The sequence below is a fragment of the Corvus kubaryi genome, unplaced genomic scaffold, assembly GCF_017639235.1.
Source record: "Corvus kubaryi isolate FWS band 111438036 unplaced genomic scaffold, C.kubaryi_AGA036_p1.0 37270, whole genome shotgun sequence".
NCBI classification, from domain to species: Eukaryota; Metazoa; Chordata; class Aves; order Passeriformes; family Corvidae; genus Corvus; species Corvus kubaryi.
This window is the reverse complement of record NW_024581083.1, coordinates 20044-134948: the sequence shown is the minus strand read 5'-3', so window position 1 is coordinate 134948 and position 114905 is coordinate 20044. Positions and strand designations below refer to the sequence as shown.

At 42.6% G+C, this 114905-nt stretch overlaps 1 protein-coding gene across 3 annotated transcripts; it reads left to right on the top strand.

Moving 5' to 3' along the window:
• The first annotated feature begins 7312 nt into the window (after positions 1–7312).
• On the top strand, positions 7313–82640 carry PCDHAC2 (protocadherin alpha subfamily C, 2). 3 transcript variants are annotated; one of them, XM_042025331.1, is made up of 5 exons: positions 7313–9901; positions 44302–44360; positions 46496–46584; positions 80261–80362; positions 80800–82640. In XM_042025331.1, the coding sequence occupies exons 1-5, from the start codon at positions 7487–7489 to the stop codon at positions 80868–80870; spliced, it is 2736 nt and encodes a 911-aa protein (XP_041881265.1). In that variant the 5' UTR covers positions 7313–7486; the 3' UTR covers positions 80871–82640. The 3 variants fall into 3 exon arrangements, with proteins under 3 accessions (XP_041881265.1, XP_041881264.1, XP_041881263.1); XM_042025330.1 differs by having other exon boundaries at positions 7315–9901; positions 80261–82640; XM_042025329.1 differs by lacking the exon at positions 7313–9901 and adding an exon at positions 33502–36033 and having other exon boundaries at positions 80261–82640.
• Positions 82641–114905: the final 32265 nt, after the last annotated feature.

The window sequence follows — 114905 nt, the reverse complement described above, 5'->3', positions numbered from 1 at the left end:
CTCATGGTTTTCAGCCCCAACTTCCCTCCGCCGCCGCCCGGCCCCGCTGCAGAAAACGGTTCTGCTGGAAAGGGGCCATCTCTCTCCCCTCTTGCTTCAAGCCTGGTAAGAGTCTTCGAAAACTTTTGTTTTAATTTCTGTCTCTTCCGTCGTACTATTTATGTAATACATGGATCTTCGATGGGTTAAAACACCTTTACTGTGGCAAGAGTTTTAGGATGAATTCCTAGCGTTGTAGTGTGGTGGATGTAGACGTAGTGATCTGCTTTAGACATGCGTGTTCCTATTTTGAAATTTCATTGTCTCAGTACGTGGATGCCTCTCAAAATTTCCATGTCTTTTTTTTTCTTTTTTCCTCGTTATTATTATTATTTTTTTTTAATGCCGACTAGTCGTCAAATTACAATCCTAGGTGTTAGGGGATATTTTATTTTCCTGTTTTAGGCGCCTTTCAACCTGTGTGTTATTCAGTAGTTTAATACCTCCCTCAAGATGAATGTGATTCTATCTTTGAACCAGGTGTGTTTACGCCTGATTTGATGTGTTCATTTGCGCCGAGACACTCGTTGGTTTTTTGATTTAGCAGCTTTCTGATTGGTGGGACTTGCCACTCTTGAGAAGGTGAAATGCATGAGTTGATAATTATGGGGTGGACTGAGCGGATGAAATTTTGGTGGAGGTTGTGAGTGTTGTTCTGTCTCTGGAAGTCCATCTGGAAAATGTGTGCCTGTGTGGGGGTGGAATTAAGTAAAATCCAGGATGCTTTGTGAACAAATTTAGAACTGTTTCAGGGAAGGGGTGCTCATCGGCCATTCCCACGACCTGATCTCATTCTTTGCAGTGATGTGGCGTCTCTTTTATCCCATCTGTACAGAAGTGCGCTGTGGAAAGAAGAGTCCAAACTTGGTAGGAGTGGAGAGAGGCAGGAAATTGGTTAAGGGAAAATTATAACGGAATATTTCTATGTGTGGTGTTCAATAGTTCAGGGATGGTAGGTTGAAAGCTTTTGGCTCTCCCAGCAGTAGAGCAGAAAAAACCAATAGAACACAGTTTCCACAGTAGTTTCTTCATCGATTTCCCGGCGCGGGGAGCGATGGTTTAATTACCAGGTTGTTTTCAAAATTATTTTTAAGCTGATCTTGTCCATGCGCTGATGGCACTGAATTGACTCGGTTCTCATCTCGGCCGGCTTCAAAGCACTCTTTGAGATAAGACATTAGGGTCATGTTCAGTGTTTCTTGTTCAGTGTCAGAAAATTAAAGCAATTTTTAAAGGAAAAAGAGAAGATCTTTTCTATCTCATTTAATTTACTCTATAGTTTAAAAGTGAAGTGTGTAAAGCTGCCGCGGTAGTAAGAACAAACAGTACTCATATAATTTCGTGTTATGCATTCAATTCATCTGGTTAACCCCCATATTTTTAAGACACAGTGATGTCTGTAAACGCGGTGTTTTTATTTTGACAGCGTACACTTGGTTGGGTTTTGAGCTGATAGAGCTCTCTAGAGGAAGGACACGGACTGAAGAACTTAAATGACAAGTCGTTATTTCCAAAACTACGAGGATGGTTCTTATAGGTGTACCGAAAACAGCAACGAAATTTGAAAACTTCATGTCCTTTTCGGAAAGTATCTTAGGAAGGGGTTATCTCTCGTTGAGCCATAGAAAAGCATTTGAATGAAAATTTGAATTGAAAATCCCATTATTTTCTCTTTTCTTCTCTTAGATCCCTTGGTACCGGCTTTACGTTTGAGTTCTTTGTGTATTTGCTGGGGATTGTTTATTTAGTCTCCTTTGATCGGGAACGGGAGTCGTGTGCTGAAGGGGAGTGGGTCATCATCACTTAACTATGTGTGAACCACCTTCACTTGAGAGTAGCAAGGTTTACCCCAGCGCTGTAGAAATGTCACTTCTTTCCTTTATTCACATGGATGTGATGGAACCACGATTTTCTAAAGGCAAAACTTCTATTTTAAGCTTATAAACAGATTTAACGATCTCTGTAGAAGACGGAGAAACAGCATTTGCTGGTTGTCCAGGTGTGGGAAGCGACTCGTTTCTTTGGGTTATGATTAAGGGCGATGTGGGGTCTCTTAGTGCCGATCGTTTGGGGCAGGGGAGGATTTGGCTTCTGTTCGGTTCCCCTTGGGTTCTCTGACTGTAGTAAAGAATTGAAGACCTTCTCGGGGTTTGTTATAGACGTACACTGTCAAGAAAGTATTTTAATATTTCTGTTAGAAACATAAAGCACTCTTAACTTTAAAAACAGCTCGTGGATGCTTTTACTTCGTGGTATAGTCTGGGCAGGAGCCGTTAACAGAAGGCTCTAGAATAAACGATGCCAATTTCGTACAGAGCTGGCAGTCGCTGCAAGCGCAGGCTCTGCTTGCCGCCGCACATCGTTCTGGAGAGTGATGCTGATTAACGCGATGTTATCAGACACAGTGCAATCCTGGCAGCAGAGGCGGGGCTGGCAGCCGGGAGCGCTGCCGAGCGCTTCTGCGGTGGTTCCGGGAGCGGGAGAGGAGGAGGGGAAGCGGCTGCAGCGCCTGCTCCGCCGTGGTGGCCGGAGGCTGTTTTGCAGCATCCGAACGGGATTTTACAGACAGGGAAATGCCCGGCACGGCTGCCTCGGAGGAGTTGTCAGAGACTCCGAGTGCTCGGCTCGGAGCCGCTCTGCCGCACGAGCGGGACTGAGCCCCCGCACCCGCTGTCGTTGGTGTCCTCCCCGGCAGCTTCCGTCAAGTCCGGTGGTCTCTGACTGGGGGTCAAGAGACCGATCTGCGTCCTCGTGTTAAAGAGACGAGTTCTTGCCTGCGATATACTGAGCAGCATGTAGTGGGGTCCCTGTTTCTGTGGCTTGATGCCGGCAATGAGGATTTTAGTGAGAATCTAGAAATCGTCTGCATATGAGGGAGGTTGTTATTCCGAGCTCCTGATAGCTAAAAGTCGTCTCTGTTCCCGCGTCCCCAAGGAGCAGCTGCGAGCTTTTTGAAGGGCATCCTGACACCACTGCTCGCTCTGCCAGCAGGCACAGCCTGCCTTGGCAAAGAAGAGGGGCTCAGAGCTGCCGGGAAAAGAGCGGATCAGCCCGGCGGTGCTGCCAAAAGTTCTGTCCGTCCCGTCCGTCGGGAGAAGCGCGGGGCTGAGAGCGAGCGTGGGGTGGGGGGCGCCCGCAGGGTTCAGCCGGGATGCCTGCCGCAGCTCCCGAGCAGGAGGAGCCCGGTGTTTCGGGTCGCCGGGGCACCACCGTCCTTCCTCTCGTGTGAAAGGTGATAACGGGGTCCTTGCACCTCCGTCGGCGGCTCCGCGCTGGTGATTTGGCTCGGTCCGAAGTCCGGTCGTCCTTCGTTCGCAGGCAGACCCTCTTTATTGTCGGGTTCTCATTACTGTTCGAGCTTTTCATGTGGTCCTTCCAGGCGGCGGTGAGGGCTGGAGCTGCCCTCCGGGGACAGCTGCCGCCGCACGGAGCTTATCGATTTCCTTGGGAGGAGAAGCAGCAGAGCTGTTGTTCTGTCCGTTCTCCTTCACGGATTCCCCTGCTGTCTCCCGCTGAAGTGCTGTGCCCTAATTTAGCACCAATGGGCGCCCCTCAGTTCTGGTGAGCGCCCCTGGGATTTTCCCAAGCCCCAGTACCGAGCAGGACGTGTCCTGCAAACCTCCGTCGAAGTCACCGCCTTAGATGCATTGCCCGCGGAAACAGCGCCTTTAAATCATCGCTGACGAAATGATGATGTTCAAACACGAGTGTCCCTTCGTGTGGCGCAGCTGTGTGCTCCGCAGCCACGACGCAAACCGGTTCTGCTCTTCGCCTTTAGTTTTTGCCTTTGCTGGTTTAACAGTTTCTTCTGGCAGCCACCATTGTTCTGAGCACAGCGTGCATGGCTGGAGTAGCGAGGTCTAATTGCAGGAAAAGGGGAGGGTTGGCTGAAAATGTAAGACAGGGAGGGAGAATGAGTACGCTCCCAGGCGGTGTAAGTGCAAGTGCCTGGCGGGCAGAGGAACGTGGAGGAAGAGCTCTCTGAACACGTTAGGGAGTGAGACACGATGAGGGGTCGTGTAGAAGTGGATGATACCTCAGAAGGATCACAAACGTGAATTCCTCCATGAGTCGGGTCAAATTTGCTCTAAGAATGGGTCCAGCAGAGGGAAGGGAATAGGGAATGGTTTGGATATGGGAAACTGAAGGCAAATGTAAGATGAGGGGGCTTAAACAGAGGTTGGATTGTCTGCTGTGATACCAAGGGAAATGTCTATGTTAAAAGTGTTTAATACAACGCAATACTTTAATACAGCATAATAATGTAATTAGGGTAAGTGACTTGAAATGGAGAGGAGACTTTTGAGATTGGAGACCCTGAAAAGAAGGATTAGGTGGAAGGGTGGCCCCAAAAGAGTGTGAGTAGGGACACTGTGTATGAAGGCACACTTGAGACTGCCGTGAGCTGGATGTGGAAGGGAAAGCACAAGCAGGCAGGGAGGAACATGCCTGGGACTCAGCCAAGCACAGCAGAGGCTTCACACAATGGGCAAGGCTGGATTCTGCCCCTGTGACACAACTGTGTTACTCCCTTCATGGCAGCAGTGTCTGTGTTGTAACTGGCCCTCGATATCTAATATTTTTAAGTGCTGGATCTTGGCTGTGACCCAGAGCTGTCTACCTGAGTGGTGTGTGGATCAGACACTCATGCATTGGATTGGGAAGGCAGCATGGTAGGATCTGGGTGTCGAGAGGGTGCTGGCAACATGCACATTCTGGTGAGCAAAGCTGCCTGACACATCACTGTCCACAGTGGAAAATGACAAGAGGACAAGCTATGCCAAAATACTAAAGCAGGGTGGTAAGGTTTAAAATTGTTAGAAACAAAGCAAAGTGAAGGCAGGTTCACTTAGAGTCCTGTAAACAAGCACGGGGCAATGCTGCAAAATCAAAGAGATGTAGCAGAAAGATGAAGAACTTATTTCATGGTTAATGAGTAGTAAATGAATGGAATAAAGACTAATACCATTGTAGGCTGCTGGATATTTCTCCAAAGGTGAGTACATCTTACAGGCAAATGTGCAATTGCTTTGATTTTGGCCATTCATTGATCAGTTTCTGCTAGCGCTGCAAGTATGTCGAGCAATCAAAATGAATAACTACAGCTTGTCATTCCAATATTATATTTGAGGAAAATCTGCCTTTGAGGGGGCTTGTCTGCTCAACAGAAGGATGTTGAGTCCAAAATTCTTGGGTTTCTTCATTGTAAACTGAGTCACAGATGGGTGGATAGAGGCTGTGTGTTTTACTTGTGTGTGCACCTGAGGCATCAACATGTGGCTTTCCAGCTCTTCCCGGACAGATGGATTTATCCAGGTCAGTGTTAAGGAAATATATAATTCTTTCCTGTGACTTTAATAGGTGTTATTGCACTGGTTCAGGGTGTTTATAATGACTGTGCATCACTACAGAGCAGTAAACCCAGCAACTTCTCAGGTATTGTAGATGACATTGTCGCAGAATAGGAATCTAGGGCAGATTGGGAGCGGGGGGAGTCTGGATGACAATTCTGTGGTGATTGGGTAGGAATTGGGTATTTCTGCACTTAGCAATCAAGAAAAGAAAAAGGGGTAAGCAGCATACCATGAGTAATTGTATTGTATACTGTGTGCAGTGGGTTACTGAACAGATTTATGTCCTGTGTGAATTAAGGTGGGTGCCCAGCAGCAGCTCTGTAGCTTTCTCTCAGCCTTCTGCCACCACCCCTGCTTCCCCCCAAGCTGTAAGAGATTCTGTAGCATCAGTGCAGCAGACATAAAATGCAACATTCAGGTACTGCCAGGACCTCCTGGAGTTAAAAAATCATATTTGCAGACAGTTGTGCTGGAGCAGACCAAGATCTGTTCCAGTGTGCCAGGATGAGAACCTCACTGTGAGGCTTTGCTGGGTTGTGAAGATGCAAACAGATGTATTGACTTTTTTGTTTTTTTTTTAATTTAATGTACAATTTTTGGCTGTGCTCCATATTTTCTCCCTTTTTGAAAGGCCCTATATATACTATGTATAATTGAAACGTTCTGTTTCACTTGCCTGGAAATTCTCAGCTGTAGAAAGAAATGCAATGAGTATGAGAAGGGTTAAGATCTGTCCTTGTCCCACATTTATAGCCTCTTGCTTTTGATTGATCAGGATCTCACCATAACAAGCTCTCACAGAAAGAAGCTGGAAACAGAGGAGATGGAGGTGCTGCCAGGGCCCATCTGTATAAACTGCTACTGAAGATCATTCCAGGAAGGTTTTCCAGGAGGGTATTTTGAAATGATTTTCTCCCCTCTCGTACCCGCTTTGGGGTGCAGTTGGTAGCAGTTCCCCCCATGTGGAAAGCTGGGGGAGCAGAGAGCTTTGATGTTATTTTTTTCCACTCATGATCTGCAGTCTCTGTGTGGTATCAGTTCGTCTCTCCCCACAATTCCTGGGCATGTCCTAAATGCAAAACCTCTTTGGTACTGATATTTATTTCTCTACGAGTAATTGAACTGCTGCAGCCTCCCATATTCTCCTGCCACCCGAGCCATCCCCATCCTGCTTTGGCAGGCTGGATGGGAGCTTATCTGTGGCTGGGGGTGATCTGACTGTCAGAGCAGAGACCCTTCTCTCCAATAATCCGTGTTAATTTACCTTGTTCAAAAGGTGAAGCAGCAAAGAGCCTTTTTCTTTTTCCTTTTGCATATTCTCTTTTTCTCATGGCCTTTTTTTTTTTTTTTTTCCCCTGTAAAGTTTCACAGGGGTAGAGTCGACTGCCTCCTTTAATTGTGCTCTTAAAACCCCTCTGGGAAATGTGCTCAGCCGGAGCGTGCCTGGGCTGTGCTGACCCATGTTTAGCCGATGCCTGTCACTTCTCATCCACCTTTCCCTTCCACCGCGGTACTCTGACAGCGTGCGGCAGCACATCCTCTCGCTGACTCTCCCGCAAGGCGCGGAGGGGGGTCTGCTCCGCATCTCTTTTTCACGGAAACACATCCATGACGCGGACTCGGCTGCGCGCAGCCCCCCCGCTCCATCTCCGTCGGGGCGTTAAAGAAGAGGGGGGAAGAAAGAGGAGCGGGAGGAGAAGCAGCCGCCGGCCGGCGGGACAGCGGCGGCGGGGGGAGCGCAGCCCCCTCCCCCGGTGGCGCCGGTGTCGCCGCGGCCTCTGGGCGGCGCCGCCGCCGCTGCCCGCCTAAGAACCGCGCGGGGTCGGCGCGCCGGTCACAGCGAGCGGCGGCGGCGGGCGCAGCGCTGCGGAGCTGCCGCCTCGCCCCGCACGGCAGCCGGCGGCACGGCGAGGGGAGGGGGGGGGGAGCGGAGCCGCCGCGGAGCCTCCCGCGCCTGCACCGAACTTCTCGCCTTGCCGCCGGTGCGCCCCGGTGCCCGTTCGCTTCGCGCCGGGAACTTGGGGTGTTTGCTGAAATTCTGGATTATGTTCCTGCTGAGCCGGTCTGCGGGGAGCTGAGCCAGGGGAGGAAGCATGCGGGGCTACTTAATGGTCTTCTGCCTTATTTGCTGCACCGCGGACGGGCAAATAGTGTATTCCATCGCCGAGGAAACAGAGCGTGGAGCGTCTGTTGGGAACATAGCAAAGGATTTAGGAATAGATGCAGCTACACTTTCAGCTCGGAAATTTCGCATGATCACCGGTTCAAGTAAGCAATATTTTAATATAAATGCCAGCACGGGGGCTTTGTCTGTTAATGAGCCCATAGACAGAGAACAGCTTTGTGAATTAAAGTCTGTCTGTGTTCTGAATTATGAACTCGTGTTAGAAAACCCTCTAGAGCTTTATAGGGTGGAATTCAAAGTCTTGGACATAAATGACAACTCCCCCAGCTTTCCCTTAAGTGAATATCATATAAACATGCCTGAGTTCCTGTCACCTGGGGCACGGTTTACACTCCCCAACGCCCAAGATCTTGATGAAGGTGCTAACAGTGTCCAGAATTATACTCTGAGCCCCGATGAACATTTCTATTTGGAAATGCAGATACGCGGGGATGGGAGTAAATATCCCGAACTGGTGCTGAAGAAAGCCTTAGACAGGGAGCAGCAAGCCACTCACAGACTTGTGCTTACAGCCAAAGATGGTGGGAATCCTCCAAAGTCTGGTGATGTCCTGGTAATTGTGACTGTGCTGGATACCAATGACAATGCACCAGAATTTGAGCACTCGGTCTACAGGGCGAGTATCTTGGAAAACTCCCCCAGTGGCACTTTGGTAGTCCAAGTGCACGCCACGGACTTGGATGAAGGTCCAAATGGAGAGGTCAGGTATTCCTTTAGCAATACAACTTCTGCTGACTTACAGCGAATGTTCTCAATTCACCCGCACACTGGGGAGGTGACAGTCAGTGGCGTTTTAGCTGTTCAGAGACCCCTTCTCGAGATGCTTATTGAGGCAAGGGATAATGGGGCATTTGGCATGTCCAGCACAGCTAAGCTGCTGGTGGAAATCACTGACGTGAACAATCATGGCCCAGAGATTACAATTACATCCCTTTCCAGTCCCATTCCTGAGGATGCTGTTCCTGGCACGGTGATAGCTCTGCTGAGTATTTTGGATAAAGACCCTGGGGAGAATGGGAAAGTAACCTGCCAGATCTCTGAAAACCTTCCCTTCCGGTTAAAGCCTTCCCTTCAAAACTACTACAGCCTTGTCACCAGTGAGCTTCTGGACCGAGAGCTGATCAGTGAGTACAACATCACCATTACTGCCACAGACTTGGGTTCTCCTCCTATCACCACTCAGAAGACTGTTTGGGTGCAGATTTCTGACGTGAATGATAACCCCCCTGTCTTCAGTGCTGACACATTCGATGTGTTTGTGGAAGAGAACAATCCACTTGGTGCTTTTCTCTACCAGGTCTCAGCATCTGACCCTGATATAGGGGAGAACGGACGTGTCTCTTACACACTCAGGAATTCCACAGTTGCGGGCAGTGCCCTGACCAGCTTTTTGTCTATGAACTTGGCCAATGGGAGCATCTATGCAAAACGTGCCTTTGATTTTGAGCAGCTTAGGAGCTTCTATTTCCAAGTGGAAGCCAAGGACAACGGGTCACCAGCCTTGAGTGCTTCCATAACAGTGAATGTTTACATCTCAGACCAGAATGACAATGCCCCAGCCATCCTGTACCCCACCAGCCAGAATGGCTCTGTAGCTGTGGAAGTTGTGCCCCGCCTGGCTGATGAGGACTACCTGGTCACCAAAGTGGTGGCAGATGATGAGGACAATGCACAGAATGCCTGGCTTTCCTATCACCTTGCCCATTCCTCCGACTCTACCCTGTTCCAGTTGTCACCGCACACCGGTGAGCTGCGCACCACGCGCTCCATGCGCTCCACTGACTTCCTCAAGCACAAGGTGGTTGTGGTGGTGCGGGACCATGGGGATCCACCGCTCTCCTCCACCGTGACCGTGGGCATCCTGCTGGCTGACACCCTGCCCCAGGCGCTGCCAGACTTTGATGACAGCGGGGAACCACCACCCCTACTCAACGCTACAAACATCTACTTGATCGTTTCCCTTTCCTGTGTCTCGTTCATCTTTGCAGCATTCATCTTCTTCCTTGCCATTATCCGGCTGTGCCGCTGCCGGACTTGCTGCTGCAATGGCTGCTGCTGCCCAGCTGATGACTATAAAAAGTATTGCTACAGTGTGCACATGCTGCCCAGCTCCCACCTCCCACCGGACATGCTGGAGGTCACTGGTGTGGGTAAACTGACTCACACCTACTTGTACAGGGCATCTGTAGGTCTTGGGCCTAGTAGCAGCAGCATCCCAAATGGTGATGCTGGGAATGTTCCTAGTGGCTCAAGGTTACAGGTGCCAGGGCCCTGCATCCAAGTGCAGCAGGTCCAAAGTGACCGTTTGAGTGCTGTCCTCGTGGTAAGTACTTCTTCCTTTCACTTTTTTTCTCCCAGACACATGGCCTTGTGTCTGCTCTAGGTTGTTCAGTGCAGAACATACTGTGGGCATTTGCAGGAAAACAGGTTTCGATTCATGGCACCTGGAGGAAATTTCAGTTTCTTTTATATGTTTCCTAAAGCCAAGAATCTCTTTGGCTGAAATATTGTCATGGGATGGCAGAAGAGATTTTTTTTTTTCTGCTGCAAACATTAAGGGCTTTCAGACACAACTGATGGTAAAGGTGTAAGTGAAAACTAAATTTCTTGCAAGCCAAGCCATTGTCTTCAGAGAGCTAAGCAGGGGCATGATAAGAGTCCATGCAAGTTTCTAATCAATGGTGGTTCTAAGATACACTGTGTAGAGTCTGTGATTTTATTTTTTTAAATATTTTTCTTTATCCCCACCCTGACATTCCTGAGCTTGTTTTCATTGAGGGGGAATAGTTTGTGGAGCCAAGGTGCTGGTTTGCAATGCCCAAGGTAAGTCTGCGGTGGAATAGCAATAATTCAATATCCAGCACCTCTTTAAGAAATGTGATTTGTAGTGTTCCTCTCACTTTCCAAGCAATCCATAGGTTTTGTGAACCTTAAATAATTCTCTTCTGAGCCTCTCACCAAGCTGGGTTCTTCTCAGTAGTGTGATGAGTGATTTTGCAGGAAAAAAATCTTTTTGTGATCACAATGTAGGGCTACAAGGTGGGCTGCAGGCCTGATCTCCTGGGTGTTGCTGCATTACTTGTCCAAGATTCTATATGTATTTTTAATAGGTCCTGGGAGTCATCTTTATATTTTTATGATGTTTTGAGATGTTTTGCCTGCAGACTGTCAAATTCCTTGGTGTGCATAACAGTAACTAACCACTGTTGGTTCTGTCCAGGCCAGTGCTCTGTGTCTGGTAAGAGCTGCTCCAGATGTTTCCAAGGGAGATGTAAGAACTCAGGTTAGACAGACATGGTGTAATCTGCTTCCTGCTGTTGTTTTTTATTCTAGTTTACAATTATTAGAGGCTGTCTTAAATCTGGAGCCATTATGTTTATTTTCACCTTTGAAATCTTTATTGTATCTTTAAATATATGCAAAAGCCCAGCTCCTTTTTGAACCTTGATGTAAGGGTAGCTTCAATAACTTCTTTGGATAATCAAATATCCATTCAACTACATAACACTTTGGTTTATAACTCTTGAATTTCCAAGTAGTGAGTTTTTGTAAATATTCCCTTCTAAAAAGGTCCCAATTTGCTCTTCACTATGCAATTAGTTCATCACACCTTCCCTTATTTATGTGTTGACCAGGTTTGATTTGCACATGGTGGTTTTCCTAGTATTTAATCAAAGTCACAATCAGTTTTAAATTCTGTTCTCTGTAGCAGCAGAGGGTTGCAGGTGTTGTGGGTTTCTCACTGTTCAGAGAGGGGTATGTGGAATACCTAGATCTTGCAAAAGGAAAAGGGTTGGTGTCCTTCCATAAGAAAGTGTAGAGTCTAGGAAAAAGGCAGTTGGCAGTATGTAAAGAAGAATCTGTACCTAATGCACTGGATACTTTGGGAATGTCATTGATTATTTGAGGATCTGAAAAACAAAAAAGTTGAGCTAGAACTTTTGTAATGGGAAGTTAAAAAACTTTTTGGCAATATCTTAACTCAGAAGGTGTCTGCAAGAACTCTGACAGTGTCTGGGGAGTGTAACTTTGGCTGGAGAGTAGTTCATAATTGCAAAACTAATAATAATGATGACATATATATATAACAACAAAACCAAACAAAAAACCTCAAAAAACTGTCACAACTCATTTCTTTGTTTCAGTTGAGCAAGATCTGGAAACTCAGGTTACCAACACATTAAAGAACCAAGTAATAAGAAAAATGAAGAAGTATCCCTTATTTCCATAATCAGAACAACTAAAATGTGTCTCATTACATCTCACTGTATTTCAGTCATTCAGGTGAATTTTTAAACTTGTAACATAAGACACCTTTTTAGGAGCTTTTGATAGTGGGGCAAAAGAAATCCCAGATGTCATCTTTGGCAATTTTATTTCCTTGGCTTCTAATACTCAGAGGTGGGCAACCATAGATATGGCTTATGTGGAAAGTCCAAAGGCTTTAATTTAATTGAGCTGAGTAGGGGAGCAGAGGCAGGGACTGTAAAAATCCATCTACCCTTGAAACCAAAATCATGCTGGTTGTTATTAATTTGGTGCTGATCGTTCCAGTGGCATTCAAGCTGGAGAATTAACTACACATATATATATATTTACCATTAGAAATTTTGGGTTGAAAATTTACAGTTTAATTTTGGATGTTGACTAAATGTAGTCCAAAAGTGCTTTCGCACTGATTCATTTGGACTTAGAAACAAACCTACATGACCCTTTGAGCTTTTGAGGAGGGGTGATGTTATTGCTTCCTAAGAATACGAATGTACCAAAAAGAAAGTAACAAATATTTAAAAGGCAGTAGGAGCAACTTCATAGTTATCCTTCAAAGCACTGAAAAGTATTTAAAAATTACAATTTTAGCAGGACTTAAATAACCTGATTTTTATTTTGTTGGGTTTTTTTAAATTGAGGAGGTGATTCTAATTTTCAATACATGTGGGATAGAAAAAGGCTGGCAAATATGAGAAGTTAATTGAATTCCCAGAAATTTAGATGTATTTCAAAATTTAGGTTGATTTCTTTATCCTTGTTCTGCTTTTGCTACTGAATGAAACGATAGGCTTGGATGTGTTTACATATGCAGACGCATGAGCCCCATTTGTGCTTCTATATTTTCTGTTTGGGTTGGAGCTATAAATAGCTCTATGTATGGCCATAAGAGCAGTAGAGTAAACTGTAATTGTATCTTTTTCAGTATTTTGTTGTGTCTTTCTGCAGCATGGCATAAATGGCAGCTGAGTGAAAAGCATGGTAGGCTGCTGTGCTGTGAGAGAGACAAAGGCACGAGTGGTTACTAAAGTAAGCAGTGGTTCACTGACTGATTTCTGGGATTGTGATGTAGCCATGGATTGCTACAGTTCTTTTGTTTGCTTGTGTTGGCCATTGTGCTACACAAAAGGCCTGTGAGATATTTCTATATTCAGAGCATACTGACCTCTCTGTGACTTGGCATTCAGTATTTAGGTTACACCCAAAAAAATAGATGCAAACCATGCAATGGAGAATATTTCTCTCTAAACTGTAATGGGAGTGGAATAATTTTGCACAACATGGCATGCATTTCCAGTGACAAAAATGGATCCACTTACATTGAGACAGGCTGCCAATTGAGGCCGAACTGCTGCAGGCTAAGTATCAGTGGCTTCCTCACACAAGTGAAGACCAGATGTGTGTGCAAACCCTCCCTGTGTCTCATTCTGATGGGAATAACAGTCAAATGTAAGAGTGAAGCACCTTCCCAATTCTTTCTGTCAGTGCTAATAACAACCTGTCTCGAACCAGCAGTCTTATGTCCACGTTACAAGAATTAAGTTCTTAGGAAGATTTCTTGGCTGCAAAGGTTACTCTTGAGGTCCAGCCAAGAAAATCCTGGAAGGAGTGATGACCAAAGAAAATTCAGCAAGGGGAAGTGCATCCTTCTGACCACTCCAATTCCCTTTCACAAAGAAGGATGTGTTCAGCAAAAGAGCTCTGAGCCCTGTAAAGGCTACAAATACCTGGGCTGAAACTTTGCTTGTCTGATGCCTGTCCTGGAGAGTTATTTTTAGAAGTAGGGGAAGGGAGAGTGACAGGAGGAGTTGGTTGAGACAAAGGGCTTGAGGGGATGTGGAGAGTAATAGGATTGTATTTGGAGATGGATAAGGTGAAGGGAAGGATGAGGTTGAATGGTGATGTGGGCTGAGGAAGGGTAATCCTTGTATGAAATCATAAAACAAGAAAACATAATTTAGATCAAGACTAGTCCTTTCCTGTACCAGTCACCATTTAATCTTAAAGATTGAAATTCAAAGATTTAAATTCTAATTGTAAAAATAATCATTTTAATTACAAAATTCACTAGGCTGTGCCCATTATTCCTATTGGAAAGTTATTCCTGTAAGGCTTTGAAATGCTGTTCTGACATCCTGCCAGTTGTTCTTTGCAATGAATTTGTAGACTTTTGATTTTGTGCCAGCAATTCCCTTTTAGTGTGAGTAGTTCTTTCCCTCTTTGCATCTTGCTTTACCCACAGCTTAGAAAGCAACCACATCCTTTCTCAGCCTTTGTTTTACCAAGCTAAACAAATTGATCCTTTTCAGTGTTTTTTTCCTATGCTCACCTCTGCACTTATCTGATTATGCTGATAACCCTTCTCAGCATCAGTTTTTAATTTTTGGATACATATTTTTTGCATTTCTTGCAAATGTGTGACCAGACATATATATTTCAGAGAAAGAACTTCCTATGTAGCTAGGAATACTTCCTTGCCCAGATCATAGGGAATACATCACCTGATTCTTCTTGGGAAGCCAATTACCTTCTCCATAGTTTTAATAAGTTGATTAATCAGTCACAGAAGTATTGTTGCAGAACTTCTTTGGGAGTAGAGGTGGATGGGTAAAGGTTAATTCCCAAGATGGTTCTTCCACCCAAATTCATCCCTCTAAATGCTCTATGTCTGAGTCTTAGATGTTAAAAAGTCTTAGTCACCTGCTCAGAGCAAATCATGCTGTTCATCTTTGTTATATGAGTTTAGACAAAGTCTACAGAGAGCACTGAGAGTAAATGAATGACTTTTATCTTGACAGATAGCAAGATTTTGAAGTGAATGATTCCATATGATCATCTTCTGCAATTGTTGTTAGAATAGCCCAACTTCTTGTGTCTTAAACTTTTCAATGCTGCACTGTATTCAATGTTTTACTAAAATCAGAATAGATGAGATGAATTTCCGTTTGTTTCTATTGAGGAGAATTGAAAACCAGTCTAGCAAATTGTTATATTTGATAAATCTATGACTATTTTCCTTTCTTTTCAGTGTACCTTCATTTCTCTTTTAGTCTTTCATCCAAATTTGTATCCAAACTGACAGGGTAATGGGCCTGTGGTCACACAGGCTGAATTTCACCATTTTGAGTCACTGTCTGCAGTTGTTTTTCTCCAAAGAGATTATTCTACTTCAGACTTGACAGGTTCATATTAAAAAACCAAAAAAACTAAGCCAAAACAAATTCTCTTCAGTCCTATGCTTTTATTTATCAGTTCTTTTAGAAATCTGTGATGAAAATCAGGTAGTGGGGAATTGAGGATGTTTAATTCTCAGCATTTTGGTTCTTCCTTGGTGACAGCAATTTCCGTTCCCCTGAGTAATTTGTCACATATTCAATGTCACACTCAAGATACTGAAAACAGAGGAAAATACAGATTAATTGTCATAAAATGGGATGGTGGCTCTAGGGGATCATTGGTCCATGTGTGCTGTGTGTTTGTACCAATGGCCTGTGCATCCTCTGCTTTCCACTGCAGAGAAGCTGCTGGATTTTAGTGTGGCTCAGTATAACTGTGTTAATGCTGTGGATTTCTGGGATTACAGCTACCTTGTTTCAAAATAAGGAGTTGTGACTTGCTGAGGACTGTTTAAAATTGCAATTAATCAAAAGAACGGTAACAAAATCCAGCATCTGAACTGAAAAGGGGGGCAAGCAGGCACATGGGAATGAAGGCATTTAGTTGAGGATTTGTAAGGCAAAGAAACAGGGAGGGCAATAGCTCAAGGATTTGGTGCTATCAGAGGCATTTGGAGAATAAAAGCAAATTTGACCAATAAGGCGAGTGGAAGTTAAATATCAGAGAAGGACGGTACATTAAAAAAAAGAGGTTTGTAGCCTCTAGTCTTTAAGCAGTCTCTCTAAGGAAAATGAACACATTTTTGTACTTTGGATTCTTTCTTCTCCAAAGGAATGATTTTTATGTTTTGATCTGTTAGTTCTTCCATCTCCCCCATGGCTGGGCCCAGTCTGATGGGTCTTGGCACTGTGGCTTTTTATTTCTTTCTTACTCTGCAAAAGTCAAGCATCTTTGCACCACCAGTCTGCAAAATCAAAGTATAACATGTTCTCTCACAAAACCTGAGGGTATTGATTCCAAAAGGTTCTGTGGTGTTACTTCTCAACCTTTTCCAATTCCTTTGTTGGGGTCAGAAGCAAGGGAGCAGGGAAGTCTTACAGCTGAGTGGGCCCTTCATCTTTTGAACTACACAGCTCTTTGCTCTGTGTCTTGGGAATGTATTTTAGACAGCTTTTAGGTTCTGCTTTGTAGCCAATAGTTATATGGAGATCAGTGCAATATCCTTATGGTTAAAGCAGCTTTCCTTACATGATTTTAAATCCTCAGGATTGTATTCATACCTGTAGTATGAAGACATTTCAATGTAAGCCTGAATTCAGTCTTCCAGCTTTGTGATTTCAATAAAAGACAGATGTGGAGCTACTGGAGACAGGCCAATCATGGGCCCTTAAGATAACCAAGGGATTGAAGCATCTCTCATATGTGGAAAGACAGAGAGCCAGGACTTTTTAGCCCATAAAAGAGAAGGCTGTGGGGTTGGGGGGTTCTTATTAATGTAGGAAAACAGAGCCAGGCCCTTTTCAGGGGTGTCCAGTGAGAGGAAAAGAGGAGGAGGCTCTGTCAAAGCTTAAGAAATTTATTTGTTTTGTTGCTTGGGGTTTTTTCCACTATGAGGATGCTGAACCCTGGCACAGGTTGCCCAGGGAGATTGTGAAGTCTCCATCCTTGCAGAGGTTCAAAAGCCATCTGGCCATGGTCTCAGACAACCTGCTTTACTTGACCTTGCTGAGGTAGTAGGGTTGGACAGGACAGTCTCCAGAGATCCCTTCCAACCTCAACCACTCTGTGACTCTGTGTTGTCCTTAATGGAGAAGTTGACTCAGTCTTCTTCTTTGTAGAATACTAATCTTGTGGAATATGGCCTATGTCAATTCTATTGTCTATATATATTCCTCCAAGTGAATCCTTCACTTGTTTGGTTTTGCTTTACTCTGTGTGTTTGGTTTTGTTTTTTATTGAACAGTCATGAGTACCTTAAAGATAATCAAACTCTAAAGCTATTTGTTTTTAATATCATATTGGTAGGAAGGAGATTTAGTGGAAAAAGGAAGTGATTTCTTCCCTCCAGTCAGAGGAGATAGAACTGCTGCCTTATTTCACCTTTTTGGGGCTGATGAAGTAAAATCACCCTAGCAAATAACTTGTGTGGTCAAAGTTGCCAGCTGGAATAGCTTCAAAGGATCTGGGGTTGTTGGTTTAGGACTGCTATTTGCACTTTCATTTGTTTTAATCTTATTATATATTTGTCGAGGGATTAGAATAAGCAAGTTCCTGTCTTCACTTTTACAGCACTGTGCTGCTCTACAAGGCATTCCACCTCTTTAATGCCTGTCACCTTATTAAAAAACTACAGGAAAAATTAACCTGAGCTAATATAGAACATGGAAAGATGCCAGTTTGATCGTGGTCAGAACAGAGCTGCAGAATACAAATGTGCACTCAAAAATATGATCAGTTTGGAGCTCTTAGTGTGGTGGGGCCCTTTACCCCTGTCATGTTGTGTTTTATGAAAAAGGGTTTTCTTCACTCAACCTGCTCAAAGAGCATCCAGATGTTTTTGAATAAAATCCCAAACCATCAAGCTGCCACCATTCTATGAATTAATAGTTCATCACCAAGTGTTTCTCTTCTGTTTTGTTTGTATTCTCATCTAGGATATGGGGCAAATGTGGGTAATGTAGGTAATTGAGGCTCCTGGAAAACTTGTAAAAATGACAGTATTGGATTAAACTGGATTGGGTGGGGAAAAAAAAGAAACATAGTGGCTGCCCAAAACATTTAAAAAGCCAAAGATGACTTTAAATGTTCCTACTCCCTCCTAACTGTGTCTGTAGAACAGAGATCATGTTAGAACAGAAGTAGCAGAAGGATGGAGTTACAATAGCTATGATTTTGTTGTAGGTTTTTCCCCCCTGAAAACACCGACACATTTTTTCTCCTTTGTAAAAAAATATATTGGCTCTAAATTAATCATAGTCTTGGCATAAGTGTTTTATTCTATGCAGAAGTGTGCAGTCTGGAAAATCTCCGTAATTTGTGGCCATTTCAAACACATTAACAATCTCAAACAAATGTAGGTTGCATTATCTCATTACATCTCTGTACCCAGGGTTTCCAGTCACCTCAAAGGTAGCAGAATTATTCTCTTTATCAGCCATAATGCTGTATATTTAGAATGTTCCTGGTCTATATTTGGCTATTGCTAATGCTCAAGCCTGGTTTGCTTCCAATAAAGCTGCTAGAATTTTATATATAAAAGTGTTCTGCCTGAAAAACACTTTTTAGTTACTATTATAAATTGTGTTGAGTCACTTAATATCATGCATTTTTAATGTAGCAATAATTCTTCCAAAAGAATTGTTTTTCAAAATACTTTAACAGAGGAGAAATGGACCAGCAGCAGTTACTGTCAACAGTAGCATCTCGTATCCAAAGATCCGATCTAAATTTGCTTCCAGGACCAACTCTATATTGTTTATAGGGGGCTATTTTGCTTAAACCAAAGGATAGGTTAATGTGTCATCTGAAGAGAACTCACACCTCAGTAACAGATGAAAGGAAATTCAACAGTATGAGCAACTTTAAAATTGTTCTATTTTATTTAATGAAAGCAATTGCAATTGGTGGCCTTGGAGCCATAGGCTTCTGTATTTTCAGCTCTGTCCACTACTGAATGAACAAAACCTTTCCAGCATCTTAGGCTGTGTTCATACTGTTACCTGCTACAAAAATGGTCTGATGCATAGAAACCCTGTCATCACAGAAACCCTCAAGTCCCTCAGGGTGATGATAGGTGTGAATTACCTGTGATAGGTGGGGATTACCTCCTAGACAAGTTTGACTGAACATTTTGGTCATTTCTCAGACTGAGGGTAGTGGAAAACAGTCTTTTTGTCTATAATGAAAGTATCACAGAATTGTATTGTAGAATGGCCTGGATTGGGAGGGACCTTAAAAGATCATCCAGTTTGAACCCTTCTGCCCTTGGCAGGGGCACCTTCCACTACCCCAGGTTGCTCCAACCTGGCCTTGGACGCTCCCAGGGATGGGGCAGCCACAGCTTCTCTGGGCAACCTGTGTCAGGGCCACATCACCCTCACAGGGAAGAATTTCTTCCTAATATTCCATCTAGCCCTGCCCTCTGGCATTGGGAAGCCATTCCCCCTTGTTCTATAACTCCATACTCTTGCAAATAGGCTCTTCATCTTCCTTTTAGACTCCCTTCAGGTACTGGAAGGCCACAATTAGGTCACCGTGAAGCTTCTCTTCTCCAGGTTGAACAATCCCAATTCTCTCAGACTTTCCTCATAGGAGAGGTGCTCCATCCCTCTGAGCAACTTGGTGGCCTCCTCTGGACTCACTCCAACAGGTCCTTGACCTTTCTCTGCTGGAGACCCAAGGGCTGGAGGCAGCTCTGCAGGTGTGGTCTCACCAGAGCTGAGAAGAGAGGCAGAACCCCCTCCTCTGACCTGCTGCCCACGCTACTTTTGATGTGGAATGTGTCTGATCTTTCCTTTAAATATCTTGCTGGAGTTTTGGAAAAAGGGCTCGGTATTTGTTGCAGAGTGGTCTTTATATCATGCTTGATAGCCATTAAGAGCTGCTAAGGTTGGCTGAGTTACAAGCTTTTGAGAAATTATTGTTCACTCTACTTGGTAGATAATCACAAGAGCTGGAGAGCTCAGTTCCCTCTGAGTCCTGCCAGCAGAGAGCCCTGATCCAGCCAAGAGCTGGCAGGACCTTCTGGTAATTGCAGTTGTATGACTGGGGCCCAGACCAAAATTGAGGCTGGGGCTGGAACTGAGGACAGAGGATAGGGAGGAAAAAAAAAGCAACAAATGAATGCAGTGCCCAGTCCTGCACCAGGGTGTAAGGAAGAGGAGGGTCCCTAATTTCAGCACAGATGGTTTAGAAATGTGAGTCCTGTACGTGGGTGACATTGAAGGCAGCACCTTGTCTGTGGCAGCTTGTTTCACAGTGCCACTAAAAACATATTCAAGGAGTGTAAGGAACTAAGAGAAGTGAACAAATAAGTATCAAAGATGAGCATAAATAGACAGCTTAACTAATTGCATGATGCAACAATACAGCAATTAAACAGAAGTAACACAATGGAAGATAATAGATAAAACATCTGATACCTCAGCAATCTAATAGCTTCTTTCTTCTCCTACTTTTACCTGGAGTAAAGATGCTTTGTTTCAGAGAGACTCTAGCAACGCTGAAGATTGTACAGGCTTTTGTATTGCAGCAGTATTAAAAAAGCCCAGGAAATAACTCATCAGTGTTAAAATTTGGCAGCGTTCCCGTTGTGGGTGAATTTAAGTGCAAGGATTCTTGAATGAAGGACTAAAGGAGAACTGAAAGTCTTTGGTGAAAATACTATGTCAAGATTGCTCCCAGTGTTTGTACAGCAGAAAGATAACTATGGTGTTCATGGTTGAAGGATCAGGTGCCCAAATGAAAGCAATATGGATTGATTTGCACCTCCCTGTCTTTCAAAACCTCTTTTTCTCTCTGTTTTTATTTTGTCCTCACCCATGCTTGTCCCTTTTTCCTTACCTTCTCTTGAGGTCCAGTTCCCATTCTCAGAAATGTTTTCAGATTTCACTCTGATTTAAAATACATAAACCCCTGAGAGAGGGACCAGACCCAGTCTCCTGTTTTTACTGAACCAGCATGCAGAAACTCACTGCTTTTTGTGCTCTTATAAACCTTGACTTTGCTGGCTGAAGACTGGCTCTGTTTCCATAGAAATGCCTCCCCTGACCACTGTGGTAGTGGCTTGGGGGGATATGTCCTTCTCAGTGAACTGGATTTGGAGTCCTCTAAACTTTGTCTTTAACCACTGTTCAGTGTGATAAAGAAGCCCAGGAGGTACACTGGTGTTGCTGGACATTACTTTAGTTTTTTTTCCTTACCATGTGGCCAGTAATAGTTTGTACTCCAAATGTGCAATCCTAAAATCTGTCCCCAAAGAGCTCACTTTGCTAGGAATTTCAAATGCAAAGAATCATGCTGAGACACTGCAGGTTTATCTGGTTGTGGAGGACAATGTTTTGATTAGTACAAGGAGAGGGGATTGATTTCAGTGGGTACATTTGATATCATCCTCCCTGCTTATCACTCAGAGTCTCACATGTCCTGCTGTGGTTTCTCTGTTCAACGACGGAAGAAATAGGCTGAGCTCAGCTGAGTTGTTAAAAGCTGGAAGCCTGGTGTCATTTGAGGTGTACCAGGGCTAGCAGATATATTCTCTAAGGCTGGGAGATCTGTGCCTTTCTGGAAGGAGCAGCTGAGGACCAGGCAGGATACCCTGTCCTCTGCATCCCACAGCCACTGCCTGCTGTTGCAGGAAGAGGTACAAACAGTGTGGGTTTCCCTCAGCACACAAAAATGTTTAGTTTTGCCACGTGTATGATCCATGCAAAATACATAAGGTAGTTCTGCATTAATACTACAGCACTAACTCATGCTAAACACCGGGTATAGTCCAGCTTTTAAAGGAATATCTCATTAGGTCCATCACGATGATCTATTCAGTAAGAACTGCCATGCTCAAAGAAACAAATGTTGAACTCTTACTAAATTCAGACCATAAATATTTTGTGTCACTGAGGTTTTAAGAATTCCAAAGGGAAGTTTGAAAACAGATTTGCTTAATATTTACTTAAAAATCCCCAAACACTTCTCTCCCTTCAGCACCTAGTGCAAGTAATAAATTATACACGAGCATATGTACCTTATTGCTTGAGACTACCCAAGTATCCTTTCCAGTAGTGCTTTAAACCCTGCCGTGGCCATTTGAGCCCAGATATTGCTGACATTGTATGAACCAATTAAGATACTTGCCAAAAATCATGAAGTCCCTGATGTAACAGTGAACAGAACCCAGCTCCACTGACTTCCTGCTTTTATGGCATGAGATCAACTGCTTCTGCCTCCGTCTCGCTTTTGTCTTGTCCTGATTTCTAAAGCCCCAGTTTAGCTCCAGGGTACTTTTTTCCCCTTCTTGATACTGCATGAGTGCCACTGCTTCTCAGGCCTTCCTCTGGGCTTCTGATCATAATCTGCCCCACCTCATACATTGCATTTCCCTTTTTCTTTGCTTCCCCTTCCAAGTACTCTCAGATGCCGTAAATCAGAGGTGAACTTGTTGCACTGGTGAATCTGACAGAGCTACCACAGCAGCGTTGAAGCTGGGCATACAGGTCCTGAACTGGACAGCTGTGATCAGTGGCTTTCCATCATCATCTTAATACCTTGGCCACTGTTTCACCCCGAGGTGTGCTTGTCAGCCTGTACAACACAGGACATTTTTCATGCCATGCTGCCAAATCCTTTTTAATACTGTGTGTGACATGACAGTTCTTGTATTTCCTAAAGTCTGTTCAGCACTGCCTCATTCTCTGCTGCTGTACCCATCCAGGGAATGAGTTGAGAGATGTTGCTGACTGCTCCCATCTCATCTCCCTCCTGCTCTGCTCCTTGCAACCCCTCCAGCTGCCTGGAGCTAGTCCTGTTCTCCAGCAGCAATAACAGCAGTGAGTGCTAGAGCCTGAGGAGCCATGAAGAAGGATGCAGGAGCTGCTGCTGGTGTCTGTATGTAGACAGGGAGGTGGACTTGGAGCAGAGACCTCATACAGCAGTGCCTCATCCCTTTCTTAAAGTCTCTCTGGGTTGTAAAAACCATTATTGCTTTTCCTTCTCTGGACCCCTCCAGGCAGTGTTGTCTGTGTTTTTGTTTTAACTTGGTTGCTCACAGCATCTTATGGCTATTGCAATCTCAACCTTTCAGACTGAACTCTTACTCCTCTCAGGGTCTGACCCTGTGTGCAAATTCAGTTTTGCAAAGAAGAATCTGGAATTACTATGTAGGAAATCAGGATTACAGAAGAGTGTGCAAGATCTTGTGGCAGGGAAAATTATTTTCTTCTGCAAAATCTCTGAAGTTTCCCACTCTCACTTATTTTCTTGCTAGATTTTGTACACTCACACGCACAAACTCCCAAGCATCAGTGCCTGATGGTCACTGGTGACCAGGATCACTTGTGTGCAGTGCTTTGGGACAAGGGACATTGGCTGTCATGGCTCACAGGCCCATTCTGTTGTGACAAGAGACTGGTCTGGGACTTTGATCTCCGTTAGCCATGGGTGCTGTTTGGGATCTTTTGTATCATTGTTTTGTTTCACCTTTTATAGTCTTCAGTAAAATTCTTTAATTTCACGGTTCCCTTGTATTCCCCACTGTGCATCTTAAGGCTCCAGTTTTCTTCTCCATCTTCTTGACACTTTATTTTAGGTCATTTCCCTTCTCTTCATTCATATGGATTAAAACCTCATATAGGGTCCTCTGTAGCAATTAATGCATTATTTTCTTGTTATTCCTTATTTGTACTTTCTTTGTGTGTTTGCACATATGCACACACTTAGAGTCATACTGCCTTTATACTAATCCTAAATATATATTTTTTTGCAAATCTCTGCATGCAAAAGGAAAGAAAGTAAATGGGTGCAAGTCAAATACCATGGATTACAGACAGGAAAAAATCAGGTTAGTTACATGTAATGAACTCAAACTATTGATAAAGTGTTCACAAGAAATGAGGAAGATAAATTGTTGCTGGGGCTTCTTTTGCATAGAATTATTATCAGATTATTTTGGTACATTATCAGGTACTACTTGGAAGCATACAGTTGGAATCCAATTCTCTGTGCTGTTCTGATAACCTTGTTAAATATGACTGAGATTGTAAAGTACAGTAAAGGGCATAAAGTGGCTGGAATGTAGATTCTAAGTCAACAGAGAGAAAACCCCAGAGTTTTGTGTGTCTGTTAGGGTTGGGAGCAAGGAGGGTGTGGAATCCCACTGTGTGCCAGCACCCTGCAGAGAAACACAAATATAAACCAAAATCATTTAGCAGAGAGTGTAAGTCAGGGTCAAATGCTGCTCCTGGTTCTGCTGAGTAAGGAAATCAATGGGACGTGTCCTGAGGTCAGATAATATCAGCAGAATCTGCAGTATTAACATTTTGCCCATCATATACATGACTATAGGTTATAAATAGTCCAAGAACAGCACAGTTTGGGCAGAAGGATTTTTGTAATAGGATTTGAAGTAAAGATCTTCTAAGCTCAGAAATGCCTGCTGAGAATTAACAAACAAAATGAAATATTTTCCTGCCCTACTTTTCTTGCTTAGCCATTCCTGTGCAGACACATGAAATACAGAGAGCTGTGGAGCAGAATACTGGTCTTATTAAAAAATCCTCACATATTCAGTATGTTTTATGGGGTCTGTGCTCCAATCCCCTCCTGCCTCCTTTATGGCTCTCAGCTGCTCTTTAAAATAGTTGAAGTAGTTTAATTTTCTGTGTGGCTGCATGAGACTTGGCACGTGTATCAGAACTGTAGACAAAGACCTGCAACTGGAAGTGGAACTGCAAGGGGGGTAAGAGTAGAAGGTTCTTGGGTATTTGCCCATGTTGCTCAGCAAAGCCTTTCCCATTTGTGCTAAAATCTGCCTGAATTCTGTGATGGAGATTTTCCTCAAGAGGAGAAAACAGGGGAAGAGGAGACTGAGGGCAAACCTCATGGCAGCCTACAATTTCCTCATGGGGGACAGGCACTGCTCTCTGCTCTCTGGTGACCAGTGACAGGAGGGGAGGTTTAGGAAAAGGTTCTTCACAGAGGGAGTGGTTGGGCACTGAACAGGCTCCCCAGGGAATGGTCATGGCACCAAACCTGCCAGAATTCAAGAAGTGTTTGGACAGGGCTCTTAGGCACATGGTGGGATCATTGGGGTGTCCTGTTCAGGGCCAGGAGTTAGACTTCAGTGATCCTTATGGGTCCCTTCTAGCTCAGGATATTCCATGATTCTATTTGTCCTTGGGGTCAAGTTTCTTCCTTCCTCCCATACAGAGAATTGCAAATCTAAACGGTGACTGATGCTGAGCCTCCCATAAAGGGCTGGAACCAGACATGCAGAGGTTCACTCCATGCCGTATCTGGCTTGTCTGTCATGGCAGCTGTGGTGGGTACACCCTATACCCAACCTGTGTTTCTGCTGGTGAACTCCAGAAGTCCAGAGCACCACCTTCATTGTTCTTTTGGTTGCTCATCCATTCTACAGCAAGGAATTTCCATGATACATAGGCAGATCTTCCTTTTCTGGCTTGGTGGTGGCTGAGCCTCTGGCTGCAGAAAGCTTGGGACTTTTGTCTGACTGCACCAGCCAGGGGTAGAGGTCATGATTTGCTTCATTTCTATGTTTTAAAAAGCATAGCTGTAATGATTTAATTTCCTGGCAAAGTTGACATTGACTTTGTCCAACATCAAGAAAAGAGCAATCAAGCAGTTAATTCTAAAATATAACCTTGAAAGGGAAAGTCATCACTACACTTTTAAGTCTGATTAAGTAGAACTTGTTCTATTAATTTGAGAAATTTAGGGCAGCTCTGTACTATTCGGTATAAGAGCATTTTGGGTCTGATTTTAGATTGAGAAAATCTGTCCATCACTTCTGTGCTGCTTTACATATTTAACCTCAGGAGCAAGTTGTAGCTTGGTGCTGTGTAAGAATATCTTGGTGGTTTGAAACAGAGCCTTGTAGTTCAGAGCTAACCTCCCATACAGCTTTGGAGTAGAGATGTGGAAAGAGTAGGAAGAAATTCTTCCCTGTGAGGGTGGTGAGGCTCTGGCACAGGTTGCCCAGAGAAGCTGTGACTGCCTCATCCCTGGAAGTGTCCAAGGCCAGGTTGGACAGGGCTTGGAGCAACCTGGGCTAGTGGAAGGTGTCCCTGCCTATGGCAGGGGCTGGAATGAGATGAGCTTTAAAGCCACTTCCAACCCAAACCATTCTAAGAGTCACAGAGAAAGAAAGGACAGAACTGTGACTCAGCTGCTGGAAAAAATTTTGAGCAACAAGAACATAGCTTAGGTGTATCCACTGCATGATCCAGCCATCTTCCAGTTGTGCATCTTAGATTTCTACCTGTGTCTTGGGCTGCCTGGAGTGGCTGCAGTGAATGTATGTTGGAAGGCATTCCTGCCTAGGCAATATGCACAAAACTCTTAAGTCACATTTAAATTGTCACACGGGACTGAAGTTGCAGGTAGGTCTGCTTTGGTGAGAGAATGCACCTGATATTACAACCCAGTTATCGGTTAATAGGTTAATGCCTGCTTCAGCTGGTGTTTTGAAAATACCAGGAAGCAGAGTGGTAGCAGGTGTAAGTCTAGTGAGTCTGGGCTGGGTGCTCCCTCCCTCTCTCAGTGAAAAGTCTGCAACATTTTAGAAGTGTTGAGGATGGATTAGGCAGGCTTGTAAAAGGAAGTTGCAGTGAAAGTATCTGTGAATAACAAAAGCGTGAGTTAACCATTAGGTACAAGGGGTAATCCTGTTAGTACCTTAGCAGGGCAGCTGCTGAGGAAAGGGGGTTTTCACATTGTTGTTTTGTGTCTCTGAACCGAATATGATTGCCCAAATACAGGGCTCAATAAATTAAGCATTGAAATCAAAACATAAAATATGCTTCTATGACTTAAGTTTATCATTCTGTAGCTTGATGTACTTTCATGGATTAGGAGAATTCATGGAGATGCTTTCAGGAAATGCAACAAACCTGGAAAAGTCATTAGTGAGCAGAAGAGCGAGAAAGAAAAGTGCAAATGAAGGAGGAGAGAACACCAACCTCCCAAAAAGCAAAATCTGATCCAGCACAAGGTGTGCAGGTTACAGTTAGGGCTTTGACAGTCAATACTTCTAACGGCCTCAAAGACAAACTCAGGTCATCAGTAAAATTGTGATTTCAAACCTACAGGATTGCCAGTTCCTTGTTAGATCCAAACCAGGCAGATTGAGGTTGAGGTTGTTGACTTCTAAGAGGCACTTAGGAGTAAGCAGGGAGGATAAACAAAGCTAAGAGGTGTAACTCAGCATGTGTTTTCAAGAGAGGGAATCCACAGTACTTGGGTACTTGTATACTTTAATAATACAAACCTGATCTCTTTTCTCTATTAAAGAGAGGCATGGGCAGGCTCTAAAGAAAATGCCTTTGGTCTTTCTCAGCAGTGAAGAAGGTGACTGTTCCTCATATTACTCCTTGCCTGTACTTTTGATTCTTGCCCTCTATTTTTATACCTAGGTCTCCATTTCCATTGGTTCTGTGCCACTGCTTGGTGCTTAGCTTCCTACTTTATCTGAATTGTGTAGACAAAAATGAAGGGAAAAGGAGATATCAGCATACCTTATCAGCATCATTTTGGAACACAGTGTATTTCTTGTACAGCCACAAGGACAAATGCAAAGCTCCTAGGAGGCTGAGGGGAGAAAAATGTGGAAAAGCAACAGAAAGGGAGAAAGTGAGTGGACATCCTGTGGCTTATGATGAAGGTACATCTTAGGGAATTGAGCACAGCAGTTAGAACTCCTTAAAGCAGAAAACTAAATTGAGTCTTCAGTTTCCAGGCAGTTGTCTACTCGTTTATGATTTCATATGTACATATTCAGTTAAACATTCAGATAATTTCAGGAGGGTCAGAGTTACCTTGTAACCTTATCCCAGTTCTCAAACTCTAAAGAGGGGTGTGAAACACATGTGAATATGAGTATGGAGTAAGGCAGTAGCCAGAGTTGAGAAACAGATTAGATTATAATCACCTGGAAGAGACTTGTTTGCCTCCAGTGTGTCTCATGACCAGTTCACTGAGCTGAAATTTAGTGGTGATTGCTTGAGCTGGAGAATCACAGCCTGCATGGAAGAGTGGTAAAGACTGTGTCTCTGAAGAGAGACAATGGTGATGAAGGAAAACACACCAACAAAAACCTTCAAGGAAGTACTTGGCAGTAAAATAACAGTTACAGGCTTGGTGGTGACTTTAGAAAGGTGAAAGTTATTTTGTTGGTGTCCAAGTTGTTAATGTCCTTCCATTCAGAATGTGACATTATGTGCAATAAATTACGAAAGCATTTTTAAGTCATCAGAAAAATATAGCAGAAGACAGAATGAGTCAGACATATCCATCCTTAAAATTTAGACTAGAAGTGAGAAATAATTGAATGTACTCTGGCGATCAGGAGAAGAAAATAATTTTTTTTCTGTGTATCTTTGTGGTTTATCTCAATTGAAATTTATAACACCAATCTCTCTCCATACCCATCTCCAATTTCTTTACATGCCATTTTCTAGAACAAGCAAGTACATTACTGCAAAGAAATTGTGACCTAAATACAAACAGGATTTTTCCTGGCTGTTTAGCAGCCTTGGTTCCCATAACAGCAACGTTTTAAATAGCCTGGCTTCAGATGTTTGTGATACGAAAAGAAGTTCTCACTAAATTCCTACCAATGGGAAAATGGATTTAAGGAAAGACACGAAAGAACAGAGCCAATCCAACTGAGCAATTTGGCACAGAACCTGTCTATTTCAAACACGGGAGAGGCAGGTTCCAAATGAAAAGATGACTGTTCAAGAAGTAATTCAAGTGTGGAAGATGACTGGGACATAGGAGCAAAGAAATTGGGCATAGAAATACGTAGTTCACATTCCCTCAGGGAGGTGTTTTGCAGCATTTTTAGGAAAAGTGGGAATCCCAAATCCCCAAGAAATTCCATACAGAAGGCAGACCATAACCTGCCTTTATGTTGCCATATCTCTAGGCAGTATCCTCCTGCTCAGATAGTCCTTGAGGCATGGGAATTCACCAGGAAACACCCTGTACAGTCTCCTTCAGAGAATGGTGGAGGGGGGACCTCACTGAAGTAAGTAGGGTTGCAGAAGATTGCAGGAATCCTGAGAACATGAAGTGAAAGATGGGATTAAACTGAAGAAGTAGTGTGAGGCCCCCCCTTAAAATACCAAAATATTTTTTTTCCATAGACCTCATAAATACCCATGGACTAGAAGATGGTGCTAGTCGCCCACATCACAGGAAAAAACTGTGTATAAGAAACTGCACGAACTCATCATTCCCTTACAATTTATTGGTATTGTTTTCCACTTTGGTTGATGTAATCTGGCCTAGGACTGATGGATGTTCCTTTCTCTGGACTTGATTTAATTCTAAGTAAGGCAGACAAATTGCAGGCACCAAATACAAGCAGGCACATAGAGGAAATCTAGTTTTTTCTAGAGAATGACAGCACTTACCTGTTTGTTAATGGCTAAACTATGGATTTTGTGGACTTGTCTCCATATTTTTTGCACACAGTTTTATCAGTAGGCTGAAACAATGTCTTTTTTTTATACAGGATTCAAGCAAACTCATTGCTACTAAAATCCTGTGCAGAAATTTGAAGTCCAGTGCTTGGAGCTGGTGTCTTCCCACCAGTTTAGAAAGGAGTTACATCATGACACTGAGTCATTGAATCTAATGTTTGAGGGATATGAGTTACTGAACGCGAAATTATTTACAAAGAAGTGAAATGTCTTTTCAGATGTCAGAACACCTTGGAGTTCTTCAGTTTACATGTTGTACTTTCACATCTTTCTTGTTTCTGGTACGTCTTTCTCTCCCTTTTGCTGTATGAGACTCAGAAATAGCCAGAGGAGGGACTTTGCATAGTGTTCTGCAATGAAGCAAATTGAACATAAATTTATTGCTGCCCAAGCAAGTTTATGAGATCCCTGTCACAACTTTATAGAAAAAAATTGCTTGTGTAAGTGTGATTTGAAGTGGATGAACTTTTCAAGGGCCTAAATACGTACAGAACTGTATCTGTATATAATTGTATCATTACCAAGAGAAAAATCTGCACAGACATGTTTCTGTGGCACTGCATCAGGCTGCTGCTAATTCAGACATATCTATATGTAGAACTGTTTCAAGGAAGACTTGCAGAGAAATGTGAGGATTTTCCATACTAAAATAGTTCTACTATGGTTGTTGGGGTAGATACATATCAATGTATGACTATCTTGAAACATACTTGCTTTTCTTGTGCAGGACTTGATAAAGTCAGTATTCTTTGCTCCACCTGTATGTTTGTACTTGTGCCATTTAATTTAGCCAAGCTAATTAAAGCAGTGCAGTTTTTGTATGTCAGCAAATACCAGAGGCCTGTGTATATAGACACTGCATACAGGCAGTATCCAATCACTCCAGGGGTTATCAGGTTTATCAGCTGTTTTTGCTGCAGGGATGAATTCTGATTCTCTTGCTTGTGTGCATTGTTCTGAACTCAATGGGCACATTTTTCTTTGGTGAGATTTGAAGGTGTTTCAAAATTTTAATGCTTAGGTGAAATTTCAAGAAATTACTGAGAAGGAAAACTCTGGAAAAAAGAAAACTAGGAAGCCCCTAAGCCTTGATTCAATTGAAACTGAAATTACATTTTTCTGTGTTTCAATTTTTGTCTATTACTAGAAAAATCAATATTACTACAGACCAGATCCTGAAGTGTTTTCTCAATTGAAGATTTTCCTGAATTAAAAATCATGGTCTGCAGGACTGACTCAGCATTAACACTGAAGCTGATAGAAATAACTAAAATTATTATGACCATTGATGAATTTTATATAGATTTTAAAGGACTTGAGGAACATTTAATCAGAACAGAACACATTTTGGTATATCACTTATCCACTCTGTAGTCAGCATTAACTTCATAAAGCAAGCATTTTTGAGGAAGACTGTGACATTTGTGCAATGTTACTGTAAATAAGCCAAGTTATAGTATCAATTTATACAGTGATTATCAGAGTAATAATTATTTAAGTTTATAAAACTTACAAAAAAGGCAAGAAACCAGAAAATCCTAGATCTTAAAATTCTGGAAACAGGAGAAAAATTTTCTTAAGAACCTGAGGTTTAGTGACATCTTTGATGGGAATGAAAATATTATGGAACATGTGTGTATCGTCTCTATTGGGGTTTATGTTCTGTGGTGTTTTACAAAACTTTGGCTGTGCAGAGTCTTAGCTGACCACTGAGACACGGGGTGTGAGGAAAGATGAACTGAGGTAATGTGTAAATAGTGGGGTGGGTGAGGGTTTGAGGGTTCATCAGCCCTTCCTTGTTGAAATACACTAGAGCAGAGCCTGAATGTCCATCACTAGTAACTCACGGAGGTCCAGAAACAGTGTGAAATCTTCCTTGCTTGTATTAAACCCCCTGGATGTGTGATCAGTGTGTTTCATTCAAACACTGGGTAAAGTCAACTTGTGGCTAGAAAGCTCTTGCCTACAGAGACGTGTTTTATCTTCCCACCACCTCCTACCCATGGGCATTGTCCATTCCTGGAGAGTCTTCATTAACATCTTTAAGGCAGGGCCTTAGATGTTGCCAGTGTTGCTGGGGCTTTTGGCCTTTTACTGTTGTTTTGTAGGTTTGTTAGAGAACTTTGTGGGTGTACACCTGGAGGTGTGGGGCAGAGGTGATCTGTGGACTGTCTGGATGAAATCACTGTGTGATTATTTGGAAAACTGAGGGTGTCTCTCTTCAGGCTTCTGTCTTACATGTTGGCTGCAAGTTGCTTTGACACATGGCTGTACAGTCCAAGTATGTTAGTGCTGCTGTAACTTTTATTTTTATTGCATTCAGCAGGGTATTGGGTTCTTTGATGGGTGGGGTTTTCATTCTTTGTTTTGTTGGTTAGGTTTTCATGGGGTTTTTTGATGTTGGACTTTTTTTGTTTGGTTGGGGTTTTTTTGTTTGTTTGTGAGACTGTCAAAAACTATTTTGTGCTGTGACTATTGTGATCTTGAAGGTGGGTACCTAGCCAAAAATTTTAAGTTAATTTTTTTCTAAGTGTTTGGCTCCTGGCAACTGGTTGAAATAGGCAATTTTCCAGGTGTTCTAGGCACTTGGCATCTCTATCTTCCCGTGTTGGTCTGCACAGACCTACATTTATCCTACTTAAAAATATTAAACAGGGTTGGGTGATTGGACAGCAGTAATTGCAGACACTGGGATATTGGGCATATTAGAATAAATATGAGAATAAATATTTGGGCCACAAAAATGGGTGGAGAATAAAGGAACCATCAGCCACAATGGGGTGATACTGTCTCTTTTGGTAGAGGTGGCCACAGATAAAAGCTGATAGATGGTAGTAATTCTTAGTGGTGCTGAGTCAGAATGAGGGCAGTTGTGCTCCAGGGTTTGTGCATCAGATACATTAGAGCAAAAACTTCAGATATTTATAGTGTTCTCAAAAATCAACCAACATGGTGAGGGGCGCAATGAAAGAGGTTTTAGCTGAATGTTGGGGTCACCCCCTCCCCTTGATAGACCAGCCCGATCCAGAGAGGATTTTTTTGGATGTTCAGAAAGACTTTGTGGGGAATGAAAGGGAAAAAACCAACAGGGAAAGAAACACTTGTAGAGAAATAGTTTCTGCATTGAGTAGTAGGTACAACATAGTTGCACAGCTGGAGGACTACAGCCTATGGTTTGTCTTGTTAAATCTCTCAGCTTTGTGACTTAGGTGGTGTACGAATGAGAGCTTAAGTTTATTATCTTTGCTGGGACTTGTGACATTGGGGTAAAACTCATTGCAGGTGCAGCATCCTCAACCCCACTGCTGAGTTTGTTCAATTTCATGACTGTTTTTTGTCAGTTCTCTGTCACAAGGGTAGAGGAGGAAAAAACTGTAACTGGAAAACAGATCATGTTCCATCTTCTCTGCAGCTGCACCTGATCACCTTGAGCCTGTGTATTGCATTGGATGAGAAACTGAGGCTCACCTTAAATGCTCATAACTCATGGGTGTGACTTGCAGAATTGTCTCAGCCGAGCGGAGGTGGGTGGAAGCAGCGCAGAGGTGCCCACAGAGGTTGGGCAGGGGGATAGTGCTGCAGCAAGAATGAATCTCCGAGGGAGCACAGGGGCAGGTCTCCAAGAAAGAGGTCGTCAAACCCACTGCAGCAACACACAAACGGCACCAGACCTGGCTGGAAGCCCATTTTGTTCGGAGCTCTGCGCTGATTTAACCCTCTCAAGCGGACGTACTTTAGCGCTGCAGCAGCAGGTCCACAAGTGAATGCAGTTGTCAGCTCCCCCAGCCGCCTCTCCGCGCCCCTAAAGCTTCAGCAGCGAAGCCAGGGCGGAGACAAGGAGCGGCGAGGACGGCACAGGAGCCGCGCCCCTCCAGCCTCCGCGGCCAGAGCCCGCGGCCACGGGCGCCGAGGGTCGCGGAGCTCCGCGGGGCCGCAACACGTGGGCGCGGGCGGGGCGCGGGGGCGGCGCCCGCCGTGCCGCTGTTCCCGGCCCAGGTGCTGAACCGGCGCCAGCCGCGGCTTAGCGTCCACCCCCGCCTCCTCCCGCGCAGCAGCTGGAGCAGGAGAAAGCGGATCCGGCAAGTCCCGGTCCCTCCTCCTTCCTCCTCCTCCTCATCCTCCCGAGAGCCGCCGGAGGGAGAGAGGTCGGAGCCGCCGCTTCGCGCAGCCGGCGAGCATGGACCGGGCGGCGGCGGGGCCGGAGGCGGCCGGCGGCTGCTGCTCGCCGCTTGCATGAGGCGGCCGGGCGGCGGCGGGGAGTGAGGCCGGGCCGGGGCCGGGCTCGGCGGCTCCGGGCTCCGGCTGCTCCCGCACCCACCCCCCCGCCCCGGCCATGGCGGCGGCTGCTCGGCGGAGCCGCGGCGGGGCGGCGGTGCTGGGCCCGCTGCTGCTGCTGGGGCTGTGCGCCGGGCGGGCGGCGGGCGGGCCGCTCCGCTACTCGGTGCGGGAGGAGCTGCCGCACGGCGCCTTCGTGGGCAGCGTGGCGAGCGACCTGGGCGTGGATCCGCGGCGGCTGGCGGCGAGGGGAGCGCGGATCACCTCGGGCAGCGGCCGGCAGTACCTGGAGTTGGAGCTGGGCCGCGGGGCGCTGCTGGTGCGGGAGCGTATGGACCGCGAGGCGCTCTGCGAGCTGAGCCCCTCCTGCTTCCTCAGCCTGGAGTTGGTCATCGAGCAGCCCATTGAGGTGCACAACGTGGAGGTGGAGGTGCTGGACATCAATGACAACGCGCCGCGGTTCCCCCGCCAGGATTACCGGCTGGAGATCAGTGAGTCTGCCGTGCCCGGGGCCCGTTTCCACATTGAAAGTGCCCAGGACCCTGATGTGGGCACCAACTCCGTGCAGAACTATCTGCTCAGCCCCAGTCGCCACTTTGCCCTGGACCTTAAAGGCTTCCAGAGTGGCAGCAAACTCCTGGAGCTGGTGCTGCAGCAGCCACTGGACCGGGAGCAGACTGCCTTGCAGCAGCTGGTGCTGACTGCTGTGGATGGTGGGGATCCCCCCAAGTCTGGTACGGCCCAGATCTCTGTGCGAGTTGTGGATACCAATGACAACCCACCTGCCTTTGACCGCTCCACCTACACCGTGAGCCTTCTGGAGAACTCCCTGCCTGGCACGCTAGTGGTCAAACTCAATGCCTCAGACCCTGATGAGGGCTCTAATGGGGATGTGATCTATTCCTTCAGCAGCTACACCCCCCAGAAGGTGAGACAGCTCTTTAGCGTGGACCCACATTCAGGGGAGGTGCGGGTTAATGGCACTTTGGACTATGAGGAGGCATCCTCCTATGAGATCTATGTACAAGCCACTGATCAGGGCCCTGTCTCTATGGCTGGGCACTGCAAGGTGCTGGTCAACATTGTGGATGCCAATGATAATGTTCCTGAAGTGGAGCTGACCTCCCTGTACAGCCCAGTGCCAGAGGATGCGAGGTCAGGAACTGTGGTGGCCCTGATGAGTGTCACTGACCAGGACTCAGGGCTGAACAAGCAGGTGAGCCTGCGCATTCCACCCGGCCTCCCCTTCACTCTCAACTCCTTCAAGAACTCCTACACCTTGGTCACCCAGGGCAAACTGGACCACGAGAAAGCAGCAGCCTACAACATCACAGTTACTGCTACTGATTCTGGGAGCCCCCCTCTGTCCTCCCAGAAGGTGATCCATGTGGAGATCTCCGACATCAATGACAATCCTCCACGCTTCGAGGAACCTGTGTACTCAGTTTACATCCCTGAGAACAACCCCCTTGGAGCCTTCCTGTGCACTATTAAAGCCACTGACCCAGATGTTGCCAAAAATGCCTATGTGTCCTATTCTCTAGTAGATGGAGAGATTGAAGGGCTACCGGTTGCTTCCTATGTCTCCATTAAATCTGATAGTGGCAACATGTATGCTGTCAGGTCCTTTGACTATGAGACACTAAGGGAGTTCCAGGTGATTGTCCAGGCTCAGGATGCTGGGATCCCACCACTGAGCAGCACTGTCACTGTCTACATCTACGTGGTAGATGAGAATGACCATGCTCCACAGATTCTGTATCCTACCTCAACCAACACTTCAGCAGCCCTGGAGATGATCCCACGCTCGGCATATGCTGGATATTTGGTAACCAAAATTATAGCCATTGATGGGGACTCAGGACAAAATGCCTGGTTGTTCTTCTACCTGGTGCAAACCTCAGATCCAGGTTTGTTCAGGATAGAGCTCCACACTGGGGAGATTAGGACTACTCGCAAACTGGGGGAGGACAGCACACCTACTTTCAACCTGACGGTGGAGGTGAGAGACAATGGAGAGCCATCGATGTCCTCATCAGTAGCCATCACTGTTGCTGTGGTGGACAGAGTTTCCAAAATCATCCCTGATAGAAGAAGACACTTTAAAAGTCCAAGCAATTACTCAGAGGTCACTCTTTATCTCATTATCGCTTTGAGCGCCATCTCCTTCGTTTTCCTTTTCACAATCATTGGGCTGACTATTATCAAGTGCTACAGATACAGTCTGTATGGGAGCTCCTGCTGTGCAGGGTGCTGTACGGTCAGAGAACGGAGCCCTGCTGATCTGTACAAGCAGGCCAACAACAACATTGATGCTAGACTGCCCCAAGGTTTAAAAGTACAGCCCCATTTCATTGAAGTGAGGGGCAATGGGTCTCTCACTAAGACCTACTGCTATAAGGCATGCCTGACTGCAGGATCAGGAAGTGACACTTTCATGTTTTACAATACCTGTGGCCCAACAGGAACTACTGGTCCCTCTGCAGTGGTGACTGAGAGGCATCTGACAGGACAAAGTGGGCAGAGTGCACAAAACCTGATCATACTTAGAAATGACTCCATTACTCCTAATGAGGTGAGGCTCCCTTGGTAAATGGTCTGCACAGAGCTCTGAGCAAATCTTTACTCAAGCAGAGGGTCCAACTGGAAAACTCAGATGAAGCATATTCCCTTAGGGGCTTGCTGACACTCAGCTATGAAACTTGGTTATAATGAATCTAATCTATGCCATGCATTTTGTTTCTAGGTAAATACTGAGACTTTCAGGGTCCAGTTGGTAAGTTCAGTATATGCGTCTGTTGCTCGAGAGTCACCTCATTTTTGCAGCATATGCTGTATTGAGTACTGCATCCTTCCCTTTTCTCTTACAGGTCTAAAATTGCCTGCTGCTACAGACTGCTAGGGAATGACACATCTAGTCTTACAGTTTTGATGGTAAAACTCATATTGCAGGAGAAAAAATAATCAGTGATTAGCCTTGAAATCAAAAGGTTACTTTATGGCAGTTATGGATGTTTGCTGCTTTGCTGTCTTCATACCTAAGTAAATCTGTTGAATTTAGCAAAGCATATTATTGCAGTGATCTTACTAATGTGAGCATGTTTTAAGTTGTCTGAAAACTGCAATCCCTCCTTTGCCTAATGTTTGTTCTTCCCAGTGCTGCATTTTTTGCTTTCTGGCCTGTGACAACCCAGTGACATCTTTGCAGAGCATTACAGCAAGTCACCATCATTAAGTTCCAGAGTGGCAACTTCTAACCTGCTGGGTTGCTATTGAAAATTGTTTAATACCTATGGTTCCACCAGCCATGTGTTAACCTTTGCAATATTTTCCCACAGAGAAGAATTAATGGTTGCTTTATGCTGGCTTGCAGGAAGCCTGCAGTTGGTGTGTAGTTTGCATGATCTGTGCAGTTTGCTTTTTACTCATGTTGGGACTGAACTCAGAAGCGCTCACAGGAGAGACTAATTCTGGTGCACAAACGAAAATATTGCAATTACTGTGTGTTGTTTGTATCCCATAATTGTGGCAGGCGTAAGATCAGCTTGTGCATTAATATGTGCTGTGCCCCAGGTGTGGGAAAGTCGGGGGAATAACTGGTGGGATAGAAAGGAGCCTTATTTGTGTATTGTTGCCACAGAAATAGAACTAGTTTATTTCTTTCTTTATACTTTTTCACATATGAAGATGTTAGCATCTTTTGCAACTGTTTTTTTGTTGAACAGAGATGCCCATATCTTAAGAGCCGGCAAGTCTTCCATAAAAATGCTTTTAGAGAGTAATGATCATCCATTCAACATTAATCCATTTAAAATGAATGCACTGTTTTTCTGTAAATCACAGTGGTAGGGTACAGGGGAGGTGCTTTTTTCTCTTTCTGTGCAGTTTTTGTACCTTAAAATTAAATAAAATGCCTGGAATGTGTTTGATATAGGAGGGACTATGAGACATGCTCTATGAGCATGTATGCTGAAGAATCAAAGAGTGAAATACACACTTTAGAGCTGATCTTTGGGGTGGGGGGATGTGCAAGAAGAAAAGCAATAACTGGAAATTACTTCACTGTGGATGTAAGACCAGTAGGAAATCAGTTTAACAGATTCCTATCACATTTTGAGACTTGCTCCATTGAATGCAATGAATTAGCAAGTTTTGATTACCAGTGCAGATCAGGCAGTGGCAGCAAAGCCAGCCCAAACTTGGAGTACAAAAGCCGAGAGTTGTGTAGAACAAACTAAGGAATGCTGCCTGTGTGGAGTTGTCATCCTAAAGGGGAATCAGTTATTCAACTAGTTCTGTATGATTTAAACAGAGGTGAAGTTCTGACAAGTTTTTCTCATCACAAGTTCTTTTCTTAGGCCTCTGCTTCTCAACCTGTCCTGTGGTAGGGCATTCTATGAAGATGTATCAATGCCATGTGCACATGAGGAAATGGCTGAATGTAATGGCATTCACTAATTACTAGTTCCGGGCTAATTACATACTAAAAATTTTGTCTTTCTACTGTTTCAAGCTCAGCATTTGCACTGAAGATGCCATCAATTGCTTAGCAACACTGAATTCTACTTTTTAAGGATAATGATCTTTGTATTATTAGATTTTCAGGGAACTGTGTTTCTCTTTTTAGTTAAAGTGAACTTTGAATCAGCCTTTAAGAGCCTGGGCCTTCACTTGTGAGGCACAGCAACAGGCAGTATTGTCCATGCACCAATTTACAAAGTCAGTCTCTGATCTGTGTTTTACTTTTGGATGGTGTGAACAGGTCCTTTCTTTTTTTTCTTCCACACAGTTTTTGGAAATGGATTTTCTACTGGTTGTTCATTGATGAGGATGGGACGAGGTGACTGGGTTTTCTAAGCACAGATACACCTAGTTTCACTGGATACACTGGTTTCACAGTGGCTATTATTTTGAAAATATTGTTTATCCAGTGAGAGGAAAAATATTTCCAAGTTATTTGGGATTAATCTCAGTAACATTTGGGGCAATAAGGTCTTGGTTCTTTTCATATTTACTGGTAAGGTCAAAGATGTTAATGCTTACACTAAGTTGTGACTGACTTTATTGGGTCATTAGAAGGATACAGTAGGAGTGAAAACAAGTGCAATAAGGTTAGGCAGGGAATTTTTAGTACCTGGTGAAGCTCTGACTCCTGTGTGGCTATTCCTTTTTTACTGGCAGTGTTGTGATGGTGGAATGGAAGCTTTTTTCTGCAAGATAACCGCTGCTTCTGTGTTCGCCCTGCTTACCTGCACAGTCCTTTGTAGGTTTATAAGGATGACTCAGACCAAAGGTGTTTTGTCAAAGAAGAAATGTGCTAATGCAGCTGCACAGGAAATCTTGGACACGGTTATTGCTGTCAGGAGGCTGGTGGTGATAAGGGTAGCGATGCGGGGTTAATGGATATTGCTCTCTCATCAGATAACTACTGCAGGGGGACCAGGCAGGCAGTGTAGGCAAAATATAAGGGGGAAAAAAAATACCGTGGCTTCATTTCTGGCACTCTGTGAGGTTATGGGCAGCCTGGATTCCTGTCTTTTGAAACAGGGGTGCACACGCTATTTTGTGAAGAGATTTTATGTGAAGTTGTGATTTTGTTACTGGGCAGTGCTGCAGTGATGATCAGTCATTTTCAGGAAGGGTTTCAGTGCTTTAGTCTGGAGTCTGTTTCCTCATATTCCTGTGAAGATCCTGAATGATATCTGGGTAGTGTCTGGTCCTTGGTTTTTCTTTTCTTCTTTCCTGTCTTGTTCTTACATCCTGTGCAGTTAAGCTCATTTCTTATGTCTTGCGTCTCTTGACAGCCTTTTCCCTTCAACGCAGGAAATAACAATCAAACCAAAATGTTTTAACAGGAGTTTTCTGTCCCAGAAGGCAGCCTGGCACATTCCTAATGAGGAGTGGACAGTCTGGATACTTACTAGAACTAGATATAAACTCTTTATATTATACATTTCCTTGTGCCCTTTCTTTTGTGTGGTGACACATGTGGCTGACAAAACATGATGTTTCATGTGATGTTCAGAAATAGAGCGTGTTGCTCTATGGACACTTGTAAAGAAAGTGAAAAAACTGCACATTGGTGGTAGTAAGGCCCACAAGATCCATTGGAGGTTTACAGCTGTTTGCTTTTTTTCTGGCTCTTTTTCTGTATTTTTCACTTCAAAACCAGCTTGCTAAACACATGGTAAAAAGAAAGCAACACTTGAGTTGAACACATTTTGATACTACTTTAAATGCAAGCATGTTTTGAAGTGTCTAAATAGTAACCTCACAGCACTGCTTGTAGCAGTCTGTCCAAGAGATTTCTCTCAGAGGATTTAAAGGTATTAGTGGTGGAATATCTTACAATCTCAGTGCAAGAACTTAAGCCTTTAAGAAATTCGCCAGCCCTACTGACATTGAAAAGGTTAACTATAAATGTTTGTTCTTTTGTTTAATGGCAGTGTCTGAACCTGCTGGGCTGAGCAGGGACAGTGCTCTGTGCTTCAGGGCACTCAGGCTTGAGGCTTCTGCTGTGCCAGCAGAAATTTGCATCCAAGATTAAGCAGAGGTGTTTTCCTTCTCTTGGAACTTGTTAAATGTACTTTACAGAAACACTTGTCTGTTCCCTTCACCTCAGTTTTCTCAGAGTTAGGAATGCAAATGAACGTTCCCAGAATTTGGGCTTTTGAATTACAACCTTTTCCAGTTTCCTTTTTGATTTATTGAATGATAAAAACATATTTAAATAGTTTGTTCTCCACATCAACTTAATTCTAAACATTCACAGAAGGAAAGCAGGAATAGAAGTCTGTTTCCTCACAGCTGTCAGCATTGTCTCACTTGAAAATAAGCAGAGCCTTATGCGGTCAGAGGTTCTAAAAGCCTTTTATTATTGCTTCAAAGCAGATACATTTGATAAACATACCTTATGTCATTCTGTTGTGCATTTGTGTGGAAATCAGAATGAAGCAGGATGTTTTTAGGAGTCTCAGCATCTGGTAACTGTTTGTAAATATTAGATTCACACTTCTCTACTTCAAGCAGGTTTTGTTCTAGCAAGCACTGAAGTGAAAGTTAGTGTGTGCATTGATCCATTGATGATGGGATCAGGACAATATTTTAAAAATTAGAAATTTCTCCTTTCCCGGGGACAAGTTCTTACTGTGTCGAGGTATTAGGTAAAAAAGAGAGCTGAGGGAAATGTTTGTAATGATACATTTTCAACTAAATTTATTCTTCCTGAACCAATGAAATGATTCTTCAGTTAACCCACTTGAAAACGACTGTGTGGCATTTTGCATGAGCTTTCTTGCTCCTAAGATGGCTCTACTTTAACTCTACATTCACATTATTCATGACTAGTGACATTAATGGTTGTGGTTATGTGGTTGGCAGAATAAACCCTGGTGCCTGGAAGAATCAGCAGGAGCAAGCTGGTGGCATGAGGTGTTCACCTGGTGCAGTGACAACCACTTCTGTAGGCACCTGGATAGATTTTGACTCATCTCACACTATGGTGATGTGTGCTGTAACTGAATCAGAAAAAGCAGCTAATTGGTGAAACAGGGAATGGTTGATTACTTTTGTGCTGGATTGTGGGATTTCTTTCACCTCCTGACAGGACTGCTGGACTTGCTACAGGACCTCCAAAAATCTCTGAGGGAAGTGGCAAGTTGAAATTACCTTAAACCTAATAGAATGTGCTGGATTGTGAGAAACAGGGTCTTGTGATGAATTGGGAGCTGGGGAGGTAAAAGGAACAATATTGTCTTCATCAGCATTGTGTGACACAGTGAGAGTGTGGGGATGTACAACTGGGAAGCATCGGGACCAGTTCAGAGCCTGTATTCCTCTTTGTGCTTCCTCTCTGTACTCACACTTCCTGGTCAGCTGCACCTTGTCCTGGTGGTGTTGGTTTAGGACACAGCTGCACATCTCACAGCCTAGCAGGTGATGGGGCTTTCACAGCCCATGGAGAGCTGCTGTGCAGCCCCCTGTCCACTGGGACTGCCTGAGGGCTCAGCTCTACTTTGAGATGGGCCACATGGTGTACTGGCACAGTGCTGTGGGACACACTTGGCTGCGTGGCAGATTTCAGGGAGTGGTCTGGTGAAGGTGGACTGTTCATAGCCAGAGATATAAACCAACCCAAGTGTGTGGACTGTGAATTCCTGGTGGATTTCTAAGAAGCAACACTAGTGCATCTGAGCTGGGGAGAGATATTGCTGAATAGGTTTGCTTCTACTGTGCTCCAGTTCTATTACTGGTCATGCTTTATTGCTTTTCTAGTCCAGTCTCATTTAGAGATGTATTGGAACAACTTTCCTCTTACGGCCAGAGAAACTGAAAGAACCACAGTCTGTAGCAGAACAAAAGGAGAAGCCAATTATGCTGACAAAATAGAAATTTCGCTGATTTTGTCAGTTGCAGAACACCAACCTGTGGTAACACAAGTGTGGGACAAATGTGCCTCTTGCTGAGCTCTGAAACTACCCAGTCAAGCAGCAAGCACATGGTAAAACTGGGTGAAAATAGGTCTGCACAAAGATAGAATGCTGCCCAACTGCCTTGTGCTCTTGTTCTTCCTGTAAGGACTTCAAAAGGAAGTCACAGATATTGATTTTTTTCACAGTTAAAAAAAACCCCAGCCCTTGACAGTCAACTGTGGCAATAGATCTTTCCACCTCCAGAGTACATTTTTCTCATCCTTTTCCCTGCTTGCTTCTTCTGCTCCTCTGGGAACAGCACTACAGCCCTACCTGAAGAGTCATAGCAAAGAGAGAATAGCCACAAGATGCCAGAGATTCTAGATAGTAACCCTTGAAAATACCAGTCTCCTAATTTCTCTTATATTGACATGGGGAGTCTTGGTCCCTGCATATGAAGTGAATAAATAATGAATTTCTAATTAATTAGTTTCTCCTGACATCATCACCCATTTAAGATCTGATGCCCCATTGCAAACAGAACATAAGTTTTTGTCTTCTGTCCAAGAGTTGGAAAGCTCTCATCCGAAAACCAAAAATCTACGTACTGTGAGTGAGTGGTCGTTTTCCTCTTTTCTCACTCCTACCCAATTGGTGTCAGACTTTGTCAGTGCTTTGATGTAATCTCACTTTATCTGTGTTTTGCCTGGGACTGTGGTAAGATTCCTCCTCCTCATGTTGCCTACAAGCCTGTGCAAGTTAGTTACCTGCACCTCTCAAATTGCAAAATAGAACAAAGGGGCTTTCCTCCAGTCCAGCAGCTCCCCTGCAATAAAAAAAATCCCCAGTAGAAGAAAAGCCAAATCTTCTGCTGTCAGCACCCTTCATACTCGAGAAAGGCAAGCTCAGGAGAGGATCTGATCAGTGTGTGTTCTCTATCCTCTTTCATTGACTGTTACTACGTGGTTGACTTTAGAGTTGCTTTGACATCCCTGGGACTGGGGCCAAAATGGAATTAATCAGAAAAGACTAGAACCATGCATAATGGGCTTCTTGTCAAACCACTTTCTGCTAAACTCAGCAGAACCTGAGCATGACAGAGAATAGGGGGCTAAATGGGAAGGAAATTGCTAGCACAGATGTTTAATGTGTGGTTGCAAATAGCAGCCTCCTCCCTTTTGTGTAACTCAGACTAAAGAATACTCGTGTGTGCATCATCCAGGAGCATCTCAGTCTTGAGTGATGCTGGACCTGAGAAGTATGGTGATAGAGCAATACTGTAAGTTGTAATTGCTCCATTTTTGTTTGAATAATACCTATTGATCCAAGGAAAAGCATACGCCAAACCTCAAGAGGAACAACAGAGTTGGCTTTAAATAATTCAGAACATTCAACACTTTCTTTTTCTCTTTCAAGTAATGGGGTCAAATTCATTTCTGATTTGCCTCCAATAATTTGAAGAGAATTAAACCATTACTGTCATTTATTATTTGTGTGTTTGGCACAGTGGAAGACACATCAGGAATGAATGTAGTCCATTATGTTTTTGGACATAAGTTCTGTCTGTGAATTCCAGTGCCTGAACTTAAGCACTCACTACACTATCACCTCCAGAATAATGTTTCTAGTACCTTGAGAAATAACCTTGGTATGTCCTTAGGGCTTAATTTTAAGGGACCTGAGCTTGGCTGTAGTTGAAAATTATAGTGACAATCCCCTGACAATGCAAAAACTATTTTCTGGAGCAATTTTTGATCAACAGAGGATTTCTTAATTATCTCCTTATTTCGCAAGTCATGCTGCAGCACATCAGCATATGCTGAGGTTTGTTGGTCAGAGGGTATTGCTGGCTGTTTTCCCCTTCTACCTCTTATGCCCTCTCATGAATATGGAAAATCTAATAGGTTTTGGTATTATGAACATGTCTGTTCTTAATAAAAGACTTGCTGCAGTCTGCAAATCTGATACCATCCATTGCAGTCCTCTGCAGTACACTGAATTCCAGCAGAAACCTCGCTGCCCCACATGTCCCCCTCACAGGGAGCTACATTTTTACTATTCAGTGCAGAAGTTCCCGTTTTCTCACCTTATCAGGTAAACAAACAATGTACTTCTGGATTTATGATGTTGGTTTTTCATCCTATGCCCAAAATGTTGATGAATGTGTGAGATAACTTTCCACCAGTTTGCAGCATTAAATGTTCCACAGAGATCATCTCTAGCCAAAGGCCTTGGCATGCAGACAAGTTTATTACAGAGACACTCCCTGTGTGCCCATTTGAAAGTTTCTTTAGATTTGTAGAAAGATTTGGCAATTCACAAAAATTGGGTATATCCATATAGGCTTTTCTGACAAAATTAGCCAGATGCATATGATTTTTAGCGTGTTTTACTGACACTAACAGCATTGTCCTGGGCTTATGTTTCTACAGCCAAAACACCCCAATCCGGACTGGCGCTACTCTGCGTCCCTGAGGGCAGGAATGCAAAGGTATGTGTGGTGTTTCTCCAGAGAAGGGGAATTCTGCGTTTTGTTCCTCTGTGAAAAGGACAGAGTTTCTTCTGATGCCCTAGATTGATGATATCTATGCTTAGATGGAAAGCACCTGAGTTCTGCTGCTGTCACTTCCAATCTCCACATGCTACAGATTCAGTCTGACTTGCATCTTATGCTGTTATTGTGCTCCTGTAGAGCTGTGCTGCTCTTTCTTTTTATCTTCTGCTTTTGTATCTGTTGACTGTCAAGGCATAATTGTTCCGATTATTGAATCATTTAATTGTCATTATATACTTTTTGTTCATTTTAAAGCTCCCTGTAATCATCAGTGCTGATGTTTCAATAGTCAGTCTGCATTTCCATCTTCTTGTTTCTCATTACCATAAAAGTAGCTGCTCCTGCAGCAGGTTTATTAACCACATGGTGCAATCAAGAAGATTAATACAGTTGAAAGGACTTTTTGAAGATATGAGATGGATTTTCAAAGAAGGAAAAGTGGGGGTTTTGTCCAAATCTCTTTAGACATCTTTGAAAATCTGCTGCCTAATATCGCAAGCAGTCTGCTATCATTTTCTACTCAGTACACTTGGAAAAAGAGAATTATACTAAAATTGTTTCTGTATAGCCTAAATCAAACAGTATTTTTGCTCTCCCTAAGCAGACCAGAAAATTGGTTCTAAATTCAGTTGCAATCTGATGTGATTAGTAAGATTCCCATACAGGTTTGGATGCAGTCATAAGGCTGCAGTCATTCCTAGTGGCATCACAAAGTGAGGGTGGTATGAGTTCCTCAGAATTGTTGGTGCAGTGGTACTGTGCCTTTGTCCATTATCCACAGGGCAGAAGGGTTTTTATAAGAATCAAGTCCTAAATTCAGAGTCACACTGTGCTTCATGTGGGTGAGGACACAGAGTGACTCCCAACTGACTTTGAGATGCTGTGTGAAAAGGAATCTAAACCTCAAGGACCAAAAGCAAAGGAAGACAGAGCAAGCTTGACTTTGTGGCCTACTGGGCAAGCTGTTTTCTTTCTTTTATATTCCTGCTGTGACTTTCAATTTTTTCTGTAATCCATAACTGCAAAATCAATGAACAGTCTGGGGAGCAGGATCCTGAAGAAGGAATTCTGCCTGCCTGAGCACCTTATCTGCTGGTCCTGAGTCAGGCATGCTCTTGGGGATCCACATTCCTTTCTATACAAAGTTCAAGATCTTGTCTGAAGCTGCTTGAACAATTAATGAAAAGTAAGAGCTTATTTAAAACCATTCATCCCACAAGACTAATGGGGCCTTTCTGGGAGATTGTAGATGTTCCTCTGCTCTCTCGCATCAGCAGCCCCTGTCCTTACCTGAAACCTCAGGTTCTGAGCCTGTGTGCCCTGCCCAGCTGATGGTTTTCATAAAATGCTGATTTTTCATAAAACTTGTAGAAATTTGGTACCCTTGATGTCTGCCACATTTGGATGAAACGGCCCCTTGAGTTCAGCTGGAAGTGTGAAAGGGAGTGCAAAGCCAATAAGCAGAGACAGGGACACAGTCACAGAATCCTGTTTCTCTTAAGGACCTGCATATAAATATAATGCTTAGTTTTGCATTAAAAATAGCAGATTTTTTCTTTTCCTTCCATGTAAGGTGCAAATTGGTGCTTTCAATGCCCAGTGCTCGTGATGTGACACTGCAAAATTTGCTGTGTTAGATTTTTGCATTTGAGAAAATGTATTTCTCTTCCTGAATTGCTCACGAAAAATGTGCAGTAACCCAGGAAGGTGGGATCTGTTAAAATGGCACAATGACAGAAGATCAGAACTAACTCCATCAACTTTTTAATCATTTGCCTAATAGCAAAGATGTGTCACTTCCTTGTTAGTGACTCCCAGTCAATGAGAGGAAAGTGTCCTGCAGGTGTTTGTTTTATAAGTTACTCCACAACTGTGTTTTAGTAAATAATCAAAGGTATTTTTTGCAAGTCAAAACAGCTGGTTCTCGTGCTGCTAACATCATGTAATACTGTAGGAGTAGCTGCACAGTGATAAATAGTTGTGAACTTTGAAGAGTGGCAGGAAAGGGAAATGCTGTGAAGTCCAGGGCAGAAGGGAACTGTATAATCCAACTGTGATATTTGCTTATCCAGTGCTGTGCATATGGAGGAGGCAGGAGTCCTGCGTGGAGGACCAGCAGGGCCTGATCAGCAGTGGCCAACAGTCTCCAGTGCTACAGCAGGTAAGGATGTGAAAATCCAGAATATTTGTGAAGAACTAATGTTAACTGCAGTAGACCTCCTAAAGCTTCTAGTTAATTTTTCCTCTGTTTGATATCTCTGAGTGAAGACCCTCAGGTGAGCTCAGCTGGTCAGAGCATGGTGCTAATAACCCCAAGGCTGTGGGCTCAATCCCTGTATGAGATAGGAGCCATTCACTTAGGACTTGGACTTGATGATCCTTGTGGATCCCTTCCAACTCCGAATATTCTGTGATCTGGATATAAAGTTCTTGTAAATTAATCTGTGGAATCTAAATAGAGTGGAACAACAAAGCATAAAATCCATCTTTTTCTTTACTCGGTCTCAGATGAGCACTGGAGATAAGAGTCCCTGATCCCAGCTTTCACCCTGCTTTTGGAGGTTACTGGTTTGTGTAATGGAATGGTGGAATAATGGTTCAGTTCTGATGTGTGTATTCCAGAGCTGATTTGCCCTCCATTTCAAAAGAGCAGTAAAACTGGGCTAGGAGCTTATCAGTTTTCCTTTTGTTATTTTTACAAAGCCAGTAAATCTCTTTGAATGTCTCTTCTCATTTTACTTTCCTGTGGTGAAATCGGACCTAATTTTTTTGCTAGCTGTTTTCATTCACTAATACACGATGATGGAAACTAAAACGTTATTTATTTGTCAAAATAAATTACTAAAAGCATGGTTTAGAATGCAGCTTTATTTACTCTGTCACTGACTGATGACTTCACAGCAGTCAATAAGAATTGACAGAGGGTTCTCATGGAGTTTAGAAAAAAAATCACCTGGATCTTTTGCAGTACAGACAAAAAAAATATTCTCACTTTTGATTTTGGAGCAGGAACAGTGTAGAGACATAGAGGAGCAGTCAGTCACTGTTTTCAGCTGTGTCCAAACTAAACTGTAAACTCAGTGGATGCCCTATGTAGGGTGAAGAGCCCTGGATGGCAGCTCTGTGAGCACTGCCAGTCAGGAATTAAAATGAGGAGTGATGCTCATATCACAGAGGCAGCTCAAATGCTGGGAAGTGGGGTCTCTAGGAGAAAAATATGATAGTTGCTTTGTTTAATCTTTTTGGTGCATACTTTTCTTTTTACTTAAAGGGGAATTTCACCTGAATAAGGGGCTAAGGAACAACTCGAGGATTTGCAATCACAGTTACAACATCCACAAATTAATGGTGCCCAGCAAAACCTGCACTTGTGTTGGAGAAGGGCTGTTTGCAGAAACAGATTTGAAAATTAATTTAGTATATAATGGGCCTCTGGGCTATCACCTGGGGCTTGTGTGCCCTTCCTTCTGTTGCAGGCTTTGCAGGAAGACACAGCCTTTGCAGAATATGAGGGGTGTGTGACTATTGAGTTTGCATTTGAAAATGTCACCACAAGTACACTCTAACCTTTGCAAGGGGTTCCCTCAGGCTTTCAGCTGCACTAATCATCCTTGACTGAGCACTCAGTGTATTGCCTTACACCAGTTCAATATGGATACAAACATTCCCCAGATGTTTGCTTGCTGGTACTGCCAATTTCCAGGCACCTGAATGTAAGAGCAAAGGTAGAATGGTTCTGTCATCCGAGAAGGTCCATTGACATTTGGGTTCCAGAGCCCTGTTCCATTATCTGGAGTCCTTCTTGCTCTTCTTTTTTGGGTCTTATCATTTTAGACTTGCTTGGGGAACCTGAACATCTCTTTGTTTGAGCAGAAGTAACCCTTGGCTCTAATGCTGCTCCCCTCCGTGACTTGTGAGGCACTTGTGCAATGAATGCATCCCTGCACAAAGATTATTTTGTCTTTGTCCACTCCCAAGGGATTAGTGACCCTGATATTACATTAATTAGACTTTTTTTTTGGTAGTGGGTTTCAGATAATATTCTTCTCCTCTCTTTGTACCCAAAAGCTGTAGATATCCCTGATCCTTAATAGCAAACAGGTGTTTAATGGAGAAACGTCAGGATTAATTAGCTTTGGTAGCCTCAGCACATCACATACTTAGCAAATTACTACCACTGATTTAGAATCTTGCCTATAGTTTCCCACAGATCTCTTTTCCAGTGGTTCTTTCTTTTTTTGTTATTAGGTTCAAGACCTGTAATAACAAGTCAAGTGTTAAATCTGTAAATCCTTAGTTCCTAATATATAGCTGAACTTGAACATCATCACCTGTTTTTCAGCAAACATGGGTTGCCCAAGCAAAACCTGGTCCTTATTTGACTGACAGCATTCCTGTTGACTTTATTAATATTTCATCCATGCAAAGGACAGTGAATTTGGATCTGGCAGTTTTTAATTGTGTTTGCACCTTCTTAGGCACCAGTCCAACAGATTTTAGGTTTGCAGTCGGGAAACTTCCAGGTGAGGTGGGACAGGAAGGTTCAAACTCCCTCTGGCTTTGAGTTTAGCTCTCTGGGGCATGCTATTAGTCCCCCACATGCTGTATAGTGAGTTCAGGAAATGAAGACAGATTTCTGGTTCCTGCTCTATGTCCTTTGACAGTTTTGACAATTCTATCAGACTTTGGATGACCACTAATCTGAGTTAACTCTGTTTTTTTGATCACTAACTCAGAATAAAAGGAGCTTGATTGGCAAAAATGGTGAGAGCTCATAACAGAAACTAGGATGAACAGAAATTTTGCTCTAGACATAAAACACTGAAGATTTCTGAATAAATCAGACTTATGAATAATTCAGAGCTTAGAGTTAGTAGGCATTAGACAAATCTGCGTGTATTTCTCTGTGCTGCTGGTTCCAATCTACAAAACAGAACTGGTGTAATGCAAATGCTTCACAAAAACAGTCTAAAGATGGTTTCATAGCACAAGTAAGACCCAGGAGAACAATAAGGATTTGTGATGAAAAACAGTCATGAGAAATTTCAAATCCTGTATTCAACGTAGACTTTATGTGTGTGCAGTAAATAAGACACTGGGCCACACACCATTTGTAGAGAGGGGAAAATAAAATACTTCCATTCAGACAGTTCTGTAAAAGATGAAAGGATCTCATGCTAAAATCAGCATCTGAAATTTGTCAGTGTGTAGGCGAAGCTATGGGTGAAATACTGGCATCTCTGAAGTCCATGTCAGGTAGCCCACAGACTTTCAGGAAATTAGGATTTCAGTGTCTACCCTTACAAATATGCACAAGGGACTGAATTAAGATTGCTTAGGCAAATGCCATCCTAAAATACAGTAATTTTGTACTTCTGCTTTTGCAGTGGTAACATTCTTCTAAATATATCTGCTATTTCTTTTCCTTTTCTCAGGGAATTAGCTGGGGAGGAGAGGTGATAACCCTGTTTTTTAAAGCTCAAAAAGATCATTGTCCTTCCTGTGCTGGGGCCCCAGAGTTGGATGCAGTGCAATTATTTTAACAGAGCCTGCCTGCACTGACTGGGCTCTCCCAAGGGTGCGAGGACACCAGACAGCCCATCATGGACTGGTTGGGAGCACTGCAGAAAGAAATTTTTCCCTGTGAGGGTGGTGAGGCCCTGGCACAGGGTGCCCAGAGAATCTGTGGCTGTCTCATCTCTGGGAGTGTTCAAAGCCAGTTTGTATGGGGCTTGGAGCAACCTGGGCTAGTGGAAGGTGTCCCATGGCAAGGGTGTGAAACAAGATGATTTATAAGGTCCCTTTATACAAAGCTCTTTGCCTCCCATCACCCCAAATCGGACTCTTTCAGTGTTTTTCCTCTGAAATTTGTGTGTCTCACAGCTTTTCCTGGTTTTATTCAGTTTTTCCTGCTGTTCCTTACTTCCTGCCTAACTGTGACCTTCTCACATGTGCCATGCTAGCTAGGGGTGTTCCTTGCCCTCTTACCCCTAGACTTGGGTTTATGCTGGGAACTACAGTTTCTCTGGAATATTTATATTGTTCTCAGAGGATGGTTCCTGCTGCAATCACCTGGAATGCAGGCAAGCTCCATTGATGGGGCATGAGATGCAGAATAAGTGATGAATTCTGAAAATTAAATGTGAGGCAACTGTAAATATGTCAAATAAGCAAAATGGCCTGAAAGGTAAAGTCAGTCTTCCTCGTGAGTTTTGTACTGCTGGTTTGGGGTAGGGTGTTGTAAACAGAATGACTGTGGGAAAACTGTGAAGAAAGGAGAGGGGTTCTTGTGTGGATTTTAAGAAAAATGTCCAAGAATGCCTTGATAGGGAAAGAAATCATTATAATTGTCCACTGTTAGCTGTGGCAATCCCAATTCTCTGTTTCACAGACTACTTTGGATGTCAAGCAAGTAAATCCAGCCTGAATAAGAATATGGTATCTGAAAGAGATACTTTGTCCCAATGAGACTGTGATAAGGGCCCAGATGAGATATAGGATGATAGTGTAAGGAGAGATCCGAGCAGATCTCTAAGGGCATGAGAGGGGACACCAGTAAAAAGCTTGTATAGAAAGGTGAACACATAGGATCTGGTAGAGAGAAACAATTGGAAGAGATGCCAGAAGGTCTGCAGGAGGCAGATAGCATTGGGAATGGCACAGTGTCGATTTTTAAGTGACTACTGAGCACAGGTCACTGGAAGAAAGATTGGCACACTGGGGCTGGGTAATAGATAGTGATGAGTGGGACAGAAAGCTGCACCGCAGTTGTTCTTTTCATGGAATGCCCATTTGACATTGTCTGCATCTTTGAGTTCATGTAACAGCAGCACAGAAGGAATGAAAAGTACTGGGGGAGTGTTGACTCTCACTGTTGGAGCAGACACTGGTCTTCAAATCAGGCAGGCATTATGGTAGAAGCTCACAGGGTCCCACAGCACTGTCACAAAGCTCTTGGCCCCTGAATTAGTCTTCTGAAAATCAGGTTTAAAGAGCCTAAGAAAATAACTCAGAGGATGATGAGACCTAAGTTGTGACATATTTCATATGATAAAGCTTTACACTGTGGCTGTAAGTGGAGGACAATTTCTTCCTAAATGTCAGTGAGTTTCTATTCTCCTTCTTCAAATGACCTTCCTCATCTACAGAAAAAGGGTGCGATTAAGACTCATCAAGCAGTCACTGCAAAGAATGTTCAGGGGCTGAAAGTGCTGTTTCTTTGAGACTGTTAAAGGTTAATTTACAAATAACAGCAGAGTACACTGCTCTGGCTTAGCTTTAGCAGTTCATTGATTAAAGCTATAAAAGATAATAACTAATTAGCAACCCAGAATACAAAACTGGGTTCTTGGTTTGTTGCAGGATGCTGCAGCTGTTTAAAATGGAAGGAGCTAGAAAATGCAGCTGTGCATATCTAAAGCCTCTTCCTATTTTTTAAATTAATAACCAGTTTTCTGTGGAATTTCATAATTCCAGCCTTCAAAACCGGAAATATATAGAAAGCAAAATATCAGCCCTAAAATCCATACCTCGAGTGGTCTAAGAAACACTGTGATAGTATGAGTAGTATTTTAAAGAACAGAATAGGGGGAATACAGAACAGCCTAGTTATTTCTGTTTCTCATGATAATTAGTCTTCAAATCAGTGATTTAATAAATACCCAAAATGAACGTCCTAAGCAGCTCCTAAGACTACATAGGAAAGTACCACAGAGCTTTTGTTCACAGCCTCTTGTATCATGGAAAAAATCATCCCCACTAAGCACACTGAAGTAATTATTTGAAGCTGCAGTATCTATCAGCTCAGTGGAGTCTGGGGAAGGAAATCATGCCAGCTTACTTGGGTAGATGCAGTGCAACGACATAAACTGAAATAGAAATGATCTGCAAGGGTTATATAGGGCTACATCCCTTGCTTTTATTTTATGTTTAGATTTTGGTCATTGAATTCTCAAGTCAATTCCAGCCAGTTGCTGAGACTTTCGACATGATGTACAGTCCTCAGTTTTGCCCCTATTCCCAAAACACTTCATTCCCAGGACATTCCCTGCATACTTCCTGCTTTTTGGCTTTCCACTTCTGTTTGCTCCATTTTCACTCCTTTCTTGTTACCAATCTGGTTTGCCAAGTATGTACCTCTCTCTCTTTCTAAATTTTCTTGTTTATTCCTTCCATCTAATGACTTTGGTTTCTTCCTGCTCATCTGTCCACTGTCTCCCCTCTGTACTGTTATTTCAGGAAGGTTGAAATGTAGATCACCAGCTTGGCCCCACATCACCTTTTCAATATTTCATACTGAACTAAGAATTTTCAGGGGTAAATGCTTCTCATTTTGACAGCCTGATGGAAGCTGGAGAGGACTGAGAATTTCAAATGCTACTTGGACTGAAGAAAAGCATTTTGAAATCAAAAGGATTTTTTCAAAAGAGCATGTCAAAAGTACATATTTTTATGACAGATGCAACTTGATATACTGATCAAAGCTGATGACTGTTATGACCAGAAACTCATCTGCTTCACCCCATCCAAACTGTGGTTGAGCCAGCACTTTGGTCTTTCAATATTTGGAGTTGGGACTGGGTAAATTAATTGGTTAGTTTAGATTTCTGTTCAGCTGAGTGAGCAAAGAAAGGAGGGGGTGATAGATGATATTATACAGAAAGTGCAGTCATGACTTGGCTAAAGTTAAATTTACTTTCTGTTAATTTATCTTCCTCTTAGCTGCAAAACCCTCATGACTGACCTGAAATAGTGCTTGTGATCTTTATCAAGGGGTCCATTACTTTTCAGCAGCGTGTACCAAGTAAATGAGATGACATGGATGAGAGATTTAATAGCGTGTAATACCTTAGTCCTTGAAGGCTCAGTGTGAGGAAAAAAAGATAGGACTCATCAGAATTTGGAAAAGGCTAATGCTGGAAACTTCTAGATTGTGTGGTCTCTTTGACTTAATGTATTTGAATAAGACTTTGTGTTAATTTTGACTGTCAAAGCAATGGTCTTGGAAGAGTTTATGTCTTCATGTACAATGGCCAGTTCTTGATTTCACCTGCTGCAAATATTTGTGAGAAGAATTTACCTTTCTCATTAGGCCCAGGCAATGCAGAATGCATTTGTGCATCTCATCATTTAGTCCAGACCCTGTCTATGTGCATCTTTCCATTTGGATTGGGGCCACATTTGTCCCTGACTGGAGCCAGTTGTTGAATTTTCCCAGCTGGAGATGAAGTCCAACTTCTGATCCCCCCATGGGGTGATTGTTTCAGTGAAGGTTTCTTAAAGGTAGGACTGATAGCTGCAGCTGAGGTGTTAATAACACTGGGGACCTGCAAATTTTCTAAAACCAGGAATGAAGTAAGAGTAAAGGAGGCAGAAGGCTAGAGGTTTTCTGTGACTGAACAACATGAAGAAAGTCTTCTGAAACTGTGGACAAAAGCTGCTGCAGCTCCAGACTTTGTCATTTTAAGAACTGATAAAGAGATTTTACATAAGCAGTTTATCTGGCTATAATTTCTATGTTTAGGCACTAAGAGAAAGTTTAATAGCAATAACTGCTTGTCTACTTAATTCCTCCTTTCCTGTAATAATCTTTTTGCTTCCTCAAAATGGAGGTTAAATTTGCACTTAAAAAATAAAAATACTTCTCATAACTGAGAAAAACATAAAAAGGGGGGGGGGCAAATGTAACATTTGCCAGATGATGTGATTACTTCTTCGACATCTGGTAGGAAATTATTTTATAAGTACAAGAAAGTGAGATTTTCAAATCTAAGCACCTTTTTCACTGTCTTTTGCATTAGACATGTGTTTCTTTGTGATCTTGGTAACAATACCAGTGAGTTTGCCTTGTCTGCCTACTGGTAATATTTTGCAGCTACACAGAAGACATAGATTTTTATTCCTGTCTTTATTATTTTCTCAGCAGTTTCAATAAATAAATAGAAAAATCACTCCCTTGCCACTGTACTACCTGGGGTTGTGATCTTGTCAGAACTTATAAACTAAACAAGTGTTTATCTGGTCAGTACTTCAGGGAATTGATGGTAATCAAATTGTTTCCACTTGAGGTTACAGCTGCTTTATTTTTTCCCTGTTGTGCCTCGCTTTTGTGTGCGTGGTTTGGGGGTTGTTTTTTATCTCTTCCTCTACTGCTGTGGGCTTAATTTTATTCTATTTTGATTTTTTTTTTTAAAGAAAATATACTCAAGTAAATGTTAAAACAACCTATGGTATTTATGATCCCAGATGAATTTTAACCCTGTTGTCTCTTGCAATATACATTTTACTATCTGATAGAGAACAGATGGATAAAATAAGGACATTTCTAAGTAATCCTAAGAAATTCTGATCTGGAATGTATTTATATTGCAAGTGATGGAAGCAGAAAAGAGGTTGAGGGAGTCCAGACCACTCTCTGATATTGAATCTTCTCTTAATGGATGTCTGCCTGTGTGCAGCACTTCGCTGTACACAAGGGTCATAAATGTATTTTTCATGTGTTTATTTTTGTAACCAGGCATTGCTTCAGCGTCTGTTGTTAATGTTGTAGTGTGGCAGTGCCTCTCAGGTCAGATGGTGCTACACAAAGCCCATACAAATAGCAAAAGACAAGCCTTGCCTTAAGGAACTTGCCACTGACATGAGCAGGGCAGATGAAGTCTGGGAACACAAGGGAAAGGACACGTTCATTATCCTGGTTTAAAAAGAGGAAAAACAAAGTACAGCAAAACTAAAATTACTCTTATCACAGAGTCCTCTATGGGGCTGTTGATCAGCATCTACCTGGCCCAAAATGTTCTCACTGAGCAAAAAATAACAGCATTGTCAGACTGGTTTGGGGCTCTCCCTCCCAGCTCCGTTCCAGCCTGCTGAGCCATGGAGAGTCCATTAGGTCAGGACTTCCTGAACACGGTGCAGTTATTGTTCCAGCCCTCCTGTTTCACTGCAGTGCTTACAGGCCCTGTGCTTGTGCAGTCAGACCTTTAGCAGCTCCCAAGCCCTGCTTTAAAGAGGCAAGCAGAAGCTGCTTCATTTTCCTCTGGGTCATGGGAGAGAGACTTTTTACAGGAGCACGGAGTGACAGGACAAGGGGGAATTGCTTCACAATGACAGAGTAGGTTTAGATTAGATATTAGGAAGAAATTCTTTCCTTTGAGGGTGGGGAGGCCCTGGCACAGGGTGCCCAGAGAAGCTGTGGCTGCCCTTGGATCCCTGGCAGTGTCCAAGGCCAGGCTGGATGGGACTTGGAGCAACCTGGTCTAGTGGAAGGTGTCCCTGCTGATGGCAGGGAGGTTAAAATGACATGGTCTTCAAGGCCCCTTCCAACCCAAGCCATTCTATGATTCTTATAATGATGTTTCTCTCTTTTGAACCTCTCTGATCTCTTGGCCGTCCCCTTGTTTTGTTGAGACTCCAGAACAGGGCTGCATGAGGCAGAGAAAGCAATACGTGGATGTTTTTCCAGCACACATTCTGGCTATTTATGTAACATTGACCTAGAGATGCTGATTTTACTTCAAGAGCTAAACCCTGAACTCATTTGGTCATTACTTGTGTGCACTTGGAGGGTGTAATGAGAGATGTAGAACAGCAATAGCAGCACGCAAAGGCTTCCCCTTCATTATGGGGATTTAATACTCAGAAAATCAAGGCTCTGGCTGTGGAGGAAATGAATCTGAATGCAGCTTCTCTGCTCTTGTCTTATATAATTACAGTCAGCCATCCCTAAAAGCATCCCCTCTTAGCATGCACACGCAACTAGCAAAATAAATGGGTTGATTAGGAAGCAAAAAAAACCACACCAGAAACCCTTTGTGGTCTTGTGGAAACTGTTCCTGTGTGCTTATGCTGAGAAAAAGGGTGTGCTGCTTCTGTTTTCACAGGTAGATAGAACAGGTTCAGAGAACACAAGGGAGACCTGGTGCAGCCTGAATGTCCCCGCTCAGCATGTCCCCACTCAGCATGCAGTGCTGGGGTCAGATACAAAGAGGTGACCAGAGCAAACCAGTTAACAGCAGCAGGTCATCCCACAACAAAGCTGTGGAGACTGGAGCTAGAACAGAACTGACTGAGAGTGGTGTGAATATGACAAAATTAACTGGCTTGTATTTTTATTGAGTTGGTTACTAGGAACAGGATAAGCACTTCAAAAGAATAAGGGTGTGGAGTGACAGGACAAGGGGGGTTGGCTTCAAACGTAGAGTAGGTTTAGGTTGGATGTTAAGAAGTTCTTTCTTCTTAATAAGAAGGGTGGTGAGGTACTGACACAGGTTGCCCAGAGAAAATGCAGCTGCTCCATCCCTGGAAGTGTTAAAGGCCAGGGGCTTGGAGGAACCTGGGATAGTGGAAAGTGTCCCTGCCCATGGCAGGGGTTGGGACTAACTGAGCTTTAAGGTCCCTTCCACCCCAAGCCCTTCTATGATTTGCTGTTTGTGTCCCAGTTCTGTCTCATGTGACTTCTTTTTGGGCTGTTCTGAAAAGGAGTCTTTGAAAAAGCAAGATTTGTTTCCTGACAAACAAATTCTGTGCCAATGGATTCAGAGACTCTCTTGTGGTGGTGTGTGTGCTATCCTGCAGCATAGAGTGAGGTGGGATTTGAGGGGCTGCAAAGGGAGTTCAAACTCCATTTATAGGTCAGACCTCAGGTGTATAATACTGAAGCACACGGAAAACAGGCTGCTGTCCTGGCTGGGAGTGGCGCTAATTAGATACCTAATTGTGCAGCTAATCTCCTTAGGCTCACTTAGACAATTAAGGGCAAGAGAGGTCCTCTGCCCTTCCGTCTCTGCATTTGTCCCTGTGGTTACTAGAGCTGGCCAAGGGATTTTGCCTTAGGTAGGTTATGCCTTCTTATCCTGTAACCCCACCTCCTTGGCTTAGTGCCTGGTCCTTTGGAGGGCTTATTCTAGCTAAATTATTCAAACCTTGAAAAAAGAAACAGCTAGTTATTTCCAAGATGCAAACTCTGATCTTCAAGTAATTTCGTATTTCAGCAGTTTTTTCATATGCAGAAAAATCAGCAGTTTTTTCATATGCAGATTTTTAATGCATTGAGAGGCACTTGAAAATCCAGAACCCAGACTACACTTAAAAACAATCAGGAAAGCCATGAGCTTTCTTTAGTTCCCTTGATTAAATTGTCTGATGTTTTTGTTCCATATAATCACTTGAATATGGTAGCTGAGTTTAAAGGAAGAATGTTGTAAGACACAGTAAAATGAAAGAAGTTTTGACCAAAGGCAGTGAGTGAAAAATGGCAAAATAAATATTGAAAATATTTTCATAAGACTGAAAAATGCAGAATAAACAATTCCTCCCCCAATTTTCCTTCAAACCTTGCCTGTAGACCTTACAACTTTGCTTTTAAGAACCGAAATCCAAACTGGAATTTTCTTTACCAAGGAACATTACACATTAAACACATCTTGGGATTTGCGGTCGCAGAGTACATTCTTCTCCCTCCTGATCTCTGCTTTTCACCATCTCGTGCTGCATTTGTGATCCAGTATGCTCTCAGGAGCAAGAGACTGACATTTTAGTGGTAAATCAATTTGCACACCCATAGTGGTGGTTAAGTGGTCATAATTAATAACTACAGCAGCCGAATTGTCCACACCATTCCATTTCAAACTGCTCCTGTTGTCCTCTCTGACAATATAAGCAGACAGGCTCCAATGGTCCAGTGTCCTTTCCAAATGCCCAGAGTCAAATGTCTTCAGTCACATGTAGAGGATAAATTCTCTCAAAAAAACCTGTGACTGCATCATGCATAGACTATCAGCAAGAGGAGTGGGCCAGCACCAGCCTGCTGATTCGGTTTCCAGGTGATTTGTTCTCTCTGGTTACCATGCATAATGTCATCTCTTCACAGTGAAAATTACCTGTTCTCAGTAGATTATTATCTTGCTGCAAATTTATGCTAAGTAGGTAGCAGGGTCTCCCACATGCGTAGCTGGAAACCAAAGAATTAAAATAAATTAATAACATTAGTGTCAGATTATCTGCTTCATTTATGCCCAGACTTCAGTAAGGGGAAATAAAGCACCGTGAGGAACATCGCCTTTTGCTTTTAATTGAACTGATTTTCTGTGGGGCAAGAAAGGTGGCAGAGTTTCACAAGGACCACACGTGCTGGTGACTGCTCTAGGTCCCTGCCTTTTCCCCTCTGAGGAGTGCAGGTGCAGTTAGACAGTAAAACTATTTTCAGCAGTGAAGTCTGGAGACAGAACAAAGCATATTTCTGTTGTTCCACACTGTAAATCAGTACATCCATCCTGGTGTACAGGCTTTCAAACTGGACCTGGACCTAGCCAGGAGACCTGTAAATGGCAAAGAGAGCTGCTTACTTCTGGGCTGACAGGCAAGGTAATTTGGTGATCTTAATCCAGTTCCCCACTGGCAATTTGCCACGTCGGAGAAAACACTGTCACAGCTGAAACTAATTGGCAGCCCTAGCAGGGAGGCCAGTGGGTTGTGCAGACTAAATCCATGCAGGTCAACTTCTGATCTTCTCTGAGGCATGTTGGCTAGACAGTGTGATGGAAAGCTCGGAGCATTTCTGCCAGCTTTGTAGCTGGTCTCAGTGGAAAAGATATTCCCAGCCATAAATACTGATGCTCCGAGTGTTTACTTCTTGGTGCATTTTTATGAATCTTGAAATTATATGTCAAATATAATTTTAAAAGCTTAGTGCTCATCAAGGTCTACAGTTAACCTCGTTATTCTTGCCTGGGTTTTCTCCTTTTACCATTCACAGATGGCAAGAATTTGTAACAGACATTGCAGAAACTGTGTCTGGCTCCTTCATAGCTACGATGTGAGGTCAGCTCTGGCTTTGATCTCCTTTGATGATAGCTCCGTTGTAATCTGCAGATCCTCCTTTCCATTTGTTCATTTCCCCTGACTAATTTGATTAAGTACTAGTTTAAGAGCTCTTCATCATTTTTCCATGTGGAATAAAAAATCATCAGAGGATGGAATGTAGGTAAAATAAAACGTAGGTGTTACTAATTTACCAGTCAGCCTAAGATTGCACTTGTGCATTAAAGAAGAGGAGGAGGCAGTTAAAGGTTCTGAAGTCTCGCTCTGAGAGGAGCTGAAGCAATCCTGTAACTGGTGCTCAGTATAAAATCACTGCTGAATTGGCCTTCAGAGTTGCTAGGAAACCAAAATAAAAATCCCTAGTCTGTAACGCACAGATGTCATGAGCATGACAGAATTTTGCTGCTCTTCCTCTTTTTTTTTTTTCCTTCCTTGGTGGAGGATGGAGAGAAGCTGCACAAACCAGTTTGAAGAAAACATTAGGAAGCTGATTTCTGTCCTGATGTCTGTAGTCCTACCTGCAAGTAATTTTACTTTCTAGAAAGAGCTGTGTTTCAACTTTAGGAAGAGCTTGGATGCATTTCAGGGGGGTTATGTGTACTAAAAGAATGGCTTTATGTAGTTCCCTATCAGTTTCTACCTGTCTAGGTCTCTTCCTGGAAGTGTTCAAGGCCAGGTTGGACGAGGCTTGGAGCAACCTGGGGTAGTGGAAGGTGTCCCTGCCCATGGCATGGGTTTGGAATGAGATGAGGTTTAAGGTCCCTTCTAATCCAGGCTATTGTATGAAATCTTGGGATTTTTTGTTCTGCTTTTCTTTTAGTTCTTGCCATATATTCCAGTCCTCTATCAAATCAGCATTGCTTTTCCCCTGACTATAGAATTAGCTGGTTCAGGAAACTGCTCTGCCTGAAGAGGCTTGTGTAGGCTCGATTTTCAACTCAATTAGCTGCTGCTGAGAACTCATACTGGCACAAAAGGGGTTAGGGATACCACAGACAATGCGTGGAACTGCATGTTCAGAACAAAGGTCTGTTGTACTTGTAGAGAATCAGACTTGTGAAAACAAGGCAGAAAGGGGAAACAAGAACTGATCTTGTTGTAGTGTTGATCAGAACAGATGATGAAAAGCAAAGAAAGATAAGGACCTGCATTATTTGAGTAAGAAAAATGCAAACAATGAAAGAGATACTATGTCTAAGAATAATAAAGCATTTGATAAGGGGTTTGAGAAGTATAGTAATCCCCTGAAAAAATTATTTCTTCTAAAATATGTTGTGTCTGAAGTGTATTTATGGACTAGAATGTTGAATAGAAATATGCTTGAGGAATATAGAACTCCAGCACTTGATACATCGAATTTAGAAATTACAGATGAGATGCAGATGAGTTACAGCTATGCTGTAACAAGTTAGACAAGCGAGAAACTAAAAATCAGAAAAAAACCCAGAAGATGAGGTTTTGGTTGAACTTCAATCTCCTGTGGTTTCAATGATAGCATCCCAGTGATAGTTGGTCACACAAACTTGTGAGCTCAAGCAAATTCTGGTGGAGAGAAGTGATGTGTTACACTCAATTTGTCATTTCCTTGAGCAGGTAGTTAAGGATCAGCTGAACTATGTTCACTAAGTCCCTTTTTCACTATTATTCAAGTAGTCTTATCATCCCTCCTGGAGATGCTGTTTTGCAGCTGGAAGTGAAAATACCCAGACCCATGACTTCTCACTTAAGACCTTTGTCCTTTGCTGGGAAAGACCAGCAGTGATACTGAGTATATGGAAGAAGATTTACTCCAAGTCTGGATACAGCAGCCATCCAGTCTTAAACAAACCAGGTAGAAGAATCCACCTGGTAATGTGGAAACGTAGGATGAAGATCACACCTGTGGCATGATTTTGCAGACCCAGACAGCCTCAGTAGATATCCTCACCACAAAGAGCTGCCAGGCATTCAGCTGCTGTCTGGGCAGTCTGATCAATGACCAATTCCATTTGAGATGGATTGTGCTGCCAGCTGCAATATAATCAGCAGTGCTGATAAGCAGCAATACTAGATTGGAGAACGTGACCGAACATTGTATTAACGTTTAGTGGCTGGTGGGCAGTTGCAGGCTGCTGGCAAGAAACCCACTAACCATGAGAATTACTTGGAATTCATCATAGTAGGCAGAGTCACTCTTGCATGTGGCTGCAGTGTTGCCTGAACATATTCACAAGAGAGAACGGAGAACTCATTTGTGTTCTTCCTCCCCTTCCATTCCCTCTAATGATACGTTTCTTAAACCAAGCTGAAGTCAGAACAGAGTCCACCATTCATGAAACTACTAAAATGCAGTGGCCATCAGATGCAGTGGCACCACTGTAGAAAGAACAGAGTGTGAAGAAAGGAAATTGGTATCTTCGTTACAATTAGAAAAGCAAATCCACAACTAAATAATTATTTAAAAACTTGTGGGTAAGCTGAGAATCATGATTGGCACCCCATTGATGACAATGTCAGCTATTTCCACCGTCTGAGGACCAAGTGTCCAGCCCAAGGCAGTATTTCCTGACTGAGGTGCCAGAACTCTGTTCTGTCAGACAGAACGAGCTGTCTGGTTTTGCCTCAGCTTTTGGGAGGCATTTCTGGGAGTAAGTGCTCAAGGGCATTAGGGCTTGAAAAAAAATTTATTGGTATATGCAGACAATAGAGGAACTCCAAGACATCTGAATGGCAGCCAGTGGCACTGAATTGCCATTTACTGGGAAAGGTAGCAAGCCTAGAGAAAAATCCTCATATCATACCCTAGAAAGGGGGTATGTAGGCAACCAGAGGCCTGGAAATGAGGGAGAATCTTCCATGAATGTTTATCTAGTACTTTCCTTGGAAAGTGAGGCTGCTCAAGTGATTGTTCTCTCCTTACGTGGGCTGACCAGTCATCCTCCCACCAGCACCTGCTCGTGTTAAAAAACTAAAATTCTGAGGAGACTCTTAATTGGAGACCCCAGTTATCTGTGTCTTTTAAAATCTTATTTTTAGCTCAATCACCCAACCTAGTTGATATCTTTCCCAAGTGATACACAGTGCCCAGAAAGCCACAGAATTTATTTTTTTCCAAATCTTTAATCAGTCTTTGATACTACTGCTTGGGATTTAGGAAAGATGCTGATGGATTCTGCCAAAAGTGGACGAGATTGTATTGGACTCTGCTGTTAAGATACAGCCTGGGAATTGGAGAAAACAGTAATTAAATATTTGCTCTACCATTTTGAGTTCATGGCAATAACCTTTCATTTGAGCTGTGCAGAGCATTATACTTGAGAAGATCCTTGAAAAGTAATTATTACCAACCACACGTGCAGAGCCCAGTAGTTAAAGATCATCAAATTTAAAAAAAATTAAACTTCTTGTTTATTTTTTCTACATCATTAGAGTCGTGATTATTTTTTTCTTCCTTCCCTCCCTTGCCCAGCTTTTTCTAAAGCCACAGGGATTATGGACTTGATTTTGTTCAATTCTGTGATTATGTAATGCTGGAGCAGCCTTTGAGCCTTCAAAACTCTAGCAGCCATCATGTAGCATGCACAAAATGAGAGAACTGGGCATTTTGCACTTCAGAGTAATTAGTGGTAAAAAGTGGAGCTGTGTTAATTCTGCCATATTCATTTTTGTGGACATTTTGTGACTTTTGGAAGCACAACTATTCACATCCTGTGTTAGATTAATAGTTAAGGTCAGCTCAGATACTCAGTGTATTACTCTTGAACTGGCAAATAAATGTTCTTGTGCAGCAGAGCTTGCTTTCTGCTCTGCCATATGCTGAGTTTTAGGCTTTCTGGTCTGGATACGAAGTCCTACTTTCCCAGGGGAACTGAGGAGACAAGAAATGATTTTGGTTTGAGTGCCCTTTATTTGATCTGCAAAGTGGCAGCTGTTGCGGGGTTTTTTCCATACAGAAGATGTGATCTGAGACCGTGCAATTCTCATGGCAAATATGACAAATATACACCATGAATTAAGGCAAGTGCAATATTTGGATGCTGAGGTCAATTTAGTATTTGTGAATGGGAACAAATTGTTGCAGCTGGCAGTGAGCTCTCCTGTTTGCTGCAGAGAAGAGGTGCTGGGCAGAAATTCTACCTCCTTTGCAGACCTGCTTTATCTGTGACCTGGAAGAATCCAGGCTAGCAGCCCCTGGCTAATTCTTATTTAGGTGTTAATAAGTCTTTGTTTCTCTGCTGAGTTTGGCATCACCACTTGACAGAGACTCATCACTTCATAACACGTGTGCTGGGAGGAATAAGGTGCAGCAGATTCTGGGATCTGGGAGTGAAAGCTTCCAAATCATGCTAATAACTAAAGTTCTTGAAATACAGACAGTGTCACACATTTGGGTTTTCAGAATAACTCCAGTACACCTTTATGCTGAGACAACAATTTGAACATACAAACAGAGTTTCCAGATGAGAATGTCACTGCCTAATCGGGAGAAACATATTCAGGTCAAGTGCCAGACACAGTTATGCAGGATACCAGTGTTGGTCCACACAGCCTTTAGGGAAGCTGCACAATCCTGGAATACTGAAAAAGAATCCAGAATCCAGTGCATAGCTTTGAAGGAAGCCATCAGAAGATATTTTTCTATCTTGCAGACCATGATTATTGATTACGCAGTTCTGTGATTCTCAGAAGTGAACTCTTCATTGACTGGAATTAGATTTATGAAGGCAGTTGCTTTCTCTGCAGCATGTTCTGTTTGTCACAGATGCCTGCGTAAGGGAAAGCACCTGTTATGAAATGCATGATGGTGTAGAGAACAGGATGGATAAACAGACCATGAAATTGTATTGGGTCAGTCCTATGCCGCCACTTCCAAACACTCAAAACTTAAGTCTCAAGTGACTTCCTTTTGTTTGTTTTCCAGTGCATTAACAGCCAAAACTCTTTTTTTTAAGGTTTGGGGTTTCTTTATTCCCACATGAAACCTGAGATTCTCACAAAACTAGTGATACTTTAATGAAGTGACCTGTCAAGGTTGAATGGGTATGACATGATTCCACATTGCAAAGACTGGAGACACAAAAATCCCACGTGGAGTTCGCTACCCCACATGGGTAGAAAAAACTAAGTGAGAAAATCCAGGCTGCAATTTATGCTCTTTCATTATTTAATTGTGTTTAAAATACAGCAGCCACGAGGGAACAAGTTTGATTCCTTTCTCTTCTGTTAGTCTATGGTAGTGCCACCTGCTCAGCATTTTTCTATCTTAATGCAGCTTTTCTTATTGAACCCAAAGCAGAATTACCTGGAAGAGCAGCAGAAAACCTGCAGAGAGGCTTGTGATAGAGTGAGGATTAGGAGGCAGGAAATGGGTGATTCACTCTGGCTTCTGAAGACAAGCATGAAATCAAAGCTGTGGGCAGGAGTGGGAAGGATATTTGGGAGGAGTATGAACTGATTCCTGAGTTATTTATAGAGGGGGAAGAGTGGGTTTTGCCTTAAGAAAGCTCTGCAGGTCTGGGTGCAGTTGCAGACATATTTGTGCAAACAGGAGACTTTGGATGGAAGGAGAAACAGAAGATTCCTACTGTGTCTGTGGATTTATGAGTTTATCTGAACTTCTTCAGTAATGGTGAAGCCACCCCACTTGGTATATTTTGGTGAAAGTCTGAGGCCCTGAAGAGAGCAGCTGAGCAATTAACACAATATTTTCAGTCATTGCAAACAGTTGTTTTGTTGTCATATTGTTGGCTTTCCCTCTCACTTCTTTTTTAAGTTTTGTTTGTATCTCTAAAAAATATGTGCCGAGGGAAAGCTCTGACCACTGCAAGAAAAGAGAGTAAAGCCATCATAATTAATTTTTGTGTAATTGATTCCCTCAGGTACTAAAAGCTGCATGGCTCATTTCAGTAGAATCATAGAGTCACAGAATGGTTTGGGTTGGAAGGGACCTTAAAGATCATCTTGTTTCACCCCCCCTGCCATGGGCAGGGACACCTTCCACTAGCCCAGATTGCTCCAGGCCCCATCCAACCTGGCCTTGGACATTTCCAGGGATCCAGGGGCAACCACAGCTTCTCTGGGCACCCTGTGCCAGGGCCTGCCCACCCTCACAGGAAAGAATTTCTCCTGTAACCTAAATTTCCCCTATTTCAGTTTGAATCCATTCCCCCTTGTCCTGTGACTACAGTTCCTGATGAAGAGTCTCTCTCTGGTATTTGATATTGAGCCTAAATATTTGTCCTGTCTCCAGGTATTGTCCCTGCCTGAAGATTGACACTTTAAGCTTTAAGCAACTGGCAGATCTGCTCAAGCACAGAGATAAAAATCCGTTTGCCTCTTCACTGAGTTGTTTCACTAGAGATGCAAATTGGATGATTGCTGAGGCAAAAATGGTCCATAGCTGCTTGTGGAAGATCTGCAGGCATGATTATCCTGTTTTTTGCAAGAAGAGCTATTAAATATTCATGCTAGTTTCAGGAAATATGCACACATGTTTTTGAATATCAAATTGTGTGCCTCCCTGGTGAGTAGAATGAACTAGATCAGCCAGAGCATTTCAAAGCATCCTTTTGCTGTCTTTCCTCCTCGGTGCAGAGTATATCTGCTTTGACTGCGCTTCCTCGAGCCTTGAAGCTGCTGCAGAAATTCCAGCCACTGAGCAGCTGCGTGCATGCTTGAATGAAGTGTGTCCTATTCCATGTGTCAGCAGGAAGCGATATAAATAGAGCTTTTTTCTCCTTGTTGTCATGGTCTGTGTTTCCACTGGCGACCCCAAGCTATTTCTTCTTCCAGTCTGGTGTAAAGGGAACGCATTTAAGTGATGTTTGGTGCTGCAGTTGTGGATCATAGAGAGCATATGAAGCAATTTAAGGAATGCAGCCATTTACACCTAGTGCTTAGTTGGGCAAGGTGTTATCAAGATTAATGAATGGCAGCTCTTGCTGCTGTCCAGGCAACTGGCATTTTGCTGCAGAAGTTGGTTCTCCCCCCCACCCCCCCCCTCCCCTTTATGGTGAGGGAAAAATATTAAAATAGCTGAAAAAATCCCCTTTTATGGAACTGTCAGGTTGCACAGTCTGAGGATGAAGCATTTTTGACTTTGTGCTCCTTCTGACACATTCTGGTCTCACACCTTTGCAGTGAAAAGTTGCCAACTCATACACCAAAGCTGAGACATGACTCCACAGTCACAGAAAGACAAGGAGCCACTGGAGAGGATCCAGTGGGGGCCACAAAGATGATGAGGGGTCTGGAGCATTGCTCTTATAAGGAGAGACTGTAGAAGCTGGGCTTGTTTAGTCTGGAGAAAGGAAGACTGAGAGGGGATCTCATTAATGCGTATAACTACCTCCAAGGGGTGTCAGAGGATGGTTCCAGACTCTTTTCAGTGGTGCCCAGCGACAGGACAAGGAGTAATGGCCATAAGCTAAACCATGAAAACTTCCATCTCAACACAAGGAAGAACTTCATTACGTTAAGGTGGCAGAGCACTGGAACAGCTGCTCCTGGAGGTTGTGGAGTCCCCCTCTCTGGAGACATTCCAAACCCACCCGGACACTTCCCATGTAACCTGCCCCAGGTGCCCCTGCCTTGGCAGGGGGGTTGGACTGGATGATCTCCAGAGGTCCCTTCCAATCCTAACAACTCTGTGACAGCACCCACTCAGCTACTTCCAGATGAGTTGATAATGTAAGAAGCCCTTTCCTCCATGATCTGACCTGGTAGTGGTGGGACTGAAAAAGATGCTGGGAAAGTAGAGTCTGATGTGTAAAATTCAGAAGTCAGTCACCACCTCAAAAATTGCAGAAACTCAAAACAAATGACCCAGTTTTATATTAACATGGACACGTATAATACACACAATTACAATAGGAAAATGGAAGTGTGAAGTTTAATTCCGTGTTAAAATAATTTAAAAATATTCTACATGTAGATTCCACCAGATGGTAAATTAAAATTCCGTTTGAAGTGAAGGATTCAGGAAGCAATAACATCACCTTTTAGCCTTTATGAACACTGAGATCTTTTAAATGTTTCTATTCTTTGACAGCTTGTCCTAGTTACCTGAGCATATGACACATTTCCTGAAAGGAAAATAACTATGCTATCAATCCAGATACAGTCTGTCCTTGATTTTTCCCTGCCTATTCATTTAAAGGAATCACAAGTAAAAGAAATTTTCTCCAATTTAATCAGGGTAGGATTTTTTCCTAAGTCAGCCTCCATAAAGCAATAATGTGGAAACAAAGTTAATTTCCCCTTCTTTGCTCTCAGATACCCATTTTACATCCATTACAATCTATGTGTAATAATTAATTTCCCAGATTTGATCTTCCTGTTCATTTCGAGCCAGGTCTTCCATTTTTAATATTTCCTTTGGAGAAGTGAAATGGCAGGAATATTAAATAAATAAGTTTTGGATATGTTACTACAACTATCTGAGCCTTTCTAGAAAGAGAGTTCATTAGCAAATGAGCAGTTCCTGAGTATAATATAAAGCATCATTTTATGTGGAAGGACAAATCTGAGCCACTTCTCCAATTGTTCCATTGAGGGAACAATTCTTGGCTTAAAGCGTGACTGGGGCCATAAAACTAAAATCAAAATATTGAAATACAAAGCATATAATTTACTAACTCTTACGCTGGGATGATGAGTGGTCTATTCTGAAGTGGTTATGGTGATCGAGTGAAATAGCTCTACCCACTTTCTCTGTGTTAGGCTCCAGAGAGCCTCCCAGACTTAATACTTGCCATCTGATGAATATTTAAGAAAGTGTAGTCTGAGACAAGTCACGAAGACAGCTGCAACTCTTAAAGTGCCTTTTGCAATGTGCTGCCATCCATTTTGATCAAACAAATTTGATCTTAGCTTTACTTAGATAACCATACCTTAATATTCCCTAATTGTGCATTATCCCCCCCCCCCCAAGTGATCTTTTTGTTAAGTTTATTTTGTTTCAGTATTATGTGCCCTTTACAGCATATCACCTAGCAGTGATTTCAATCTGTGTGACCAAGTCGAATAAAGCACTGAACAAGTTAGGAGGTTCATAAACACGTTTAAATGTAATTTTAACAACCATCCAGAGCTGGGTTTTGATATTTGATAGATCTGCATGGAAAATTACAGCTATAAAAGTCCGCTGAAAATCTAATTTGTCATATGGCTCCATTTTGAGAAGACACCTTTAGCTGCAGCAGAGGACAGAGAGAAGGTTTGGCTCTGTGATCCAGTAGGTCCAGACTTCCAGAGCAGTCAGGCAGGTTCATTTCATCAGCACCAAAAAATCTGCTTTAAAGGGTTAAAGGCCCAGATGATTCTCAGTGATCATAGCACCTGGATTTACCTACAACCTGAGAAAAAATCCTCCAGATGTGGGCCTTGCAAGCACTTGAAAGAGCAAAACTATTTCTGCACTAGGAGAAGGGATGTGGGGAGGCTTTGCAAGGTCACCTCCATTTTCTTCTCGAAGAATGTTTAAAGGTTTCTGAAAAAGAGAGAAATTATGTAGCATGCTTATCCAGGGGGCTTATCATATTGTATTAGCACTTACTCATCACATTTAATTAAGATTCCTTTTTAACTGATGTGGAATATTCTTAGCTCCATTCATCCCCTATCAGTAAAAAGGAATAATAATGGGATGTGATCCTAACAGGAGATGATAGGAAGCTGCTAATGTGACATATATATTGTGGAAGGGAAAGAATGCTGTGACTGCCAGAGTCTGTTTTGCAGCCTTTGATGTCTTCAGTTTTACAGCCCCATTTTGTGGAAGGTATTACAGTGACAGACATCTGTGGGGCAGGTTGCTGGCTAACAGCCACGTTGGAGAGAATCAAAATAGACATTGGTTAGTACTTAGTTAATTGGCTTTCAGAGGAGAAGTTTGCAGAGGTTCAGTGGTAAACTAGTCAAAGTAGGTCAGCTAAAGGATTTTGTAGGTCTAAATTAATTTTATGTACCTGTATGGTACAGTTTACTTTTAATATTGTGAAATCAGTTGGGGATAACAAAACCAAACTAAATTAAACATTAATAGTACCCTTTCTTCCTCTTCATAGATAGGGAAAAGGCCAGTTTCAGGTTTCATCTATAAAATACTGGTAAAATTATCCCTTTATTTGAGATCAGAGCCAGAGGGAGCCAGGGAACAGGTGTCAGCTCTGATGTTCAGAGCCACCTTCAGCCTCTTAGAGACAAGGAACTGCATTTCCCACTCTCTGAAGCTTTGTGTGTTTGTGGTTTTTTAAGGAATATCCAAGCAGAGAGCTTTACCCTGTAATGATCTGGCCTGGAGATTGCAATGGTTTGGGCTATTGGGGTGAGAGCCATATACAAGAGGAATGGTTGAAGTCTGTAAGCTAAACATAGATGATGGAGAAAGAAAGAAAAAATTATCTCTAAGACCATTTCTCATGTGTCCCTGTTCCATTACTGTCCCATCCTCTCTAAATGGTGAAGCTCACACATTCATTCATGTTTAAAATAGATGCCTCTAAGAGCACTGACAAAAACGTGTCCCTTTTTCTTTCACTACCACTTCAAGCACCCAATTAGTTGGTTAAAATTAGATTCTGCCTTGAAAGGCTAAAATTGATGCTTCAAGTTTCCATAGTTACTGTCTTTCTATTAATTGTGCTCAGTTAAATAGTGGGGATTCTCTCTTGCCTACCAGCACTCGGATTTGGGAGCTGTGCTGGACTCTCTGCTGTTTGTGCACCAGCAGTAATGTGGACTGTGCTCAGGTAAGGGTACCTGTGGAAAGTTTTCAGAGCTGTAGAGACTGGTACTTGATAAAGTTTTGTTGAGGGTAAGCAGGAGGGAGGGACTGAATTGAAGTCAATTCTCTTAGTAGTGTTCACTCTCCAAGATGGACACAAATGAAACCAATCTAAGCCTGTCCAGGAAAACATAGAGTCACAGAATCATGGAATGGCCTGGGTTGGAAAGGACCTTAAAGATCTTCTTTCCACCCCCCTGCCATGGGCAGGGACACCTTCTACTAGACCAGGTGGCTCCAAGTCCCGTCCAACCTGGCTTTAAACACTTCCAGGGATGGGGCAGCCACAGCTTCTCTGGGCAACCTGTGCCAGGGCCTCACCACCTTCATAGTAAAGGATTTTTTTCTAATATCTAATCTAAACCTATTCTCTGTCAGTTTGAAGCCATTCCCCTTGTCCTGCCACTCCAGGCCCTTGTAAATAGAAATTCAATACTAGAACATTTAATCCTGCCTCCCCGTTAAGTAACCTGAAATTTTCCTTCTTTGGGGAATCAATCACAGCCAGCCTTCGAGATGGGGGCTGAGGCAGAAGGTGGCTGCAGTGGCTGTAGACAGGAGTCCAAGCAGATCCTGTATCACCCCATAGAAGCAGAGTGGCCCCCAGTGGCAGGAGATGCCTGGAAAGAATGCACGTCTGTGCTCTTGGCGTCCGTTCAACAGCTCATCTAGCAGAGAGCAAGGGGAGGAGGGGGCTGGCTGGCTGCAGGGCACTGGTACAGCTCCAGCAGCAGCCAGGAAATGCTTCTTCCTTTTCACCTTCACAGCAGGATTTATGATGCTCGGTGAGCCTGTTGTCTCTCACATAAAAGGGCTCGTATGTTAGAATAAAAGTATTTTTTATTTAAATTAGACAGAAGACAGTAACCAGAATTGGCTTTCCATAATATAGATTAAGCAGTGCACAGACATGTTCTGTCCTCCCGACATTCAGAGCTTTGTCTTCTGCAGTGACTTTTGCTCTCTTTACAGTATTTCCTTATATAACGGAGGCAAACCCCACCCACAGCAGCAGCCTCCTGAAAATGGTTAGAGTGCCATCCCTGCTCCTGGTCACATACAAAAGATGTGACCCACAAAGCTCAAAAATTTTTTAAGATCAGACTCAAAGTCCACCTTTTTGGGATGTGTTACCAAGCACTCCTGAAATCAGCCTTCAGCAGAGGTCTGGATAGCTGCTTGTTGCTCTAGTCATTCAGTTTAGGGCATTTAAGGACATTTAATTAGGGCATTTTGGCTGCATAGCACCTGGTTTGACATGAAAGGAAAGAAAAGCCTTTCCTTTGTGGTAGCAAGACCAACCCACCACAGGTCTTCAGGGAAACATTGTCCTCAGCCACTGCCCACACCCTTCCCAGGTACTGAGGGGCAGAGCAGTCCCCCCAGCTCCAGCTTCAGTTTTCCTGCACTACTCACTGCTCTTTATCTTACTGTTTGCATTAAAGCAACAGCAGAATGGCTGGTGCTGTAACTGCCCACACTGCATTGAGAACATATTTACCAGATGAAAATAATTCGGGGTTTTTTGTTTGGTTGATTTGGTTTTGGGTTTGGGGGGATTTTTTTGGGCGGGGTGAGGGGGGGACTGTTCAGTTTTCAGCTATGAACTCTTAAATTAAAACAAACACTGTGAGCCTGCAGACAAGGGAAAATATCCCCCCCAAAGATATTTTCTCTTGTATTGCAGGAGTAATGTCTCTCTAATCACCTCTGCCTGCGACACAAACATTCAATGCTGCATCCCCCCAGTCCAACATTCGATTAGAGCTAAAAGGGCGATAAGGAGCATCCTGGATGTGGGCACATGCTGTCTCAGGGATGCAGCAGATTAACCTCAGTTTGGGGAGGAAAGGGTTAAAATTCTACCTGTAGGAGCAGGACTGGGCACAAGTACAACAGTAGAAGGATATTACCTGAGAAAGTTGATATTTTTATGGGAGGAAAAGCCTCTTTTAGTCAAAGAAGAGTGAGAGGAGCTGCAGACACCATCTCTGTTTGCTCCTTCAACAGCTGCGAGAAGCCATTTACCCTGGGCTGTGCTCTGGTCACAGCAGGCTGTGGTAGCAAGCAAATCAAATTATGCTTTCATCTATCTCAGAATATGCTGGCAGAGCTATTTGATAGCTGAGACAATTACTTTAATACAGCCATGTAAGATTGGTTTTTCATAATGAGGTAAATAATCTCTATTTAAATTAATTGTCAGTGTCATCGTGGACAGTAACCTGAGAGTGAGCTGGAAGTGACCTCCGTGCTCACCCCCTGCTTTGTGCCTGGATGTTGGAGCAGTGGGGGGTTACAAATCTCCCACAACATGTGTGCTGTAATTGCCCTGTTTAATGATACTGACTTTAAACCCAAGCACTGGATTAAAGCTACAGGCTCCTTGGTGGGGAGAAGTTTCCATTTTGTTCATTCCTCCTGATTCATTAATGCGGAACAGGTCAAACAGATGGGAGGACAGAGAGTGAGAATTATTTGGGGTTTTGTTTGATACTCCAATTTGACAAAGTCGTTAGAGATGGTTGGGATTGTTTGGCAAAGTGATAGTTAAACCGGTTCCGTTTTTTTCTGACTGAATGATTTTTCTGTCTTTCAGTTCTATATCTGTCATTTTATCATGCTGATGATGGATTTTATTCACTTTCTTTTTTTCTGGGTTTGAGTTTTTGTTTTGTTTTTCAGAAAAAAAAAAAAAAAAGAAAGATTAAATGGGCTTTTTAATCCCAAAAAGGCTTAGGGATGATCAGTGAAGCCAGAATGTCCACAGAGATCCTCCGAATGACACAGAGAGGGTTTTTCAGTGCATGCTGTTTGCACTGGATGTGCTGTTTCAGACTCTTTATCATGGTGAATATTCATTAAGCCTGCCAGAGGCAGAAGCTGCAGTCAGTACAGCATCAAAGGAGGAGGCAGGGAAGAGAGAAATCAGGTTAATGACTAGCTTTCCCTGCAGTTTGCTTCCTGCTTATTGCCTGATCTCAGTTTTAAATAAATTCATTTAATTAATGTGTTTTGCTACTTTGACCTGCAGACAGAAGGGGCTGTGATTAATAATGGGGTATTCTGAGTCTTACAGTGGCTTTAGCCTGCATGTTCTGCTGTTTGGAAAAAGAACATTGAAAAATGTTTCCTTTAAATTTAATATTAATGGAAGTTTTGATTGAAAGCTTTTATCTAATTTATTTTCTGATTCCATGAGCTACCAAATTTTTAGAGACGAGAACAAAGTGGTGAGTGTGGAGGGGTGGAACAGAGTGAAAACAAGCTGCTGTCTTGGCTGAGCATGTCACACAGTCAAACACGTCTCTGCAGGGAGACAGAGACTGCACAGAAACGCTTTCCTCTTCTCCCCCTTGAGCAGGGGCACATCTGTTCTAACATGAGTTAGCCCTCTTCTGACAAAGGTTCTTTAAGAAAGCATCAGAGGCATAGGAGGTGGAGACGATGTGCATGACACTCAGAATATATGGGCAGCTCGCATTATGGGAAGTGAGCACCACCTGTTCTTAGTAAACACCAGATTGGAGCTGTGGGGCTATACAGGGTCAGAAAAAAAACACGAGAAAAATGTCACTGAGATAGAAGCTGCAGGACTGATGGGATAGCCCAGACCTGATGGGGTATTGATTCCTGGGCTGAGTGATGATATGTTCTGTGAACCAACATTTTGCCCCAAATTTATAAGACATCTCAATTTCAGACTGTTTGTACCCATCGCTCAGCATTACCTTTCAGCTTGGATGGTTTTACAAGCTGATGAAAGCCAGCCCTTCAATTGAGTGAATTTGCAAGTTCCACATGTGAAAAGACAGCACCTTAAATCTCAGTGACAGACCTGTACTTTGCAGTTCTGCACCAGAGGTTCTGAGCTGTACTGGTGTCACTGCTGTCATAACTAAAATGTGGCCTTTTAAGGGGTGGAAATGGTGCAACCTTAAGAATATGGCTGTGGTCTCTCAGGCATTTCTGGACAGAAGATGCCAATGCCTACCCAAGTGAAAATCCCGTGAAAGGATTAAGGCTGAGGAAGTTGCAAACAGTTGCACAGGATTTTTTGTGGCTGTCACCATTAAAGAGATTAGTTTCAAACTTCTTTTTTCTGAAATACTCTGGCATGGTCATTAGTACAACACCTGCCGAGCCATGGTGCTGCTTACCTGGCTCCTGAGGGTAGAATTCAGCTCCTTTTCCACTAGCTACCCAAAACTTAGCTGTCTAGTGTAAATTGTCTGGTTGGGCTTTATCTATAAAGAACCAAAGATAATACAGCTCCAGCAGAGAGAGGAGAGGAACAAAGAAAATTCAGATTTTTTTTACAGAATCATTTAGATTGGAAAAGACCTCCAAGATCATCGAGTCCAACCTTTGACTGATCACCACCTTGTCAACCAGACCAGAGCACTGAGTGCCATGTCCAGTCATTCCTTGAACACCTCCAGGAATGGTGATTCCACCACCTCTCTGAGCAGCCCCTCCCAACTCTTTACAACCCTTTCTGTGAAGAAATTCTTCCTGATGTCCAACCTGAATCTCTCCTGGTGCAGCTTGAGGCCATGTCCTCTTGTCCTGTCCCTGGTTGCCAGGGAGAAGAGGCCAATCCCCACCTGACTACAGCCTCCTGTCAGGGAGTTGTAGAAAGCCAGAAGGTCTCCAAAGAGAGTGATATGGTCTCCAATGCCTCTAAAACCAAGCATTTAAACCAGGTGGCTTGAACTGCCTTCTGAGGGTGCCTGTGTTTTTACAGACCGTAGCATGAATTTAATTAGACATGGTAGATTGGATGCCTACATTTCTGGTGGCTGAATTTAGAAAAGGGGTGCCTAACTCTCTAAGAAAAACAAATGTAGGTACCTGCAGTTACTACAGGTTAAATTCTAGGGACCTGGTTCCTTGTAGGTGTCTGGGCTTCCTGCACAGAGCATTGGAACCTCTGGAAAACCTGTGTGCTGAGAGCAGGACTGCCTGGAGCACGCAAGTGAGGATCAGTGAGGTGACACAACTCAGCTGCAGCCTGCTCCCTTTCTGGAATCTCAGAGGCTGTGACATCCACATAGAATCATGGAATGGTTTGGGGTGGAAGGGACCTTAAAGCTCATCCAGTGCCACCCCCTGCCATGGGCAGGGACACCTTCCACTGTCCCAGGTTGCTGCAAGCCACATCCAACCTGGCCTTGGACACTTCCAGGGATGGGGCAGCCACAGCTTCTCCAGGCAGACATGGCCCTCTATATCTGACATTGTGTAGGAAATCAGGTGTTTCAGAGCAATTAGGGCTTGTTGAACAAGTTCCTATTGACCAGGATTTTTACGTTTTTCAAGTCCTATGAGAGGCAGAGGGCTACAATACATGACCAGTAAATGCCTCTGGAAGAGAAACAAAAAATTAGCTATGCACCACACCCTATTCCTTCCAGCTTTCAAGATAGGTGCTTTGAGGATATGGAGGTGTTTTCTGTGTAAGTCTGCCTGTGCATTTCAGCCAGTAGTCATGGGATGGAAAAAGAAGTATTTGGAAAGACAGCCTAGAAGTCCTTTCACGCCAGCTAAATATGTGACCTACTCCACTGCAGAGTCTCTGCTGCTCTGGGTTCCATTTAAAGTCTACTGAGACGTTTGTATTTCGGTGAGAGTAGGAAAGGGACAGGGTGAAAAGTTCATCTCCTGTTTTAGCTTGCAGACACGCAGGCAAAGAAGCATCAGCACCTGCAGGTGCAGCCTAGATTTTGGGTTCTGCTGCATGCAAGCATTTAAAAATTTAATTATTTGGTCATTGAACATGAAGTCTGATGTATTTCTTGAGAATAAAAGAAAAGGTCCAAAGTAATCCTCTAAGTTGCCCCAGGAAACCACCAGACTCTGAGCTTTTATGTATGAACTCTGGCAAACCCCTCTCTGTAGCTGTAGGAAGAAAAGAAATATAATGGTTTACATTAAGTGTTCTAAATATAACCAGAGGGTTTGTTTTATTTAGATTTTCCTCTCAGTTGAATAAAAAAATTTGAAGCATTCGATTAAAGATGCAGAAAATATGCAAGAGAAGTACAACTAATCCCATTAAATGTAAAATAACCCATATATAGAAAGCTTTTGTTGTTGAATTCCTGCTGATAAGAAACAGAAGTGATGTTTAAGGAAGCATTGGAAACTAGGTAATAAATTACATTTATCCTTGATCTGAAATGCCTAAACATACAACATTGTTAGTACAGCTGAACTGTGACCTTCCAGCCTGCCAATACAGATAAACACACATGTTATCAGGTAAATCACGCAGAAGAGAAATTTCCTGAGGACTGGTGAAGCCCCACTCATAGGAAATGATGGCTATCGACTCATTAGATTCTGTATGTCTCTGTGTTTTTGTATGCAAGCTCTCCCCACAGCAGTAAGGATAGTTTCCTTTGGCTGAGCGAGTATTAAGGAGTATTAAAATGCTTAGATGTATGGACAACAAACATATTCAGGGTCTGGGAGAAAACCCCACATAAGTGCAAACAAACCCCAGTAGTCTGACAGAATCCTGATTCTAGGGGAGGTGTGATGGGTTTGTTGTGTTTGGATGCATAAAGTCAGATGTTTTTGTGACAAATGTTACAGACTTCATCTGGTGAGTTGATTTGCCTAGGCAGAACTGGATTAAAGGGTTGGGTTCCTGCTCTGAATTAGTTTCAGTAGTGCAGATGTGTTTGTGCACCCCATTAGTCTGGCGAGAGATTTCATGCGGGAGACTCCGTACCTCAGGGATACTCTGGGTTCTTGCACATTGCTGTATTTGTATGGTAAAATGGATAACATTAAGTCATTGTCATTGTCCCATGTCCAGCCTAATAAGTTGATCAAAGGGCTGGAACACCTCTCCAGGAAAGGCTGAGAGAATTGGGATTGCCCAGCCTGGAAAAGAGAAGCTTCTGGGTGACCTAATTGCCTCTTCCAGTACCTGAAGGGAGTGCACAAGAAAGATTTAGACTATTTACAAGGGCGTGGGGTGACAGGACAAGGGGAATGGTTTCAAACCGACAGAGAGTAGGTTTAGATTAGATATTAGGAAGAATATAAGTTAAGTGTGGTGAGGCCTTGGCACAGGTTGCCCAGAGAAGCTGTGGCTGTGCCATCCCTGGAAGTGTTTAAAGCCAGGTTGGATGGGACTTGGAGCCACCTGGTCTACTGGAAGGTGTCCCTGCCCATGGCAGGGGGCTGGAACTGGATGAGCTTTGGGGTCCCTTCCACCGCAGGCTGTTCTATCATTTTATGTTTCTATGCTCACATCAAATGGCACAGCCATACACTGCTGTTTCAGCTGTGCTGGCCCTGCAGCCCACAGTGTTGTCACCCTGTACTCTTCAAAGTGGTTTTTCTACTATTTGCTGCTACAGGGTTCTCCCCAGCCAGAGCAAGGGTGGGTCAATCATGATTTGAGGTCACCTTCAGCTGTCCTTCTCCTGCCAGGAACAGAAAAAGAGCATTGGGTCTGGGCCAGTGTTTGGATTGCATATCGTGCAGGCTTGTTGGGAAAAAGAGAGGATTTATTTGTCAAATAGGGCTTAATTTAGTATGTGCAATATGAAAGCTCACATTTTTGTATTGCAGTAGAATGACAATTGATTAATAATTTGGAAAAAGGCCAAGACACACAGTTTCCACCTGTGTAATTTATCATCTCAGAGAAACAAAAGTAATATAAAAGGTACCCAAACAAAACAATTTATTAAGCAGAAATGAAAGCTGGTTCATATTAATGCATTTATTATGAAAGGGTTTTCTAGGACATTGTTGTTACTTACAGGAAACATGTAAAGAATCTGAAGTTGATAGTTAAAACCATAGGAAATTTACAGAAAAGCTACAACTGATAAAATAAAGGACCTTTTACATTAATAATAACTTTAAAAAAACTATTTGAGACTAGAGATGCTAAGATCACTAAAACAATGTCAGCAGTTCCTGGAAAGAACATAAAGTCAAAGCTTCTTCATCATTAAATACAATCTTAGGGGGAAAAGAAGTGCAGAGTCTCTTCTGGTTCTTGATTAAACATTGCATTGTAAAAGGAGTCACATCATGTCCACTTGCCATGGAGGTTCGAAGATGCCAAAGGTTCCATGTGCCAAACCTCTTTCAAAGAGGGTCTCAGAGATGTGTTGTGTATACACATTTCTTTGGCTCTGTAACATGGACGTGTTGCATCAATACAGAGAAGCTTAGAGAAGGAATCATGCTTCCCAGCCTTGTTTGTTTTGCTGCCAGGCAGGAGAAAGGTTGTCAAGCAGCAAAACATGTTTTTTCAGCTTTTGAACTTAAAAGGAAAGCCTTATGTCTGCATGCACCACACACCATTTATTTAGTAAAATAGAAAATCCTGCAAACGTAACAGAAGATGAAGAATCATTAAAGAATAGGAAATACAGGAGCTGCTGAAGTTCATATGGCATTCTCCATTACAGCTGCAGGAGTACAGAGCAGTCAGTACCAGATGTTTGCTGGCAAAACATTGGAGATCTCCCTCCAGATTGTCTGCTTTGTTTTCTCCTCCTGCCCTCTTTAACCAGCAGGAGACCTGGGACTTCTCAATTTCTTCTCCCCCGTCCAGTGCCCTTGCCTCCTCTTCCAAGGGACATGGAGTCCCTCTGAAATTGTTTTCCAACACAGTTCCCACCTCCTTCTTTACCCCAAATATCTTTACCTCTTCAGCTGGACAGCTCTGATACATGATGCTGAGACTTAATCAGTGGTACTGAAATTGTTTGTGTGGTGTTGTGAGGATCTGTGTGTGGCTAGGCGTGTTACAAGGGTGAGAGCCCCATGTTTTCTTACTGCACTTTTAGGGTGTATATAAGAAGGTTTTCATTTGATTTGAGGGCTTTAGCATCAGTTCATAAACATTGAGCTTTCCCCTGATCACAGTTCAAATACTTGACATGATACATTAAAATAGATATGCTGTTCCTATTCAAAATTGGGAGTTATGTAAATTACAACAAATGTTCAAAGTTTAAAAGGGAAGAAAACAACCAAGTCTTAAGGCTTTCTCTCATAGGAAAACCTAATTTTGTTGCATTTTATTATGTTAGAAAATTGTCCTTGTCAGAGCAACATACGCAAACATTTCAGTCTGATTAACTCAATCTAATCAAAATAATGGAAATAAAATTAAAACTTGCTTCATACTGCAAGCCTAAAACTGGGGATAGAACTTCATTTTATATTTGCCTGTATAAAATACTGTGATCTAGAGAGATAATCAGGGTATTCTATGATTCTCTGAAGACCATGAATATTTCTGAGACCAGATTGTGCACCCTGATGGAAGCAGTCCTGCAGTATCTCTGCCCAGGCAATTCAGTTCACTCCTGGTTTTGCTCTAGGGCCCTGTCTGCTGCTCAGCCACATTGCATCCATACCTACATACAAACACATGTGCTGGTTGGCCTCAGGTTCCTCTCTGGGGTGCGCCAACTCAGAATCACGCAGTGGGTCAGGTTGGAGGGACCACAGCAGCTTATCTGGTCCAACCTCCCTGTTCAAGCAGGGTCATCCCAGAGCACATGGCACAGGATTGCATCCAGGTGGTTCTGGAATATCTCCAGTGAGGGAAACCCCACAACCTCTCTGGGCAATCTGTTCAGTGCTCAGTCACTGCACAGTAAAGAAGTTCTTCCTCATATTCAGGTGGAACTTCCTGGGCATCCGTTCCTGTTACCTCTTGTCCTATTGCTCAGCGCCACCAAGCAGAGCCTGGCTCCATCCCACCCTCTTGACAGCCTCCATTCAGATACTCTTTCCCTACATGAGGATTCCTGGACACATCCAGCATAGGATGGTTTGCTAAAATACCCATCTGGATGTGCATAATGCCAAGACTGTCACACCCTGCCCTGGCCACTCTTCTAACCCTGTCCCAAAAGACTCAACACCCTCAAGCATACCCCTTGGTAATGCACATGCTTGTGTTTGCTGCTATAGAACACTGCAGTGGGCTGCATCACAGTGATCTCTTACTCCAAACACTTCAAATCCAAAAGAACAAAATGGGATCCAGAGCCTGTTGGGCCCAGCAGGACGTGGAGTGAGTCAGTGTGTGCTAACACTGAGCAGACTGGACAAGAACCAGTGGATAACCCCCAGATGAGCAGCCCGGCAACCGGGAGTCACTGTAGGCTGAAGCCAGAGCTTTCAAAGAGAAAGCTGCTGCTCACTGAGTGCTTGTGTTTAAAGATGCTTTAAGCTTTTCTTGCTGTTTTGACTTTTTCAGAACCTGAGGCGGGAGAGGTGTCCCCCCCAGTGGGAGCTGGTGTGAACAGCAACAGCTGGACCTTTAAATTTGGACCCGGCAATTCCAAACAAGGTGGTCCTGGTGAGTTGCCAGACAAATTCATTATCCCGGGATCTCCTGCAATCATCTCCATCCGGCAGGAGCCACCAAACAGCCAAATTGACAAAAGTGACTTCATAACCTTTGGCAAGAAAGAAGAGACCAAGAAAAAGAAGAAAAAGAAGAAGGGAAACAAGACTCAGGAGAAAAAAGAAAAGGGCAACAGCACCACTGAGAACAGTGACCAGTGAGGGAGTTATACTGAAAAAACCCTCTTAGCCAGTTTTTGTAATAATGGCAGATTTCTCCCATGTAGCAAATCCCAACTTCTTCCTACTGTTAACAAATTTCCTATATGTACAGACTTGAGAAAATCAGCAGGAAATTCAGTGTCTGTCTAAATTGCTTAACAGGTTTTGTCTTAAAAGCTTTATTAAGTCTGGTGTTAACTCTTTTTCTCCACTCTGGCTTGTTTTCAGAATCTAAAAAGCAGACACAAGTTTCCTTTCTCCTACGCCGAAAAGGAGAATCTTCACAGTACAGCCAGTGAGAGGTTGGACTCTGCACTGTGGTTCCTGTGCTCCTGTCTTGATGACACTTACAGGACAGGTTTAAAAGTTTTAATGTTGTGCACCCTCTATCTGATTGGAAATATTTGTGTGCAGATGTCAGCTAGGTGATATGAGATCAGATTATAAAATGCAAGAAGAGCTGGTAAATATGCAACAGAGGAAACACCTATTGAACACAAATGTTCAAAGATGTTCAGGCTGGGGAGAAAATGTCTGAAAGGAGATGAGCAGACTTGTCAAACCTTGAGAAGTCACTGTGTGGAAATACTGACTCCTATACATGACGTATTGTACACACTGCTTCAAATGAAACCTCACATTTACAGCTCTTTAAGAGAACATAAATTATATCTCTTTACCAAGCAAGCCATTGGAAAAATTGTCCCTTAAAGCCCTGCATTGCCCTGGTAAAGCTAGCCCTCAGAGTGTAAGAAGGGCTGGGCTGACATCCCAGGAATGTAACTGTGATGCTCTGTGTCCCTATTTCCACATTATTTTGCACATTATGTCTCTGAAAAGGTCAGAGTTTTTCCACGACACTTATGCAAAAGAGAGAAAAAAGTAACATTAGCTATGCTATTTGTTATTTGAGATATTTATTTATAAAGAAATATAGCTGTAAATGTTAAAGAAATATGATGCCCTTTAACCCAAACAGAAGTCAATCTAGAGCCATTATAAATTACAATTGCTGCTATTAAAGTGCTTTAGAAAAATTGCCTGAAACATCTGTATTATATCGGCCACTTGCCAATAACAGCTTTATTCTGTCGGGTGACTTGGGGGCTGCCTCTTGCATGTATTAATAAATACAAGATTATCTTCCTTTTTTTTTTTTTTTGCATTATTCTGCACTTTGAATACACCTTTGCAAACAAACTGTCCTAATATGAAGAAGCAGAAGCAAACTCCTCACACAAATGGATTTATTAACCTGCTAGCTCTGTGCAGTACCTTGGTGTTACCTCCCACACAACCTTTTCTGATTTTAGTTTTACTTTTCTATGAGATTATGAATTTCTGATCCTACTAACACTCCTTGTGTAAAATTCAAGTACTGTATGTATGCTGTATGCTCTTATAAGAATCCTGAAATATTTATTCTGTGCTTGTGTATGTGAATGTCAATGCAACTATTATTAGAGTGGACTTTTAAGCTTTACTGTTGAATGTAAATTCATTATTTCTTTTTTGTACACTTGTGAAAAAGTGGAGTAGTGTTGATTTTTTAAGCCACTGTTGATTATCAGTTTTTTTGTGTATGAAACACAAGTAAAATATCTTTCTTAAACCAAGCCATGCATGCATTTTGGGATTTATTGGTAAGAATCTGTGAAGCTGAAGTTCTGTGAATTACTAAACCTAAGGGTATAAATGGAGTATTGAATGTGGTTGAGGATGTTGATATAAAACCAATACATGTATTTTTAAATAGAATATAGCTGATGAGGGAATTCCAAGGAGTTTTTTACGTTATTGTACATTCACAGAATAAAGCTCAAGTGTCGTGTTAATTGGAACTGTGTAAGAAACTACATAGCTCTGAAATTTCTAACAGGCCCTTTAATCTAGGATCAAAGAGAACAACTGGATTTCTTGAGACATGTCCTGGATGTTTTAAGTTTCCAAACTGCTGACAGTTCAGAATAGAACAATTCCTATTCATTTTTGAGAACCTGCAGCAAGTCTTAAAACATCACAGAAAAGCTCTAATAAAAGAATTCATATCTCAAAGCATGAACCACCAATGGCCTCATGTGGTCTATTTAGAGTTTTCTTTTGTTACCAGTCTTGTTTTACTAGCAATAAAAAGGTGCTACTCAAGAAAGAGAATCCTTGATTCACTTTTAAAGACTAGACAAGAGGAAAAAACTTAAGCTTTGGGGACGAACTGTTCTTTTATGCAAATGTGCTATGCAAGTACATTTAGATGTGGTTTTTTTTAATTTGGTGGCTAATCCAACAGCTCCCAAAACGTTCATCAACTGTAGTTACAGTGGTAGCTTAAACACACAGAAGAATACTGTTGTTTTGTATTCATCATGAAGTAGTTCTCTCAATGCCTCTGGCAAAAATTCAGTACAGAGATTAAATTCTTGCAGGAATCTTCTACATTTGATTATTTTTAGATTTTAATTGAATATTTGTTTTTCTTTTGAGTGCTTGCATTTTCCCCCATGCAAGCCAGTCTGATTCATTCATCTTTCATCAGTGGCCATACACAGCTGGTTTTCCAAGACTTGCATCTAGTAGAATGAACCAAGAGCTGCAGTATGTCTCCAATTTGCTGGTTTTAACACAAAATTACATTTACCAACGCTGCCTTTGTTGCAGGTGCTTACTGCAGGGGGACTGTATGCTTTTGTGCCTTGGGTGACAAAACATAATCTGAAGGTAATCATTCCAGTATGATTATCAATGATGAGAATCATTCCAGTATGGAGAGCTGATAGAAAAAAACTCTCAGAGGAGAGGAGGAGCTCTTGCTGGAATTGTTTGGAAAGAGGCTGGATTGCACTAGGAGGATATACATTCCACACATTCCGTGTGTTTTCAGAAGACTGAGTCAGGCACCTCACCTGTTTTTATCAAGATTTTTCTGTATTTGAACCCTCTAGGACAACTGGAATGCTGGGATATCTACAGCGAAATTTGGCTATTTCATATTACACCATTGACATCCTTGATTTTGGGCATCCAGGAGGAGAAGAAACCCTTGGCAGGAAATATATTTGGAGGACCAGGGGTAGGTGGGGGCAGAATCTGCACGTTCCACCACAGTTTAGGCATTACTGTTAACACCACACAACAATGGAAATTGAGAACAAGAGTTGGCCGGTAACAGCACAAATTAAGAAACAAAAATTTCTTTAATCCTCCTGCTGACAATGGAATGAGCACGACAAAATACACTGCAGAGTTTGCTAACAAGGAAATTACAGTTTTGGGTCTTTTTACCACTCAATCAATTTATGTCTTTCAGGATCCAAATATACTTTCTGTGAGCATATTGTCTTTGGAAGTCTGGTTTCTATGCATACAAGATCAGTGATCAAAACTACTGGGCTTTTATAAGAATAAACCTGAGTTATGTTGTGTATTAATTACATCCTGTCATTAAAAAAAAATCTCATTTTACATTAGGTTTCTAAGACTTAGTCTTGTGCAGTTTCTTTCTGCTCAGTACTCGGGTCATTGCACATCATATGAGGGGATCTGATTAAAAGTTTTCCAATCATCTCACATAAGGGGAAGAACATAGAACCCAAAATGCATTTCCCAAATTTCATATATGAAGCTCAGTCATGGAATTAACTGCAGGTAGTTTTGATACCTTTTAGGATCTTCTTTCATTTCCACTTCTTCTGCACTCATTTGATGTGTTTCAAGACTTGCTTGTGTCAACAACTGGGTAAAATAAACCAGGTACAATTTTCCTTCCTTACCCAGTTCTCCTCTAGCAGCAGTTTTGTGGATCTCGTGTAAGACAAGTATTAAGGAAGGAGCTGAGCCATTATCCTCATTTGAGTCCTAAAGAGTGAGCAGATTCCTCAGTTTTGCTGTTACTTAATTGCTTGGAAATGACACAGGCACCTTTTTAAGACAGTGCCAAGAGTCCTGTTAAGGCTCCTGTAAATATGCAGAAATACCACATTAATCAAAAGTTTGGCTTTGGTAAGTGAGTGTACCCTGAAGTCCTTTGGTTTCTTCCTTTACAAGGAGAAAAGAGTGAACAGCTGAGCAGTGTTGTGATATCACACATAGCTGAATCTGCGTGAAGCAAATAGATACTCTGGAAAGTAGAGCTGATGGCTCCAAGCACAGCAGTAGTAAATCCTGGATATGAAGGGCTGCATGTGGTGGCTGGAATCATATCAGAAGCTGTGTTGGACTCACACATGCCTGAGTGGCTGGCTTGGCTGCACCAAAACTGAACAGACAGAGAATGCATAGCACAGCTCTAACAGAATAAATGCATTATCACATTGTACTGACCTTGTGCAGGTTAAGCCAGCATGCTATGGAATCAATATTGATAGCATATACATTAATTTTCCATTAGCTCTGGATATGGGCATGCTGTACTCTCTACTTTCCTGGATTCATTCTCCTCCCTGTGGATCCCTAGAGGGATCCCTGGAGGATCCAGTGACACTGCTCTGCCTTTGCAGGGTGGGGGGTGTGTGTATCCAAGCATTGGCAGAGAAAGACAACCATATCCTGGACTCATCCCACAGTGTGGCCATCAAGGGAGGAGATTCTGCCCCTCTGCCCCACTCAGGTGAGATCCCACCTGCAGAGCTGCCTCCCATCCTGGGATCCCAGCACAGGAAGGACCTGGAGCTGCTGGAGAGAGTCCAGAGGAGGCACCAGGATGATCCGAGGGTTGGAGCAGCTCTTCTGGGAGGAAAGGCTGGGAGAGTTGGGATTGTTCAACATGAAGAAGAGAAGCTTTGGGGTGACCTCATTGTGGCCTTGCAGTGCCTGAAGGAGCCAACAGGAAACATGGAGAGACAATTTACAAGGGCCTGGAGTGACAGGACAAGGAGAATGGCTTCAAACCAAGAGATTGTCAATTTAGATATATGTTAGAAAAAAATCTTTCCCTGTGAGGGTGGTGAGGCCCTGGCACAGGGTGCCCAGAGCAGCTGTGGCTGCCCCATCCCTGGAAGTGTCCAAGGCCAGACTGGACAGGGCTTAGAGCAATCTGGGCTAGTGGAAGGTGTCCCGCCCATAACACAGGATTGGAGCTAGATCATATTTAACCTTCCAACCCAAAGCATTCTATGATTCTATATAAAAAAATCTGGGGCGTGGTTATGTTGTTGTACAGAACACTTCAATACCCGCTGTCAGTGATAATACTGCTTAGGTATCATGAAAACCTGATTTTTCAAAGTGGTTCTACTATGCTGGCATTAGGCACCTACTTCTAGAATGTTTGTACACCAGGTACCTTAGGCTGGCTTAGAGAACTAATGAATGAAATCCTTCAGCATGAAGTACCAGAGAATCATCTCTGCCACACGGTGAGAAGAGCCTATCTTACACTGCGCCGTGGATTCTCTTTCATATCCCAGGACTGCCTCCATGAAATCACTCTGACACAGGTATTAACATCAAAAGGCGACAGAGATGTGGTGAAGTAAACATCTCTCAAAATGCCACACAGCTTGAAAATATTAAAAATGTTTGCCTTCCAGTGGTGCCCAGAGCTATGTCACTGTTGTCTGCAAAAAGTCAGCAAGTGGCTCATCCATGTTTAAGAACTGATGTCTGAAGCATATTACAAAACAGACATGCTAGGCTTGAAAGCTCAGTTTTAAAACCAGGGCCCTGACAGAGAGTCAGAGGTACTAACCCGGCCCTCATACCAAACAGAGCAGCCCTAGGTCTGTTGTCACTCCCACTCCTCAGCTCCCTCGTTCCTTCATTGTGGTGGAGGGACATGTGGGAAGCAGGACATGGCCTGAAGAGAGAACCCCATTTATGCTGCCAGGAGGGAAATGCTATCCTCCAGGCACACCATGGCAGTAGGTACATAAATGGGGAGCTGGGCACACCTATGGGCCACAGGGTTAGGTGAAGGGTGGCCATGTCACTGATGTGCCGTCCCAGCAGGAGCCGTACGTGAACCTCCTACCAAATGTGAGACCCTGAGGAGCTCCCTGGGAGCTCAGTAGTGGGTAGTGCATCAGTGCTGGGGCATCACCCGTGATTTCAGGCTTCAGGACTGAGATGGGATAACATTAGAGCAGGCCCTGGCAGCCCCATTCCAGCTCCTTTGGCAATATTTTATGGCCACTTCAAGTGTCTTGGCACCACTTGAGCTGCACTGAGGAGAATTAGGAAGTCCTTGCCCATTAATTACAGGAATGGTGCTGCACAACAAGCCTGACGTAGTAATTGTTAAAACACATCAATCACAGCCACCCTAGACTTTTAACCCTGCAATAGTTTTCTTGTTAGATAAATCCTTCAGCTTTTCTGGGGCTCAAATTCTACTCAGCACAGCTTCAGTGGGAACAATGTGCATGGTTCTGGGGGAAGCTAGACTGAAAATATCCTAACTAAGCCCCTAGTGTATCTTAGCCCCCCTCGAGGGAGGCATGAATCACTCCCTACCCTGAAGAACTTCCTTCTGTATGTGTTTAAAGAACCCCACCTGAAGTGTCTCAGGTGTGGAGTAGTATGCTAAGCAATTACAAATCAAATCAGCTCTGTGCACTAGGACTTAAGGCCTTCCATACATTCCCACTCCTACCCCCAAATTATCCACACTCTTAAAGCCTTTGCTGACTGATGTCCAACTTCCTCATCATCAGCTGTGGTGCAAACAGCCTTAGGCTCAATGAGGACCCAGGAGCTTGTTCTTGTGGGCTGACACAAGAGGCTCAGGACCTGCCTAGAGCAGCTTTTTCAACCTGGCTCTTCCCAGATGCTGTGAACCCCGACTGTAAGCAGTTTCATCCAGCACCAGGGCCACGTGGTGACAGGATAAGGAGCTTAACTCTGCTGAACTTGCTCTCATCTTTCACCTTCAGTGTGGAAGTGCCCTGAGGTGCCTGCTAGATAAGGGACAAGCCTAAAATAATGAAAAATCTAGCCTAGAATCTGCTTGTGCTCTTATATGCTTAAAAGGCGATTATGCAACTCTTAGGTACTGACATTTGAGAAAATGATCCACAAAGCTCCTGATGGGTGTTTACACAATAAAGAGGATCTGCCTAACCCCAAGGGTGTGTAAATTGAGTTAGTCCAGCTACTTGTAGACTCAGAAAGTTCTTTGTAGAAATATAAGCAGCCATCAAGCATCACAAAAGCTACCTTAATCTTTCCAAAGGCACGTGTAACAATCTCTTCGTGTAACTTCAATGCAGTCACAATGTAAATGTAATCCTGAAGATGAGCTGCATCTCACCCTAAAGGGTGACTGCACTGAAAACAGCAGGCACAAGTATCTCCTTCTGTTCTCAAGGAAAAAAAATGACACTAAAAGGTGAAACCAGATTTATTTTATGCTCAGGCTCCCTTCATACACACAAGGATATGTCTCCCTTACACTGAATCAGATTCTGACCAGCAGCACAAGCAAAGAAATGTTTATTAGCTAGAAAGGGCTAAGAGTGTTATGTGACTGAATTCTTTTACAACATTAGAAGGTACCAGAGATTCAAAGTGTGACAGGTCAGCCCAGGTCACTAAATGCACTTACTTTCAGTCATAGGGAGTGGCTAGTCAGCTTACAGAGCTTGCTAATGGCCCCCTGGGTCAAGCAGGCTTTCACAAATGCACAGCCCATATCATCTTTAAAGCTGTCAAATACGCTGTTGGGCTCATGGCAGGAACCGCTGACCTGTGAGTTTTATTGCTCCATTTTTTTAGCATCTAAGAAAAAATTAAAATTCCTGTGAAGCATCTTCGCTTCGGCCCTTATTGTGCCCTGCTGGGCACCCCCTCTGAACCTGTCAAGCCATGTAGGTTCATTCATTAATATGCACACAGGCTCCTGCAAGGCAGCCTGGAAGTAAGAGGATATTGCAGTGCTGTAATGCCAAAGCCTTCACAGCCTGATCAATACTGATGGTGCAGTTAGCTCTGCATTGATCAACTTCCAGAGCAGAACCCCTAGAGCAAGTGAGTTTTGTGGTGAAGCACTGCTGCTGCTGTGTCTGCCAGAACCGTGCAGCCCTGAGGGATAATAAATAGGTCACAGGCAAACTGCAGGTGTGTGTGCAGCCCAGATGTTACACTGTGCAGTGAGCACTTGCAGGAGGGATGCACGCCCCACAGGGTAATTTATGTTATTCAAAGTCTTGTCCTTCCCCTACACAGAGGTTTGTACTAAAACCTCTTTAACCCCAGGGGCTCTTGTCCATGCTCCCTGACCTCAGTGTGTGTGAGGACGTTTGTACACTCCACCATATGTGTCTATATTGTTGGCCGTAGGTGCCAGTGGGCTTTGGGCTGCTGGTACCTGCTCTATGTAAAGGCACAGGGCTGGCTTCAAAATCCATATATGCAGCTAAACAATGGTGGCATTACGGTGGCAAATGGGATAGATGACCTGATGCTCACCACAGGGCAAATAATGATTTGGCTCATCCCATCCTGAAAGATCCCAAGTTTCTTCATGCCTGTGCAGTTGAGTGAGGTCATTTCCTCTGCTCTGGTAAGTTAGCTCAACCACAAGTCCTGTGGCCTTTTTCAAATGCATGGAGGAAACTACATCTTCCTGTATTTTCTATGTACTTCCTTCTCCTCCCCTGCTCCAGCTCCCCTACAGGCCAGAACTCGGCATATTCAGCAAGACTGGATTTCTGCCCATGTCTACACACACACTTAAAATGACAAAACTGTCCAAACACTTCCTGTCTAAGCCCATCATGTCAGCTTCTCTTCTGTTCTCCTACCCACCCACCTACCCCAAGCTCTGTTCCAGAAAACTCATTTAAATGCTTTGAAATGCTATGTCCCTCCTTCCTGGCAACAGATGGCTCACGGTTTTTTAGCCATTTGTAAATTTGAGTGGCCAATGGCTGACACAAATCAACAAGTCAAACATCCCCAAACTCCACCAACCCAATCCTTCCCTAGCAACACTTACACATCCAGGACAATCCCAGCTGACATGCTCGGCATAAGCTCCCATGGACTCATTCACTGACTAGTCCAAAGCCCTTTTCAGTACATGGTTGTTATGGATGTGATTCCTCCAGTCAGACACATGACCTACATTCTTGATCATATAAGATAATGCCTTTGGATGTTGTAAAGTAGATGTGTCTCAGTTGCTCTCCACCTTCCAAACCAGTTGAGCTTAGTCTGTGTGATTGACCTAAGTGTCCCATTTCTGGTAGTATGTGCCATCTGCTTGTTTTCCCTTAAATAATTTTGTATCTTCTTATACATTATTCATTCAGCAGCATTTGGTGAAGAAGGAATCCCCTGGGGATGTACAGAAGATCCCAAAGATTCACACTGGTCACATTCTATCTGTTGTAAGATATTTTGTAGCCAGACTCTTTCAATGACCCTTGTGGGTGCCATCCAACTCAGGATATTCAATGATTCTTTGATTACAGCTTTATTATGTATCATCACTGTTGCAGAAAACTAAGGCACAGAAATTGATTGGGTTTTTTGTTAACACACTTTTCTATATAAATCAGGCCAATGAGTATTTAAAAATTGTATTGCACTTATTTGACAAGACCCATTTTTTGTAAAACCATGGTTTTGCTTTTTACTGTTTACTTACTATGCCAGTCTTTCCTTATTTTTTTTTTCCTGACAGAAATTTCAGGCCCTTTGCCCACTAATTTAGCAAAGTGGCTCAGCCTCTTTCACAGGTCTCTCTCCAGAGTTCCAAGAGGTGTTAAAAATACTCAGTCACTGAAGGGACCTGAGCCAATTCTTGTGTTGTTCTTGAATGAAGATAAAGAATCATAGAACAGAATCATGGAATGGTTTGGGTTAGAAGGGACATTAAAGACCATCCAGTTACAAACTCCTGCCATGGGCAGGGACACCTTCCACTAGCCCAGGTTGCCCCAAGGCCCATCGAGCCTGGCCTTCAACGCCTCCAGGGATGGGGCAGCCACAGCTTCTCTGGGGAGCTGTGCCAGGGCCTCCCCACCCTCACAGGGAGGAATTTCTTCCATATATGTAACCTAAATTTCCCCACTTTCAGTTTGAACCCACTATTTCTTGCCAGGTCCTGATGAAGAGTCCCTCTCTGGCTTCTTGGTAGGCCCCTTCTGATACTGGATGGCTGCTGTAAGATTTCCATACATCCTTCTCTCCTCCAGGCTGAACAGCCCCAACTTTTCTCACCTATCTCACGTATTTATCTCACCTGCCATCAGCTCCAGGGTCTCTTAGGCAAAAATATAAGTGCATGTAAAGAGATGATCACTTGTTGTATTTTGTAGTATTTTATCTGTTTTAATTGTCATCGCAGCAAAGGTCTACTTAATACTTAACAAAGAAGAACAACAATTTTAGGTGAAGCCTTTGGGCCAATACTTTGATAAAATAGCAATCACTGCTGAAAATCCATGCACAGCACATAAGAAACCTGTCTAGAAAAGTTCTCATTTCTTACAGTCTTTTTTGGCAGATACTTATCTAGCAATTTCTCATTCCCTTCAATGTTCTCACAGCTTCTCAGGGCCTGTTTCTTATCTCATAAGCAGTCACCCTTATATTAACAGTGGGGTGTACTGAAGCTTGGACTCTAATGAAATCTTTTACTCAGGCCACAGTGAAGTGTAATAATCAAAATAATGCCACTGCCAACTGCAGTTTAGTGTAGGATAGGGAAATGTCACAAATCTAATTGTCAAGGCCATGTACATGCTGCTGCGAACAGAGTCCTAAATCCTACTTTCAAGTATCTCATTCCACAGTTCCCTGGTGCAAAAGACTAGAAATTTTGCAGTGGTTTCATTTTCAATTGCTCACATAATCAGTACAGTTCTTCTGAACTGTTTCCTTTAATATGAAATTGCATATGTGACACACTTTCTCTTTTTTTCTCCAGAGCCCTGATGGTCCTATTCTCAGAAAACAGTCTCAGAGAAAGTGTCAAAAATTATTAAGAAAGAATTTGAGCTTTCGGCACATGAAAAAATGTGGGAGAGAGTTGTAGATAAGGGAGCTTTTCTGTGAAAATGAAAGAGTTAAAGGTATTGATTTTTGAACTATGAATGCTTCATTTCACAATTTTCAGCCCTTTGAGATGTGGCAGTTCACATTTCTCTGGCTGACTGGCAACTTAGGACAACCCCTTCAAAATGGAGACACGCTGTCAAGTTCGTCTTCTGTGTGACAAGGACAAGCACGAAATAACAGAAACAAAATAGGAATTTGGTCATGCAGTGGGAAAATGGCACAAGGTCTTTCATCAACCTCTAGGTTTTAACAGTAATGAAATGTAACATGCCACAATAAAAGCTGGGGGCAAGTTTGTCTTTGCTGGCATGTTTTGGAAAAAGTGCATTGTTACATACACTTCTTTTCTCTGTCAGTACAAGACATTTTCTGCTGCAGCCACATAGCTGGGCTTCTTTCTCAAATACATCCAGCAAGGTCACTGTGACCACTCTTTTCCCCTGCTAATATAAGATTATCGTGGCTTACTGTGAATATGGGTAAGAAAAGGCTCATGTAGACTCAAGGCATCAGCAGGCACTATTCCTTTTCCACCCGAGCAACATTAGTAACAAAGCGTCTGTTCTTCGTGTGTGCCTGCTGTGGGCAATGACCACACCAGATCCTGCAAGAAATGGTGTTACTGCTGTTAGAGAAATGGTCCAGAACTGTCAATTTTTGGTAGTTGTCTGCTTAAGAAGTCCAGAAGACTGAGTGGAGCCTGATGAAACCATACCCTTAACAGCTGGAAAAGTATTTAGACTTTCCTTGTTGCATTGGAGGAGGTGCTCTCTCACTTGTTAGGAGACCCAGACTTTTCTGCTCTTTTTGCCTTTTTATTCTAATTCACTTTTTCCCAATGATGACTCAGGGAATTGTTACCAATAAAGCACCAACTCTCCAATGCAGAAAAAATCAAGTAGTATCTGGTGTTAGTTATGGTCCTTACTTATTATGCAGAAGTTACTTCTTTCAAGAAATCAGTTGTTTTCTTTCGCTGTGAAAGTTTTTAGGAGGGCATTTCTAAGATGGGACCTCACATAGCTGGATGTTGGTCTAAATGCTGGCTTTTGAGCTCTTTTTTTTCTGAACAGTACCAGATAAGAAAATCTTGGTTGTTTTTGTATACTCAGTCTAAAAGAAAATCTCTTGTTTTCAAATATGTGAAATGTTATCCATGTTTTCTTAGTCCCCAGTGTTGTAAACTGTCATAAATAGTTTTACTCCAAATCATAAATATGAAATTATGCTGTTGAAGACTTAGCAGACTTTCCAGATGAGGCTCTTTATTCTTTTCTGTAACAGCCTTGTTTAACCACCCCTGAACATTTTATGCTCATTTTTAAAGCAAACATAGAAGTCTCACTGAAAAACAAGTGGAGTAAGCCACTGATTCAAACAGAGCAGCTTGAAGAATGATGTTCTTTAATTGTAAATAAGGCTACAGTTTCTTCATTAGTATAATGAGTACTTGTGGTTTTGGACAAGGCACTTGAGACTGATAGCTCTTTCTGGAGAAGATGAGGCTTTCAAAAAATTCTGTAGCCAAATTGGAAACCTGTTGCACCCCTGGAAGTAGGAACCCTGTAGGCAGGGTATAATTAATACCACTTTGTTTTGAATTCAAACATGAGGACATTCATATTGTACAGCTATCAAACAGTTTCTAAGCATTTCTGTACCTGGTGTCCCAGTCAAAGTAATAATGGTGTTGCTAGGAACAGGTCACAGGCTTTACATGAACTGTGCCAGACTCCAATCCCTGCCTGTTAGATGTGTCAGCAGGTTCCTACAAGAACCTTGTGTGAACTTGAACTGGGGTCTCCAGCTATAAACACAATTTAAACACAGGATAGCAGTGAAGGCCTTGAAAATATGGGCACAGGTTGGAGCAGAGCCCCCAGCAATAAACTGATCATCGCTGATCAGACACTGCTGATTAAACACACCCTGAAAAACTGGGAAAGGACTGCTTTTGCTGTGAGGTGGTGGGGGGGGCAGCAAGTGCAGCAGCTTATCAAGAGATTAAAAAGGAAAAAAACCCACATAAATGCTGACACCAACCAAGAAAGAAACAAGTCACAGGCCAAGACATATTTAGTAGCCTGGGGAAGTAACACCCCCAGCATGCTGCAGCAAACAAGTGGATGGCTTAGAACTGTCTAGAAAATGAAACACTTATAAAAGGAGAAAACATTGGATTTGCCAGTTGTGAAGAAAGGGGAAATTATTTCTCAAAACTGAACACCTTCACCTCATGGACCAGGATCATCAAGGACTGCAGCTCTTGGCCCTGCCTATTTGACACCCTTTCCATGGCATTGACCACTTACAGGTAAATTAGTTAAGTTTAACCTTGTTAAAATGACTTATGTGACTATGTGGTGATGGTAATTAATAGTAAGTATCAACAAACATTAATTGTGTCATATCTAACAAGTCAAGTGGGGTTGATTTTTGGAGTTTAAAGCTGCCTTTGTTTATCTGGCTTCTAAATGTTCCTATGACATCAGTGTCCTTTTCCCTAATTAGTACAGCTCGAGTCAGTTGCAGCATGGGAAGGGATCTACTAAGGAATTTTATTTCAGAAGTAGTTTTATTTCTTCAGAATGAAGAAATAAAATATCTAATATTTAAATATTTTATCTAGTGTTTATATATTTCATGTTACATGGGAAAAATGTGAAGTGGGTGGGCAAGGTTTACAAAGTCTAGTGAGACTCTTCTCACCTAATCTGAGAAGTCTGCATCACAGATAACTGCATCTGATCTAATCTTTACGTCTTCTTCCACATCCAGTGGAGGAAAATAAACTCTTTTGAAATTCTAGTCATTTGTCCTATCTGAGGGAGATGAGGTGACCCTTGAAAGGCCTATTTCTGTCTCTTTGTCAAGAGAGCCCAGACAATGAGCTCCAAGGTGACAGTCTGCACGATTAACATCTCCATTTTGACAGGGGAATCTCACCCTTTGGCTATTAGGGATGTCTGCTCCTGGAAGCTTGTCTAGCCAGAGGTTCCTCTTCTGTCTCTCCACAGGGGAAAGCTACTAAAATATTGATTTAGACAGAGCAAGAAAGCCCAGCAAAATTTTTGTTATTTCTAATCTTCTTCAAGCAGTTCAGTGTTTGGAGTCAAGTAGATATTGATTAGTCATTAATAAGTCTTGAGTGAATCAGTTAAATGAGTTACACTTTTTTTTCCCCCCTGGTTAAATTGTTCCCAGTCTCCCTTCTCCCTAAGCCTTGCCATGCCCTGCTCTGCTCCCCAGTTTGAATCCCATCAGAGTATTGTTTGAATGTGGGAGGAATGCAGGTTTCTAGGCTGATGAAAGGATTAATGGGTTATTGAAAATATCAGACAAATCAAGTGGGGTTGCTTCTTGGAGTTTAAAGCTTCCCTTGTTTCTTTGGCCTCCTAATTCTAAAACTAGATTTATTCTGGGGAGCACGGGATGATGACAACACACTTTATACTGGGTAAAGGGAGAGGATGACTAAAGGAGTGAAATCCAGGCTCTTCCAGAGGTCACTATCTCATAATACAGGACAAATAGGCACAGAAAGAGGCAGAGCTGGAGAGTTGGTTGAAGGGATTCAGGGAACAATGAAAAAGCCAGAAATGAGGCAGTGTGACTCCTGAATCCAAGATTTCCTTTTCTCATAATTGAAAAACAATTACTGACTGAACAGGCTGGACCTCAAGAGATGCAGACACAAAAAATTGCAGTGGAGAAAACCTGTAATAGGTCTGATCCCTAGAACAGGTCCTTGTGCCACTCCTTCCCCAGGATCTTTTGGCTGCTGTGAGCCCAATACCACCCTAAACTCTACAAAGCTGCTGTACCCAAGGCTTTATGCCATAGAAGATGGTTTGGGAAGCAGTGAGGAAAAGGACCACTACAACTGGCCAAAAAATACACAAAAGACAAAAAATACACTAAAAAGAAAAATATTTGCCATCAGGTTCAAGCCTGTTGAAAGAAGATAACACAGATATGTAGGAGTGTACCTGTCATGGTGGCTGCTCTTGGGAGCTTTGCTCAGAGCACGTGTGCTTGCATTTGCACTAAAATAGCTCCCAGACAGAGGAAGAAATAAATTTAAAGTGACAGCTGCTCAAATTCAAGGTCTAGGAAAGACTCTAGGGATGTATTCTTCTACAGACTGCAGACAGATTAAAGGCATGGAACAAACACGAGTGGTTTACACCAGCTGCATGTTGCTGACTCAATGGAAAAAAAAAAGTTATGTTCCTTTTGTGTGCATTCCAGCACCATCACCATCTCCCTAACCTGCTGGACAAATCTGGAACATGGTTCAAGGTGCCTCTGTTGGCTTTAAATCTAAATTATGGTAAGCATGACATGAAGGTACAGGTAGTGAAAGACAAAACATACTGCAGAACATTTTCTGTCCCCTTTTCTTTTCTCCTCTGTCACCAGGCTATTAGAGTGCCTTTGGATTCTCAGAGCAATTCCAGCTCCTGGAGCAGAGTGTCCCAGTCTGCCTTTCCCAGGACTCCTGAGGTCTGTGCAGATCTTGGTGTGTACTTCTGCTCTTATCATGGAAATACACTGGAACTTGGCTCTGTTATTGCGTGAGAGTAAAAAGAGCACATCTCAACCCGTCCCACTCTTACTCCTGAGACACTGCTGGTTTTATCTGAATTAATAGTTTCAAATACTAGGTGAAAGTGGAAAACTTTTGGATTGGAACAAAGTGATTGTTCCTTGATGTAGTAAAGAGACTGGCAGTTGAGTACCTGGCTAGTCCAGCATTTAAAAGGATCCTTTCCTACCTAGGCCCAGAGGAAAGTACAAAACTGTTTAAGGGAGTTTCTTGGTTTTTCTTGTTGTTATTTTTGTTATTGGGTTTGAGTTTGTTGGGGTTTTTTTGTTGTTGTTTGTTTGTTTGTGGGGTTTTCTGCTGTTGTTGTTTTATTTTAGTGTTTTTACAGTAGAAGGGGATAAGCATTTTTATTTACTTTGCTCCTACTGAGGTCTTTGAGAGCCCCTGAAGGGATAGACTTCTCACAATCTTAAAACAATGGAGATGGATAAAATTCTGAGCTCCTCAATCATTAACTGCTGCAGCAATTTAACTGGCTTCTGCTTGGGCCAGCCCCTTGTTCTAGAATGTTTTATGCACGTTTGGTTCAGACTGCTTCGCTTTGTAGTCCTTGGGATTTGGGATTTGTTGGGGTTTTGGTTTTTTTCCTGATAGATCTGTTTTATGGTAAGTAGCTGTCTTAAGTCTGCATTAACAATATTTTCTTGCATTTCTATCCTGGTGTAATAATAGTTGATGGGTGTTTTTTCTTGCCTATTATCTCCCAGCTTTTGTCTTTTGATTGCTGGATCATGCATTCATTGGAAGTACAGGTCTCTCACCTTGCAGTGTGCTTCACTGCTTGCCTGTTAAAATAATGCACAAAAGTGAGAACTGGGGTTTTGAAAGGAGTTGTTCAAGCAATTATTGATCCTTCAGAAAGAAAACATGTAATATATTTTGAAATTCTTACAACTCTAGTTCTTACTGGCATGAAACAATTCAAGTCCCAGAAATAGACAAGTGAAGGATTATGAAAATTTAAAAATGCAAAGTCATGATCACAGCTCAGTATAAGCAGATTATTTATCTGTTTATCTAAATTGAATTTACTCAAAGCACTTACCTTGGGCCACTAGACAGTTTTATAAGTTTGTTAAATGTAAAATTCCAGCAATCTTCTGTCCTTAAAAATACTTTATTCCTCTACAAATCTAAACCTGCTAGGCTCAGTGTAATAAAACCCACTAACCACATTATATGTTGAGAGAATAACATTGTGTCTTGTCATATCTAGGAAGGAGGTGAATTCAACATGCAGGTCACCAAAAGAAAATATCAGGCTAATGGGTTTCTGCCATTTGAAAAGGTTGTTGTGTGTCAAAACAGCTCAGGAACTAGGAACTCACTCAGTGTCACATGGGGAGAGAGAGGATTTCCAAGGAAAAGACACAAACAACTGAGCTTTATAGATAAAAAGCAGTATGTTGAAATTTTCAAATGTGAAAACATCTCACTTCAAAATATGGGTATGAAATGCTCTGTGGGTATTACTTAACAAAAGAATTTTGGAAATTAGTGATGTCCAGTGTCAAAAATCCTGTAGCAACCTGCTGACAGTCACAGGCTGCTCTAGCAGGATCTGTCCTGTAATAATTTACTCTCGACTTCTGTTCTCGTTCATAATGAAATGCTGTCATCAAATAGTGCTCCTAATGAACCTTGTCAGCATCCGTGTAAATAACAAATTACATTAAAGATGGTTGGAATACATCTTGGTATAATTTAGTGAACATTTCAGCAAGCCTCTCACAGGAATTCCTGCTTAGTCTGCAATGAAAATGCTGCTCAGTGTGAGGTCAGAGGCACAGCCTGGTCCAGTAGCATAACACACAGAGCGTGTGTAGATGCAGTGTAAAATGACAGTGAAGATGAGAGAGATGACCAAATGGTTTTCTACCTCACTCAAAACTTTAAATGAGTGCAGGTCCGACCCCTGACACACCAATCCAAATTGTTCTTAAGGGATGCTACTGACTCTCCAGTTAGCCTCTTCCAGAGCTTAACTATCCTTAGAGTGGCAAGTGTTTCTGGTGTGTAATGTAAATCCTCTTTGCTGCAAATTAAGCAGATTACTTCTTGCCCTCCATCAGAGGACACAGAGAACAATTGATCACTGTTTTTTTTGTAATAACCTTTGATAAACTGGAAGACTCTTCTCACCTTTCCCCAGCCTCCTTATTTATCACCTAAACAAATCTTCAGGACTGTGATTTTGGAAAAAACCTTATCTTTCTTGCTCTCTGTTGAATATTCTTTATGTTCTTGCTTCTTTAAATGTGGTACTCACAGCAGGAACCAAGCTCTCACTAGTAACAAGTAGAGCAGAATAATTACCTCCCTTGTCTTACACACAGCACTTCTGATAATATACTCCAGAATGAGATTTTCTGGTTTTTTGAAAGTGTCATCTTATGGCCTGTGAACCACTATAACCCCAGATATTTTCTGCAGTACTGCTCACTCATTTAATTCCTCATTTTGCTCTATTTGCTCTGCCCTCCCTGACTGTACCTTTTTGAATGTGTCATTGTGAAATTTTGTTGTATTTCAAACTCTCCCTCCCAAATTGACAAGGTTCTTTCTGAATTCTGGACAGCTTCCCTACTTTCATGTCCTAGTTTGGCATCAGCCAAGATTTTGTGTGCATGGCAGCAGCATATAAGGTGCTAGTAAAATAATTTTGTAGTGTTGCATGCATGACAGATCCTTATAGGAGTAGGCATGAAAAGTCATTCCAGATTGACAGAAAACATAGTTTAAACGTTGGGTTTGGTTTTTTGGGGTTTTCTTCAGAACCAATTGTTTATCAGCATTGTGGCAATTTAATCCACACCATTTCTAGGGTATAACCAGGTTGCTTCTTGAAATCTATCTGCAAATTCAAGTACATAAAAGTTACGTTTCAGTTTGAAGAGAGGACAAGGAAAAAAGTCAGATTTGGAGGAAAAGGTCATTAAAAGGACTGTTAACCTAAGTGGTCAACAAAAGAGAAGAAAAGAAAGTGTACTGGAGAAAAAGAAGATGAGGCCAGGGACAAGGATTCACAAAGGTTTTCTGGAAGAAGAGGAGCAGAGAAATATTAGCAGACAGTTACCAGACACTGCAGGCTGAGAAGTAAGTGTGAAAAGAAACACAGCTTTCTTTAGTAAGGAGTAGACCAGATTTGAAGAACAGCATTAATTTGGAAAGCAGACAGATCATGTTACCAAAAGACAAATTCTTGCAGAATTGCTAAACATCACGAGCTAAAGCAAAAGTGTGTTTGGGGTGTAGACCCCAACTCTTGCTTATGGAAAGAAATCCCTTTTGGATGGAAGAGGGACAGAGGAAACAGGGCAGTAACCTCAATAATATGGCAGGAGGGGGTTCTAAGAGGAGATGGAAAATGTGGATGAAAGAGCAGTAAGAGAGAATAGATACTTGTTTATCTTCTCCAAAAACAGTTGTTGCTCACTATAGCAAGCATGGGAATTGAGATGCATTATACACAGTGCAAGCTTAACTCACACAGGCTTTTTCAAAGCTGTCTTGCTAAACCCTAGAGATTTTAAGGAGTTTAACTCTTGAAGAAGCTGTATTTGATTTACCACTTTGTCAAGAGCCCAGTCAGCATCGTTGCCAGCAGAAGTATTTAAAGTTGTATGTCTGTGTAAAGAACCAAAAACTTACTGGGTAACCACTTCTCATGGTGCAAGCCCCTCCTTTGTGTGCCATCTTTCTGTGTCAGAGCAGTCTGGGATTTCCCTGTACACTTCCTGTCACGTAAATTCTGTGTAATCCAGGGTGACAGCACAGTGGGGTAAGCCAAGCCCACAGTGCCCATGTAATGGGATGCTCCTGTGCACAACAAGCACCTTTTGCTGTGCAGTTCCCAGTGTTTCTCATGTGTGAATCATTCTGTTCTGCTCATGCTTCCTTCACTCTGCATCGTTTTGTTGCTCAAGGGCATTTTGTTCTTACTTAAAGAAGTATACATCCTCCTTCTTTTTGATGCTTCACTCCAGTTATGTTTAAGAGCTGAAGGAGTTGAATCTTCATTTCCACTCACTGAAGCCTACCTTTAGGTTGTCCTTGTCTGTTTTCTGGGGCACCAGTCAGCACAAACTCAGTCTCTGTGCATAAGTAAGTAGCTGTTAGAAAGGTGCTCTTCAGACACATACACAAGGGCACACAAGGTTCTTTAAGTAGAGGGAAATAAGGGAGTGGTTATAGAAATGTTACAAGGGGCCAACTGAGACATCACGACATTTTGGACAACTGGAAATTTTCCCTGATATTATTCTGGGCGCTGGCTGTGGTAGAGACCACAATGGGAGGTATCAAGTAAATGAGATTTGAGGAAAAAGAGGGGCTAACCAAGGAGAGATGGTGTGGCCAGAGTCCAAAATGCAGTTTTTTGCAGCCTTTTGACTCCACGGTGTATGTCCCAATGCAGATGCCGTGAAGAACAGTAATGGGGAGGATGCAGAAATTGCAAGGTTTTAAGGAGTTGCTTACTACTGTGTAGAGAATGAGTGGTACAGCTTTGGCATAAGGCAGTTCTGACTCTTGGCATTCCTGACAACAAGCCTGAGGTAAGTCCCTAGGGGAGACTTGGCCTGGCTTGACAAAATTATTCCAGAGTCCATGCTCCAGGAAGTTATGAGAACAACAAATGCTACAGTGAGATACTGTGTGGAGCAGATTTCTATATTTTTCACAGTGCTCACAGATGCTGATGTACCAGCAGAACTGAGAGGTACTAAAATATCCACTTACAAGATGAAGTTTTGCTTAGGGATTAGGCCTGCAGAAAAATAAGAATGATAATTTTAAAATCTAGTTGCCTTATACTCACAGCCTATGCACAATGTATCCCCTTCCCAATTCCCAGGTCCTTTCAGAACTCAGGACTCATGTTTTGTGAGCCATTAGAACTGTGACTGACTGGTTTGCCCCAAGATGGCCTGGTTAATATGGTCTATGGTAACCACAGAGTAAAACATGTACAGTTTGGTATCTTCAGCACCAATCAGTTGTGGGATTTGCTCTTTGACCTTCATGCAGTACTTCAAAATCCCCTCTTCAGGCCTGTTGGGCAATAGCTGTACTGCCATATGCATAAATACTGAAGAGGTAATCACCAGCTGCAGGCATTCGTGGTATAGAAGTGCTCCACAACACGGTGGCATGGAAACATTCCTCTGCTGGCTTTCTCCCTCCGTTCACAAATTGCTCCAGAAAGAGAATTTATGCATGTCCTTCCCTGAGGAGGAATACTGACACAGGGCTGCAGGACTTGCACTTCTTGCAGGTTATACCTCGAGTCCTGGGGGCAGTTTTGGGTGCCACAGTAGAGGAGAGATCTAAAGTTATCAGAGACCTATAAAACTATTAGGTGGGGTACAAAGATGGTGAAGGGCCTAAAGGGGAAGCCATAGGAGCTGCAGCTCAGGGCACTTGGCTTCTTCAGCTGGAGAAGAGAAGACTGAGGTCAGACCTCACATGGGTCTGCAACTTTCTCATGAGAGGCAGCTTCAATCTCTGCTCTCTGTGACCTGGGACAGGACCCAAGGCAATGGCTGGAGCTGTGTCGGGGGGGTCTAGTTTGGATATCAGGAAAAGGTTTTTGCCCTACAGAGTGGTCAGGCACTGGCCAGGCTCTCCAGGGAATGGTCCCGGCCTCAAGGCTGCCAGAGCTCCAGGAGCATTTGAACAATGCTCTCAGGCACAGGGTGGGATTGTTGGGGTGTCACAAGGCCAGAAGTTGGACTGGATGATCCTTGTGGGTCCCTTCCAACTCAGGGTGCAGCTTTCACACATGTGCCCTGCAAAGGGTGTAACTATATGCCACATGAGAGTGTGGGTTATAAAATGTATTCCAATGTATATGAAGGATTCAGCTTTCCAGACATCACTTAACTTAGATATGCTATTACATTGTATTGGTAAGAAGCTTATTATCTTCTATTTTTTTGTCTATGAAATAACCACAATATCAGCCTGACAGTGATAAATGTGTTGCTTTCTTGCTGCCAAACTGAGAGTTCTGAGAGTCTGCAAACTGAACTCAGAATGTTATTACAGAGAATCAATATGTGTGGCCCCAGCTCTGATCTTCCAAACAGATAACTGTCAAAGCCTGCATTTAATTTCCTTCCAAATATTAGGCTATTTTAGAGTGATCTTTGTAACAGATTACATTGCTGTAAACATTACTGGGTAAAATAGATGAGTCATTCTTTAACTTTACCATTCTTTGTTATTTTTGTGATATTATCTTGAGTGACTGCCTTCAACCCTAAACTTTTATCCAGAAACATTGTGGACTTGCACAAATAACTTCAGCATTAGCTAAGTACAATTTCAGGGCCAAAACCACCAAACTTTTCATTCCTAGCCAAGTAGGGAGCTTAGAAGCATTCTCTAAATTTTTTCAACAAGCAATGACTTGGAGTTCCTCTAAAATTACTTCCTGGGTAGTACAGCAGCCTCAGCTAATATAATGCACCAGGAGATTGTATAAGAAAATTAGCAGCCTTGTAGGTTATAATTAGGACCCTGCATTCAGCTGAACATCGGGTGTGCTCCCACCTGTTAAGCCCTGACACAGTAACCATTTGAAAAAATAAAGGGCAGCTGCTGACTGATTTCCTCTCTGGGCCATACAGCAGCACTATGAGGGTAAAGAAAGACTTTTTGCTGACTGAAGGAGGGCTAGCTTTAGATCAGCTATTAGGAGGAAATGCTTTGCTATGAGGAGGGTGAGGTACTGCATAGGTTTCCCAGAGATGCTGTGGACTCCTCATCCCTGGAAGTGTTCAAGACCAGACTGAATGGGTCCCTGAGTAACCTGGTCTAGTGGAAGGTATCCCACAGTCCCTTCCAAACCAAACCATTCTGGGATATTTGCTGAAAGCAGCAGAGCAGGAAAGCAAGCCAGGAAGTTTCTGGAGTGCACTAATGGTAACTCCCTGGTACAGGTGATTGAGGAATCAAGGAGAGGAAGTTCTTTGCTGGACCTGATGCTTATAAACAAGAAGAACTGGTCTGGAGTGTGAAGGTTGGGTCAGCCTTGGATTTAGGGATCATGCAATGGAGGTAAGGATTCTGGGAGGAGGAAACTGGGCAGAAAGCAGCCTCTGAACCCCAGAGTAAGTTCCCTGGTTTTAGCAGAGTGGGCTTTGCCCCGTTCAGGACCTGCTGAAATAAGAGCCATGTAGAAGGTGGTTCTGGAGAGGAGTTCAGGAGACTTCAAAGTTTTACCTTCTCCAAGCTCCAGACTGTACAGAAAATCAGATGAGAGTGGCAAAAGCCTGCACAGATGATCAAGAAGCTGCTGGCTCAACTCTAATATAAAAAATAAGTATACAGAAGGTGAAAGAAGGAACAAGTGACCCCACAGGATTATAAAGAAGCTGTTCAACATGCAGGCAAGTATAGCATAAGAAAGCCAAAGCTCAGCTGGAGTTGAATGTAATGAAGGGTGGGAAAGGCAACATATGCTGACAGCAAGAGGAAGATAAGTAAACTGAGGGCCCACTGCTGAATGATGTGAGGGAGATGGTGACAAAGAGCAAGGTGGTAAGAAGGAGGATTTCGAGAACCAGAGCTCATTAGAGTCACCTCAGTCCCTGTGAGGATGAGGAGCAAATAACCCTGTAAACCATTTTGAACCATATGAAGAAAAAAAAAGTAATTGTGAGTAGTAAGCATGGTTTTGTGAAGGGGAAATCATGTTTAATCAACCTGATGTCTTTCTACAATTGCATGACTAGGTCACTGGATGAGGGAAGAATGGTGGATTTTGTTTACCCTGGCTTGAGTAAGACTTTCAGTGCTTAATCCTGTAATACTCCTACAGACAAATGGATAGATTATGGCCTAGATAAGTGGATACTGATGGGAACTGAGAACCAGGTAAACTGCCAGACTTAAAGGACTGTGACTAGAGGTAGGAAGTTCTACTGGAGACCAGTTAGCATTAAAAGGAGATGCTCAGAGTGCTGGTAGAGAAGAATCAGGGTGGAATTAAAAATCAATCAAATAGCTGGGAGGGTAGTCAAGAGGAAGAAAAGCAAACAGACAGACTGTCCAACAGGACAATAGACAGGAATGGAAATATAGTAAATTCAGGTCTAAACATAAGGAAAAATCTTTCATGGTCTAATGAAAGACCACTGGTCACCCAGTGACATTGCAGGGTCTCCATTCCTGGATGTGTTCAAAACTCAGTTGGCTGAGAACCTGAGCAATTTGCTCTAACTTACCCAGGATTTGGGGGGTGGAGGGAGTGGGTGTGATGTGGTGATGATCTCCAGAGGGTCCATTCTAACCTCAGTAATTCTTTGGCTCTGTGAATTATAGGAAAACTGGTTCTGGATAAAGGTGCTCGACAGTGAGCTCCGAGGACAAAAAGGCAAGCCTGGAATCAAAGAAAGAATTGGCCACATTTAGATAACATACAATTTATGCATTTTTAGGTAGAAGATGGGAGTTCATGTTTTGCTGGAAGTGGTGTGTTATGCCTCTATGGTTAGTTGACCAAAAGATATTAGGAGTAGGCTGATACATGTTATTTGATGAAGCTGAATGAATTAAAATGTGTTCTACCCTGTATCTTTTTAGTTCATGTATTAGATTTCAAAGTCAGCTCTTTCCTTTTGCAAGCTTTTCATGCTGTATATACCCTAATCATTAACTTTCTAATTTAACAGTGTGCAGTACAGTGTCAAATTGGTTTTATGTCCACAGCTTCCCTCTGTGATATGTTACCACTGTGAAAAATTCTGTCAGATTTGATAGGAATAACCTCCCATGTGTGAATCCCACTGAGTCAAGCTCTCCTTAATTAAATCATAACAGTCCAGCTGGCCTGCTCCATGTCGGCTTAATGGTGTCCTCTGTTACCCTTTCTGCATTTTTTTCAGTCTTGTATTTTCCTTAGTACAAAAGACAGGTAGTACACATGAATCTTTCTAAACACGTCCTTGCTTCCAGAAGCGTGCTGAATACATATGCTAATATTGGCCCATTTTTTGGTACTTGCCTCAGGATGCTGCAAAGGAGGTTTTCTCAATTTTGCACAGTTGCCTAATCTTCAAATGCTCTAATTTTTTCTTTTATTATCTTCTTTTTTCCTTTCTTTTTAAGTACCAGATCTGGCAAGATTCCAGTTTCCTTCAGCAAGCGTTGTTTTCTAAAATAATAGCAGCTGTTCCTGGGAAAAGTGACTTTCTTTAATGATTCAGTTTTTTTAGTAATTCCCATGGGTGTTGTTGTTTCTCACGTGGCTGAAATGCTGTTGCCAGTTATGCTGATATCATGATTACTTCTCAGCAGTCACAGGCCATGTTCTCTTTGTCAAACTCTTATCCAACCTGGTCAAAAAAAACTTGTTCAAAACTATTATAGACTTGCTGGTGACAAAAACAAGGTGGTCAGGTAAAATTCCTTTGCATTATGATGATCATTTCACAAGAGACACATATAATACAAGGTACAACTACAAGGCAGAAATAAAATTTCGTGATTTTTCCTTGTATTTGTACAGCTGGATAAATTTAAACCAGAATTTTAATATTAGGTACGCTTATTTATTTCAGTAATCACAGCAATTCCTCTTCAATTTTAGGTGCTTCCCTGCAAATTTTAAATTTTTCTAATATAACATGTAGCTGGAGGAAAGGTATTAGAAGGCAAATGATCAAGTAGGTCAAGAAGACTGATTGTTTTCTTTTATGGTCTCTATTTCGCTCCAGAATATTCACCAAAAAAACTGCTATAATCAATTTTAGAGTGTGCTTTTATATGGAGATTATGTTTGGACTTGCAGGGATCTATATGTAAATAAACCCCAACAGCTCCTTGGCATTCTGTTTACATCTTCCCCTAAGCCACTCTGTGCACATGCTTAGCTCTGTACCCCTGTGCCTCTGCTGCTTCTTGCTTCAGTGGTGGCACACTTTTGATTTTTGTAGACTTATATCTCATCTTTCTCATCTCTTTCTCCCTAAGATATACATTTTAAACTCTCTTGCCTCACATTTAATTTCCTTCAAGACCTTCATCGGTTGATAATATTTCTTTGGTCTGGCTTAGTTTATGAACATGTTGTATTTGAGCTCTCCTGTGTGCTGTGGCCATCCGGATATTATAGAAACAGAGAGAATACAAATCAGCTGGAATTACACACGGACCTAGGAACTGGAGTTAATTAAAAGTATAACAAAAGCTTCATAGCTGCTATTTAGCAAATAGGAAGCTTTCTGGAAAATCATTGTACCAAACAGAGTACAGAGATGCAGGAGTGTATTTGAACTTCTTGTATTTTTAATTTAGAGTAGATGGCTTAAAGAAATACACGAACAAAGCAGCAAGCAGTGATGTAAAGAAGTTGCCAAAGTACACAAGTGACTCGAAAAGTACATTGCCTTTTACCTTAGATTACACCAGCTAAAACCATGGTGACAGCCCAGATGAGATGCTGCTTTTCAGGATATTTCAGAGATAAGCAGATAATATAATTATATTATTATATTATGTAATGTTAATATGTTATTTCAGAGATAATAAAAAATGCTTCCCAAAATAAATATTTACAGAGCCGGCACAACAAATAACTGTGTTGCCTTAACTAGAAATAACAATTATATGAATTTTATATTACACTGAAAAATGGCTTAGTAATTTGCATTTCCTTTGGACCGGAAAAAGCAGTAACTATTTGCAGAAGTAGTTATGTTATGGCAGAAGAATTTACCCAAAAATCCTATTCTGGAGTTAATGCCTTGTAGACCTAGGTAAGTACAAACACAGAATATGGCCATTTGGACCAAGAGCTGAAATGCCAAGTAGTACCTAACAACATTTGAAGTGTGTCTATCTTTAGTGATATATTCCCCCCATTCTGAGTTATCACATCTCAGAGTGCCTTTTAGCTCAATAAATGTGACTTTAAAAGCTTTATGCAAGGAAGTATTTCCCAAGGGATGCTGGTTTTGCCTCACATTCTCCTTGTGAACCACTCTGGGGATTTCTCAAGCAGGGTTTCTGCCTGAGACATTCTCTTTTTCAGCTTCATATCCAAAGGCCTGTTACCTTCATTGTCTGCTCTTTCACACCTTCTGGAACATTTCATCTGCAAATATAATTAATTTATGTTATTAGAGTCTATCAGAAGCTGTCGCTGTGTTGTCCTCTTGCCTTTTCAGAAACAGAGGAACTTTTAGAGTATAGGGTTTGCAAGGTGGATTCTTACAGGCTGTAAAGGCAGGACTTAAAAATACCTTTTTTGTTTACTGTCTGAACACAGATCAAGTATGTTGCTAATATAAGCAAGAGGTATGTTTTCTCTCACCAGGAAACACCATTTCTGGTTAAAGGCAGACTGTTTGCACTGCCTGGTGCACAGGTGCCAGTGGAAGATAATATATAACACATCCCATCGATTTTTAGCTTCTTAAAGATCATCATTTCAGAATATACAGTGGCAGAGAGGCAAGGAGCTGGGTACAGCCGTTGCTGAGGCCAACATCTGGCCCTGCAGATGCATCTTCATTAACACTTCAGTTCATATTTGTGATACTGAAAAGGCAGAGCAGAGCTGGCTCTACAGATCTCAAAGGAGAAAATAAATAGCAGAACCAATAGCCAGAGGATCAGCTATGTTTGTATCTGTTTTTCAGAAGACAATTGGAATTGATAAGTGGTATTTCCAAACTGACAGAATAAAAAGGAAACCACACCACTTATTCTACTTTCATACACGTGTGTGCAGTCCCTGAGGGGTAGCACAGGGATCAGTTCTTTCATTTGAGAGAATCCTGTGGGAAATGGACTCACAGGAAGCAGCATCTGATGCTCACATATGTCTTGAGCAGAAGGACAGGGACTTCTGTGTGGTTCCAAAGGTATGAAATCTGAACTTTTTTTTTAACTTTGTTGTTCCAGTAACTTGTGAGAAAATCTCCAGTTCTCTATCTCTACTAGGGGCACAAAGCAGAGTAAAAGCTGAATTTGATTCGTTCTATTGCTTAAAAATGTATTTTCTGGGGACTCGGAGCGTTAATTAATAGATTAGATGATTTTTGAAAGCTAACAGTTACGTGCAATTTGGGAATCAAAGGTGGAGAGGCTAAATACAGAAGCCATATTTGACCTGGAGCTGGAGTTACATCCAATGTTTGTATTTCACAGATACAGGATGTATTTTGTGATCATCTAATCTGCTCTGTGCATATTCACATGCACTTCTCCCTGCAACAAGACCACGGACTCATGAAACAATGTGAGCCACCTTCAGAAAGACCCCACCCATTGATTTAAAGGTATCAGATGAGGGGTAACACAGCATATGCCTTGGCCATGTCCTTTTGGTGTTATAAACTGTGTTTTATTTCTGTTTTCATTTCTTTAAACTGCTGGATAATAACAGGGGTGTGTCAGATGTTCTTGGTGGGTTAAAGAGCCATCTAATAGATTTCATCAGACTCTGACCAAACCACCTGCAAGTTCCCAATGGTAAGTTGGAGACTGTAGTTCCTTAGGTGTCTGCCCTGTTCTCCAGACCAGTTATGGCTCTCACTGTTTCTCTGTGAACCAGTGACAGTTTTGAAGGGCACACGTGGAGGCTGGGTCACAATAGCTACAAAGAATGCTGGTTTTCTCTTCAGTGCTCTTCTGGTATCATGTATTCTGTCATCCTTCCTAGTGGTGTTCAAGAGGTTGCCTACAGAAATTTCCAGTCTGTCCAGAGCCACTGGTCTCTGGAGCTCTGTCCAGAGCCAGGTCTCTGCATATGATTCTTTGTTCCTCTAGGAATGGGAATAAAGTTGGGCTTTATTGTATTAAAAATGCCTTGGTGTGCCATGCCAAGCATTTCACAGCTCTGTGATCTGGTCATGGGCTTTCTTGTTTGTCACATCTCAATGTTTACATAATCTGAACACTTTCCAGGAACAAATGTATGTTTACACTACCATTATGTCTCTGTATCATTGTAAAATAAGATTATATGTATATAATAGAACAGTATTTATAGGACAAGTCTCATTGCAATTATTTGATGCATCCACATTAATCACAGTGAGACTATCAACTTGACAAATTCAATTTGATTTAGTATGTGCCATTCTGATTTTTCATGGCGCTCTTGTTCTTAGTTTTTTTATCTGAATGTTAGAGGCACAAAGCCAGAAGTCTAAAAAAGTCTGATTATATTACATCAGCAATACAGTCTGCGTTATGATTCCTGTTTGTAATCTTGTCAGAGGACGATATCAAATCTCTTTGACATAATCTGCTTTCCATTAAGCTGCACTCTCCTCATTAGGCTTGTGATGAGTTTAAGCTGTTGCCACACAGAGAGCAATATCTAAACCAAAGTAATAAATAAGATACAATACAGTAGGAATTGGCGGGTTGGCCTGTTTGCTTCTGCTTCCTGATAGCTGGAAGCACTTCTTTCCCCTTGCTTGTGACATTTGCCTTTGTGTACAAGTCCAGTGGCTGTGTTTTGGAAATCACAGAATGGCCTGGGTTTGAAGGGACCTTAAAGATCTCCTTGTTCCAACCCCCCTGCCATGGACAGGGACCCCTTCCACCAGAGCAGGCTGCTCAGAGTTCCAGCCAACCTGGCCTTAAACACTTTCAGGGATGGGGCATCCAGATAATAACCAGATAAACAGATAAATAATAAATGAACAGATAAATTAATCTGATCTGTTTAATTATTATTTATCTACTGGTTGACAGTAACTGGAAAATCCACAGAGGACTGGAAGATGTAACAGATCCTCTGTTGGAGACCTGGGTCCTTCTGGCACTGAAGACAAGGCCAGGCATCCTACATGCTGTGTGTATGTACACGAGGTACCTCATGCTGGATTTCGCCTTGAATGGCACCAGGGACCTCTCTTTAAGCACTGAGTGTCACTCAATGTGCTCACTCTGTCTGTAAATACGCCCCAGCAGTGCCTTGAAGATCCGGGTCACCTTGGCATGCCTAAGGTGACATGGTGAAATTGCCATTCCACTGGCAACTGAATCTCACAGCTTCCACCAAGCTGTCCCTGCCCTTCTGGTGACCTGGCAGCACCCACAGGGAATAAGCACCGATCTGGGACCCTCTAGGAAGCAGGGTAAGGACCACACCAGCTGAGCCACCTGGCATCTTTTCTATGCAGAACCTCCTTCAGAAATCTGATTGTGGTGATGCAATTCCGTAATACTTGGAACAGAGGGACCTCCCAGCACGGATGGAAAGGCAGAAGCAGAGCAATGGTAAATTTGTTGTTGGATCTCTGAGTAGGGATTATGGGGATCTGTGACAAGAGCCAGGAAATCTCTAAGGCACTGGCAGGATGAGCAGTAGAGGCAAGGTCAGGGTGATCTCAGCATTGACTCAGTCACCTCCTGAATAATTCAAATTTATAGATAAACATTTCATGGAGCCAAAAGGGAAAGAACGCACAAAATGGTGTGCTTTTCCTGGGAAATATGCAATCTTTGCCAGCTTGGCTTTCTTATCACTTTCATGCATCTTTTTCCAAAGAATGATGATCATTTTGGGCCCAGCCACCAAAATATCATGTTTAAACTGACATGTTTCTGTAACTTTTTTTAAAATAATTCATCACCGCCTTAACTTTTCTACTCATTCAGATAACACAAGTAACAAGAAAGTTTATCTACTTTTTGTTTCTTTCTAAGTCCTAAAAAGCTAAAGGACTCTAAGAGTTTAGGAAATTTACACCTCATTAAAAAAACCCCAGCCATTTCCAGTTTCTCTGAAGAAGTATGTAAGAAAAATCTTATGCATATATATTTGTATATTTTCTGCTATGATTAGAGAATATTAGAGTAATTAGAGTATATATGTATGTATAGGGAAATTTGCAATGTTAATTTATAAAGCTTCAGAATAGACTTGGGAATTTGTTCCCATGGGCCAAGAAACCAGCAGCCCTCTGAAATGTCCTCAGTGTCTCTCTCCATTTCACTAACTGACAGGAGAATTCCTTTCCAAGCTTGGTTTTACTATGCGTAATCTCACACATTTTTATTTCAGAGGCAAGTGCAAATGTCTGTCCAATAGGAAGGATTTCTTCTCATCTCTCCCTCCCTCTAATTTGATGTGAAACCTCAAATGATGCATGAAGACCTTTTGTTAGAACAGTGCTTTGGCTTTTGAACGAAATATATTTGAGCATTCTTATTGAGTCTTTTTCATTTGGGTATTCAGGTGGGTTGGTTGTTACACCAGCTTGGGGGTTGCTTTTGTTAGGTGCTATTTTTGGGAAGTCAGGGGAAGGTTTTCTGATTTTACCATTTGCTGTGAGCTCAGAACAGTTTATTCCCAGGGGAAGCTTTAGGGGTTTGATTGATTCACCTACCTTTGAAAAAACAGTTCTGATGACAACTTGCATTTCCTCCTTATTTGTCTTGAGGACCCATTGCTTGTTTTCTGCCTGGCATTGATAATGTGTTCTCTCTGCTGGGCACCACTTCATTATACACCTTAGTCATTACCTTAGTACTAAACAAAGCTCTCTGCAAAGCTTTAGAAGCTTTGTAAATATCCTGCAACACATGCAGGAGACTGCATTACGGGATGCATCTTCCATTCAGGAATTCTTTAAGTAGATTGTGCTTACTGCTATTGACCTCTGTGGTGGGGTCATGGATCTCTGACAAAAATTTATGTCCAGCATCGTGACAGCTGCTCCTGTGTGCCATACACAGCATATGCATTGTGATAATGTTATAACTAGATTTCAAATTACTGAGTTGACAACAGATGGATGGCTTCTATGCAAGAGCAGAAAGCAGTAGTGTGTTTCAGAAGATGGGATCTCTTTCCTAAAATATTTATCTGCTCTTAAAGGCAGTATAAATCCAAAGCTGTTGAACAGAGGCTGTCAGTACTACTTGATTTGTGTGATTATCTCTCAGAATTTCTTCTCCCATCGACTACAAACAAGCTTATTTTTTGTTGTTGGTGGTTTGAAATTTAATAAATTTGTCAGTCTCATCACATAGCTCTAATCCACCTCTTATTGTTGGTACCAGGCCTCACTGGTTTTCTCCTTTGCAACACCCTGGACCAGTTTGGATATTTCCTTGTGGAAGCTGTGTTTTCAGCCAGCTGTGTCTCACTGTTCCAAAGCTGGTGAGCATCTGAGCCATCATTCTGAATTCTACCTAAATTAAAACAGTATTATCATATTTGCTTTTGTTGTTGCTGCTGCTGCTGCTGCAGTTGTAGTTCACCTTCAGGCAAGACTACCTCTAAGAAAATTTTTGCTGTGTCTGGTGATGCTGGACCTCAATTATCTGTGCAGTTCAACATCTGTCTTGATGTTTCCAATGTTTTGCTTGTAATAAATAAGTGTAATAATAATGTGCATAAATAAGTAAAGATTATGTAGAAGGCAGGAACACAGGTTTATTCTGTTCATCTTAAAGGTTTTGCCAAATAGATCCTTTGATGCCTTTTTATGTGCATTTAGTAGGAAGTGGAAGTCACTTGGTTTAGCATTTTAATGTAAATAGCTCATACTCCATCTACTGAACAACCATGTAGTGAACATTTATCTGTTCCTGGCACTGGATTCATTACCCCAGTTTCACCCTCAGAATGGCAGAAGTTTGTGTATTGGGCACAGAGGTTTTTTCCCCCTTATGTTCCAAGGAATACTCACTTGAGTTTGGGATTACAAAATTCAGTTTAAGGGACTTATTCATCCAGGCAGCCCATAGTAATTCCTAACCTCTCTCAGAATCACCTATGACTTTGTACTGGGTTTGGGGGTGCTTTTTTTTTATTTTTTTTTTATTTATTTCTTTAGATACCTTCATTAATACATCAAGAAATACAATGAGGTAAATGAAAGAAAACAACGAGGAAGAAAAGAGACACTTATTTGGTTGTTAACTGCCACTTGTTATTGAGTATAATGCATGTTTTCAGTGGAAGGCTAAGAATCATTCCAGTCCTGTGCTGAAGTTCTTATCATCAGATATCCAGAGGTGATACCTTCTTCAGGTATCATTTTTAGAAGAAAAAAGGAGACAAGCTATTTTGCTTATACCTTAGGGATTTAAATGGGAGATTTACAGTAGCACAGGATATACTTGCTTCTTGAAAGGTTTTTTAAATCACTAAATCAGTCATGGACAAACCTGGGAATTTTACTTAAAACTAAGGCATGTGATGAGAAATATTTTATGTATGTATTCCTGACAACTGCCTCTCTTAAGAGGTGCTTCTAAGTCCCTTTCCTAGTCTTCTGTAAAGACTAAAACAGAGGACAAGCATGTAGTAATGAAAGAGGACACAATTCTTTAAGCTTGTTTTAAATGGTACAAGTACTTTCTGCATTAGAGACTCTGGCTTGACAGGGAAGCAAGTTAGGAGATTATTTAGCTGCTGGTATCTCCTACAACAATCCCAGATTCCCAGGGTTTAAGCTGGCTGCTGTCCTCACTTGCCCTGTAGTCTCAGTGCTGGGAGAAACCAGCACACTGCTCGATACTGCTGCAATTTTGGTTTTGTTCAGTGGCAAGGGCAGAAAGCCAGCGTTAGGGACCCCAAGGAATAAACCGATCCCAGTGGCTGTGCCATGACCTATATCCCCTCCCAAACCCCTCTCAGTCCAGGATTCTGGATCCCCCCCTCACGATGTCACCGCTTCACTAATGACCTCCTATCTCCCCCTTCTCCCCAGCCTCTTGCTTTGAGTGTGATTCCCTCGATCTGAAATGGTTTCCCTGGATCTGAGTGTGTGCTCCTTTCCCCCGTGCAGAGAGCAGCACAACAGAACCCAGATCCTGTGGACAAGGATGCTGCTGGATGGATGGATAACAGCTGAATGGATGGGTAGGTAGGTAACTAAATGTATGGATTGATAGGTAGATGTATAAATGAACAGAGATAGATAGATAGGTAGATAGATAGATAGATAGATAGATAATAAAGAGACCTGCCTCTCTCTCCGGGGGATTGTCCCTTCCCTAGCCGGCCCCGGCACGCTGCGGAGCCCGGGTGTTCCCGGTCCAGCCCCGCCGCTCCTTCCCGTGACTTGCATATTCGCCGCTCGGTTTTTCCTTTGTGGCGGCTGCTCTCTGGTGGAAAAATGTGGGAAATACATCAGCCGGATTCGACCCCGCCGCCTCTGCTGCTCCCAGGGCAAGGACCGACTTGCTGCTGGTCAATAACCTGCATTTATGTGATCCCAAGGTGCGTTTAAGTCTCATCTGGTCAAGCCTGACCAAAAAAAGTAATAATAGTTTTCTAAATGACAGATATGCAGGGACTACAGGCTGTTTTCTGTTAGCCCTCCCCATCACTGATGCAATCCAGGAGTTTTAATACAAAAACACTTTTTTTCCCCCCTCCCAAATTTATGAACCTGGCAGTGGAAGTATCATGACATCAGGGTTGTGCTGCACCTACTCAGATATAAACTCTTTGGATAGTAAATTAGCTGTCATGCATTTTCATGGTATCTACTAAATGTGTTGGGTTTGTACCCGTTTACCTTATAACTTTTCACAAGGAACAGTGGTTGTACATCTGTCTTGAAATTGGTTTTCATTTTGTCTTTGCCAGTGTGTCCCCTCCTTTAGAAAATGTGATATGGATGTGAGTACCTGTCTGTTGCCTAAACAGTGAATAAACTCTACCTGGATTTCTGCCTACAGAGTGGATGTTTTCCTTTCTGTAAGTCTCTTTTTTCTGTAAGTCTCTTTTTTCTGTAAGTCT

Excerpts from the sequence above, each read along its gene's own strand:
- PCDHAC2 (XM_042025329.1), top strand. The coding sequence starts at position 33,517 with ATGGCGGCGGCTGCTCGGCGGAGCCGCGGCGGGGCGGCGGTGCTGGGC. Across the intron at positions 36,034-44,301 it reads ACTCCATTACTCCTAATGAG|CCAAAACACCCCAATCCGGA; the intron begins GTGAGGCTCCCT and ends ATGTTTCTACAG. Across the intron at positions 46,585-80,260 it reads AGTCTCCAGTGCTACAGCAG|AACCTGAGGCGGGAGAGGTG; the intron begins GTAAGGATGTGA and ends TGACTTTTTCAG.